Source organism: Zingiber officinale, chromosome 8A (assembly GCF_018446385.1).
Source record: "Zingiber officinale cultivar Zhangliang chromosome 8A, Zo_v1.1, whole genome shotgun sequence".
Lineage (NCBI taxonomy): Eukaryota > Viridiplantae > Streptophyta > Magnoliopsida > Zingiberales > Zingiberaceae > Zingiber > Zingiber officinale.
The window spans coordinates 137,746,641-137,890,819 of NC_056000.1; the positions used below are offsets into that span (position 1 = coordinate 137,746,641).

The 144,179-nt window shown below is 40.0% G+C and overlaps 3 protein-coding genes across 3 annotated transcripts; 1 reads left to right on the plus strand and 2 right to left on the minus strand.

The window, feature by feature from the left end:
* The first annotated feature begins 7,195 nt into the window (after nt 1-7,195).
* On the plus strand, nt 7,196-8,160 carry LOC122011330 (zinc finger BED domain-containing protein RICESLEEPER 2-like). Its single transcript, XM_042567717.1, has 2 exons — nt 7,196-7,847; nt 7,940-8,160. Exons 1-2 carry the CDS (start codon nt 7,196-7,198, stop codon nt 8,158-8,160), a joined length of 873 nt encoding a protein of 290 aa, XP_042423651.1.
* Nucleotides 8,161-17,204: 9,044 nt separating this feature from the next.
* LOC122010394 (uridine kinase-like protein 3) lies at nt 17,205-48,119 on the minus strand. Its single transcript, XM_042566912.1, has 11 exons — nt 48,008-48,119; nt 47,469-47,565; nt 47,270-47,349; nt 37,524-37,718; nt 37,311-37,394; nt 37,171-37,231; nt 23,759-23,819; nt 18,341-18,434; nt 18,195-18,267; nt 17,806-17,888; nt 17,205-17,643 (listed from the first exon to the last, which is right to left on the minus strand). Exons 1-11 carry the CDS (start codon nt 48,089-48,091, stop codon nt 17,482-17,484), a joined length of 1,074 nt encoding a protein of 357 aa, XP_042422846.1. The 5' UTR covers nt 48,092-48,119; the 3' UTR covers nt 17,205-17,481.
* A 9,001-nt stretch (nt 48,120-57,120) lies between these two features.
* On the minus strand, nt 57,121-116,101 carry LOC122010395 (uridine kinase-like protein 3). The gene is made up of 15 exons (XM_042566913.1): nt 115,834-116,101; nt 112,459-112,616; nt 100,897-100,988; nt 100,178-100,247; nt 89,858-89,973; nt 89,319-89,415; nt 89,120-89,199; nt 79,452-79,646; nt 79,239-79,322; nt 79,099-79,159; nt 63,380-63,440; nt 58,145-58,238; nt 57,999-58,071; nt 57,610-57,692; nt 57,121-57,447 (listed from the first exon to the last, which is right to left on the minus strand). Exons 2-15 carry the CDS (start codon nt 112,601-112,603, stop codon nt 57,286-57,288), a joined length of 1,413 nt encoding a protein of 470 aa, XP_042422847.1. The 5' UTR covers nt 112,604-112,616; nt 115,834-116,101; the 3' UTR covers nt 57,121-57,285.
* Between the last annotated feature and the right edge of the window lie 28,078 nt (nt 116,102-144,179).

Consider the following 144,179-nt stretch of genomic DNA (forward strand, 5'->3'; position numbering starts at 1 on the left):
TTTAAGAGATACTAAAAATACTCTAAATAACTTATATACTTCTAACAAATGTATAGCTATGGTCCTCTCAAAATCCATTAGCAAAATTGATGGATTTATATGAATTATGCAGTGATTGAAATATGATTGATCCCATCACATGGTAATGGAAGATAAAAAAAAAAATGGATCAAGTTCACCTATAATGGATCAACCTAGATAGAATAAAGAGTGATAGTAATAACTACATGGTAGTTGAGTAGTGATTGTAATAAAGAGTGAGTTTCATAATACTATTTGATGTTGTCCGAGTGCTGAGACGATGGTCGCTGAGAACGTGGCGCTCCCTGCTGACTTCACATAAGCTCCTGGATGGCGTAGACCTCCGTCGAGAACCTGCAAGCACAAAACCGAGCCGGGAAGGGGTTCCCGGCGACGACCCTCCGACGCTCAAGTCAGCTTCCGACGGAGAGAGATCGAAGCAGAGTAACGAGAACTGCAGCAATAGTAGTGAATAGTGCATACCTCCGTTGAAGTCTGGGGGGTCCTTATATAGGACTCCCTGAAGGCGCGTGCACGCTTACCAAGGTGTGCACGCTTCTCAAAGTATACCTATAATGAATGTGTCAGAAAAGCATGTCTGACGCCATACCTTAACAGACCAAGCATATCTCTGATGTGACAGCGAAAACTTCCATCGTACAATTCTTCGCCTGACCATGCCGCCAACCATGCCGTTTGTCGGTGACACTTTCTCCGAAGAAAATATTCCATCCTGCTCCTCTTGTCGTCTACCAGACTAAGCGGGAGGTCCGCTCGGCTGCACCCCTACACTGCTGAGTGACCAAGCCGAGCGGGAGGCCCGCTCATCCCCTAGTCCTGCTTCCGCTTCGCCACGTGTAGTCGGGCAGTGCCCCCCGTCCAGCCGAGCGAGGACTCCGCTCGGCCTCTAAGCGTCGGAAACCCAGCGTTGAGCTGGGATGTTGCGTCGCGGCCCGGGCCGCATGCCGGCCGCTCGGCCAAGCCCGGGATGTTGACTGTGCTGACTGATCCCCACGTGTCAATGGCTGACTCTGATCCCGTCTGGGTCCCTCTTTACCTCCGGATCACATGCCTCCCCTTCAAGTCTAGTTGAAGGAGGTTGTAAGTCCGACTGACTGGACTGCTAGCTTGGTGGCTCACCGGCCGCTCGGCCATGACGCGGGAGATCTTCCGTTTGACCCCTTTGAGGATTATCCATGTAACTCTATGGCGCCGCTCGACGTCGTTCATGCTAGTACTTGTGATAATTCATTGTCATCGCCGTGTGCCCTGGCCCGCCGGAGGTCAAAGCTGACGTCGCCTAAGACCCCTTGGAATTCGTGCAAATCCTTGTTATTAAAGCCAAGCATGCGACCACGCTGAGTAATGGCTTTCATTTAATGCCTCCCTCTGAGTGGATGCCACGTGGTGTTGCCGCCGTCACCGTACGGTGGGGGCGTCAGCTCCGATGGGACATGCGGCGGTTCAAATTCTGCAGTCGGATGCGAGCTCCGATCCCCGCGACCTAAATCGGACGACTATGGTTGATCGAGCCTGATCTTTATAAAGCCTCATCGTCGACCTCCGTTCCGCTGCTGCTGCCTCCGCATGCTTTAGCGAACTCCTTTGCTCCCAGCGCTCCGGCGAACATTCCGTCGTCCCGGCGATCTCCGCCTTTCCTCTAAGTTTTCCTTCCCGTAAGCTCTTTGATCCTCCCCCCTTTACATTTGCTTTGCTTCGCTTTCCTTAGCACCCTTTTTTGCTTCTGTCGGTGCATTCTCCGCCGCTTTTCTCGACGAACCTCTTTTATTTTTATTTTCCGATTATGGCTAGTTCTTCCGCTCCATCCCCCGGCCTTTGGTACCACACCATGCAAAGTCGGTTTGATTCTGGCGATGCTGCCAACTTGATTGGTGCCTTTGACCTTCCTCCTGACCATGAGATAATTTTAGCAGAGCCGTCTGATCAGCCCCATGATCCGCCGATCGACACCATCACCTTCTTCCGGGACCAATTCATAGCTGGCCTTCGATTCCCCATACATCCTTTCATAATAGAAGTCTGCAACTACTTCCGCATTTTGCTCAGCCAAATCGTTCCAAACTCCTTTCGGCTGCTATGCGGCGTAGTTGTGCTTTTTCGAGTGCACAACATCCCCCTAAGGCCTCAAGTTTTCCATTATTTTTAATATCCGAAGCAATCCGAGATAGGTACCTTTTTGTTTCAGTCTCAGATCGACCTTGTCTTTTTTGATAAAATGTCATCTCCAATAAACATCGGAAGGATTATTTTTTCTTTCTGCGTTTCCCCAAGCGGCCTTCCTTTCGGACCCAGTGGTAGACCGCCTTGCCACCTGCGCCCGACCTGAAGAAATATAGGACCGAGCCGGCCTACCTCCACGTAACTAACCTGTTGGCCGGGCTGAAGTTGGATATCCTCAAGCTGCTGCCTGAAGGAATGATGTATTTGTTTGGTTTAAGTCCGATCAGAACTCGGCTTCCGAGCGGCCCTGGTGAGAAATAACTTTCTCCTTTTTTTCTTTGTGTCTTAACCGATTTCCTCTTTCTTTCTTGCAGCTGCCATTATGATGAAGTCAGTGGCGCTTGGCATGCTAAAACTCAAGGCTGCTGAGATAGAGGCAGCTGCGGCGAAGGAGGCAGAGAGACTCGGCATCGCTCCGGTCGGTTCTCATAAAGGCGAGAGCGAAGAGGTGCAGATGGAGGACAATGCGTCTGCTATTCGGACCGCTACTACCGAGGCGGCAGGAGAGACCGCTCCGTCAGGCACTCAACCTGTCGTTCCGACCGAAGAAGTCGGGTCATCTGGCGACGAGCTTCCGTCGTCCGGGCGCAAACGCCGCCGAACGGGCACACCAACCCGCTCGGCCACCTCAGCTATGCGAGTGTCAACGCAGACGGACGCTCCCCCACCGTTGGCTCCTACGATGGTGGAAGCGTTGTCTTCCGATCGGACCCCATCTCAAGGGGATTGGCCTTCTGACCCCATCGCCGTCCCGCCCCTCAGCTCACTTCCTCCTGCTCAACGGCGAATCAGACGATCTCTTATCTGTTCCGATCCAGTCGTTCAGTCCTCTGCCCTTTCAGCGTCTGCTCAGTCTGCACCGGGCGAGCGCAGGACTATCAAAGTCATACTCCACCTACCGACGGAGGAATATCTACAGGCGACCGAACGGCCGGCGAGCCTCGAACACCAAATAACCATCCGGGGACCCCTGGCGAAGGTCTGGGAAGATGCTCGGGCGCGTACTGCTCTGATGCCCCCGGGGCTGCTCAGCAACATCCACATGCAACAGGCCACCGGGGTAACTTCTATCATATCCTTCATTTTTTCATTCCCGTTCGACACTGACTTTTTCCTTTCTGATCTGGTTGCAGTATTGGGTGGAAAGCATTGCTGTAAGCAACCGCCTGGCGTTTCTAGAGGAGGAGCTCAAGAAGCTCAAGGTTTCTGGTGGGGCTACGCCTCCAGGCCCTTCTTATGCCGAGTTGAAGGCGGAACTTGACAAAACCAAGAGGTTGTTGGAGGCCAAGCAGCACAAATCTTCTGGTCTGCAGACTACGGTGGGTTGGCTCGAGACCCAGGTTAAGACATATGACCAAAAGATTAACTTGGCCACCACCCGAAAGAATAGGACCATCGTCGGCCTGGAGACGAAAAATGTCGAAGCTCGAGCGCTCGAGCTAAAGGTAAAGGAGTTGATTGATCTGCTCACTACCGAGAAGGCTGGCCGCTTGGCGGAGGTGATCGCTCTCCAAGGGGACCTGAAGACCTTCCAGGACGCTCTCGAGGCTTCCCGAGCTGCCCTCCAAGAGTACCAAGAAGCCGAGCCTAGCCGATTCGCTGTTGTGCGACAGAATTACATCCGCTCAGAGAAATTTGTAGAGAAAACCTGCGCTCGGCTTATTCGTGCATTTGAGCTGGCCGTCACTTCCACGCTAATTATCTGAAGGCAGAGGGCCGCCTCCCTGAAAATTTTGCCATCCCAGTTCGTGACCACGCCGGGATCCTTACCACGATCCCGGATGATATCTTTGATTATCTAGAGTAGGAGTCGTTGATATGTACTGGCCGTTCGGCCTACTTTAATACGTGTACTCGCCGTTCGGCTTATTTTGATCAATGAACTTTTAGGCCCTCGACTACTTGCTTGTTCTATTGTTGTGTATATCCGAGCGGGTTACCTATTCCCTTGATCGCTACTGAATTCGTAAGAGCCTTGTCTTTTGATCTCGGAGTTGCCGCTTGGCCAACGACTTCAGGCTCGCCTCTTTTCCAGAGGACCTAGGTTAGATTGAAACGACGCAAGGCGGAGCTTGTCTTTAGGCTGGGGGTTTATAGTCGCCAGTTCGACTCTGGCGTTTAACGTCGCCGCTCGACGGTCTTCGGGCCGGGTTATTTATAGTCGCCGGTTCGACTCGGGCGTTTAACGTCGCCGCTCGACGATCTTCGGGTCGGATTATTTATAGTCGCCAGTTCGACTCTGGCGTTTAACATCGCCGCTCGACGGTCTTCTGACCGGGGGGTTTATAGTCGCCGGTTCGACTCTGGCGTTTAACGCCGCCGCTTGACAGTCTTCAGGCCGGGGGGTTTATAGTCGCCGGTTCGACTCTGGCGTTTAACGTCGACGCTCGACGGTCTTCAAGCTGAGGAGTTTATAGTCGCCGGTTCGACTCTGCCGTTTAACGTCGCCGCTCAACGGTCTGATGGAGCTCGTCCATTCGACGCGAATTTGGCACACCTTTGTTTCATGATTTCATTCCTACAATCAAAGGGTGCCGAAGAACGAAAATACACAAAGTGAATTACATTGGCGCTAGGGGTGCAAACGAGTCAAGCCACTCGTAAGCTGCTCGTGAGCCGCTCGATCAAAGCTCAGCTCGAGCTTGATTTTGACTGAGCTCGAGCCAAGCTCGAGCCGACTCGTTTAAATATTCGAGCCGAGCTCGAGCTCCTCTAATACTGGCTCGATGGCTCGTCGAGCTTTTTTGAGCCCAACTATATATGTATAATATATTTTTATCTATTCATGTGAATATTGATAAATTTAGGCCATTAAGTAATTAATGATAAGTATTAGGGTAAAGGTGTAATTTTTGAGAGTTTATTTTTAAAATAAAAATACCTTTCTAAATCCAAGTTAAAGTAGTCAACCAACTCAACCCTAATTCCATCCTCTCACCTTTCGCCGCCCTCACCTTTCGTCGCCACCAACCCTTGCCCTCCATCGGCGCCACCTACTCAACCGTCGCTGTCTCGCCTACTCAGCATCACCCTCAGTCGGGATCATCCCTCACCCCCTTCCTTATCTCCCTCAATCGTCAGACATTGCTCTCAGCCCTCACCCTCTTCCTTATCGTCCTCAATCGTCACACGTTGCCCTCAACACTTACCCCCTTCCCTGTCACCCTCAACTTGATTATAGGAACATCAGTTTGGTTCTGTGGTGGAAGATTGGTTTTCTACATAACATTATAAGCTAGGCTTTGAAGAAATCCTTAAGAGGAGCTGCTGGAATTGGGTTTACACTACGGTGAAAGTTGACAAGGTAAATTGTAAATGTGGTTATTTGTATCTTTTAAATGCTTTTTTAGAGAGGTTTCTTCTATACTGTGGTTTTCTCTATTAGCTGGGTGGAGAAATAATCTTTTGAGGTTTTCTGGACTTTGGAAATTAATATGGTGATCCTTTTGTATATTGTTGGTTCTGTATTTTTTTTCCCCCAATTCAATGGAATCATTCCTAAAGCAGTAAATGCCTTAAAACCCTTGATTTGCAAGTTAGTCGTGTTATGTGTATTTAGGGCTAACTTCTTCAATGCTTTAGGTGTCCCTCCTATTGGATTTTAGTGGGCGATAAGATTATATTTTCTTGCACAATCCATGTATGCACTTCTGTTGTCTTAATTTATATGGTAATATTTCATGGTGGAATTTCTCCACTTTAAATTGGAAATTTCTCTGAACTTAATCATAGCAATAACCATATCTGATCTTCATTTCTATTCATATTCTATGTAGCCTTTTATAGTATAACACTATAACCTCAGTCTGAAGTTAGTCATATTTTTAATGCTTTTGCAATTCTGTTTTTATTAGTCTATTTAATATGAATGACCTATAAATTATGTGTGCTTGCAATATATGGAAGTGGTAATGAATTGATTTGCGGTGGTTTGTTTCCTTCATTTTTTAGGGGGGATTTCAAAGATTTGACCTTGGAAGTTTGGAGCTTGATTTTTTTTTTCTCGCAAGTACTTACATGGAGTTCTTTTGATTCCTACAAACTAAATATTTGAATGTTGCTTTATAGACAATATTTTCTCTTTTTATTATTGTTTGAGCATTTTATAATTTATTTGATAATTATTTATCTATGGATCAGTTGTGTCTGTAGAAGAGTCATCTGTTCCACTTAGCGAAAATAGTGTCATAGCTGAAGTAATGAAGTTAATCTTGAGAACAACAAGGAAATTATCATAGCTGGTCAAAAAACACAAGAAAATGCTAAAGAAAAAGAGGAAGAGGGGTTCAAAACAAATAAAAAGAAAAAAATTTCAAAAGTGTGGAATGATTTTGACACAATGGATGGATCAAAGAAAGCCAAATGTAAACATTGTCAATCCCTTTTTACATTGGGTAAATCAAGGCCCACATCAAGTCTTCTGAGGCATAGATTACATTGTGTGAAGAGAAAAATTTATTTGCAAGAAGCTGAACAACAAACAAAGTTGAATTTTTTGCCCACTGATTCAGCTTCACCATCCATTCTTACTTTGCATTCTGGAAAATTTGACATGGAACAAATGAGGGAGGCAGCTGCTCATTGGATTATGATGCATGAACATTCATTCATCATTCTTGATGAAGAGGGGTTCAATTTAATGATGAGGCGTGGAATGCCTGAATGGTAAAAAATTAGTAGGACAATATGTAGAGCAGATTGTATGAAAATTTATGAGGTTGAGAAAAAGAGGTTGAAGAAAAGTCTTGAATGCATTGATAAAATAAGTTTGACAACAGATTGTTGGAAGTCAAAGACTCAAAAAATTGAATACATGGTTGTCACTAGGCATTGAATTGATTCTTGTAAGAATTTGCAAAAGAGAGTTTTAAGTTTCATTAACATTCCACCACCAAGGGGAGGTCTTCAAATTTCTGATGCCATTTTTAAGTGCATGAAAGAGTGGGGTATTGAAAACAAGGTTTTCACTATTACTGTTGATAATGCTTCAAGTAATGATTTGGCCATTCGGTACATGAAAGATACCATTCAAAGATCTAGAACATTGGCATGTGAAGGAAATTTATTTCATATTCGTTGTTGTGCACATATCTTGAACTTGTGCGTTCAAGATGGGTTGAGGGAGATTGAAGATATTATTAGTAATATAAGGGAAAATGTAGAATATGTAAATCGTTCAGAGGCAAGACGTATGCAATTTATAGAATGTGTGCAACAATTGCAGTTGAAGGATAAAAGATTGATTCGTGATTGCAAAACTAGGTGGAACTCAACTTTTGAAATGTTAAGTTGTGCACTCAAGTTCAAAGAAGTTTTTCAAATGTTCAAAGAACGTGATCACTTTTATGGTTGCTGCCCTCAAGAAGAAGAATGGAATAAAGCTCAAAAGATTTGCTCACTGTTGGAGGCTTTTTGGATAGCCACACACATCATTTCAGGTAGTGAGTATTCTACTTCAAATTTATTTCTTCAGGAAGTTCAAAAAATAAAGCCATCATTGGATACTTATGCACAACATGAAGATTTGTTTCTTAAGCAACTGACTAGTAAAATGAAAGAAAAATTTGACAAGTATTGGGGTGATTGTAATCTATTGATGGCTATAGCTGCTGTGTTAGATCCAACCAAAAAATGCTTGCCGTTGAGTTTTGCTTCCCTAAGCTTTATTTTGAAATAGATGCCTCTAAGCATATCTCAAAAGTTAAGGAGATAATTAATTCTCTTTATGAAAAGTATGTTGCTGAAGAAACTAATAAAGGAGCGCCTCATCCATCTGAGTCTGAGAGTTTTGGTTTTTCAAATGTTAAAAGAAATCAACAAAGTTCTGTGTATAGTTGGGATGATTTTGATGTTGTGCAAAAGTTGAAACTTCGGAGACTAAGAGATCTGAATTGGTAGATTATCTTGAAAAGGGTCGTCTTAAGAAGAATGAGATTCCTAAAAATTTTTCGTATTTAGAATAGTGGAAGATGAATAGAATGCAATATCCAATATTGTCAAAGATGACAGCTGATATTTTAGCTATCCCAGTGAGTTCAGTGGCTTTAGAAGCAACATTTAGTACAGGGACGAGAGTTATTGATTCTTATCATTCATCACTATCTCCGGACACAGTGCAGGCTCTTCTATGTGGGGGTGATTGACTTCGAAAGATACATGGACTGAAAAAAAAGACTAAAGTAAGTTAAATTTCATTATTAGTTTTCTAAGTTACAAACTAATCATCTAATTATTTGAATTTTTCTTTTTCAGAAAGAGAAAATTTACCAGGAAATTTTTCTTCCAGTATCTACCTCTTAAAGTAAGTTAAATTTTAGTTTTTTGTTTAACATGTGTTTTTGGTTTGATTATTATGATATTATAGTTGAGCTTAATATCAATCCATTTTATGGCCTATCAGTACATAAGAAGAATTCATTCTTCTAACCAAATGATTGGCCTTTTCTATAATAAATAACTACAAAACTACAGAAGCTAAGCATGTCTCTTTGATATTGATACTAGTGTTAAATAATTGTTCCCAGTTTAGCAGTACTTCCCTACATGGAATTGTTTCACAAAGAATAAAAGAGCTTTATCACTAACATACATGATCTTTCAACAAAACAAGTCGTTGTCATCCAATCCGTGTGTACTAAAGACGAAGGTATTATAGTTGATTATTATGGTTTGAATGCAGTGCAGGTGATATAACTAAGAATTTGATTGAATGCAGTGCAGGAGATATAACTGAGAATTTGAGATGAAGGAAGATATTGAACGTGGCCAAATTTTGATATTTTGAGCAGCTAAGCAATTTGGATTTTGGAATATCATGTATGTTGGGTCATTATGTTTTGATGTTCAGTAATTTGACTTTTTATTGGAGAAACAGATAATTATATTTTGATCAATTTTATGGATGAAGATGATACTGAACATTACAGAAATTTGATATTTTGAGCAGGTTTAGATTTTGGAATATCATGCTTTTGGGTTTAGTGTAAAACTGTAAACTATATTGGGTCATTTTTTGATGTTCAGTAATTTGACTCTTTTATTGGAGAAATAGATAATTGTATTTTGATCAATTTTGTGGATGAAGATGGATATGTTGCAGAAATTTAATATTTTGAGCAGGTTTGGATTTTGGAATATTATGTTTTTGAATTTGGTGTAAATTATGTTGGGATGAAGTTTGAGAATAATTATGTTTTGATGTTCAGTAATTTAACATTTTTATTAGAAAGATAGATAATTGTATTTGATCAGTTTTATGGGTGAATTTGATGAAGTTGTTAAAATTACAGTAAAATAAGCTCAAGTTATGATTGGCTTGAGCTCAAGCTCGAAAGCTTGCTTTTAATTCGAGCTTTTCGAGTCAAGCTCGAGCCTTGATTAATTGATCGAGCCGAGTTCGAGCTCAAATTTAAAAACTCGATCGAGCTCAAGCTCGAACCGAGCTAGCATAAAATGAGTCGAGCCGAGCTCGAGCCAAGGCTGGCTCGAGTTCGGCTCGACTCGTTTACAGCCCTAATTGGCACACCTTTCACCCAGCTCGATACGGCTGGAGATGGTTAGCTCTCCAGGGTCGTTCAAGCTGCCGTCCATCTTCATCTTCCAGGTAGTAAGCGTCCGATCGGAGCTTCTTGATGACCTTGAAGGGCCCGGCCCAGGGAGCCTCCAGCTTGCTCACATCGCCGATCGGCTTCACCTTCTTCTATACTAGGTCTCCAACTTGGAATGCCCTGGGGATCACTCGCCTGTTGTAATTCTGCTTCATTCTCTGTCGGTATGCCATTAGCCCAACGGCTGCTTTGGCTCGCGTCTCATCTATCAAGTCCAGCTCTAGCTGCCTCCGCTCGGTGTTATCCTCGTCGTACTGCTGCACCCGATCAGACTCTATCCCGACCTCCACGGGAACAATAGCCTCACCTCCATACACCAAGTGGAAAGACGTAACTCCCGTTCCCTCCTTAGGGGTTGTGCGGATCACCCATAGTACACCTGGGAGCTCCTCCACCCAGCTACCTCCGACACGGTCGAGCCGAACCCGAAGAATACGTAGGATTTCCCGATTGGTGACTTCTGCTTGTCCGTTGCTCTGTGGGTAGGCCACGGAGGTGAAGTGCTGCTGAATGTCGTACCCCTCACACCATTCTCTGAGCTGCTGACCGACGAACTGTCGACCATTGTCGGACACGATACGCCGTGGGATACCGAACCAACATATTATATGCTGTCAGATGAACTTCTTGACCATCTGCTCGGTTATTTTTGCTAGCGGCTCGGCCTCGACCCATTTGGAGAAATAGTCCACCGCTACGAGTAAAAACTTCCGTTGCCCGGTTGCCATAGGGAAAGGTCCCACAATATTCATGCCTCATTAGTCGAATGGGCAGGATACCGTAGACGCCCTCATCTCCTCCGTTGGCCGATGGGTGAAGCTGTGGTATTTCTGACAAGAAAGGCATGTGGCGACGATCCGAGCGACATCTCTCTGGAGGGTCGGCCAAAAGTACCCGGATAGCAGAATCTTCCTTGCCAACGAGCGGTTGCCCGGGTGTCCTCCACAAGACCCCTGATGCACTTCTTTTAGTATATATTCCGCGTCCTCCGAGCTGACGCACTTTAGCAATGGACGAGAAAAAGCTTTTTTTGTAGAGCTGGTCCCCGATGAGGGTGAACCGACCAACTCTCTTTCTTAGCAGCCGGGCCTCCTCCTGATCGGACGGCGTGGCTCCCGATCGCAAAAATTCCATTATCGCCATCCTCCAGTCGCCTGGGAACACGAGGCCTTCCATCCTGTCAATGTGAGCCACTAAGGCCACCTGCTTGACCGGTTGTTGGATGACGATCGGCGATATTGAACTTGCAAGTTTAGCCAATTCATCCGCTGCTTGGTTTTCCGCTCGGGGGATCTTCTGTATAACGACTTCGCAAAAGTTGGCTTTGAACTTTTCAAATGCCTCCGCGTAAAGCTTGAGTCTTGTGTTGTTTATCTTGAAAGTTCCTGAGAGTTGTTGAGCGGTAAGCTGAGAGTCTAAATAGATTACCACTTGGCCCGCTCCCACATGCCGAGCGGCCTGCAAGCTTGCTATGAGGGCTTCATATTCGGCTTCGTTATTAGTTGCCTGGTAATCCAGCCGGCCGGACAGATACATCCGTTCTTCTTGAGGAGAAAGCAGTAGGATACCTATACCACTCCCGAGTCGGGTGGATGACCCGTCCACATATACTCTCCATAAAGCTTCGGGCTCGGGATTTTGCACTTCAGTGATGAAATCTGCCAAAGACTGTGTCTTAATCACTGCGCGGGCTGATACTGGATGTCGAATTCACTGAGTTCAGTGGTCTACTTAATCAGCTGCCCAGATGCCTCCGGGTTGAGGAGGACTCTCTCCAGATGGTTGTTCGTCATGACGCACTTTAGCAATGGACGGGAAAAAGCTTTTTTGTAGAGCTGGTCCCCGATGAGGGTGAACCGACCAGCTCTCTTTCTTAGCAGCCGGGCCTCCTCCTGATCGGACGACGTGGCTCCCGATCGTAAAAATTCCATTATTGCCATCCTCCAGTCGCCTGGGAACACGAGGCCTTCCATCCTGTCAATGTGAGCCACTAAGGCCACCTGCTCGACCGGTTGTTGGATGACGATCGTCGATATTGAACTTGCAAGTTTAGCTAATTCATCCGCTGCTTGATTTTCCGCTCGGGTGATCTTCTGTATAACGACTTCGCAAAAGTTGGCTTTTAGCTTTTCAAATGCCTCCGCGTAAAGCTTGAGTCTTGTGTTGTTTATCTTGAAAGCTCCTGAGAGTTGTTGAGCGGTAAGCTGAGAGTCTGAATAGATTACCACTCGGCCCGCTCCCACATGCCGAGCGGCCTGCAAGCCCGCTATGAGAACTTCATATTCGGCTTCGTTATTAGTTGCCTGGTAATCCAGCCGGCCGGACAGGTACATCTGTTCTTCTTGAGGAGAAAGCAGTAGGATACCTATACCACTCCCGAGTCGGGTGGATGACCCATCCACATATACTCTCCATAAAGCTTCAGGCTCTGGATTCTGTACTTCGGTGATGAAATCTGCCAAGGACTGTGCCTTAATCACTGCGCGGGGCTGATACTGGATGTCGAATTCACTGAGTTCAGTGGTCTACTTAATCAGCTGCCCGGATGCCTCCGGGTTGAGGAGGACTCTCTCCAGATGGTTGTTCGTCATGACGATTATCATGTGTGCGAGGAAATAAGGTCGGAGTCTCCGAGCAGCGAGGACTAGCACGAAGGCAAGCTTTTCTAGACCAGTGTAGCGAGACTCGGCATCCTTTAGAATGTGACTCAGAAAATACACAGGCTGCTCTTCGCCATCCTGCCGCACTAACACCGAGCTAACAGCATGCTCGGTTGAGGATAAGTAGATGCGGAGCGACTCGCCGACAGTTGGCTTAGCTAATACAGGTAAAGAGTTTAGATAAACCTTTAATTATTCAAACGCCTGGTCACAATCTCTGTCCCACTCTTGAAAAACGATAGGCTCCAGTCGACAACCTTTGAAATAAACCTGGATAAAGTTGTTATTCGGCCGGTAAGATGCTGCGCTTCCCTTAGGTTTCTTGGTGGCGGCATGTCTTGTAGCGCCTTAACTTTGCTGGGATTAGCCTCCATGCCCCGCTCGATCACAATGTATCCCAGGAAACGTCCACTCCTGGCACCGAATAGACATTTCTAGGGGTTGAGCTTGATTCCGTATGTCCGTAGCGTATGGCAGGTCTCCTGTATATCTGCACAGAGGTCGGCCGCCCGGAGCGATTTAATCAATATATCGTCTAAATATACCTCCATATTGCGCCCAATCTGCCGTCTGAATACTTTGTTCATAAGACGCTGGTAAGTGGCCCCGGCGTTCTTCAAGCCGAACGACATCACGTTGTAGCAGTAGGTGTCGTCCGCCGTGATGAAGCTAACCTTCTCCTGGTCCCCACGGGCGAGCGACACTTGGTGATATCCCTGGTATGCATCCAGCATACATATTAGCTCGCACCCAGCGGTTGAATCTACCATCTGATCGATTCGGGGCAGAGGATAAAAGTCCTTCAGGCATACTTTGTTTAGATCCCGAAAATCGATGCAGACTTTCCATTTGTTGTTTGGCTTGGAGACGAGCACTACGTTCGTGAGCCAGTTCGGAAATTGTACCTCGCGTATGTGGCCGGCCTGTAGGAGCTTCTCAACCTCCGTTCGGATTATTTGATTTTGTTCAGCCTCTAGGAGCACTGAAGTCTCTCTTCCGTTGCTTTACTGGCCGGACGTCCGATCGAACATGGAGCTCGTGCTGAGCTATGCTTGGGGAAATGCTGGGCAGTTCGTGCGTCGACCAGGCGAAGACATCATGGTTTTGTTGAAGGCATTTGATGGCTCTTCTCTCTGTTCTCCTTCCAGGTCCGATGCTATGAAGGTGGTGGCCTGCGGTTAGCAAGGATGAATCTGCACTTCCTCCTTTTCCTCATAAACTAATATAGGAGGTTTCTCGGTTATAGCGTTTACCTCGATCCGGGGTGTCTTTCGTGCGGATCTAGCTTCAGAGCAGACCATTTCCACGTAGCAACGTCGAGCTGCTAGCTGGTCTCCTTGGACCTCTCCGACCTGGTCCTCGACCGGGAATTTTATCTTCTGACAAAAAGTCGAGACGACCGCTCGAAACTCGTTAAGGGCGGGGCACCCCAGGATCACATTGTAGGCGGAGGGAGCTTCTACCACGATGAAGTTAGTGGCTGGCGCCCTCCGGAGCGGCTCCTCTCCCAGCGATATGGCTAGCCTGGCCTGTCCGACCGATAGAACCTCGTTTCTCGTGAACCCGTATAATGGGGTCGTCATGGGCAACAGCTCGGCTCTGTCGATCTGAAGTTGGTCGAATGTCTTCTTGAAGATGATGTTGACCGAGCTGCCTGTATCAATAAAGATGCGGTGGATAGTGTAATTAGCTATTACCGCTCTGATGATGAGGGCGTCGTCGTGCGGGACTTCCACTCCCTCCAGGTCCCTTGGGCTGAAGCTGATCTCGGGCCCGTTCGTCCTTTCTTGGCTGCAGCCTACGACGTGGATCCTTAGCTGCCGAGCATGCGACTTTCGGGCCCGATTAGAATCCCCGCCGGTGGGTCCTCCTGCTATGATATTGATCTCCCCCCGAGTGACGTTGCTTCTGTTTTCTTGCTCCCGTGCGGATGGTCTAGCTCGCTCGTGTGGAGTCCGGGGCTGATCACCGTGATGTGGCTGCTCGGATGACCGCCTAGCTTCTCGTCGCCCGGCGTCCTGGTGCCGATGTCGCTTGTTAGGTGAAGGCGATCAGCGACGATAGTTTCTTGGTGTCGGCGGGACAACTGGGGCGAATCCTTGACAATCGCAAGTGTTGTGGCTAGCCGACCGGTGTAAGGAACAAAACATGGGAGTCCATACCTTCCCCCTTGCCTTTGGTCGTTCGGACGCCACATGCTGAATGACGCGTGGTCTAACTTCTTGGTATGGCCTCATCCCCTCGGCTCGCGACCCTCTCGGTGGTTGGCCGACCGGCTGCCTCCACTCGGTTGACGCTGGTGGTTCAGCAGGCATATCTTTCCTTCTGGCCGCCTGGGCCTCCTCCACGTTGATGTACTCGCTTGCCTTCTTTAGCATATGGTCGTAATCGCGAGACGGCTTACGGATGAGTGAGCGGAAGAAATCTCCATCGGGCAGTCCTTGTGTAAAGGCGTGCATCATGGTCTCGGACGAAACTGTCGGGATATCCATGGCTGCTTGGTTGAATCGTTGAATGTAGGCTCAGAGAGTCTCTCTAGGCCCCTGCTTCATGGAGAATAGGCTAACGTCCGTCTTCTGATATCGTCTGCTACTTGCGAAGTGATGGAGGAAAGTCGTTCGAAAGTCCTTAAAACTCCGAATTGATTCGTCCAGCAACCTCCGGAACCACCGTTGCGTCGAGCCGGACAGTGTAGTGAGGAAGACCCGACACTTAACTCCGTCAGTATCTTGATGAAGAGTAGCAGCGTTATCGAACTTACCAAGGTGGTCGTCCGGATCAGTCGTGCCACTATACTCTCCAATTGCCAGGGGGGCATAGTGCTTCGAGAGCGGGTCCTGCAGAATCGCCTCGGAGAACTGGCGATTGATCCATTCGGGGGATGTCTCAGTCCCAGGTGCTTTGCCCTTTTTGGCGTCTCGAGCAGGGGCCTCATCGGATGACCCCTGGTTGGCTTGGGCGAGATCGGAGGGTGTCTGAAATAGGGTTCGATGAAACGGGATCGGGGCCGGTGGCGCATCTCCTGGCGTGCCGGTCTGCTCTCTATTCTGTGCCCAGGTAGAAAATTGCTCAGGTTGGTCGTCCGCCGCCGCTCGGCCGCCTAATGCTGAGGTGGCTTGCTGCGCCAGCCGCTCGGCTTGCGCCTTCTGCTGCTGCTCCACTATCTTTGCTGCTCGCACCTGGATGAGCACGTCAAGTTCTTCTGGAGAGTGTCACGGTGTGTGAGCGTCCAGCTTCTTCCATCTCCTCGACTAGGATTCAGGTGCTTTCCCACAGACGGCGCCAATTTGATCTTGTCCGAGTGCTGAGACGATGGTCGCTGGGGACGTGGCGCTCCCTGCTGGCTTCACGTAAACTCCGGGATGGCGTAGACCTCCGTCGAGAACCTGCAAACACAAAACCGAGCCGGGAAAGGGTTCCCGGCGACGACCATCCGACGCTCAAGTCAGCTTTCAGCGGAGAGAGATCGAAGTAGAGTAACGAAAACTATAGCTATAATAGTGAATAGTGCATACTTCCATTGAAGTCTGGGTGTCCTTATATAGGATTCCCTGAAGGCACGTGCACGCTTACCAAGGCGTGCACGCTTCTCAAAGTATATCTATAATAAATGTGTCAGAAAAGCATGTCTAGCGTCATACCTTAACAGACCGGACATATCCTTGATGTGACAGCAAAAACTTCCATCGTACAATTCTTCGCCTGACCATGCCGCCAACCATGCCATTTGTCGGTAACACTTTCTCCGAAGAAGATATTCCATCCTGCTCCTCTTGTCGTCTACCAGACTGAGCGGGAGGTCCGCTTGGCTGTGCCCCTACACTGCTGAGTGACTGAGCCGAGCGGGAGGCCCGCTCGTCCCCTAGTCCTGCTTCCGCTTCGCCATGCGTAGTCGGGCAGTGTCCCCCGTCCAGCCGAGCGAGGACTCCGCTTGGCCTCTGATCGTCAAAAACCCAGCGTCGAGCTGGGCTGTTGCGTCGCGGCCCGGGCCGCATGCCGGCCGCTCAGCCAGGCCCTAGATGTTGACCGTGCTGACTGATCCCCACGTGTCAATGACTGACTCTGATCCCGTCCGGGTCCCTCTTTACCTCCGGATCACTATTCATGACTATTTCCTCTCCTCCCCATTCCTACTTCAATCATCCACATTTACGCATGAACAAGAGGATTTTCCCATAGACCAGTGATAGTATTGACAATCTGTCTTCCGCAAGTGCACCAGTATTCAGTAATTCATCTTGGATTTCTTTCATGCATGAATTCCTACACATGGAGTTCAACTCCAGTCTCTTCTGGGAACAACTTGCTGTACTCAGGTCAGAGAGCACACAATACTGAACACGATAAAGATATGGAATGGATAACTGAAAATAAATATTCAAAAATGAAATTATGAACCCATCTCACATTTTCTCAAAAATACAGTGCATCAATGGGGCTCTGCAAAAATGCAAAAGTAGAACAGAAAATTACCAAAAGAATAAAACAAAAAATCATGGATGATATCGTGTGGCATCTTGACGTTCTCCTTGATCGAAAAAATATTGCAAATATCTGCAATGATTATCATAGAATTATTATATACAACATAGTGTTAGAATCTTTTTTAAGAAAAAACACTAATTTATAGATCATAATGAATTAGCAGAAATGCTACAATGTAACTAGTAAGATGATAATGTTGCAAAAGTTTTCATTTCAAATCCAAACGCACAATGGTTTACATCTAAGTTCATGTATCAGAGTAACAACAGATTTACTAGTAGAAAGCCTCAGAAAAAACATATATACTAAACGTAAGATGATTGTAGACATCTAAGATATAGTTTGCAGGCAAAATGAGAATAGATCTTTATACAGGGATTAAGCTTAGGAGCACATAACTTATACTACTTGTACATATCTACCTGTTTGTATCAGAAAAACTTACAGAATTTAGATGGAGTCTCTTATCAAGAGATCGCCTCATTATCATCTGTTCCAAAATATCTATCTCCAAATTCGCCCATTCCAGGGATGACGCGAAATTCTTCATTCAAACCGAACTCTATCTCAGATGTTACTATCTTGATTCTTGGGAATCTTTTGCAAACAACATGCACTCCTTGAGGAGCCTAATCACAGATAGAGAAGGTAGATATTAAGTTGTAACACATGCAGCTGAACCAGGAAAAATCATTTAGTCGGAATAAATAAAAGGTAGTTTGCTCAGATCATAGATCACAGTGCAACCATATTCTGTTTGAGTGATTCATTTACAAAAGGATTCGACTTACTGAAATGAGATTGAGAAATATTATATTGCTTTCTTGTACCCCTTTTTGCAAGAGCAAGGAAATAGCTTGAACAGCCGAGTTGCCTGTAATGGTAAAGAATATGTAATTAAGAGATTCAGCTGAAGAGAAAGTAAGTAGATACTTCTAGGTCAGAACATATACAATTCAATAAACATCTGGAAAATTTTGGGATGACAATACAGCTCATAGAAAACAAAACGACACAGTTTAGCTATCAGAGTGAAATCAGAAGATGAAACACAGATGCCTTGAATTAACAGTCTTTCGGATACATCTAGCATCTACTAAGAAATTTCCAAGTTGGGGACATAAAATAAGCATTCCACTGCAATTCACTAAAAGAAAATGTTTCCTTTTGTCAAACCAACCTGTGCCTAGTATAGGATCCAAAAGTAATACATTTCTATCAGCAATGTCCATCGGGAGATTGTGATAAACTAACTGGAGAATGACACATTGTTAGAGCAACAGTCAGAACATATTTGAGCATATTCATGATAAGTATTTGTCAAACCTGTTGGCCATTATCACCTTCCCTATGTATAAGGATCTTCCCAATCTTGATGCTTTTACAACATGCCCGCAGAGCATTCTCCATGCTTTCGCCACTATTACAAAATCCAATCAACTTAACTTTCAGAACTCAGACAAGTCACAGAGATGCAATGAACATGGAGAAAAGGGTTTCCAAGATAACAAATTCTAGAATATTAAGCAAAATGAAAGTGTCAGGGATTCACTGAATATTCCTTTTTAAGTAAGGGAGTTGAAGACTGTTATTATGTGTCGAAATATTATTATGCCTAATAGGAGATTACAGAGTTATTTGGTAGATGCATTAACTAACTAGTATTCATGCTGATTTTGAGAGATTTGATCCAATTTAGGAAAGTGTTAAATTGATCATTTAAGGGCTTTACTAGGTGGATTTTATTCTGGAAATGCTTGAGCCCAAATCAAATTCAATTCAGGCTCGATTTGGCTGAATTTTGGCTGAACTAGAATTTAACTGATTTAGTTCAAGTTGTTTAAAGTAGATCAGTCTAGTTGTCCCCCTCAGTCACAGCGGCCAGCTAGAGTCACTCACCCCAATGCTGTTGTTCACCTAGTCACTGCCTGTCATCAGCCACCATGCAATTGTGTCTCTGCTACAGCAGTCATAATTGCAATAATGCCATTGTCATCATAGTTGCAGCTGTACACAACCGTGCCTCCGATGTTTGCCATCACCATAGTGCAGCCAGCTGCTCCAACTACATTGTGTGCAGCAGCAGCAGAACCAGTTTGCTTTTACCCCTTGTTTGAGCACTTTAGCTTCCCCCTTCACTCAGATAGTGAAGGGAAGCAGCCCCCTTTTCCTCTTTGTGCAGTAATCAAATGACAGAAGCCCCTTAGTCCTCTCTTCTTGAAGCATAAGCAGCAATCTTGCTTTTCCTTGTGCGGTGATCATGCAAGTTTAGCGTGTTGCTGAAATTTTGGGAACTTTCCGTCATTTTGTATAATTAGATATACTTCTGAAAATTTGGGGATTCTTTCGCTTCGTATTATGTTTTCTTGTGGACCATTTGTAGCAGCAAGGAGTTCTTCCTCTGCATAGATGCATTTAGTGTTTTATTGATGAATCACAATATAGATACTCCTTCCCTATGAAACTGTAAGAGGAGTAGTGGTGGATTGGACAAGTAAGATCATGGACTGAAATGTCATTCCGTGCCGGGCGGCACACCTGGCCAAAATCGGCACCTTAAGATTCCCCGTCTCAATGCGTCGCAGGTGGCGCCAGAGGAGTCGCAGGACGCCTCCGGCGGCACCGGAAGCGTCGCCGAAGGCGCCAGAAATGTCCCACGACGCCTTTGGTGCCAAAGGCGTTGCACTCCCGCGACGGTGCCGAAGGCGTCGCGTTTAAAAATTCTAAAAAAACTTTAAAAATTCTAAAAAAAAATTCTTTAAAAATTCTAATAAATTAAATTTATATTCTGATAATTTTTTTTATTATGTTATATATTTTTTTACTATTTTACTGTTTAATTGATATTTTTTTACTATTTAAAATTTATATTATTTATCTAAGCAGAATGTTGCAAGAATCAATGTTTCCTTTCCATTTGATTCATGTCACTCCTTTTAGTATTAGTAAGGTAATATATTATGATATATCAATTTTAATTCAAGTTATTGATAGATTAATTTTCTTTAAAGAAAACTATATTTAATTATTTTTTCTAACCATATTACATTGTCCAATAATTAAGAATTTATATAAAATCAATATACAGTTTATTTTTAAATTATACACCATAAAACATATTTATCTAATAATTACTATATATATAAATAAAAAAAATACCAAAACCGTATCTGCATGGCACAATATAATATCGAAACTGTATCGTTCTGGTCTGAGACAAAAACCTCGGCACAGGTCAAGATTTTAAACCTTGAGTAAGATATCATAAAATTTCACGTGTAGATTATCAACTAGAAAGATACTTGATGTAGAAGTTTGGATAGGAAGTATGTTAGTGTGATGATGGTGGTTTTTGAGAGGATGTTACTCAGGCTAAAAAGAAGACAACTTGTGATAAGTAGCGACCATTGAGAGTGGAGAGTTGAGAATAGAGTGATAATAAGTAGGGGGTACTAAGAGTGAAGAGTTGAGATGGAGGATAGGTGTTGTATGAGGTTATGAGATTTTTCTAGTGTGAAGGTTGTAGCATGGGTGTTAAGCCGTGAGGGTGGATTGAGTTGGTTATAAGATAAGTGAGGTTAGGGTGAATTCAATGGGTTGATTCTTATAAGAAATGTTCAATATTATCCTGCAACCTCTTTGCCTGTTTTGCTCGAATTTCCTAGTTGACGTTTAGTGAATTCCTTGTACATACACCATATAAGTTGATATAAATGAGGAATGTTTATGGTGGCAAAAAGGCGAATACGCTCGCCCCCAGTGCCCCCGCCAACCCGTCCCAGGGCCAACACGGAGGAGGTAAATCACGGGCGGCTACTAGCCTTTGGAATAGTGACTAGCACATAAGGGAGACATTTATCTCGGCTTTGCCGAGATTCGAACCACAGACCTCATGGTGACAACACCTCATTAAATGAGGAATGTTTATGCTAATATATAAGTTGGTTAACTTAATGTTTTACATGTTATATTTTTATTGTGATATTCATATGCACACATGATAGTTTGATTATTTTATTATACACCATTAGTTTTATATTACAGTTGATTTTAATGTTCATTGAAGACAACAAATTAGGTAGATCCTTTACCCTATATAAGGGTTTGATGAACATTACACATAATATAGCATAACACTAGCAGACTACATTGGATGTTGAATCACTTGTTGTAAATGTATTGCTTACAAGTGTTATATGGTGGATGAAGACTTTTATAATGGTCAAGACTTTTGGCTTAATAGATAACGTGGAGCATTAGTAGTTATGTATATTGATTTCTCTTCTCAACCATTCATTGACTACAACAGCAAGGATGAGCTCAAGATGCTTTTGGTTGTCACATCCATGTAGAGAGTGCCTACTCCTTATTGCAGTATAGCTGAGTGCGAGTAACACTCATTAGTGGATCCAAACTATGGTTGATTGATTGCAATATTTTAGCAAATATCAGTTGGATGATTTTATTGCAAAGTGGTACTTATGCAAACAATACGATATTTTCATGTGGAGTTTATTATTTTATTAGCAATTGACCAAAGGGCACATTTAAAGTTGTGAAATTCCCAAAAGATGTCCTTAACTTTCAGATTTCTCAAAAGGTGCTTGTTTTCCATTTACCCCTCTCGTCAACCACTGTGGTACTGCATTTAAAGAGTAATACCATTGTGCTACTGGATTTCAAAGAACAACACCATTGTGGTACTAAATTTCAAAGATTAGCATCCCTATGGTGTTGATTTTCAAAATACAGCACCACAGTGGTGCTGGTTTTAAGGTCTATGCAACACCAAAGTGGTGTTGTGCTTTGAAATCCAACACGACAGTGATGTTGTTCTTTGAATGTAGTATCACAGTGGTTGATGGAATCAGTAAAATGGAAAAAAGTGCTCCCTTTGAAAAATCTGAAAGTTAGGTGTGCCTTTTGGGAATTCAGCAACTTTAAGTGCACCCTTTGGTAAATTATCATACTTTGCCTTATGCATTCATTTATGCTTTCACTAATTAATCTGACCCCTTTCTCTTGCTATTCTAGGGTGACAGACAAAGGGTACCTAGTCCCTTGGTTAGTTGGAATCAAATTCACTAGGACTGTTATGGGCAAACTTTGCTTTTGTGACATTTGGGATTTTGCTTGCAGTTCTTTCATCTTATTTTTCTGTGTCAAAGAACTTGATGCTTATACTTTGTGGGACTTATGGTTTCATTTAACTGATGTTTTGGAGTACATGAAAAAACTTTCATGTGTTGTGCAGTTTAAAGTTTGCATAATTACTTTTTGTATTGTGGTTGCATAATTATTGCAAGCTACATATTTTAGTTGTATGGATGATTCTGTTCATCATTGTCCTGAGCTTCATATCATGTCTTTGGTCATGGAGACTCACTTGGTGTGTGATAATTGCTGCAGTGTACTATGAACATGCCAAAAAAAAGTAGAAGAATCAGTATGTGATTATAAAAAATCAAGTTTGGCATAGGCAATCTTTTTCAATTTCTTCATCAGTAAAAGATAATTTGATATCTGTTGGTGCAATCGACCTAGAATTGATTGGATACGATCATTATTTTGATGTGTGTGTCAAAGAATTTAAGTTAGGTTTTATATTGGTTTTAATATATATTTAAGTCATGCAGGACTTGGTAAAACACACAAACTTGGAAAGTCTCATCTTATGGCTCAGGTCCTTGAAGATTGGTGAAGGATGGTGCATCCGAGGGACCGCAGACAAGGAGCAACGGAGTGAAGCCGAGGGAAGAGGACTTCAAGGCAACGTGAAGGATGGCACGAAGAAGAGCTGCAGGCTTGAGTGCATCTGAGGGACGAAGGCTGAGGAGGAAGGCTTCAAGGGCAACTCCGGAGAGGATGCGTGGGAGTGTGTAATTAGGATCAGTCGCAGTCGATTGGTCCAGTCAACTGAGAGCGAACAGAGATATTCTGTTCACTCAGCTCACGACTACCAGTCGACGGGTACTTTGACCAATCAACTGGTATAATGCCGTTGAGCTGATGACACACAAGATCCTCGCAGATTTGGTGGAATAGTAGCCGTTACATGCTACCAGTCGACTGATGGATTCATCAGTCGACTGGTGTCGGGGTTTTCAACAACATGTATATAAGGCTTGAGAGCTTGGAGAGAACATATTATCTGATACAAAAAATACTGTTAAGCTCTCCAAGTGATCTCTAAGTCTCTAGACTCTCAATCTCTTCTTCCTAAGCTCATCTTTAATCTTGTGAGAGGAAGAGATCATCTTGTAAAGGTTCCTCCACCTTCGTTCTTGGATCGAAAAGGAGAAGATCATAGTGAAGCTTGATTGGGTGTGTGCGCGCCTTGGATTAGTCACCTCAAGGAGGTGGAGACCAAGTAAATCGAGGAGTTAGCCTTGCCTTTTTATTGCTTTTCTATTTTATTACTTTTTGTGCTTCCGCTAACAAATTGAAGAAAGGCTATTCCCCCCCCCCTAGCCGTACACAAAGGTCCTATCAATATCTTCATCATAAAATCTTCACAAGTTTGGTTCACTGAATTTTCCTTAGAGAGTAAGGAGCTAAAGATTGTTCCTAGTACTATTAGCACGAAGTAGAAAAAACTATATGGTATACATAAAAACAAATCAAGTTTGTTTAGGCAATCTTTTTCCAAATTCTTCAACAAGACAATTTGATTCATAAATTCTTCAGAAGTTTGTCATTTTGTTCGTTGATCCTACAATTTATTTTGAGAAAGAGAAGCGATACCTTCTGATGATGGAAATGCCACATAATCTTTTACAGAACTCTACGCCGGTATAAACAGACCCTGTAGATTGTAAAGTTGTAGAAATGCATCATGCAATTTATGGCAAAAGAAAGAAATTTAAAAAATGGCAAAGAAAAAAAAAATTATTTTTTTAGTGTCTATATAAAACATATATTTAGCAACATTATTGTAGTTTAGGAATATAGGGCATAGTAGTTATAGAACATAACCAAGGATAGTAGATCTTGCAAATGATGAATCATTACTATAAAATGCATTTTGGTAGATGATGGCTATTAAAGATGATGCTTTTAGTAGATGATGATGCTATTGTGGATCAAACCTATGGCCATGTCAACAAGTATGAGTGTTCGATGCAACACAATCTAGCTACCTTAGATACTCGTGCACTGCTTGGAGGTATATAGGCACCACTCTCTAGAGCAGAATGAGTGTAAGAATTCAAACTTAGAAGATAGATCGAACAACAACACACGTCAATTTGTGATTAATAGCTAGTGGACATTACACTGACAGTGGTGTAATTCCTTTAGCAGATATGGAATTCTTAGAGTGAGTTGTTGCACTGTGCATTTTGTGCAATGTGTTGATGTATGGTATTCACGACAGATGATCATTGCAAGTTTACCTAGTTTCTCTTAATCATTGGCATTGATGATCATGATGTATTATTGGTACACTAAGCCTGAATTTTATACCTATATTCATGTTGTTCTTTATGTCTATTTTGCACATTTTATGCTCATGTTCCTTATGTTGCCTCCATCTTCAAGTTGTTTATTGAGTGGCTTATGCTGGATTCTCATGGCCAAACGTTGCTTCTCAATGGAGGTATATTTCTGGCTCTTACATTGTTCAATATCACATTAACCAAGCTTCGGTTTGGCAAATCAACCTTATGCAAGATGTGACAAGTGCTCACACTATCTAATGCTCATCTATTATTTTACCGAACACTTGTACTCTTACTCCGTTGATTCAGGTCTTGAACATACATTTTCAATAGATCTATATCTAAAGAAAGAGCTTCTTCAACTGATTCTGTCCTTTAGATCCTAAGTTCTCATTTCATCAACCACCCAATTCCAATTTTGGTTCTCTTTCCAACACAATTGTTTTTTTAATCAAGTCTCACAGTTACTACTCATCAAGTTTCTTTGCTTAGTAATGAAGAGTTGCCTTCAATTCAAGATGCCACATTCTTTGGTCTTCTATCTGTTAGGATGTACACTAAAAGCCTAGCTTTTGGAATAAACATTTATCTAGAAATAAGAATCACATTGGTCAAATGTCTACATTTATGATAAATGTAGATTGTTCAATTAATTTATATTGTAGATAACATGGTGTGTGGTGTCACACACAGAGGATCATGTTATCAGCACCTTATAAATTATAAACAGTAGCTCACGACCAAGATGGAAAGGAACAAACCATTGGAAGGTCGTAGTGTAATTAGGTATTAGTTTATCCTAACTATATAATTACACTAGTACACTTAGAGTGTATTGAGTAGGACCATTAGAGGTCGTTTCTTTTTATACTGACTTTATAAAAGAACAAAGACCTCAGTTATTATGGAAGTGCGTGCTCTTAATCTTAATATAATAACAAGCACATATGTTTGATATTTATTTCTTTAATTTATCAATGTGTGAGATTTAGTTCGATAAATCAATAAGCCCGATAAGTTGGGAAATGATATCACTTATAGTGTGTGTTGTTGATTATAGAAGGAAACTGTGTCCTAGTGATCTAGGTTGATAATATCCCCAAGAGGAGCTCATAAGGATTGTCATGTTAAACCCTGCAGGTGGACTTAGTCCGACATGACAATAAGGTTGAGTGGTACTACTCTTGGAACTAGATATTAATTAAGTGAGTTGTCAGTAACTCATTTAATTAATGGACATCTGATATCTTAAACACAGGGAGACTAACACACTCATAATAAGAAGGAGCCCAAAAATGTAATTTGGGATTGGTGCGGTAGTTCAATAATAATTCTTTAGTGGTATGAATTATTATTGATGAAGTTAAGTTGTGTGTTCGGGGCGAACACGAGAAGCTTAATTTCATTGGGAGACCAAAACCAATTCCTCCTCTCGGTCCTTATCGTAGCCTCTTGTATATAGAGATTTATACCCACCACATACCCACCTTCTTACCCATCCTAATGGGGTCAGCCAAGCTAGCTTGGAACCCAAGCTAGGGCCGGCCAAGACCTAGTGGATGAGCCAAGTTGGTGACCGGCCAAAGCTTGGGTCCCAAGCTTAGGTAGCCGACCACTAGAAAATTAAAAGGAATTTTTTTTAAAAAATTATTTCTTATGTGGATATCATGGTTTTAAAAGAGAGTTTAAAATTTAAATATTTCCTTTTATAGCTTTCTACAAAAGATTAAGAAAAGATTTGAAATCTTTCCTTATTTGTAGATTGAAAGGAGATTTTAATTTTTGAGAAAACTTTCCTTTTTTAACCATGTTCATGATTTAAAAGAGAGTTTAAAAATTAAATATTCTCTTTTATTAGTTTCTACAAAAGATTAAGAAAAGATTTGATATTTTTCCTTATTTGTAGATTGAAAAGAGATTTTAATTTTTAGAAATAACTTTCCTTTTTGGAAATTATCCACATGTTTAAAAGAAATATTTTAATTTATAAAATTTCCTTTTTACTAACCAATCATGAAGGGATTAAAATTATTGGAGAAATTTTTTATAAATTTCTGGAAACAAATTAGGAAGTTTTAATTCTTGTGTGAATTAAACTTTCCTTGTTTTTGGGGAAAAAGTGGCCGGCCAAGTAATTTGAAAAAAGGAAATTGATTTTTAATTAATTAAATTTTCCTTTTCATGACAAAAGAATTAAGGAAGTTTTTATTAAAATTTCCTTATTTGCCAAGACCAAGGATTATAAAAGAGGGGGTAGAGGTGCCTTCATGGCCAACGACTCTATTATTTTTCTTCCTCTCTTTTCTTCCTTGGTCGTGGTCGGCCCTATTATTTTTCCTTCTTCCTTTTCTTTCTTCTTCATTGGCCGGACCTTGTAATCTCATGGAGCTTGAAGATGGCCGGATTTTAGCATGGAGAAGAAGGAGAGAAAGGAAGTATCCCTTGGAGCTTGGTGCTGGTGACCGAACCACATCTATTCATGGAATATTTGTGGTGGCCGAATCATGCTTGGAGAAGAAGGTGGCTTAGGTGGATTCTCATCTCGGTAGATCGTTGCCCACACAACGTCCGAGATAAGAAGAGGAATACGGTAGAAGATCAAGAGGTCGTTGCATACAAAGGAAGGTATAATTAGTAATTAATTTCCGCATCATACTAGTTGTATTTCTTTTGTATGAATTCTAAACACAAGATGCATTAGATTCTAGATTTTCATATTTGTTTCGAAGATGTGTTTCTTTTTGTTTTGCTTTTTCGAATTTGTGATTCGATTGTTCTTTTTGGTTAACCTAGAGTTATTTAAGGAAATTAAATATTAGCTTTTCTTAAAAGGTTTTGTCTAGGCGGTGGTGGTTGCTCCCATATCCAAGAAGGCCATGTGCCTTGCCATGCAGTCCTGAAAGCCAATTTTGGAAATTAATATTTAATGGAATTAGTAACATATGTGGATTTGGATCAATAGTGTTAAGTTCCACTTGCGATCCAAATCTAAACCATTAAAGAACAGATAAGTTAAATTTGGAATTCAATGATGTTAAGTTCCGTCTGTGATTCCTAATTTAACTTCTAAAGAACATAATAGGTTGTTTAGGAAAGGTTCGACACTTGTACAAAATTTTTATACAGTGGAACTGGTACGATCTTCCTAGGACCAACCAACACTATCTTACAATCTTACAAAAGTTCCAACTCTTTCAAATTTCATGATTATCACCACAAAAAGTTGGATGTGAAGAACTTAAACAGCTACAAATTAAAGAATGGTTACAAATCAAGGGCCACTAGAACACTAAAGAATAAGTGAGATAGAGCCTCTTCAAGGGCAACTAGAACACTTAGGATGAGGTTCAAAATTTGAGATGTGTCGGCCTTTCAATGTTACTCAAATATGGTATTTTTGATACTGTACTAACATTTGGCATATGATGTTGGTGGCAAATTGGAAGTGTAAGGAGGAAGGAGAAAAAGAAAAAGAAGAATAAGAAAAGATAGCTGCATGCCTAACTTCAGACTTCACATCTTGTTTAAAATGCTATAATTTTGACAATGTGTCTTATAGGCATAAGATTAAAAAAAAAAGTTCAATTCAATTTTAAACATGTTTTTTTAGCTAGCACTAGGTATCTGACCCTCAGGCCGACTAATCTTGGGGATAATCGATCCGGACCCATGAAAGTTTTCCACCGACCATTAAGATAAATTTAGAAGTGTTTGCAACATGTTGTACAACCCAACATCCTAGGTTTGTCATCCCACTGGAGAAAAATGTTCTGCGGTGCACCGTAGTTGAGAATTAAACCGTGGGTACTTGGAGACTACATGATCGCCCTGCCGCCGCACCATAGCTCAAGGGCGCTTTAAACATGTTGTAACATGTCAAGGTTGTTAAATGTCGACATAATATGCTATTTATTGATATTCATTGAAAAGATTAACACAACAACATATGATAGATTCATATGTTCAGTAGTATTAAGTTTCAAGAATTTATCGGAACAATATTTTGACCATGTCACCTAGGATGGTATGAGATTTCAAATCATATTTAGAATAAATGAGATAGAGCCTTTTCAAGAAAGGGTTGATGCTCAATTTTTAGCCCTCCTTTGATATGTTATTGATCCTAATCTTATGAACATCATTCAACGTTCCTTCTCATGGTTACAAGAAGAAGATCTCTACACCAATCATATCTCTAATGTTTATAAAGTGATTAGATATACCTAGTTGTGCCCATTTAACACAAAGAACTACTTCCATTGAAGAATTTCAGAGCATTCACTATAGAATTAAAAGACTTGCTTTAGGTCTCATTGGACGTTTGAGTTATGTGTGATCGCATTGACAAGCTATTCACCAACATATTTCTTCAAAGTGTGTGCCCTCAACTTGAATTAGTGAAGATTCAAATTTTTGAGGAGCATTCATCACCTCATTCTGAAAATTACATGAGTTTGTTACATGCTTTTACCTGTACCCTCTAAACCTATGTTGGATCACTCTGTTCTTATGGTTCAACAATAGTCAAAGGGTTTCATGGAGGTGGAGAAGGTCATCAATGAGAAAGTGGAGATTGTGGAGAGGGACAAGGAAGACCCAAGTACCCCTATTGAGGAAATTTTTTACATATGTCAATGAGTTACAAGGATTTTCATTGCCCCTCACCATAATATTGCTCATATGATTTAATATGAACCGCCTTCACAAGATGGACCCCTTGCCAATAAGAAAGCCATATCTAGCTCCACCATTATTGCCCATTAAGTACTCCTGTTTTCATCAACTTCAAGGTTCCAACAAATGCCTCCTATAAAACTATTACTTTTGTGGCTTATGGTGATGATTCTACTACTTGACACACACCTCTGAATCATCTTCTTGGATCTTAGATTCAAGTAACATCACTTCCTTTCCTAACATTGAATCAATATCATATGCTGCCAACGCCAATGGCAATGTCAATGTCAATGCCAATAGATGTCTCCTAGTATTAAAAGGCATCAAGTAGGTTTCTGTTACACTTTTCTCAATGTTTTACATACTGAACCTTCCTTTCAATTTATTAATGCAATCATCTCATCGATCATTAAATTGTTCAATAACAATTTTTTATAACCAATAACATTTCTAGCAATGTTATTTCCATTTAGGATTTAGGATTTAGGATTCAGGATAAAAATTTGATTAGCAGGCGTGAGTTTGAAGATTCTGCCAGTGTACTATGGCCCCTATAGTATGGTCAAATCATCTCCACCCAAAAATATAGTCACTTGTAACGATTGAAATATCATTTCGTGCCGAGAGGCACAGACGGTTTTTACCATTCCGCCGCAGGGGGAGTGAAACCGACACCATCTGTGCCGCCATTTCAAGTGCATCACAGGTGCGTGTCGTGAGCAGGTGGCTCGGAGGCGTCCTGGGACGCTTCTAGCAGTACTGGAGGCGTTGCAGGAAGCTTTCAGCAGTGCCAGAGGTGTCGTGTAGACGGGTACGCACGATGTTGTGGGACGCTTCCAGTACCACCAGAAGCATCACATGGTGCCGAAGGCGTCACAGGGCGCCAGAGGCATCACAGGGCGCCAGGGGCATCACGCAGAAAATCCTGTTCAAAATTAATATTCTGATTTAATTAATTCAAACAATTCCCAACTTAAGAGTGATATTTCAAAGAAATTTTCATAAATCCTAATTAAATAATTCCAATAAATATAAAAATATATTTTTAAAAATTTTTAAAAAATAATAAATTTTATTAATTGATATTCTGAAATTATTTTTACTGTTTTGAATTTTATTTTTAAAAATTTTAAAATTCTAAAAAAAATTAAAAAATTCTAATAAATCAGATTTATATTATGATATTTTTTAAAAAAATTATTTTGTATTCCTTTACTATTTTAATGTTTAATTGATATTCTAATTATTTTTTTTACTATTTTAAATATATATTATTTAAATTAATAAATAAATATTTATTTTATATAATTATTATATATATAATACAAAAAGGGAGCCTTGGCGCAACAGTAAAGTTGTTGCCATGTGACTAAAAGGTCACGGGTTCGAATCCTGGAAACAACCTCTTGCAAAAAGCAGGGTAAGGCTGCGTACAATGGATCCTTCCCCGGGACCCCACATGACGGGAGCTTCGTGCACCGGGCTGCCCTTTTTATTATATATATAATACACATCTTTGAATTAATTTATATAATTTATATAATTATGATTATTTAATCTGGGCATTGGAGGAATATAGAATTGACTTAAGCAAAATATTACAAGAATCAATGCTTCCATCTAATCCACGTCACTCCTTTTAGTATTAATAAGGTAACATATTATGATATAGCAATTTTAATTTGAGTTATTAAAGATCAATTTTCTTTAAAGAAAACTTTATTTAATTATTTTTTTCTAACAATATTAAGTTGTTTAATAATGGAGAACTTATATAAAATCAATATACAACTTATTTTTAAATTATACACAATAAACATATTTATCTAATAGTTATTATACATAAATAGAAAAATACTGAAACTGTATCGGTATGGACGATACGATACCGAAACTGTATCGGCACGGACAATACAATATCGAAACCGTATCGTTCCAGTCTAGGACCAAAACCTTGGCATGGGTCGAGATTTTAAACCTTAGTCACTTGGATCATTCAAGTTCAAAAGATGATCCATTGTTTGAATATTCTTCAAAATCTTGTGAATCATGTCAATTACAGAAATATGTTTGATCCTCTTTCTTTGGAAGGATCCACAAAAATGCTTTTGCACTTTTTTCTTAATTGAATGACTTGATAAAATGACATTGCTTTTCTTAATTTACATGGGGAAATTAATTCTCATAGAAGTCTACAGTCTCCCTCTTCATATGCATATAGAAATTTAATTATGGAAGTAGAATATTACAAATGAACCCTAGATTTTATATATTTATGCATGGTCCTAATTAATATATAACACTCTCCCTCAAATCTCCCTTAAGTTGCTTCAGATTTATTATAAAATCTTAGCTTAATATAAACCTATTCAACCCTACGCTCTGTTAGAGATTTGGTCAGCAAATCAACTAAATGATTATTAGAACTAACTGAAAAGGTGGTAATCCCATGAAATCAACTCTCTCTCTCTCTCTCTCTCTCTCTCTAAAGAAGTGGTAATTGATCTCTGTATATTTATCCTGTCATAAAAAAATGGGATTCAAGTCTATATGTATAGCAGTTTAATTGTCACAATAAAGATTCAATGGTTCTATAAGCATGCATCCAACCTCAACCATCAAATGCTTAGGCCAAATGAGCTTAATGTAATTAGAGTCATAACCCTATATTCGCACTTAACTTTGCCACCACTACTTTCTTCCTACCCTTATGAGGAATAAGCTTACCTCCTAAGAATGTAGATTATATATAGGGGAACCTGTTCAATCATAGTATCCCACTGATCTGGAGTCTGGAGATGACCTCCATCATAAAAGAAGATATTTTTACCTGAAGCACCCTCAGGAAACATAGGATCCTCATAATCGTTATCCAACAATCATGACACAAAGCCTATAAAAAGTGGTTGATCACATTAAACAAACAAGATAATCCCGTCATTATGACATAATTCAGTTTTTCTAGCCTTGAATATTTCTTTGGATTAGTTTGTTGGCTCACCTGTTATAGTAGGATCTATGGAAATATGTATAAGTTTAGTCACTAGCATATGAGCCTGCTTGAGGTATCCAGTATATAAAAAAAAAAAAAAGGACAGCCCGGTGCACGAAGCTCCCGCCATGCGGGGTCCCGGGGAAGGATCCATTGTACGCAGCCTTACCCTGCTTTTTGCAAGAGGCTGTTTCCAGGATTCGAACCCGTGACCTTTTGGTCACATGACAACAACTTTACCGTTGCGCCAAGGCTCCCCTTCGAGGTATCCAGTATGTAAGAGATAAAAATACACTCTTCAAGTACGAAACTTTTATTCCAATAAAGTATTGAGGTTAACCAAGTCCTTATTCTGAAACTATTGAGGCAGAACACTAACTGAACTATAATTCTCCTATTCAGCAGCACTATAGAAGAGTAGATGAATTTATCAAAATAAGCTCTTGGATATTATTTTAATTCGTACAAAAACTTCTTCACTTTACGAACCAAACAAATCTTCATTTGAGCAACAAATTTCAAGGGGTGCTCCATATAGAATTCCTCTGAAAGAGTATTATCAAGGAAGGTATTTTTAATGTCAAGATGATAAAAGAGGCACTAAAAAATTGCAACTAGAGAAAGAAAAAGGTGTACTTTAAGGAACTTGCCACTAGATAGAAGATATGAAGGTAGCTAACACCATAAACTAAAGTATAACCATTGACCACCATGTAAGCTTTAAGTCAATCATAGTAGCATTTAGTGAACACATAGCTAAGAAAATTTATTTGCAACCCACGATGGACTTTTCTAAAAGAAAAGGAATTAGTTATCAAACACATAGCTAAGAAAATTTATTTGCAACCCACGATGGAATTTCTAAAAGAAAAGGAATTAGTTATCAAGTGTCATTAGAATATAGAGCATCTATCTTGTCAATCATAACTTTACATCACCCTAATTCTGAGAGAGACTCTGAAGTATTTTTAGCAACTGATAAAGAAGAGACAGAGGTAGAGAGTATTTGGGTGAGAATAAAGACGACATAAAGGTAGAGGTAGAGTTTTTAGGCGACAAAGATAAAATGACAAATTGAAGTAAAAACATTTCCAAGTATATTTATGAAAGCAATAAAAAAATGTCCAACTCAGATAGGAGATTCAGGACAGTGAATGGAAATTGGAAATCAAGTCTTGGGTAAGCGCTGGAATCTGCACAATGAATTGTCAACTATATACTCGAGAAGGTGCCTTAAGTGGTGGGGTTAGAGTAGTAGAGGGTGGGGGGAGGTCCACCAATGTGGTTAGCAATAGAGTAGCAACAGGAAGAGCTTCCTAGATGGTTTAGAAGGAAAAAACAAGGTGCAGTAGAAAACAAATCACACATCACAAGAGATAAAGACACAATATATCTCATGAGAGTAATAATGGTAATGTTTTAGAGACAATAATAACTAAGAAAAATACACTTGATGAACAGTGAAAATAGTTTATAATGACCAGAAGATAGTGTGAACAAAGGAAGTGCATCCAAAAAGCCATGGTGTAAGAGAATATACATAAAGCAATTTGACTGAGAAGAGTAGGATACCTTTATTGAGTCATAGTGTTTAGCATTGTAGGTGCGAATTTTTTGGAGTCTACTCCTTTATTAACTACACTATATATTTATGAGTTTGTAGCAGTCTGTTTTACCATCTTACCCTTACAAATTAATTAGCACTACAGCCTCAGCTACTGCAAGGCCTACAACAAAAGGCCAAGATCTTCTGGGTTAAATCTCAAATTGGTTGTAAGTGGGTGTTTATTGAGGAGATTTACCTTATAAAAAGGTAGATCCGCTAGTGCTACTAGGCCTAAGATTGCTTCAACTTGACTTTTACTCACCTTTGTAGCAATGCTCCAATGGTCATTTTATCAACTGAACATCAAGAATGTCTTTATCATTGTAAGCTTACAAATTAAGTATACAAAGAGCAACCTCCTGAACTTGTTAGAGGGAGTTTAGTATTATGTGTAAACTAAAAAAATCTTTTTATAAATTGAAGCGATCTCCTATAACACATTTTTATAAAGTTAGCTTGAAACAATCTCCTAGGAATATAAATTAAACTTTCTCAATTTAGGATGATCAAAAGTGCACAACATTATAAGTGTTTTGTTAGGAATAAACTTGACAACATACCTTTATATAAAGGCCGAATAATCTAAAGTATTTCCTAGGCGCAACAATCAGGTAGAGACATTCATATCAACAAAAATATGTGTTTCATATGCTTAGGAAGCAAGAATCCTAAAAGTAAACAACTAAGTATATTAATATTCATGGATCCAAATCTCAAATTGATTCTAAAAAAAAAAGTTATTATCTAATCTAAAAAAGTATATGAGAACGATTGAAAAATTAAACAACCTTACTATCCAGTGTTTAAAATTTCGTTCCATGCCAGGCGAAACGACGAAACTTACCATCTTCCCACACATTGAAACTGGCACCGGCGCTCCGTAGGTTCCGAAGCCCACGGCCGGCCTTAGAGGCATCGCGCAAGCCCTGCGACAGTGGAGGAGGCATCGTGCAGTCCCGCGGACACAACAGACTCGTCGCGCGAGCCCTGTGGCCGCGACGGACTCATCGCACGAGCACCGCTGTCGCAACGGACTCGTCGCGCGAGCACCTTGGTAGACTCGTCACGCGAGCACCGTGGCGGACTTGTCACGCGACCACTGGGATGGACTCGTCGCGTGACTTGTCATGCGAGCACTCGCCGAGCGAGCACCATGGTAGACTCGTCGCACGAGCACCGTAGTGGACTCATCATGCAAGCACCGTGGCGGACTCGTTGCGCGAGCTCCATAGCAATGGTGGACTCATCGCGTGAGCTCGCGACTGCGGCAGACTCGTCGCTCGAGCCCTACGACGTCAGCAAGAAAAAAAAAAATAGGAAAGCGACGGCACAATCGCGAGATTCACAATGGAGAGGAAAAGTTAGGATTTATTAAATATTTTAATTAAAATCATGATATTATATATATAATATCTAATTTTTAATTAATTATTATAACTATATTATATATTAATTAATAATTGATTAAATAAACTGTTAATTAATTAATATAATTATAATATATAATTTTATTAAAAATATAAAAATTAAAGTAAAAAATAGATAATTTATATAATATATAGTTATATAATTTTAAAAATAAACTTTAAATTTATTTTTTTTTTAAAGGGAGCCCGGTGCATGAAGCTCCCGCCATGCGGGATCCCGGAGAAGGATCCATTATATGCAACATTACCCTGCTTCAGAGACTGTTTCTAGGATTCGAACCGTGACCTTTTGGTCAACAACTTTACCGTTGTACTAAGGCTCCCCTTCAAAACTTTAAATTATTTTTATAAATTAAAAATAGATTAAAATTTTATAAAAATATTTAAAATAATTTTAAAATTTTATAAAAATATTTAAAATAATTTTAAAATTTTATAAATGATTCTAAAAAACTATTTGCTAAATTTTTTTAATAAATATATAATTTTTTAAAATAAATTTGATTTTAGAATTTCATATATATATATAATTTGGAATATTTATAAACTATAATCATATAATGATATATTATATAAATTAATAAATAAATAATTTATATAATTATTAAATATAAGTTATGATCTTTATGTTAATTTATATAATCATTATAGATAATAATTTTTTTATCTTATAAGAAAGATTTGGAACCGTGAATATTAACATATTTAGCTCTCTACTTTTTAGATTCTTGGTTCCTAATCAAAACACATTTTTATTGATATGAATATCTGATATTTACATCTAGAAAATACTTTAAATTACCTATTCTTTATTTCAGAAGTTTTGAGAAAGATATATTGTTAAGTTACATAAAATTAATACAACAACCAAGTCATATATATATATTTTGAAACTCTATCGGTACGACACGATACGATACCGAAGCCATATCATTCTGGTCTAGGACTGAAACCTTGACACGGGTCGAGATTTTAAACCTTATTATTATCACCAAACCACATTTCATTTTATATGATTGTGATCAATCAAAATCCTTAGAATCAATGTCATGACCATTAGGAGATAGCTTTAAGAATTATGCAATGCATAAAAACGCTAAAAAAAAAGAGTTATATTATGGCCGTCTTCGAATTATAGGATATATAGATATTGTCTAGGCATGTTCTCACATAAGCAATTCATATCAAATTATTGTGTCCTTCAAGGAACAATTTGATATCTTGGAAGAGCAAGAAGAAAACTATAGTGACTAAGTTTAGCACAAATACACAAAAAAAAAAACTATGACTAATGAGATATGTAAGCTAATTTAGCTTAAATGAATGATGACTAAGTTGTAATGTACTCCTACTAAGCTGTTGAAGTTATATTGTGATAATCAAGCTCTCATGCAATTGCCCTTGTTCATGCAGCTATAAAAAAGATTCCATGTGGGGGAAGATGGTTGATTAGGATTTGTGCTCTAATAGCATGAACCTAAGATTAGGTTTGATTGTCCTGGCAGTCCCATCTATTTATATATATTACTATGTTATGGGGACTAACACAAAGATCCTAAGTATAACGATATCTAATGAACAATTTTGGATAATGTTCTCTTGTTGCTCTCTCCTGCTATTTAACTACCTCGCTATGTGTTTTGATTTGCAACATATAAAGTTGATTGCTTGAAAGAAACATCAAATTACTTCTGCAATTTATCTTCAATTGATTGATTGATTGATTTACGATAAGACTGAGTGATTAGGCAACGAAGCTAGGCATGAAGATCTCATTCACTTAAGAATACAACAAATAAGTGAAGAGATAAATTGAACTTGCATTTTAGGGTTCTTTTTTGTCAGTACAAGTTTCTGAATTTACTCGTATGATGAAAACTGAGGCAACAAGGTCAAAAAGTGTGCATACAATATATTATTAAAAATTCTGGCATTCTACATGAACTAATGAGAACATTGAGATTCAAACTAGAAGATTTGCTTTATTAACACAGGACAGTGGAAGAAACCAGCACCTGTTGGTGTTATAATTTGCTTTTCTTTAAATGGAAGATGACCTAGACCATGCTCAACAACCTATCATAACGACAAAATATGCAAAGAAAATTAAGTTATCACTAAGAACATCACTACCATTGGATAATAGTTTAATTACCAAGCGAATCAGTCGATCTGAATAAAATATGAAATCGTGTGTTGTTGTTTTCGCATCTCGTATGAGTGTATGCATTCCACGGATCTGCAAAATGATTGTCTAGCTGTTTATAGAAGGGCTTTATTTGAAAATCAGACATTTTGAAATCCTAGAAAGTGAGCTTCAGTTTAATGAACAACTGCCTAAAAGAAACAGTGTTTTCATAATCATTACCTGGAAAGTTGACTGGATCACAGAAAGATTTGGATATATTTTACAGAGATTATGCTGACCAAGTTTTGTATGGATATGTTGCACAATCAAGTCAATCGCGACATGATTGTCTCCACCACGGGGAATGATGATGTCAGTATATTTCTTTGTTGGGAGTATGAAGTCATCAAAAGCTGGTTTGACAAATTTTGAGTACTGCATTAACAAATTGTGAAGAATAGCAACAATTGTTAATATATGACCAATCAAAGGAATATATATATATATATATATAGCCATATAGGAACTAGGCTTCTAATCTGACACTAACATGCAATAGCAATGTCAAACATGAACAACTCATGACAACTGAGTTATATTAATCTAGTAACAGGAAAGTGATAAACCTTATTCTCCTGAGAGAGAAAAAGCAGGGATGACATATTCAATGGGAGTGAAGAGCATAATCAGGTAATGCTCAAACCTTATTGTATGTTTACAGTTGAAAAATAAAATTGGAAAGAGAAGCTTTGTAGTGGAACTTGGCTCTCTAACTGATTTTGTAAATTTAACAGTTAATAGCTATATATGGGCATTAGAGTTAATAATTTAGTCCCCATATTGGCTATTTTTCATACTAGAGTTAATAATTTAATCCATTGGGAATCAGTCTAGGTGGTATTTACTATATATATGAGTCTCATCATTTTCTTTAAATAAGATAATATCATTATACCTCATCCATGATACCAAAGCAGTTAAAACTCTAGCTAGCGTTTTGTTCTTATATAATCCCCAAGATGAAACTATGGATTTAATGTAACGTGATTAGTCTCCCCTCTCCCACCATTCTTATCTCCTTTTCTGCTTAGCCTTCCTCTTCGAGAACCTTTGTTAGTGCCTCCAAAACTCTTGTGGTGCTCTAGAGGCTGAGACAAGGGAGGCCCATGGGAGAAAACTGGTCTCATGTATTGAGAACTCACCAGAGAGACCAACAAATTGCATGCAAAGGAAATCGAGTAGAGTGGCTTGCAAGAGGATGCAAAGAGCAGAAGAGCAATAGTCAGCCTATAAAGAGAATATGTAATTTATATCATTAGGCAATGGAGCAGGCAACATATTCACCTCATTCAATGTGGTGGATAGTAGAGCTCCACTGCTCTATCAGCCATCTCCATGTAGAACATACTACATGGAAGGCGACAATGCAATATCCTTCACCAGTGTTGGCAATCAAGCTTGTGTAGGTTGGTGCCTGTAGCAAACGTGAAAGCACTATTCAGCACTCACTAGATGGCTACTCAAGAGCACAAGTGAAAGGCATGCGACAATCATGAGCTAGCAGTTTCTCATGTTGCAACTAAGGCATCCCTACTAAGAGTGTAGGCAGCGGACACTGGGAACAAGTCAAAAGGAGAGAGAATGGAAGATGCGGGGAGGTTACCTCTTGGAAAATCTTAATCTTAGAAAGAGAGTGATCCTATCCGAAAGCGGTGAAGGTGATTGGCTGGGAACGTGGTTCTACTGTTGACCAATTGAAAACTCTGTGTTGTCCTGCGTAACACAAAGAGCGTTAGTACCGATCTAGGGAATGGTCCCCAGCGTTGGCCCTCCAACGCTCAAGTCAGTAATTGAGTTATGAGAAGAAAATAGTGGAAGAAAACTATAGCAACGAGTGTGTAAAATTATAGAGCATCGCAAATAGAGACCCCTTTTTATAGTGTCACTGTTGTGTCTATACACGTTTTCCAAAGCATTACTAAGAAAGGACATGCCATAAAGTGATTATGACACCTTTCCTTAATAAGTCTACAAATCTATGTGATTTGACAGGTTGAAAGCTTCGAAGGCACAATTTTGTCTACAGGATATTTTCTATCCTTCGTGGCACAAACTTCCAAAAAAGAATACGGAGTCGTTGGGCCTTGGGCTCCACTATGGGCCGACCAGCTGTCACTTAGGGGAACTGCCAACTCGGCCTTAGCCGTCAACGACTCGATCTTCACTCGGCTTCTTCCTTGGTTATAAAGGAACAACATGTCCGACCGGCCCACAACCCCGATCGGCTGAGGCAGTCAGTCGAGTTACTTAACAAAGGAGGTTTGTTTGCCTGTCCCGGGTTGGGACACGAAGAGCAGCTGAGCCAATATGGTCTGACCCTTCCCCGAGACCCGCATTTGCTAGAGCTTTGTGCACCGAGCTGGCCTATTTTGTGTAACAAATTAAATATCAATTTAATATATCCTTCAACTTGAGGGAGAGTAGGGGTGTTATACATTGTAAGAATTTAGAGAACCCTAAGGTGTGAACTTGTCCGTTTAGAGAGAGAAGCTCTCCCTTCTCTCTAGAGGGAAGGCAAGAACAAGAGAGGCTCTTGGCTAGGCATCGACTTGAAATGTGCTATAGGAAAGTCACATGCTCACCGTGGGAAGTTGGCAAGGTTGCATGGTGGCGGACTGCTCACCCTGCAGCGTTGCAGGTAAAAACAATTCACACATGTTACAAGGAGGACAACTATTGCGAACATCGTTTAAAATCTTGTTCTGTGTCGGGCAGAATGGGCAAAACTTACCGTTCCGCCCGCGCATCGAAACCAACACTAGACTAGTGATGATTTCGTCGCGCCATCACGTGCATGCGACATGAGGAATCTTGCACACGACGGGAATGACAGGAGGAATTGCGCGCTCGTCGTCTTGCGACAGAAGGCGTGTCGCGATTCCATCGTGATCGGTGCTGCCGGAGGAATCGCAGGACTCCTCCAACATCGCTAGAGGAGTCAGGGACGCCTTCGGCAATCCCGGAGGAGTCGTAGAGCTCCTCTAGCGTCGCCGAAGGAGTCACGGGATGCCTCCGACGGCACCGGAGGTGTGCCGCGACTCTCTGAAGCCGCCACATGAAGATCGTGATGTCCAAAGACGTTATTATTAAAAATTAAATATTTCAATTTAATTAATTAAAATATTTCCTAACTTAAGTATAATATCTCGAAGAGGCTTTTATAAAGTCTAATTAAATTATGTCAATAAAATATAAATATATTTAAAATTTAAAAAATAAATTTTATTAATTAATATTCTGAAAATTAATTTTACTAATTTAAATTTTATTTAAAAATTCAAAAAAAAAGTCTATTTTTTAAAAAAAATATATATTTTTTTAAAAAAAAGTCTAATAAATTAGATTAATATTCTGATATTTTTTAAATTTTTTTTCTGTTTTACTATTTAATTAATATTCTGATTTTTTTATCATTTTAAATATATATTATTTAAAATAATAATTAATTTATATAATTATTATACATAATGTAGCATTTTTAAATTAATTTACATATTTATTATAGATAATATTTTTTTTATCTTAGAATCAATTTAAAATTTAAATCTATGAATATTAAGATATTTAGCTTTTTTACTTTTAGAATTCTTGCTTCTTGAACATATGAAACATATATTTTTATCTTAGAATGTCTATCTGCCTAGGAAATATTATATGTCCTTTATTTAAGAAATTTTGATAAATGCGTGTCAAGTTTATGATTCCTAATAAAGCACTTATAATCTTGTGCACCTCTGATCATTCTAAATTGAGATAGTTAAATTATTATTATTATAAGATTTTTTTCAAGTTTAAATAAAAAAATATCAAAATTGTATCGGCATGATACGATACATGCCAATACGATACCGAAACCATATTGTTCCGGTCTGGGATCGAAACTTCAGCACAGGTCAAGATTTTAAACCTTGATTGCGAGCATCACACTTGTTCAGCAAGTAGCACTACTAGGTTGATCTCTACTCTGAAGTGCTTCCCTGAATCCAACGGACAGTGTTCAGCTACGGCTTGGTTCCTTGAGCAAGTAGTAGTTGTGCAGGCTCATGTGGAAAGGGCTGCTAGGAAAGACGAGTCACCTCAGCCATTCTCCCTGAGTTGGCTTTGCGTTTGAGGAGTTGACCAATACCATCAGTCCACGTCACCTCACTTACCAGGTGTGTTCCACATTGATTTGAACTTTAATATATATCACCTCTTCAAAAAGCATGTGATTCACATGTCACACACTCATTATATTAACACCTCCCTTTTATTAACACACGCTCACATTCATTTTAACATTATCTGTGGGTCTCACTATCCACTCATTAATTATGGGTCCCATTCACCCAAACTGATGCACACATGTGCCAGAATGATTTTTTTTTTTTTTGAATTTTGCTCATTAATTGCGTTCAAAGAATTGAATGTTGGCGTGTGTGCGGATGTTATAACACCCACCCACATTGGTTGTAACACCATTTGGGTGTTATAACACCCACACATTAATCCCAATATGGGTGCTCTTAGGCGGAAGTTTTTCGACTTGTGGGGGGCTGCGGGCTGCTATGAATTCAAAATTTGACTTACACTATGGATTGTGTTATTGGATTTGGCTACCACTAACCTCGACATCTTTACCGGCCTGTTTCTTACCTCATGTAAATATGTCAAAGCGGCAACATGCTCACCAATCAGAAAAGAGGGATGGAAGCAGACAGGCGCAAGCTGAGTGACCAGCAGAGTCCAGTGGTGGAAGTTGGCGACCCAAACAAACAGGACTTCCAAGTGCATAGCAAAATCAACCCTCCAATCCAGAGCAACAAGACCAAGCTACCGCCGCAGATGATCAATCAATGGAGGCGCAACTAGAGGGAGATGGAGGAAGACGAAAATGGACTGCTTTGTTCTCTGCCGACAGGCTATTCTCATAGGATAACACCTTCAAATTTATCCTACCGAATACTGACCATGTTGCATTTGTAGAGGGAGATGTGGACTCGATCGCAGACGCAATAAGGCAATAAGTGCTTGCTTGATTGGGCAGTTTTTTGGGCAATTCCTTGGATGGCTAGCAATCAACATGATGGCCAACCATTGGAAGGTGTGATATGACATGGGACTATGTGTCTTGTATTCAAATTCCAAAGCCCCACCGATTGTGATCATGTCCTAAGAGGAGGGCCTTGTGTTGCATTGGCTGTCCGTTGTATTTGAAACCACTACCCACAGGGTTTTTCTTTCGACAAGAGGAACTTCAACGATTCCCTGGATGCAAATCTCTAATCTGCCTTTGGGGTGCTGGACTATCAAAGCATTGAGTAAATTAGCCTCGAAGGTTGGTTGGCCTCTATACACAGACCAGCTGACACGGCAGCATTGATGCATCAGCTTTGTACGAGTCATTGTGGAGGTTGACATCACTAAGGAACTGCCGAGTTTCATCCCTGCTGCACTCCCAGATGGAACAGAGGTAGACCTCCCACTCCACTTTGAATCACACTTTAAATTCTGTACAAGTTGTCGGCATATGGGACACTACCTTCCGCAATGTGAAGCTACTGCTAGCCCCCAAAACCAGCCAGTGGATTCACAGAGACAACCAGAGGGATGTTGGCAGCAACCATGTGTAATGCCTACAATTCCAGCAATTGCTCAATTACCAGATTGCTCACAACAACATAGCGACTCCCTACCCGAGGTTGCTCGATTGGACCCTAGCACAACTTCAGTGATTGAAACAGAACAGCAGAAATGTCAGGCAGTGGTCTCTAATGCCAATCTTCAGCATTGCGCTCTCACAACAGCAGTTACAGCGCATGGCAATACAGTGACTGAACAATCAGCAACTCCTTCTGCATTTGCAGAAGCAGAACAGCCAGCAATTGCCGAGACTCCGCAAACAGTAGCTGCAGCTAATGTAGAAAACGTTCAGCAGGTGAATGGTCAAAGCAATGAGGCTCACGAATAGGGAGGCAGAGGCATGGAAAGTATACACCAGCAAGAAAGACAAGGAAAAATCTAAATCCAAATCCAGTGTAGTCCTCACAGAACAAACAGCGCAGCAAGAAATCACTGATACTGCAGCTCATCCTACAGAAGGTGGCACAGCTCCATCTACTCAAGCAGAACCTGGACTGCTACAACCTGCCGACCACCCTGCACTGCCTATCCAGATTCTTGCCTCACCTGCACCAGAATGGACTCAACGAGCTTATCCTACAGCAAATCATGGCAAAGGCAAAGGCAAAGGCCAATCAATAGAGACAGTTCCAGCTTCGACAAGGGGTGGACATCAGAAGGATTCAGTTGTTACAGTGCAGGAAAAACTGCTCGGTTGGTTGAAGTCGAGGTTAATGCCAAGGGGAAGAAGAAACTCAACAACACTGGATGGCCTAGGTTGTCTCCGGGGTTATGAAGGTTGGCTCGAGGAATATCCGAGGCCTTAACAGGGGCCTCAAACAGAAAGGGGTTGAGAACTTCTTTCTGAGGCACAAGTTAGGTGTTTTGGGTGTTTTAGAGATGAAACTTTTGATGAAGGATATCAAAATTTAAAGTCTTAACGTTTTCAACAATTTCAAGTGGAACAACAAATCAATCTAGGAGTTAGTATTCGGATTCTCTTGAAATGGGATGACCAAAAGGTTGATTTAGTGGTGACAGAATGGAACGAACAGAATGCTCACTGTTCGGTGACTTGTAAAGTGTCACACAAACAGTTTCCATTACCTTTGTGTATGGTAAGCTATCTCTGGTTAGTAGGAAACCATTGTGGGATGGATTGTTGCACCTTGCTACAGATATGGTGAGACCATGGTTAGTTCTTGGCGATTTCAACTTTTTTTTGTCGGCCAAAGATAAGCATGGAGGGCTTCCGGTCGCACAATATTGTATATCCAATTTTCAGCGCTTTGTGGTTTCTGCTGGTTTGGAAGACTTGACGTACATTGGCTGCTGCTACACTTGGACAAATGGTCATATATGCAGCAAACTTGATCGAGCGCTTGTCAATAAAACTTGGCTAGAGGCTGATCTACGAAGTTATGCAGAGTTTACTCCTCCAGGCTGCTTCTCTGACCACTCATACTGTATAATATCGGTATTAGATGGTGGCAACCGTATCTCACGGCCTTTCAAATTCTTCAACATGTGGGTCCAGCATGCAACATTTACGACACTCATCGAAAGCAAATGGACAGCTTATATGCAGCAAATTCCACAAGGTACAGCGCAGTTCAAGCTTAGGCAGGCTCTCCAGATGTTGAAATCAGATCTGAAGCTACTGAACCACAAACATCACCAGAACATTTCTGAACGCGCTGCTGCTGCCCGCTGCCGCTTGGAAGAAGCCCAGGCCACTGGACTGCATGATGGACAGATCCCTACCGAATATAAGTCTCTTCAATATGTTGTTGCCAGTTAAATGTTGTTGAACACAGCTTAATTTTGCAGCGAGCAAAAGTAGGCTACTTCAAACAAGTCGACAGAAATTCTTCCTCCTTTCATGCACTTGTCAATAGGAACAACCGGCGGAATGAAATCACAGCTGTAGAAAGGTCTGATGGGAATCTAACCACATCATTTGAGGAGGCAGTACAGACCTTCATCATGCATTTTCATGATCGGTTGAGCACCACTTCAAACCGAACTGCACTACCATAGCAGATCACCCAGTTTGGCCAGCTGCTCTCCTCTGAACAGCATGCCTAGCTCGTCCATTTGCCATTCCCTGGTGAAATCAAGCGGCATTGTTTGACATTGGTGATCTAGAGGCACCCGGTTCAGATGGTTATGGGGCAAAGTTCTTCAAACATGCTTGGGATGTAGTTGGAACAAGATTTCATTGCTGCAGTCATGGAATTATTTCGCAATGGTCAGATACTTCGGCAATGAAATCACACATTGATAGTTCTTCTCCCCAAATCTGCTCATGCTAGAACAGTGGCGACTATAGGCCTATTTCCTGTTGTACCATTTTTTATAAAGTTATATCTAAATTGTTGGCTTGATGGATTTCTGGTATTCTTGATCTTATTCTTCACCAATCGCAGGCAGCTTTCATGCAGATAGACTCATCACGGACAATATTTATTTGTTCAGAAAATATGACAAAAAGTGCATTTCTCCGAGATGTATTATGAAGATCAATCTTCAAAAAGTTTTGACTCGGTGCACTAGCCTTTGCTTCATGAGGCACTCATTGGGCTAAATTTTCCGGAATAGTTTATCACTTGGATTATGAAGTGTGTGACTAGTACCTCTTTCTCATTGGCTATAAATGGAGGGTCTTTTGGTCTTTTTCGAGGAGCCTAAGGACTACAATAGGGGGATCTTCTATCCCCATACCTGTTTGGAATCTACATTGAGATCTTTGGGAGGCAATTGCAGCAGAGCACGATGTTGCCTGACTTCAACTTCCACCCACAATGCGAGCACTTGAGGCATGACTCATTTAACTTATGTAGATGATCTCCTTTTCAATTGGATGGATACAACACATTGATCACATGTTTACAGGACTTTGGTTCTACTTCTAGACTTCAAGTTAATCGCCTGTAGTCCAATATTTACCTTGCTGGAGTTGATGACACGACACAGAGTAGGCTTCTATCCATCACAGGTTCCATGAAGGCACTGCCTTTTAGATACCTCGAGATTACACTAGCTGCACAACGCCTATGGATATCTGATTATAGCCCGTTGATTGATTCTCTGGCTAAGGAGGACATTGTCTAATGTAGGCAAGGCGCAACTTATCACTTCAGTACTTCAAGGCGTCGAGTGCATCTGACTTTCTATTATACCACTTCTTCAAGGTATCATCGATCATATCTACGGCATCTGTCGATCTTTCATGTGGATGTCCAAGTACCCTTTAATCTCTTGGGCAAATATGTGTAGACCAAAAGACAAGGTCAGCATGGGATTTAGAGACTTATGGGTGTGGAACCTAGCCCTACTAGCTAAGGTTCTATAAAGGATTCAGGAGAAGGAGGATGCGTCATGGATCAAATGGGTACATCATACCTACTTGAGTCACATTGATTTGTGGTGTTGGCAAGCAGCTCATTCAAATTCCCGACTAATCAAGCCTTTACTACACAGAAGGGATTTCATCCCTGAGGTTAGTGGGTCACCTGAGGCAATTAGACAAAGACTAGCAAAGTGGTCTTCATAGAATGACCAAGTTGTCCGGGCTTATTATTTCTTCCGAGGTCCTAGTCTCAAGGTGCCATGGGCCCGGACAGTGTGGAAGTCTTACGTTCTGAGTCATGCAGTCACTTTCTGAATGTTGGCACAACGGAGGCTCCCCACTAGAAATCGACAGGTAATAGGAGGATTGATAATGCACGTTTTGCGGAGTCCTAGAGACACCGAAGCATCTATTCTTTCATAGCCCCCCGATTGCAGAACTATGGCGAAGGATTCGAAACAGGTTGCATATACATCCAGAGATGTCCACCTATCGGAGGATGATCCATATCTTTAAGCAATATTACAGAGGGAGCAGGATGGTGACAAAGACTCATCATTTAGCTTTGTCATCACTGATACATTATGTGTGGATGACCCGAAATCGTAGTTTATTAGATGTAGAAAGGATATTCATGAGCATGCAAATACATGTATGCATGTCTTTAAGTATCTATTCAGACCTGATACTACATCAAACATGAATAGACCTAAAACCTCATTTTGTACATTTTGGATCCATAATATACCACTTTTACTTATCCAAGAAAACAAAGGGAGTGAAATACATTGTACTAGAACTAATAGTTTGTTTAAAGGTGTTAATGTCACAGACTTATTACCCATATATGAGTGTTATTTTTCTTCTCTTTTATCAAGAGCATATAATTTTATTTCTCTAAATTAATCTTTCAAACATCTGAATGTGGTACAGTTCTTAACTTTGAATGCTTAGCAAAAATAGAAAGTCCAACCTGATCGAGTACTGTCTTGAGATCTCTACCTTTCTCAGCAGTATCACGCCTTATCCTCCTTGCCAACCGCACATCAGCATCTGCACGAAAGATATTTCACATGACTAAGAACCGTCTGGTCATAGAGAAGAGTCTATTTGAAATGATGTTGTGACAGAAAATGCAGTGCATATAATCTTCTTAGAGGAGAGAAAATAACCTGTATCAACAAAGATCTTCATATTCATCATTTCACGAACACGTGAATCATGGAATACTAAAATCCCTTCCAGAATTATTACGTCTGAAGGATTTACCTGCAAAAAAATTATTTCACATAATGTTTCAACTAGAGTAACTTTTTGCATGAAACACAAAGGAAAACAAACTGTCATTCTATGGAACAATTTGTGGTTTTTAACACTTTCTAATGTAGCAGATATGGATACAAGAAAAATATTTAATTGTCAGACTGGTTAAATTAAGAAGATATGAAAATATCTTTTACTGTTATTAAGAAGCAGAAGAATTGACATTTCAAATTAAAGCCTACAGGCCCTTCACAGAATTTTCTCAGTTACAATCAAGAGAAGTAACTTGTTTTTCTAAGTAATCAAGGTTCTATTGTCTAGCTCCGAGAGATTTATAACTTGACATGTAGAGAAATCATAAAGCCAAATGTGTTCTTTCCAACCACAAGTATGTGTTATTGTTGAAAAAAATTCAAACTTTATCATGCTCGTAGTATGATTGATATACCTTTCTTGGTGGCAATTTTCTCTTATGAGTTATAAAATCATAGTTTGGGACATCAACTGCAAGCCCATGCCTCAACTTCTCCATACAGGAAATCAAGTGTTCAGTGTCAAATGCATCTATATCAACAAAAGGGACTACATAAGGATAACTTGAGAATCTCATTATAAAGATCCATTTCACTCATAAAGAGAAAATATTCAAGGACGAAAACAACCATGTTAGATCCTACCACATTTGTGTGTGTCACCTTCTGAAAAGACTGTATTAATAGATTATCATTAGTCATTCAAAGTGTGGGTATTCAAAAATTCCTTTTTGGACACCACATTTTTGGAAGAGTATGTTTTTAAAATTAGAAAGATAAATTATATGAGGCTTCGAGTTTGGGTACCATGTCTCCCCTCCAGTTGCAAAATCACAAAACAGCCCCTATTTAATCCCATGTGACAAATATAATGAACTGATAATAAAAAAATAAATTAATTTTAACAAAAAAAACAGGTTTTATCTTAGGAAATTTAAATTATATTTGAATTTGGAAAATATTTACATATTAGTATGCCTGATTTTAGTTAACATATATGTCCAAAGGTCAAATATGGAATTGAAGGGTGATTGCGGAAACATCACTCATTAATCAGGAATGTTTTGAATGAGTGACGTGTAATTTGAGATAGTTCACAATGGGACAATGATAAATCCACATGCACTAAGCAAAGCTAGTAAAAGTCTGACACATGTTCATGTAATGCACAGCTGATAGTTAAAACTGTTACAAAGAGAAGATGACTCACCAATAGGGGTTCAGCACATGGCAATTGCCCACTACACTAGCATTTAGGCCTATAAAAGGCAAGTCAAGGCAACCTAGAGGGGGAGGACTGGTTTATGGAGGAAGAACTACAGTTTTTAACAGAGCACAAGGTGACAAGATTCTCACCACCTTGGATATTTCTGACGCCACCTCTACTACCCTGACAAAGCTTAATCCACATCAACCCATTCAGCTCCAAAAACCATTCAGCACTACTTCATAGCAAAACCAACTTAATACCAGTAGCTAAAATCACTCCTAACCCATTCACCTCGGCCAAACTAGTCATCTTTTAAACCATCTCAACCCATCCAAACAAAACTCGAGCAGTTCAGCTAATTCCACCAGGCAGACAACATAATTCAAACAAATTCCAAGTAGTTCTTAGACAAATTAAACTAGCAACTCATTCCTCTTAATGTGACCTCCTCCAGAGAATTTTGCAAACCCAGATTCAGGCTAGCTAGAAAAGCTCCCAGATTTTCTTATCATTACATTTTCAACAATTAAAGATCAATACTGTCTATGGAAGGTGCTAGCCTGGAGGCAAAAGGTAAATAGGAGGAGGTGTAGGATCCATGGTTCCCTTGACTTTTCAATGAGAAAGATGTCTGAAGTACCAACAAGATAAGGGAATCAGAACCTAGGTTTTCTCTATTACCATTGAGAAATTGTTCAATTCAAGAACCACATGCTTGGACGTTCCAGCAAATTCAGTGGTGTTGAATAAGAAGGCTTAGGAGATCAAGGACTCACGGATTAAGCCTATTGCTAGAAGCACAAACAAATAAGCTTGATATTAAATATTCATACTTAGCAATGACACTTCCGAAACAAAACAACTTTTAGAATCACCATTTTCTATCCATAGATCATGACTTGGAATAACAGGAGTTTCCACAAGTTTGTATCCAGGTAGATCAACTTCTTGCAAGAAGTTTCATATTTTCTTTGAGATAAAAATATTCCTAAAGAGTTACAGACAATTCTACTCAAAGCATAAACTTCAAAATCTTTAATATCAACTTTGATTTCTAAATTTTTGTAATCCCTTACATATCACTTGATGATAAAAGAATGTCATCAACATAAAATACTAAAATCAGGTGATCCATAGGACAAAAAATTGAATGATCTATTTCAAAGTTTGAAATGTCATTTTAAATAGAGGCTTTTATGTCTTACTAGAATGAGATGTGTCAGTAGTGTCAATGTTAAGCAAGAACCCTAATCCGAGAAGGAGAATAAGATATATGAGGAAAACAAGGTAGAGAGTGTTGGAATGTATACTAAAAGCCTAGTTTTTTGTATAAACATTTATTTAGAAATAAGAATCACATTGGTCAAATGTCTACATTTATATGCTAAGTGTAGTTGTTCAATTAATTTATATTGTAGATAACATGGTGTGTGGTGTCATACACAGAAGATCATGTTATCAGTTCCTTATAAATTATAAATAGTAGTTCACAACCAAAATGAAATTGGACAAACCATTGGAGTGGTTGTAATGTAATTAGGTAGTAATTTATCTTGACTAATAAATTACACTAGTACACTATGAGTGTATTGAGTAGGACCATTTGAGGTAGTATCTTTTTATACTGACTATATAAAAGAACAATACCTCTGTTATTATAGAAGTGTGTACTCTTAATCATGATATAATAACAAGCACGTATACTTAAAATTTATTTCTTTGATTTATCAAAGGGTGCGATTTAGGTCGTTAAATCAATAGGCCCGATAAGTTGGGAAATGATATTATTTATATGGTGTGTTGTTGATTATAGAATGAAACTGTGTCCTAGTAATTTAGGTTGATGATGCCCCCTTGAGGAACTCATAAGGATTGTCATGTAAACCCTGCAGGTGGACCTAGTCCAGTATGACAATGAAGTTGAGTGGTACTACTCTTGGATCTAGATATTAATTAAGTGAGTTATCAGTAACTCATTTAATTAGTGGGCATTCAATATCTTAAACACAGGGAGACTAACACACTCATGATAAGAAGGAGCCCATATAGTAATATGGGATTGGTGTCGTAGTGCAATAATAACTCTTTAGTGGAATGAGATATTATTGATGAACTCGAGTTGGGTGTTCGGGGCGAACACAGGAAGCTCAAGTTCATCGGGAGACCAAAACCAATTCCTCCTCGCAGTCCCTATCGTAACCTCTTATTTATAAAGTCTTATACCCACCTAAACCCAACTCCTTACCCACCTTAAGGTGGTCGGCCAAGCCTAGCTTGGCGCCCAAGCTAGGGCCGGCCAAACCAAGGCTAGATGGGTCAAGTGGTGGTCGGTCCTAGCTTGGAACCCAAGCTTAGGTGGCCGACCACAATAAAATTAAAAGGGAATTTTAATTTTAAAATCTTTCCTTATGTGAAAGCCATGATTTTAAAAGAGAGTTTTAAATTAAATATTTTCTTTTATAGTTTCTACAAAGGATTAAGAGAAAGGTTTGATATCTTTCCTTATTTGTAGTTAAAAGGAAGATTTTAATTTTGGAGAAAACTTTCCTTTTTGTAATCATCCACATGTTTTAATAGAGAGATTTTAATTTATAAAAGTTTCCTTTTATAACCAACCATGAAGGGAATTTTTAAAAGAGAATTTTTTTTTTTTTAAATTTCCGAAAACAAATTAGGAAGTTTTAATTTTGTGTTTAAAACTTTCCTTATTTGGAGGTCTTGTAGGGGTCGGTCATTAAAAGAATAAAAGAAAATTTTAATTAAATTTTCCTTTTGTTCATTGGCAAGGAAAAATAAGGAAGTTTTAATTATGTTTAAAATTTTCCTTATTTGCCAAGACCAAGGAATATAAAAGAGAGGGTAGAGGTGCCTCACCTCATAACAACACATCTATTATTCCTCTCTTCTCTTCCTTGGTGGTGGTCGACCCTTATCCCTTTTCTTCCTCCTATTCTTCTTCCTTGGTGGCTGGCGGTTCTTCATCTCTAGGAGTTGTTGGTGGCCGGATCTTGCTAGAGGAAGAAGGAGAGATAGGAGGCTTTGTTTCTTAGCGTCCCTTGGAGCTTGGTTGGTGGCCGAAGTTCTTCATCTCAAGGAGGTTGTTAGTGGCCGAAACTTGCAAGGAGAAGAAGGAAACTTGGGTGGATTCTCGTCTTGGTAGATCGTCGCCCACACGACGTCCGAGATAAGAAGAGGAATACGACAGAAGATCGTGAGGTCTATAAGCAACAAAAGGTATAACTAGTTATTAGTTTCCGCATCATAACTAGTTCATCTTTTGTATGGATTTTGAAATACCAAACACAAGAGGCTAACGATTCTAGGTTTCGGATTTATGATTCGAATTTGTATTCTTTTGTTTTTCGATCTTGTGATTCGATTGTTCTTATTGGTTAAACCTAGGGTTACTATAAGGAGATTAAATATTGAATTTCGTTGAAAGACTTTGTCTATGAAGTGGTGGATGCTCCCATAACCAAGAAGGCCTAGTGCCTCGCCATGTTTAACCTGGAAGTCGATCTCTAAAATAAATATTTAATCGAATTTGTAACATGGGTGGATTTGAATCAATAATGTTAAGCATCGTTTGCGATCCAAGTCTAAACCACTAAGAATAGATAAGTTGAATTTGGAATCAATAATGTTAAGTTCTGTTTGCGATTCCAAATTTAATTTCTAAAGAACACAATAGGTTGTTAGGGAAGGTTCGGGACTTGTACAAAATTTTTGTACAGGAACAGTACGATATTCCGAGTAGCAACCAACAGAGAGGAGGAGAATGAGATGGAGGAGAACATGCATACCTCACCAAGCATCAAGAAAAAGTTGTAAAGCTTTGGCATCATCAGGAAACTGAGCAAGATCATCTCAAGAAGGCTTCAAAGCCTCATTATCGTAGCAAAGACAAAACGAACAAAAGAGGATGTCACTAACCTCATTGTGCATCAAGAGGCCTCATAAAGCCTTGCCATTGTTGGAGTAGGACGTCATGTACCTCAGGGCACATTGGGAAGGAGTTGTGAAGCTTCAACAAAGCCTTGGGAAGAAACTCATTAAATGTTAGTGTTGTCAGAAGAAGGCGTTGAGTACTTGCTACACGTTGGCAAGGTCTCACATAGCCTCGTGTGTTGTTGTATCTTCAATTAGTGCAGCAATGTTGGTGCCACGGTATCAATTTGTTTCATGTGTCGGCTCTCATGTGGAATGAAATGTTTCACCCATGCTAGCTTGCATGGAAAGAAATTGCAATCTATGATCTATTTCACTACACTTAAGACTGAGTTCTTAGCAAAACTTATCACACCTCCATGGACTTTGATTGAAACTATAGATATCTTTTGAGTGTACATATCCCAGTATCCTCCTAAGCAAAATAATGTGGAGATTACTTAATAACAAGAACTCTTAATAAATTGCTACAGAAAGCATTTTTTGCCTCTATCTAAAATACTATTGATTTCAATTTATTATTAGGGCAAAAAGATCCTAAACTGATTTCGATAAGCAATGCCCTGAAGTAATCCACACCATATATTTGAGTGCATCCTTTTGTTGGTCAATCTTACCTTATATATAGTGATTGGGCCATAAAGAAGACATTTAATTGTAAACACTGATTCAAAAAAAAATAACTAATTGCACTCCACAAGGTGGAAGAACAAGTTCTCATATTCCTTGTGATTATATGGCTTAGAACTCCTTGATTGTTGTTTGTTTCTGGTAGGAATCTCCAAGTGCAACTTGGGGATCCTCATAGTTTACAAAGACAAGATAAACCCATGAAAGGATGGGCTTAACCTTTTAGACCCAAAATTGATAATATGGTGCATAGTGGAAGCTATCTTCCGTGGGAACAATAGGTAAGTCAATGTCACATGGAGGAAGAAGTATTGACATTAGAGGATAGTCTATGAAATTTGACAATGACATAGAATTGTCAAAAAGTGATGTAGGATAATAGGACATACATCCTTTTCACGTGTGAGAGTACTCAAACAAGATATAGTGATTGGTTTGGGAGTTGGGACTAAGTTTGTCATATTCAAGTCTAAGAACATGAGAAAAGTATAGACAACCAAAACTCTAAATGGCAAGGAAAAATTGATTTGTGAAGATAATATAAGAATGGAGTATTACCATAAATACAAAAGAAAAAATGTGAAAGATAGCATGAGGTGAGAACACATTTCCATATTATTGTTTAGTGTATGCACGCATATGAAACATCATAGTATGTGTGTGTGCAAAATGACTGGTTTTTGCATTAGGCAACACAATTCTGCTCAAAGGTAAAAGAATAGGTATTTTGTTGGATGATATTTCTGAAGTAATGAAACAAGCAAAGACAAACTTTATGGGCTTAAGCGCTTATCAATGCGTAGAATTTTGATAAAACTAGGCGATTGGGTCTTTATTTGAGAACTAAAATTTTTAAATGCATCAATGACTTATAAACAAATTTTCAATAATTAACATATGTTCTAGAAGAATAGTTATCGATAAAGGTTATAAAATGATCAAAACATGCATAGTTTTTTATAAGGATTGGGGCTCAAATACTAGAGTGAACTAGCTTAAGTGGAGAAGAATTATAGTTATAACTAGTAGACGGAAACAACTTATAATGATTCTAGCTAAGTTTGCATCCATCACACTAGAACTTGGTCAATGATGAAGTGACAAACTCCTAAAATGGCAATGACACAGATAAGGAGTGATACTAGTGGTAGTAAGAGCACTAGAGAAAGGTTGAATGCCTAGGTAGTAAACTCTATTAGATTAATGACCACTGTCACTTGTTGTCTTCATTTGCACAGATCCTCAAATATACAATGTGTAGAAGACAAAAAAAATAAGCACAACTTTATCTTAGATCAATTTGAGTGTCTGCAAAGAACTTTGTCCTTTGATAGGAATGTAAGAGCCTTGGATTTTGTCATGGGAGTAATACCAAAAATGAAGGTAGAAACAGTCAAATGCTTGAAATTATTCATATTTGAATGAATTGATAGCAACTATCCTGGACATTGAGAAGAGTAAAAGGATTATGATGTGGAACTAGTTTACATAGTGACCTATCATGGTCCAAGCAATGATTAAATGGGTTGTTGATGTGACAACAATGAACACATGTAGGGTTTGAGTTATATCTATGTCCCCGACTGCATCCTCAAACTCCACGTCATTGTCAAATAGCATGAGCTACAAGTTCAAATGGAGACGAGGAGCTCAGGAGGTGACAATTGAAAGAGCATGGGTAACATAAAGAACTTAATAAGACAAGTGTGAGTGGACAACACTAAAGGAATTGTAAGGCAAAAGAAAATTGATTAATTGAAATATTTCTTGTTGACTCTGTATAATTGTGAGATCCTTGGAGGTTGTATATAGCAAATTCACCCAACTTCTCACAAAGCAATGACGTAATCATGAACTAAATGATAATCATGTTTTATATTAAAAATATTTGTGTAAACCCAATATTATTGTCTTGAAAACCAGTACATTCAATACTTACTCAGGTCACTCAAGTTGGATAAGTATTGACAATGGTAAGTTTAAATAAGCAACACCCTAAGGGACATAAAAAACATTTTACGAGTCAAGATCTAAGATTGAGATCTTCAATTCAAATATGACGAAAGGAGGTGAAGAAGGGAGGGGGTTGTCTATTGTGGTTGTAGTAAGAAATTGTTGGTTGATAGCTGAGGCTAGAGAAGGGGAGGTTGAATAGCATACTGCTTGTTTGTCTATAGTTATGATTAGTACCTAGCCAAAAGAAGCAATATACAAAAATAAAGCACAAACAAGATAAAGATCAAGGTTAAGATGGAAACCTTTATGTGGGTTGGATCCATCGCTTCTACTCCACTATCTATGACTCTTCAAAGAGTCACTCTTAGAAAATCATTAAAAAAAAATTTCTTCTTGGACACCTTCTGAAGGTGAAGATACTTCTTATAATTTCCTCTTACAAAAGAACACTTGGCACAAAGAATAAAAACAAAAATAGACCAAGTAAAATCACAAGATTGGTGAGACAATAACAAGAGTATAAACACTTTTCAATAGATTTTGTATTGTTCCTTTGTCCCATATTTATAGGCTATTAACCAACCTTCATTTATTCTCCCAGCATGAATACAATGAACTGCTTCAAGCTTCTAGTTGATCATCATGATCATACCAACTTTAATGGTAGCTCCAGTCAACAAAGTCTGCCATCAGTCCCATCTTATTGAAACTTTTAGACCAGAAATTGTTGTACCAGAGTCTAGCAAGAACAATCGACTAATGGCGACTGATGACAAATTAAGTTGGCTCTTCTAACACCAGCACTAGTAGACTGAGTAATTGACTTCTTCCAAATATATATGACCGGAAATATTTTGTTGCCTTTTCAATTTACTTAAGTCGATTGACCAAACAATTCAAGTCTCAATATACTAAAAGCTAAATTCAAGTCTTCGAGACTTTACGTGCCAAGAAGCGTTACTTTCAAGTCTTTCTGCCAAGCATCCAATTAAGCCTAACTTGCAAGAACTTCAATTGTCAAATATTGGGTCACCCTTAACCTGTGGTAATTCATTGCACCTATAATACTAACATAAGTTTTTGCCTAAATATCAAAACTTCATGCTTAAGGGCGTGATTGCATAAAAAACAAAAAACTAGAATTTTGCAATAATAAGGTTAGAGGTGACAAAAGATGACACAATCTATTTACACAACAATATCCAACCACCGACCCATAATTTTGTACATTGGATTTGAGGTAATCATGTTTGTGTTACAAACGGATTGACCCACAAATAAATGGGTTAAGTCAGGTCGAAGAACCCGTTTATAAATATATTAATATTTAATTAGTTATTCCACAAAGAGGTGTTGGCTATAGGATCCCCCTATTATATCCTAATTATATTTAATAAATTTTATCATCTTTTATCATTACTAACCAAGTCTTGTTTAGTTTCTCTCTTCCTCAATTAATGTGTATTTGGCACAAACTCACATCACCAATTAGTACATTTATTGGTTGCTTAAGTATATGCACATATCATCTTAAACACATCTCTCAAAATTCCTCAGTGCAACCCTAAGTTTCTCTCGAATGTTCTCATTTTTATCCTGTGCATCCTCGTATGTCCCCACATTCATTTTACCATCCTCATCTATGTGACTCTCATCTTCTGCTTGCGTGCCCGATCCATAGCCCAACATCCAGCTCCATACAACATAGCAAGTCTAACCGTTATTTTATAAAATTTCCTTTTTATGCTTTAGAGATACCTTACAATCACAAAGAAAAAAACATATATACTAAACGTAAGATGATTGTAGACATCTAAGATATAGTTTGCAGGCAAAATGAGAATAGATCTTTATACAGGGATTAAGCTTAGGAGCACATAACTTATACTACTTGTACATATCTACCTGTTTGTATCAGAAAAACTTACAGAATTTAGATGGAGTCTCTTATCAAGAGATCGCCTCATTATCATCTGTTCCAAAATATCTATCTCCAAATTCGCCCATTCCAGGGATGACGCGAAATTCTTCATTCAAACCGAACTCTATCTCAGATGTTACTATCTTGATTCTTGGGAATCTTTTGCAAACAACATGCACTCCTTGAGGAGCCTAATCACAGATAGAGAAGGTAGATATTAAGTTGTAACACATGCAGCTGAACCAGGAAAAATCATTTAGTCGGAATAAATAAAAGGTAGTTTGCTCAGATCATAGATCACAGTGCAACCATATTCTGTTTGAGTGATTCATTTACAAAAGGATTCGACTTACTGAAATGAGATTGAGAAATATTATATTGCTTTCTTGTACCCCTTTTTGCAAGAGCAAGGAAATAGCTTGAACAGCCGAGTTGCCTGTAATGGTAAAGAATATGTAATTAAGAGATTCAGCTGAAGAGAAAGTAAGTAGATACTTCTAGGTCAGAACATATACAATTCAATAAACATCTGGAAAATTTTGGGATGACAATACAGCTCATAGAAAACAAAACGACACAGTTTAGCTATCAGAGTGAAATCAGAAGATGAAACACAGATGCCTTGAATTAACAGTCTTTCGGATACATCTAGCATCTACTAAGAAATTTCCAAGTTGGGGACATAAAATAAGCATTCCACTGCAATTCACTAAAAGAAAATGTTTCCTTTTGTCAAACCAACCTGTGCCTAGTATAGGATCCAAAAGTAATACATTTCTATCAGCAATGTCCATCGGGAGATTGTGATAAACTAACTGGAGAATGACACATTGTTAGAGCAACAGTCAGAACATATTTGAGCATATTCATGATAAGTATTTGTCAAACCTGTTGGCCATTATCACCTTCCCTATGTATAAGGATCTTCCCAATCTTGATGCTTTTACAACATGCCCGCAGAGCATTCTCCATGCTTTCGCCACTATTACAAAATCCAATCAACTTAACTTTCAGAACTCAGACAAGTCACAGAGATGCAATGAACATGGAGAAAAGGGTTTCCAAGATAACAAATTCTAGAATATTAAGCAAAATGAAAGTGTCAGGGATTCACTGAATATTCCTTTTTAAGTAAGGGAGTTGAAGACTGTTATTATGTGTCGAAATATTATTATGCCTAATAGGAGATTACAGAGTTATTTGGTAGATGCATTAACTAACTAGTATTCATGCTGATTTTGAGAGATTTGATCCAATTTAGGAAAGTGTTAAATTGATCATTTAAGGGCTTTACTAGGTGGATTTTATTCTGGAAATGCTTGAGCCCAAATCAAATTCAATTCAGGCTCGATTTGGCTGAATTTTGGCTGAACTAGAATTTAACTGATTTAGTTCAAGTTGTTTAAAGTAGATCAGTCTAGTTGTCCCCCTCAGTCACAGCGGCCAGCTAGAGTCACTCACCCCAATGCTGTTGTTCACCTAGTCACTGCCTGTCATCAGCCACCATGCAATTGTGTCTCTGCTACAGCAGTCATAATTGCAATAATGCCATTGTCATCATAGTTGCAGCTGTACACAACCGTGCCTCCGATGTTTGCCATCACCATAGTGCAGCCAGCTGCTCCAACTACATTGTGTGCAGCAGCAGCAGAACCAGTTTGCTTTTACCCCTTGTTTGAGCACTTTAGCTTCCCCCTTCACTCAGATAGTGAAGGGAAGCAGCCCCCTTTTCCTCTTTGTGCAGTAATCAAATGACAGAAGCCCCTTAGTCCTCTCTTCTTGAAGCATAAGCAGCAATCTTGCTTTTCCTTGTGCGGTGATCATGCAAGTTTAGCGTGTTGCTGAAATTTTGGGAACTTTCCGTCATTTTGTATAATTAGATATACTTCTGAAAATTTGGGGATTCTTTCGCTTCGTATTATGTTTTCTTGTGGACCATTTGTAGCAGCAAGGAGTTCTTCCTCTGCATAGATGCATTTAGTGTTTTATTGATGAATCACAATATAGATACTCCTTCCCTATGAAACTGTAAGAGGAGTAGTGGTGGATTGGACAAGTAAGATCATGGACTGAAATGTCATTCCGTGCCGGGCGGCACACCTGGCCAAAATCGGCACCTTAAGATTCCCCGTCTCAATGCGTCGCAGGTGGCGCCAGAGGAGTCGCAGGACGCCTCCGGCGGCACCGGAAGCGTCGCCGAAGGCGCCAGAAATGTCCCACGACGCCTTTGGTGCCAAAGGCGTTGCACTCCCGCGACGGTGCCGAAGGCGTCGCGTTTAAAAATTCTAAAAAAACTTTAAAAATTCTAAAAAAAAATTCTTTAAAAATTCTAATAAATTAAATTTATATTCTGATAATTTTTTTTATTATGTTATATATTTTTTTACTATTTTACTGTTTAATTGATATTTTTTTACTATTTAAAATTTATATTATTTATCTAAGCAGAATGTTGCAAGAATCAATGTTTCCTTTCCATTTGATTCACGTCACTCCTTTTAGTATTAGTAAGGTAATATATTATGATATATCAATTTTAATTCAAGTTATTGATAGATTAATTTTCTTTAAAGAAAACTATATTTAATTATTTTTTATAACCATATTACATTGTCCAATAATTAAGAATTTATATAAAATCAATATACAGTTTATTTTTAAATTATACACCATAAAACATATTTATCAAATAATTACTATATATAAATAAAAAAAATAGCGAAATCGTATCTGCATGACACCATATAATACCGAAACTGTATCGTTCTGGTCTGAGACAAAAACCTCGGCACAGGTCAAGATTTTAAACCTTGAGTAAGATATCATAAAATTTCACGTGTAGATTATCAACTAGAAAGATACTTGATGTATAAGTTTGGATAGGAAGTATGCTAGTGTGATGATGGTGGTTTTTGAGAGGATGTTACTCAGGCTAAAAAGAAGACAACTTGTGATAAGTAGCGGCCATTGAGAGTGGAGAGTTGAGAATAGAGTGATAATAAGTAGGGGGTACTAAGAGTGAAGAGTTGAGATGGAGGATATGTGTTGTATGAGGTTATGAGATTTTTCTAGTGTGAAGGTTGTAGCATGGGTGTTAAGCCGTGAGGGTGGATTGAGTTGGTTATAAGATAAGTGAGGTTAGGGTGAATTCAATGGGTTGATTTTTATAAGAAATGTTCAATATTATCCTGCAACCTCTTTGCCTGTTTTGCTCGAATTTCCTAGTTGATGTTTAGTGAATTCCTTGTACATACACAATATAAGTTGATATAAATGAGGAATGTTTATGCTAATATATAAGTTGGTTAACTTAATGTTTTACATGCTATATTTTTGTTGTGATATTCATATGCACACATGATAGTTTGATTATTTTATTATACACCATTAGTTTTATATTACAGTTGATTTTAATGTTCATTGAAGACAACAAATTAGGTAGATCCTTTACCCTATATAAGGGTTTGATGAACATTACACATAATATAGCATAACACTAGCAGACTACATTGGATGTTGAATCACTTGTTGTAAATGTATTGCTTACAAGTGTTATATGGTGGATGAAGACTTTTATAATGGTCAAGACTTTTGGCTTAATAGATAACGTGGAGCATTAGTAGTTATGTATATTGATTTCTCTTCTCAACCATTCATTGACTACAACAGCAAGGATGAGCTCAAGATGCTTTTGGTTGTCACATCCATGTAGAGAGTGCCTACTCCTTATTGCAGTATAGCTGAGTGCGAGTAACACTCATTAGTAGATCCAAACTATGGTTGATTGATTGCAATATTTTAGCAAATATCAGTTGGATGATTTTATTGAAAGTGGCACTTATGCAAACAATACGATATTTTCATGTGGAGTTTATTATTTTATTAGCAATTGACCAAAGGGCACATTTAAAGTTGTGAAATTCCCAAAAGATGTCCTTAACTTTCAGATTTCTCAAAAGGTGCTTGTTTTCCATTTTACCCCTCTCGTCAACCACTGTGGTACTGCATTTAAAGAGTAACACCATTGTGCTACTGGATTTCAAAGAACAACACCATTGTGGTAATAAATTTCAAAGATTAGCATCCCTATGGTATTGATTTTCAAAATACAGCACCACAGTGGTGCTGGTTTTAAGGTCTATGCAACACCAAAGTGGTGTTGTGCTTTGAAATCCAACACGACAGTGATGTTGTTCTTTGAATGTTGTATCACAGTGGTTGATGGAATCAGTAAAATGGGAAAAAGTGCTCCCTTTGAAAAATCTGAAAGTTAGGTGCGCCTTTTGGGAATTCAGCAACTTTAAGTGCACCCTTTGGTAAATTATCATACTTTGCCTTATGCATTCATTTATGCTTTCACTAATTAATCTGACCCCTTTCTCTTGCTATTCTAGGGTGACAGACAAAGGTACCTAGTCCCTTGGTTAGTTGGAATCAAATTCACTAGGACTATTATGGCAAACTTTGCTTTTGTGACATTTGGGATTTTGCTTGCAGTTCTTTCATCTTATTTTTCTGTGTCAAAGAACTTGATGCTTATATTTTGTGGGACTTATGGTTTCATTTAACTGATGTTTTGGAGTACATGAAAAAACTTTCATGTGTTTTGCAGTTTAAAGTTTGCATAATTACTTTTTGTATTGTGGTTGCATAATTATTGCAAGCTACATATTTTAGTTGTATGGATGATTCTGTTCATCATTGTCATGAGCTTCATATCATGTCTTTGGTCATGGAGACTCACTTGGTGTGTGACAATTGCTGCAGTGTACTATGAACATGCCAAAAAAAAGTAGAAGAATCAGTATGTGATTATAAAAAATCAAGTTTGGCATAGGCAATCTTTTTCAATTTCTTCATCAGTAAAAGATAATTTGATATCTGTTAGTGCAATCGACCTAGAATTGATTGGGTACGATCATTGTTTTGATGTGTGTGTCAAAGAGTTTAAGTTAGGTTTTATATTGGTTTTAATATATATATTTAAGTCATGCAGGACTTGGTGAAACACACAAATTTGGAAAGTCTCATCTTATGGCTCAGGTCCTTGAAGATTGGTGAAGGATGGTGCATCCGAGGAACCGCGGACAAGGAGCAACGGAGTGAAGCCGAGGGAAGAGGACTTCAAGGCAACGTGAAGGATGACACGAAGAAGAGCTGCAGGCTTGAGTGCATCTGAGGGACGAAGGCTGAGGAGGAAGGCTTCAAGGGCAACTCCGGAGAGGATGAGTGGGAGTGTGTAATTAGGACCAGTCGACTGATGATTATGACAGTCGACTGGTCCAGTCAACTAGTCCAGTCAACTGATCAGTCAACTGGGAGCGAACAGAGATATTCTGTTCACTCAGCCCACGACTACCAATCGACTGGTACTTTTACCAGTCAACTGGTATAATCCCCGCATATTTGGTGGAATAGTAGCCGTTACATGCTACCAGTCGGCTGATGGATTCATCAGTCGACTGGTGTCGGGGTTTTCAACAACATGTATATAAGGCTTGAGAGCTTGGAGAGAACATATTATCCGATACAAAAAATACTGTTAAGCTCTCCAAGTGATCTCTAAGTCTCTAGACTCTCAATCTCTTCTTCCTAAGCTCATCTTTAATCTTGTGAGAGGAAAAGATCATCTTGTAAAGGTTCTCCACCTTCGTTCTTGGATCGAAAAGGAGAAGATCATAGTGAAGCTTGATTGGGTGTGTGCGCGCCTTGGATTAGTCACCTCAAGGAGGTGGAGACCAAGTAAATCGAGGAGTTAGCCTTGCCTTTTTATTGCTTTTCTATTTTATTACTTTTTGTGCTTCCGCTAACAAATTGAAGAAAGGCTATTCCCCCCCCCCTAGCCGTACACAAAGGTCCTATCAATATCTTCATCATAAAATCTTCACAAGTTTGGTTCACTGAATTTTCCTTAGAGAGTAAGGAGCTAAAGATTGTTCCTAGTACTATTAGCACGAAGTAGAAAAAACTATATGGTATACATAAAAACAAATCAAGTTTGTTTAGGCAATCTTTTTCCAAATTCTTCAACAAGACAATTTGATATCTTCATCATAAATTCTTCAGAAGTTTGTCATTTTGTTCGTTGATCCTACAATTTATTTTGAGAAAGAGAAGTGATACCTTCTGATGATGGAAATGCCACATAATCTTTTACAGAACTCTACGCCGGTATAAACAGACCCTGTAGATTGCAAAGTTGTAGAAATGCATCATGCAATTTATGGCAAAAGAAAGAAATTTAAAAATGGCAAAGAAAAAAAAAACTATTTATTTTTTTAGTGTCTATATAGAACATATATTTAGCAACATTATTGTAGTTTAGGAATATAGGGCATAGTAGTTATAGAACATAACCAAGGATAGTAGATCTTGCAAATGATGAATCATTACTATAAAATACATTTTGGTAGATGATGGCTATTAAAGATGATGCTTTTAGTAGATGATGATGCTATTGTGGATCAAACCTATGGCCATGTCAACAAGTATGAGTGTTCGATGCAACACAATCTAGCTACCTTAGATACTCGTGCACTGCTTGGAGGTATAAAGGCACCACTCTCTAGAGCAGAATGAGTGTAAGAATTCAAACTTAGAAGATAGATCGAACAACAACACACGTCAATTTGTGATTAATAGCTAGTGGACATTACACTGACAGTGGTGTAATTCCTTTAGCAGATATGGAATTCTTAGAGTGAGTTGTTGCACTGTGCATTTTGTGCAGTGTGTTGATGTATGGTATTCACGACAGATGATCATTGCAAGTTTACCTAGTTTCTCTTAATCATTGGCATTGATGATCATGATGTATTATTGGTACACTAAGCCTGAATTTTATACCTATATTCATGTTGTTCTTTATGTCTATTTTGCACATTTTATGCTCATGTTCCTTATGTTGCCTCCATCTTCAAGTTGTTTATTGAGTGGCTTATGCTGGATTCTCATGGCCAAACGTTGCTTCTCAATGGAGGTATATTTCTGGCTCTTACATTGTTCAATATCACATTAACCAAGCTTCAGTTTGGCAAATCAACCTTATGCAAGATGTGACAAGTGCTCACACTATCTAATGCTCATCTATTATTTTACCGAACACTTGTACTCTTACTCCGTTGATTCAGGTCTTGAACATACATTTTCAATAGATCTATATCTAAAGAAAGAGCTTCTTCAACTGATTCTGTCCTTTAGATCCTAAGTTCTCATTTCATCAACCACCCAATTCCAATTTTGGTTCTCTTTCCAACACAATTGTTTTTAATCAAGTCTCACAGTTACTACTCATCAAGTCTTCTTTGCTTAGTAATGAAGAGTTGCCTTCAATTCAAGATGCCACATTCTTTGGTCTTCCATCTTACAATCTTACAAAAGTTCCAACTCTTTCAAATTTCATGATTATCACCACAAAAAGTTGGATGTGAAGAACTTAAACAGCTACAAATTAAAGAATGGTTACAAATCAAGGGCCACTAGAACACTAAAGAATAAGTGAGATAGAGCCTCTTCAAGGGCAACTAGAACACTTAGGATGAGGTTCAAAATTTGAGATGTGTCGGCCTTTCAATGTTACTCAAATATGGTATTTTTGATACTGTACTAACATTTGGCATATGATGTTGGTGGCAAATTGGAAGTGTAAGGAGGAAGGAGAAAAAGAAAAAGAAGAATAAGAAAAGATAGCTACATGCCTAACTTCAGACTTCACATCTTGTTTAAAATGCTATAATTTTGACAATGTGTCTTATAGGCATAAGATTAAAAAAAAAAGTTCAATTCAATTTTAAACATGTTTTTTTAGCTAGCACTAGGTATCTGACCCTCAGGCCGACTAATCTTGGGGATAATCGATCCGGACCCACGGAAATTTTCCACCGACCATTAAGGTAAATTTAGAAGTGTTTGCAACATGCTGTACAACCCAACATCCTAGGTTTGTCATCCCACTGGAGAAAAATGTTCTGCAGTGCACCGTAGTTGAGAATCGAACCGTGGGTGCTTGGAGACTACATGATCGCCCTACCGTTGCACCATAGCTCAAGGGCGCTTTAAACATGTTGTAACATGTCAAGGTTGTTAAATGTCGACATAATATGCTATTTATTGATATTCATTGAAAAGATTAACACAACAACATATGATAGATTCATATGTTCAGTAGTATTAAGTTTCAAGAATTTATCGGAACAATATTTTGACCATGTCACCTAGGATGGTATGAGATTTCAAATCATATTTCGAATAAATGAGATAGAGCCTCTTCAAGAAAGGGTTGATGCTCAATTTTTAGCCCTCCTTTGATATGCTATTGATCCTAATCTTATGAACATCATTCAACGTTCCTTCTCATGGTTACAAGAAGAAGATCTCTACACCAATCATATCTCTAATGTTTATGAAGTGATTGGATATACCTAGTTGTGCCCATTTAACACAAAGAACTACTTCCATTGAAGAATTTCAGAGCATTCACTATAGAATTAAAAGACTTGCTTTAGGTCTCATTGGACGTTTGAGTTATGTGTGATCGCATTGACAAGCTATTCACCAACATATTTCTTCAAAGTGTGTGCCCTCAACTTGAATTAGTGAAGATTCAAATTTTTGAGGAGCATTCATCACCTCATTCTGAAAATTACATGAGTTTGTTACATGCTTTTACCTGTACCCTCTAAACCTATGTTGGATCACTCTGTTTTTATGGTTCAACAATAGTCAAAGGGTTTCATGGAGGTGGAGAAGGTCATCAATGAGAAAGTGGAGATTGTGGAGAGGGACAAGGAAGACCCAAGTACCCCTATTGAGGAAATTTTTTACATATGTCAATGAGTTACAAGGATTTTCATTGCCCCTCACCATAATATTGCTCATATGATTTAATATGAACCGCCTTCACAAGATGGACCCCTTGCCAATAAGAAAGCCATATCTAGCTCCACCATTATTGCCCATTAAGTACTCCTGTTTTCATCAACTTCAAGGTTCCAACAAATGCCTCCTATACAACTATTACTTTTGTGGCTTATGGTGATGATTCTACTACTTGACACACACCTCTGAATCATCTTCTTGGATCTTAGATTCAAGTAACATCACTTCCTTTCCTAACATTGAATCAATATCATATGCTGCCAATGCCAATGCCAATGCCAATGCCAATGCCAATGCCAATGCCAATGTCAATGCCAATAGATGTCTCCTAGTATTAAAAGGCATCAAGTAGGTTTCTGTTACACTTTTCTCCATGTTTTACATACTGAACCTTCCTTTCAATTTATTAATGCAATCATCTCACCGATCATTAAATTGTCCAATAACAATTTTTTATAACCAATAACATTTCTAGCAATGTTATTTCCATTTAGGATTTAGGATTTAGGATTTAGGATTCAGGATAAAAATTTGATTAGCAGGCATGAGTTTGAAGATTCTGCTAGTGTACTATGGCCCCTATAGTATGGTCAAATCATCTCCACCCAAATATATAGTCACTTGTAATGATTGAAATATCAATTCGTGTCGAGAGGCACGGACGGTTTTTACCATTCCGCCGCAGGGGGAGTGAAACCGGCACCATCTGTGCCGCCATTTTGAGTGCATCACGTGTGCATGTCGTGAGCAGGTGGGTCGGAGGCGTCCTAGGACGCTTCTAGCAGTACTGGAGGCGTTGCGGGAAGCTTTCAACAATGTCAGAGGTGTCGAGTAGACGGGTATGCACGATGTTGTGGGACACTTCCAGCACCACCAGAAGCGTCACATGGCGCCAGGTGTCACAGGGGCCAGTGGCATCACAGGGCACCAGAGGCATCAGAAGAAGATCTTGTTCAAAATTAATATTCTGGATTTAATTAATTCAAACAATTCCCAACTTAAGAGTGATATTTCAAAGAAATTTTCATAAATCCTAATTAAATAATTCCAATAAATATAAAAATATATTTTTAAATATTTTTAAAAAATAATAAATTTTATTAATTGATATTCTGAAATTATTTTTACTGTTTTGAATTTTATTTTTTTTAATTTAAAAATTCTAAAAAAAATTTAAAAAATTTAAAAAATTCTAATAAATCATATTTATATTATGATATTTTTTAAAAAATTTATTTTGTATTCCTTTACTATTTTAATGTTTAATTGATATTCTAATTATTTTTTTACTATTTTAAATATATATTATTTAAATTAATAAATAAATATTTATTTTATATAATTATTATGTATATAATACACATATTTGTATTAATTTATATAATTATGATTATTTAATATGGGCATTGGAGGAATATAGAATTGACTTAAGCAAAATATTACAAGAATCAATGCTTCCATCTAATCCACGTCACTCCTTTTAGTATTAATAAGGTAACATATTATGATATAGCAATTTTAATTTGAGTTATTAAAAGATCAATTTTCTTTAAAGAAAACTTTATTTAATTATTTTTTCTAACAATATTAAGTTGTTTAATAATGGAGAACTTATATAAAATCAATATACAACTTATTTTTAAATTATACACAATAAACATATTTATCTAATAGTTATTATACATAAATAGAAAACTATCGAAACTGTATCGGTATGGACGATACGACACCGAAAGGCATCGGCACGTACAATACAATATCGAAACCGTACGTTCGGTCTGGGACCAAAACCTTATGAGTCGAGATTTAAACCTTAGTCACTTGGATCATTCAAGTTCAAAAGATGATCCATTGTTTGAATATTCTTCGAAATCTGTGAATCATGTCAATTACATAAATATGTTTGATCCTCTTTCTTTGGAAGGATCCACAAAAATGCTTTTGCACTTTTTTCTTAATTGAATGACTTGATAAAATGACATTGCTTTTCTTAATTTACATGGGGAAATTAATTCTCATAGAAGTCTACAGTCTCCCTCTCCATATGCATATAGAGATTTAATTATGGAAGTAGAATATTACAAATGAACCCTAGATTTTATATATTTATGCATGGTCCTAATTAATATATAACACTCTCCCTCAAATCTCCCTTAAGTTGCTTCAGATTTATTATAAAATCTTAGCTTAATATAAACCTATTCAACCCTATGCTCTATTAGAGATTTGGTCAGCAAATCAACTAAATGATTATTAGAACTAACTGAAAAGGTGGTAATCCCATGAAATCAACTCTCTCTCTCTCTCTCTCTCTCTCTCTCTAAAGAAGTGGTAATTGATCTCTGTATATTTATCCTGTCATAAAAAAATGGGATTCAAGTCTATATGTATAGCAGTTTAATTGTCACAATAAAGATTCAATGGTTCTATAAGCATGCATCCAACCTCAACCATCAAATGCTTAGGCCAAATGAGCTTAATGTAATTAGAGTCATAGCCCTATATTCACACTTAACTTTGCCACCACGATTTTCTTCCTACCCCATGAGGAATAAGCTTACCTCCTAATAATGTAGATTATATATAGGGGAACCTGTTCAATCATAGTATCCCACCGATCTGGAGTCTGGATATGACCTCCATCATAAAAGAAGATATTTTTACCTGAAGCACCCTCAGGAAACATAGGATCCTCATAATCGTTATCCAACAATCATGACACAAAGCCTATAAAAAGTGGTTGATCACATTAAACAAACAAGATAATCCCGTCATTATGACATAATTCAGTTTTTCTAGCCTTGAATATTTCTTTGGATTAGTTTGTCGGCTCACCTGTTATAGTAGGATCTATGGAAATATGTATAAGTTTAGTCACTAGCACATGAGCCTACTTGAGGTATCCAGTATGTAAGAGATAAAAATACACTCTTCAAGTACGAAACTTTTATTCCAATAAAGTATTGAGGTTAACCAAGTCCTTATTCTGAAACTATTGAGGCAGAACATAACTGAACTATAATTCTCCTATTCAGCAGCACTATAGAAGAGTAGATGAATTTATCAAAATAAGCTCTTGGATATTATTTTAATTCATACAGAAACTTCTTCACTTTACGCACCAAACAAATCTTCATTTGAGCAACAAATTTCAAGGGGTGCTCCATATAGAATTCCTCTGAAAGAGTATTATCAAGGAAGGTATTTTTAATGTCAAGATGATAAAAGAGGCACTAAAAAATTGCAACTAGAGAAAGAAAAAGGTGTACTTTAAGGAACTTGCCACTAGATAGAAGATATGAAGGTAGCTAACACCATAAACTAAAGTATAACCATTGACCACCATGTAAGCTTTAAGTCAATCATAGTAGCATTTAGTGAACACATAGCTAAGAAAATTTATTTGCAACCCACGATGGACTTTTCTAAAAGAAAAGGAATTAGTTATCAAACACATAGGTAAGAAAATTTATTTGCAACCCACGATGGACTTTCTAAAAGAAAAGGAATTAGTTATCAAGTGTCATTAGAATATAGAGCATCTATCTTGTCAATCATAACTTTACATCACCCTAATTCTGAGAGAGACTCTGAAGTATTTTTAGCAACTGATAAAGAAGAGACAGAGGTAGAGAATATTTGGGTGAGAATAAAGACAACATAAAGGTAGAGGTAGAGTTTTTAGGCGACAAAGATAAAATGACAAATTGAAGTAAAAACATTTCCAAGTATATTTATGAAAGCAATAAAAAATGTCCAACTCAGATAGGAGATTCAGGACAGTGAATGGAAATTGGAAATCAAGTCTTGGGTAAGTGCTGGAATCTGCACAATGAATTGTCAACTATATACTCGAGAAGGTGCCTTAAGTGGTGGGGTTAGAGTAGTAGAGGGTGGGGGGAGGTCCACCAATGTGGTTAGCAATAGAGTAGCAACAGGAAGAGCTTCCTAGATGGTTTAGAAGGAAAAAACAAGGTGCAGTAGAAAACAAATCACACATCACAAGAGATAAAGACACAATATATCTCATGAGAGTAATAATGGTAATGTTTTAGAGACAATAATAACTAAGAAAAATACACTTGATGAACAGTGAAAATAGTTTATAATGACCAGAAGATAGTGAACAAAGGAAGTGCATCCAAAAAGCCATGGTGTAAGAGAATATACATAAAGCAATTTGACTGAGAAGAGTGGGATACCTTTATTGAGTCATAGTGTTTAGCATTGTAGGTGCGAATTTTTTGGAGTCTACTCCTTTATTAACTACACTATATATTTATGAGTTTGTAGCAGTCTGTTTTACCATCTTACCCTTACAAATTAATTAGCACTACAGCCTCAGCTACTGCAAGGCCTACAACAAAAGGCCAAGATCTTCTGGGTTAAATCTCAAATTGGTTGTAAGTGGGTGTTTATTGAGGAGATTTACCTTATAAAAAGGTAGATCCGCTAGTGCTACTAGGCCTAAGATTGCTTCAACTTGACTTTTACTCACCTTTGTAGCAACGCTCCAATGGTCATTTTATCAACTGAACATCAAGAATGTCTTTATCATTGTAAGCTTACAAATTAAGTATACAAAGAGCAACCTCCTGAACTTGTTAGAGGGAGTTTAGTATTATGTGTAAACTAAAAAAATCTTTTTATAAATTGAAGCGATCTCCTATAACACATTTTTATAAAGTTAGCTTGAAACAATCTCCTAGGAATATAAATTAAACTTTCTCAATTTAGGATGATCAAAAGTGCACAACATTATAAGTGTTTTGTTAGGAATAAACTTGACAACATACCTTATAAACACTTTCAAAATAAAGGCCGAATAATCTAAAGTATTTCCTAGGCGCAACAATCAGGTAGAGGCATTCATATCAACAAAAATATGTGTTTCATATGCTTAGGAAGCAAGAATCCTAAAAGTAAACAGCTAAGTATATTAATATTCATGGATCCAAATCTCAAATTGATTCTAAAAAAAAAAAGTTATTATCTAATCTAAAAAAGTATATGAGAACGATTGAAAAATTAAACAACCTTACTATCCAGTGTTTAAAATTTCGTTCCATGCCAGGTGAAAAGACGAAACTTACCATCTTCCCACACATTGAAACTGGCACCGGCGCTCCGTAGGTTCCGAAGCCCACGGCCGGCCTTAGAGCCATCGCGCAAGCTCTGCGACAATGGAGGAGGCATCGTGCAGTCCCGCGGACACAACAGACTCGTCGCGCAAGCCCTGTGGCCGCGACGGAATCATCGCACGAGCACCGCTGTCGCAACGGACTCGTCGCGCGAACACCTTGGTAGACTCGTCACGCGAGCACCGTGGCGGACTCGTCGCGTGATAGGAACCCGGGGGCCTATCACGTGAAAAAATCGAAAGAGAAAGGGAAAAGGGGATAGGGTGATCGCTTCGAGGGGATCAACCTCCAATAATCAAACGAAATTGATTGATTAAAAGGGAAATTACTTATTTTCCAAAGTTACATAACGTCTCTTTAAATAGAGACCTAAACTACCTTTTCAAAAAGAAAAGGTCTAAAAGAAAAATAAAATAAAACTACCTTTTCAAAAGAAAAGGTGTAAAATAAAAATACATTTTCATGAGAAAATATCAGATTAAAACTTATCTAAAATAAAAAGGAAAAAGTCTAAAACTTATTTTAAAAAGGAAATAAAGTTAATGGATTTATTTGAAAAGATCCATTAAAGGATCTTATCATTCCACCGCCCTTCAAACCAACCTTGTCCTCAAGGTTGTTTATCAATAAACTCTGGAAATTTTTCTTGAATGGTATCATATAATTCCCATGTTGCATCATCGATAGATAAATTGTCCCATTGAATTAATAGCTCAACCGTTGCTTGATTGTTCTTCTTCACAAGTCTCCTTTCTAAAATAGCATAAGGTTGAAATTTAACTTCACCATCTGAATTCACTTCAGGAAGATGTTGTTGAGGAGTAAATTTATCGCCTAGTTTCTTCTTTAAACAAGACACGTGAAATACAGGGTGTATTTTAGAATCTTGTGGAAGCTCCAAGCGATAAGCAACAGGTCCAATACGTTCCATCACTTTATAAGGGCCATAAAATTTCGGTGACAACTTCATAGAGTTTGAACTACGAATTGAAACTTGTTTGTATGGTTGTAGTTTTAGAAAAACCCAATCTCCTATTGCAAATTCTCTTTCCGAACGATGCATGTCGGCCAATTGCTTCATTCTTGCTTGTGCATCGCATAAGTTGTTTTTCAAAAGTTGCAATATTTGGTCCCTTGTGCGTAGATTTTGGTCGACTTGATGCACATTTGTTGATCCACGTGTGTATGAGCTAACTGAGGGTGGTATACATCCATAAACGGCCTCAAATGGGGTAATCTTAGTAGCTGAGTGGTAGGTCGTATTGTACCACCATTCTGCCCATGGAAGCCAACGAACCCACTCCTTGGGTCTATCACCAGTTAAGCAACATAAATAATTCTCTAAACATCGATTAACAACCTTTGTTTGTCCATCAGACTGTGGGTGGTAGGATGTGCTAAAATTAAGTTTAGTACCTTGCAATTGGAATAATTCTCTCCAAAATTTACTTGTGAAAACCGGATCTCTATCAGTGACAATAGATCTTGGTAGACCATGTAGTTTGATTATATGGTCAACAAATGCTTGAGCAACACGGGCAGCAGTATAAGGATGCGATAATGTACAAAAATGGGCATACTTTGTCAGACGATCAACGACCACCATGATAGTACTTTGTCCTTGTGAAGTGGGTAACCCATCTATGAAATCCATGGAAATGTCTGTCCAAATTTGTTCAGGTATAGGAAGGGGTTGAAGAAGACCTGGTCTTGCTACATTTTCTCCTTTGTTTCTTTGACATATATCACATTCAGCAACAAAGTTTTTGGTATCCTTCTTCATTCCCTTCCAATAGAAAGCTCTTGAAATCCGTTTATACGTGCGTAGGAAGCCAGAATGCCCTGCAGTGAACAATGAAATTCCTCCGGTATTACTTCCTTTTCAGCTGAGTTTGCTGGAAGGAAGATTCTATTTTTATATAGTAAAATTTCTCCATCCCAAGAATAGTGGGGTTCTGGCGATGAATTTTGTAATATGTTTTGGATGAGAGCCTGTGCCGCTGAATTTTCCTTTTGCTCTTTTTTTATGTTCTCCAAGTTTTTGCAAGTTACTAAGGATATAGCAGTGAACTCTATTTGGTTAGGAAGGCGAGATAAAGCATCAGCTACTGTATTTTCAGTTCCCTTCTTGTAAACGATTTCATAATCATATCCTAAAAGTCTCTTGATCCATTTTTGTTGATCTATATTTGAGATACATTGATCCAAGATGAACTTAAGACTCTTATGATCAGTTCGTATTTGAAAGTGTCGGCCAAGAAGATAGGGTCTCCATTTTGTAACGGCATGTATGATAGCCAACATTTCCTTGTCATAAATTGACATCTGTTGATGTAGAGGAGATAGTGCCTTGCTAGTAAAAGCTAATGGTTGTCCTTCTTGCATAAGTACTGCTCCGATTCCAACTCCAGATGCATCGGCTTCAATGACAAATTGCTTATTGAAATTAGGTAGTGCAAGAACTGGTGTTGTCGTCATAGCCTCCTTTAAATTTTGAAATGCGTTTTCTGCTTCAGGACCCCATCTAAATGCATCTTTCTTTAACAAAGCCGTTAGTAGAGCGCTAATCTTTCCATAATTTTTTACAAATTGACGATAATAACCTGTGAGACCCAGAAAACCACGTAATGCCTTGATATTCTTTGGGTTGGGCCACTCCTTCATAACTAGCACCTTTGAGGGATCAGTAGCTACTCCTTTTTTACTTACAATATGACCAAGGTATTCCACCTTAGTTGTCCCAAAGCTGCACTTAGATCTTTTCACAAAAAGAGAATGCTCACGTAAAAGAGTGAGTACTTTATAAAGGTGATGCAAATGATCTTCGAATGATGAACTATAAACAAGGATATCATCAAAGAAAATCAAAACAAACTTGCGGAGATAAGGCCTGAAAATATCGTTCATCAAACTTTGGAATGTAGAAGGTGCATTAGTTAAACCGAAAGGCATGACCAAAAATTCATAATGACCATCATGAGTCCGAAAGGCTGTTTTTGGAATGTCCGGCTGATAGATCCTTATCTGATGGAAGCCTGAGCGAAGATCCAATTTTGAGAAGAATGAGGAACCTCCTAATTCATCAAGTAATTCATCAATGATGGGGATGGGATACTTATCTTTCACCGTAATTTTATTGAGTGCCCGATAATCTACACACATTCGCCAACTTCCGTCTTTCTTTCGCACAAGCAGTACTGGAGATGAATATGGGCTTACACTTGGGCGAACAATACCAGCTTGAAGCATCTCTTGTACAATCTTCTCAATTACCTCCTTCTGTATGTAAGGGTAGCGATAAGGTCTAACATTTGCTGGTGCACTCCCCGGTATTAGAGGTATACGATGATCATGTGAACGTGATGGAGGAAGTCCCTTTGGCTCAGCAAATATCATAGAAAATTTAGAAAGAAGTGTCTCTAATTCTGGAGGGGTATATGAGGTACCTTTATGATCCTTTTTGATGGAGAGTTGCATAAGAAAAATGGAGCAATCTTTCTTTAATAGCCGCTCTGCCTGATAACTACTGATTGATGTGATAGTATCTTGTCTCTTGCCTCTGATGCAAACTTCTTTTCCTTGATCTTGGAAGCGCATTGTTAGTTGAGAGAAATTCCATATTATGTCTCCTAATGTTCTCAACCATTGTGCTCCAAGTACAACATCGCATCCATCCAGGGGTAGAAGAAAAAGATCTGTGATTAATTCATAATTTGGTAAGATAATTTTAATACCTTCGCATTTTCCTGGACTTGTAAGTGATCTTCCATCCGCCACCTTAACATCAAATGTAGATGCTCGCTCTATTTTTTGTTTAAGCCTTCTTGCTAAGGTTGAGTCTAGAAAATTGTTGGTGCTTCCTGAATCATAAGTTGTTTCGCTTGTTTTTAATCCCTTTTTGATTGTATGCTTCAGCTGGCATCTTGATATTGCCATAGAGTCATCTTGTACTTCGTTGATATTATCTTGTGTTTCACCTTCATAGAAATCATCTTCTTCCTCAGAGTTCTCTATTGGTTCAATCATCAGTATCCTCTTTTGCTTGCATTGATGACCACGGTGCCACTTTTCATCGCAATGCCAACATAATCCCTTTGCCATCCTTTCCTTGATCTCTTCTTTTGTCAATCTACGAGGTGTTGAATAATGTGATGGGTTTTCACGAATTACCTTGTTATTTCTTCTTCCTTCCTCATTGATCTTCTCTTCTTGTAGTCGTGCAAAGGATAAGGTAGCCTTCATGGTGCGGGGTTGATTCATTTTTACTTCTCGTCGTATATCAAGGCGAAGTCCTTCAATAAAAGTGCCCAGTAGTTGCTTTTCTGACCAATCACGAGTTCGATTAGAGAGTCGCTCGAATCGCCCTTGGTACTCTAGTAAGGTTGAAGTCTGTCGAATTTTGGCCAATTCTCCATCAACATTCTCATAACCGGAGGGACCAAATCGATTAATGAGTTCTTCCTTGAATTCCTCCCATTTTGGAGGCCCATGGCATGCTTCAAGCCAGTCATACCATTGGATGGCATCGCCTTCAAGATTTATAGATGCTAGATCTACCTTTGCATTGTCCGACGTGCCGTGGAAGCGAAAATATTTTTCAGCCCTTGAAATCCATCCAATCGGATCGTTGTTCTCCCAGCGAGGAAATTCCACCTTCATACGTAGATGGTTGTGCTCTCGATCTTCATTTGAGTTTGCTCCTTAGTCATAATGTTGTTGTCGAGATTGTTGATTTATTCCCTTTTTGATTAGTATGCTTGAGCTGGAATCTGCTTCTAAACGATCCTTCAATTCTTGCACTATTGTGACCAACGATGCCATAGTTTTTTCGAGTTTATCCATCCTTGTCTCGTGCTTAGCTTCAAATTCCAGAGCCCATTTGGCGTCAGGATGAGATCCTCTGGTCGTCATGACAGAGTGAATTTTCTTTTCTTGAAGTCGGGTTAAGACCATGCGCTTGTTGAAGTTGCTGCGAGATACTATAGGACGAAGATGAAATGAACTCGCTCTGATACCAAGTTGATAGGAACCCGGGGGCCTATCACGTGAAAAAATCGAAAGAGAAAGGGAAAAGGGGATAGGGTGATCGCTTCGAGGGGATCGGCCTCCAATAATCAAACGAAATTGATTAATTAAAAGGGAAATTACTTATCTTCCAAAGTTACATAACGTCTCTTTAAATAGAGACCTAAACTACCTTTTCAAAAAGAAAAGGTCTAAAAGAAAAATAAAATAAAACTACCTTTTCAAAAGAAAAGGTGTAAAATAAAAATACATTTTCATGAGAAAATGTCAGATTAAAACTTATCTAAAATAAAAAAGAAAAAGTCTAAAACTTATTTTAAAAAGGAAATAAAGTTAATGGATTTATTTGAAAAGATCCATTAAAGGATCTTATCATCGCGCGAGCACCTTGGTAGACTCGTCACGCGAGCACCGTGGCAGACTCGTCACGCGAGCACCGGGGAGAACTCGTCGCGCGACCATCGGGGCGAACTCGTCGCACGACCACTGGGATGGACTCATCGCACGAGCACCGCGGCAGACTTATCGACGAGCACCATGGTAGACTCGTCGCACGAGCACCGTAGTGGACTCATCACGCAAGCACCGTGGCGGACTCGTCGCGCGAGCACCATAGCAATGGTGGACTCATCTCGAGCCCTACGACGTCAGCAAGACGAAAAAAATAGGAAGGCGACGACACAATCGCGACAATCGCGAGATTCACAGAGGAAAAGTTAGGATTTATTAAATGTTTTAATTAAAATCATGATATTATATATATAATATCTAATTTTTAATTAATTATTATAACTATATTATATATTAATTAATAATTGATTAAATAAACTGTTAATTAATTAATATAATTATAATATATAATTTTATTAAAAATATAAAAATTAAAGTAAAAAATAGATAATTTATATAATATATAGTTATATAATTTTAAAAATAAACTTTAAATTATTTTTTTTTAAAGGGAGCCCGGTGCATGAAGCTTCTGCCATGAGGGGTCCCGGAGAAGAATCCATTATATGCAACATTACCCTGCTTCGTCGCTCGAACCTGTGACCTTTTGGTCACAAAGCAACAATTTTACCGTTGCACTAAGGCTCCCCTTCAAAACGTTAAATTATTTTTATAAATTAAAAATAGATTAAAATTTTATAAAAATATTTAAAATAATTTTAAAATTTTATAAAAATATTTAAAATAATTTTAAAATTTTATAAATGATTCTAAAAAACTATTTGTTAATTTTTTTAATAAATATATAATTTTTTTAAAATAAATTTGATTTTAGAATTTAATATATATATAATTTGGAATATTTATAAACTATAATTATATAATGATATATTATATAAATTAATTAATAAATAATTTATATAATTATTAAATATAAGTTATGATCTTTATGCTAATTTATATAATTATTATAGATAATAATTTTTTTATCTTATAAGCAAGATTTGGAACCATGAATATTAACATATTTAGCTCTCTACTTTTTAGATTCTTGGTTCCTAATCAAAACACATTTTTATTGATATGAATGTCTGATATTTACGTCTAGAAAATACTTTAAATTACCTATTCTTTATTTCAGAAGTTTTGAGAAAGATATACTGTTAAGTTACATAAAATTAATACAACAACCAAGTCATATATATATATATATATATATTGAAACCCTATCAGCACGACACGATACGATACCGAAATCGTATCATTCTGGTCTAGGACTAAAACCTCGGCACGGGTCAAGATTTTAAACCTTATTATTATCACCAGACCACATATCTCATTTTATATGATCGTGATCAATCAAAATCCTTAGAATCAATGTCATGACCATTAGGAGATAGCTTTAAGAATTATGCAATGCATAAAAACGCTAAAAAAAAAGAGTTATATTATGGCCGTCTTCGAATTATAGGATATATAGATATTGTCTAGGCATGTTCTCACATAAGCAATTCATATCAAATTATTGTGTCCTTCAAGGAACAATTTGATATCTTGGAAGAGCAAGAAGAAAACTATAGTGACTAAGTTTAGCACAAATACACAAAAAAAAAAAAAGCTATGACTAATGAGATATGTAAGCTAATTTAGCTTAAATGAATGATGACTAAGTTGTAATGTACTCCTACTAAGCTGTTGAAGTTATATTGTGATAATCAAGCTCTCATGCAATTGCCCTTGTTCATGCAGCTATAAAAAAGATTCCATGTGGGGGAAGATGGTTGATTAGGATTTGTGCTCTAATAGCATGAACCTAAGATTAGGTTTGATTGTCCTGGCAGTCCCATCTGTTTATATATATTACTATGTTATGGGGACTAACACAAAGATCCTAAGTATAACGATATCTAATGAACAATTTTGGATAATGTTCTCTTGTTGCTCTCTCCTGCTATTTAACTACCTCGCTGTGTTTTGATTTGCAACATATAAAGTTGATTGCTTGAAAGAAACATCAAATTACTTCTGCAATTTATCTTCAATTGATAGATTGATTGATTTACTATAAGACTGAGTGATTAGGCAACGAAGCTAGGCATGAAGATCTCATTCACTTAAGAATACAACAAATAAGTGAAGAGATAAATTGAACTTGCATTTTAGGGTTCTTTTTTGTCAGTACAAGTTTCTGAATTTACTCGTATGATGAAAACTGAGGCAACAAGGTCAAAAAGTGTGCATACAATATATTATTAAAAATTCTGGCATTCTACATGAACTAATGAGAACATTGAGATTCAAACTAGAAGATTTGCTTTATTAACACAGGACAGTGGAAGAAACCAGCACCTGTTGGTGTTATAATTTGCTTTTCTTTAAATGGAAGATGACCTAGACCATGCTCAACAACCTATCATAACGACAAAATATGCAAAGAAAATTAAGTTATCACTAAGAACATCACTACCATTGGATAATAGTTTAATTACCAAGCGAATCAGTCGATCTGAATAAAATATGAAATCATGTGTTGTTGTTTTCGCATCTCGTATGAGTGTATGCATTCCACGGATCTGCAAAATGATTGTCTAGCTGTTTATAGAAGGGCTTTATTTGAAAATCAGACATTTTGAAATCCTAGAAAGTGAGCTTCAGTTTGATGAACAACTGCCTAAAAGAAACAGTGTTTTCATAATCATTACCTGGAAAGTTGACTGGATCACAGAAAGATTTGGATATATTTTACAGAGATTATGCTGACCAAGTTTTGTATGGATATGTTGCACAATCAAGTCAATCGCGACATGATTGTCTCCACCACGGGGAATGATGATGTCAGTATATTTCTTTGTTGGGAGTATGAAGTCATCAAAAGCTGGTTTGACAAATTTTGAGTACTGCATTAACAAATTGTGAAGAATAGCAACAATTGTTAATATATGACCAATCAAAGGAATATATATATATATATATATAGCCATATAGGAACTAGGCTTCTAATCTGACACTAACATGCAATAGCAATGTCAAACATGAACAACTCATGACAACTGAGTTATATTAATCTAGTAACAGGAAAGTGATAAACCTTATTCTCCTGAGAGAGAAAAAGCAGGGATGACATATTCAATGGGAGTGAAGAGCATAATCAGGTAATGTTCAAACCTTATTGTATGTTTACAGTTGAAAAATAAAATTGGAAAGAGAAGCTTTGTAGTGGAACTTGGCTCTCTAACTGATTTTGTAAATTTAACAGTTAATAGCTATATATGGGCATTAGAGTTAATAATTTAGTCCCCATATTGGCTATTTTTCATACTAGAGTTAATAATTTAATCCATTGGGAATCAGTCTAGGTGGTATTTACTATATATATGAGTCTCATCATTTTCTTTAAATAAGATAATATGATTATACCTCATCCATGATACCAAAGCAGTTAAAACTCTAGCTAGCGTTTTATTCTTATATAATCCCCAAGATGAAACTATGGATTTAATGTAACGTGATTAGTCTCCCTCTCCCACCATTCTCATCTCCTTTTCTGCTTAGCCTTCCTCTTCGAGAACCTTTGTTAGTGCCTCCAAAACTCTTGTGGTGCTCTAGAGGCTGAGACAAGGGAGGCCCATGGGAGAAAACTGGTCTCATGTATTGAGAACTCACAAGAGAGACCAACAAATTGCATGCAAAGGAAATCGAGTAGAGTGGCTTGCAAGAGGATGCAAAGAGCAGAAGAGCAATGGTCAGCCTATAAAGAGAATATGTAATTTATATCATTAGGCAATGGAGCAGGCAACATATTCACCTCATTCAATGTGGTGGATAGTAGAGCTCCACTGCTCTATCAGCCATCTCCATGTAGAACATACTACATGGAAGGCGACAATGCAATATCCTTCACCGGTGTTGGCAATCAAGCTTGTGTAGGTTGGTGCCTGTAGCAAACGTGTAAGGACTATTCAGCACTCACTAGATGGCTACTTAAGAGAGCAAGTGAAAGGCATGCGACAATCATGAGCGAGCAGTTTCTCATGTTGCAACTAAGACATCCCTACTAAGAGTGTAGGCAGCGGACACTGGGAACAAGTCAAAAGGAGAGAGAATGGAAGATGCGGGGAGGTTACCTCTTGGAAAATCTTAATCCTAGAAAGGGAGTGATCCTATCCGAAAGCGGTGAAGGTGATTGGCTGGGAACGTGGTTCTACTGTTGACCAATTGAAAACTCTGTGTTGTCTGCGTAACACAAAGAGCGTTAGTACCGATCTAGGAAATAGTCCCCGGCGTTGGCCCTCCAACGCTCAAGTCAGTAATTGAGTTATGAGGAGAAAATAGTGGAAGAAAACTATAGCAACGAGTGTGTAAAATTATAGAGCATCGCAAACCTCTGCCTGTAGATAGAGACCCCTTTTTATAGTGTCACTGTTGTGTCTATGCACATATTCGAAAGCATTACTAAGAAAGGACATGCCATAAAGTGATGATGACACCTTTCCTTAAAATATCCTTCGTGGCACAAACTTCCAAAAAAGAATACGGAGTCGTTGGCCTTGGGCCCCACTATGGGCCGACCAGCTGCCACTTAGGGGAACTGCCAACTCGGCCTTAGACGTCAATGACTCGGTCTTCACTCGGCTTCTTCCTTGGTTATAAAGGAACAACATGTCCGACCGGCCCACAACCCCGATCGGCTGAGGCAGTCAGTCGAGTTACTTAACAAAGGAGGTTTGTTTGCCTGTCCCGGGTTGGAACACGAAGAGCAGCTGAGCCAATATGGTCTGACCCTCCCCCGAGACCCGCATTTGCTAGAGCTTTGTGCATTGAGCTGGCCTATTTTGTGTAACAAATTAAATATCAATTTAATATATCCTTCAACTTGAGGGAGAGTAGGGGTGTTATACATTGTAAGAATTTAGAGAACCCTAAGGTGTGAACTTGTCCGTTTAGAGAGAGAAGCTCTCCCTTCTCTCTAGAGGGAAGGCAAGAACAAGAGAGGCTCTTGGCTAGGCATCGACTTGAAATGTGCTACAGGAAAGTCACATGCTCACCGTGGGAAGTTGGCAAGGTTGCATGGTGGCGGACTGCTCACCCTGCAGCGTTCCAGGTAAACACAATTCACACATGTTCTGAGGAGGACAACTATTGCGAACATCGTTTAAAATCTTGTTCTGCGTCGGGCGGAATGGGCAAAACTTACCGTTCCGCCCGCGCATCGAAACCAACACTAGACTAGTGATGATTTCATCGCGCCATCACATGCATGCGACATGAGGAATCTTGCACACGACGGCAACGATAGGAGGAATTGCGCGCTCGTCGTCTTGCGACAGAAGGCGTGTCGCGATTCCATCGTGACCGGTGCTGCCGGAGGAATCGCAGGACTCCTCCAACATCGCTAGAGGAGTCGGGACGCCTTGGCGATCCCGGAGGAGTCGTAGAGCTCCTCTAGCGTCGCCGAAGGAGTCACGGGATGTCTCCGACGGCGCCGGAGGTGTGCTGCGACTCTCTGAAGCCGCCACATGAAGATCGTGATGTCCAAAGACGTTATTATTAAAAATTAAATATTTCAATATAATTAATTAAAACATTTCCTAACTTAAGTATAATATCTCGAAGAGACTTTTATAAAGTCTAATTAAATTATGCCAATAAAATATAAATATATTTAAAATTTAAAAAATAAATTTTATTAATTAATATTCTGAAAATTAATTTTACTAATTTAAATTTTATTTAAAAATTCAAAAAAAAGTCTATTTTTTTTAAAAAAAATATATTTTTTTTAAAAAAAGTCTAATAAATCAGATTAATATTCTGATATTTTTTAAATTTTTTTTCTGTTTTACTATTTAATTAATATTCTGATTTTTTTATCATTTTAAATATATATTATTTAAAATAATAATTAATTAATTTATATAATTATTATACATAATGTAGCATTTTTAAATTAATTTACATATTTATTATAGATAATTTTTTTTTTAATCTTAGAATCAATTTAAAATTTAAATCTATGAATATTAAGATATTTAGCTTTTTTACTTTTAGAATTCTTGCTTCTTGAACATATGAAACATATATTTTTATCTTAGAATGTCTATCTGCCTAGGAAATATTATATGTCCTTTATTTAAGAAATTTTGATAAATGCGTGTCAAGTTTATGATTCCTAATAAAGCACTTATAATCTTGTGCACCTCTGATCATTCTAAATTGAGATAGTTAAATTATTATTATTATAATATTTTTTTCAAGTTTAAATAAAAAAATATCAAAATTGTATCGGCATGATACGATACATGCCAATACGATACCGAAACCATATCGTTCCGGTTTGGGATCGAAACTTCAGCACAGGTCAAGATTTTAAACCTTGATTGCGAACATCACACTTGTTCAACAAGTAGCACTACTAGGGTTGATCTCTACTCTGAAGTGCTTCCCCGAATCCAACGGACAGTGTTCGGCTACGGCTTGGTTCCTTGAGCAAGTAGTAGTTGTGCAGGCTCATGTGGAAAGGGCTGCTAGGAAAGACGAGTCACCTCAGCCATTCTCCCTTAGTTGGCTTTGCGTTTGAGGAGTTGACCAATACCATCAGTCCACGTCACCTCACTTACCAGGTGTGTTCCACATTGATTTGAACTTTAATATATATCACCTCTTCAAAAAGCATGTGATCCACATGTCACACACTCATTATATTAACACCTCCCTTTTATTAACACACGCTCACATTCATTTTAACATTATCTGTGGGTCCCACTATTCACTCATTAATTATGGGTCCCATTCACCCACACTGATGCACGCATGGGCCAGAATGATTTTTTTTTTTTTGAATTTTGCTCATTAATTGCGTTCAAAGAATTGAATGTTGGCGTATGTGCGGATGTTATAACACCCACCCACATTGGTTGTAACACCATTTGGGTGTTATAACACCCACACATTAATACCAATATGGGTGCTCTTAGGCGGAAGTTTTTCGACTTGTGCGGGCTGCTATGAATTCAAAATTTGACTTACACTATGGATTGTGTTATTGGATTTGGCTACCACTAACCTCGACATCTTTACCGGCCTGTTTCTTACCTCATGTAAATATGTCAAAGCGGCAACATGCTCACCAATCAGAAAAGAGGGATGGAAGCAGACAGGCGCAAGCTGAGTGACCAGCAGAGTCCAGTGGTGGAAGTTGGCGACCCAAACAAACAGGACTTCCAAGTGCATAGCAAAATCAACCCTCCAATCCAGAGCAACAAGACCAAGCTACTGCCGCAGATGATCAATCCATGGAGGCGCAACTAGAGGGAGATGGAGGAAGACGAAAATGGACTGCTTTGTTCTCTGCCAACAGGCTATTCTCATAGGATAACACCTTCAAATTTATCCTACCGAATACTGACCATGTTGCATTTGTAGAGGGAGATGTGGACTCGATCGCAGACGCAATAAGGCAATAAGTGCTTGCTTGATTGGGCAGTTTTTTGGGCAATTCCTTGGATGGCTAGCAATCAACATGATGGCCAACCATTGGAAGGTGTGATATGACATGGGACTATGTGTCTTGTATTCAAATTCCAAAGCCCCGCCAATTGTGATCATGTCCTAAGAGGAGGGCCTTGTGTTGCATTGGCTGTCCGTTGTATTTGAAACCACTACCCACAGGGTTTTTCTTTCGACAAGAGGAACTTCAACGATTCCCTGGATGCAAATCTCTAATCTGCCTTTGGAGTGCTGGACTATCAAAGCATTGAGTAAATTAGCCTCGAAGGTTGGTTGGCCTCTATACACAGACCAGCTGACACAGCAGCATTGATGCATCAGCTTTGTACGAGTCATCGTGGAGGTTGACATCACTAAGGAACTGCCGAGTTTCATCCCTGCTGCACTCCCAGATGGAACAGAGGTAGACCTCCCACTCCACTTTGAATCACACTTTAAATTCTGTACAAGTTGTCGGCATATGGGACACTACCTTCCGCAATGTGAAGCTACTGCTAGCCCCCAAAACCAGCCAGTGGATTCACAGAAACAACCAGAGGGATGTTGGCAGCAACCATGTGTAATGCCTACAATTCCAGCAATTGCTCAATTACCAGATTGCTCACAACAACATAGCGACTCCCTACCCGAGGTTGCTCGATTGGACCCTAGCACAACTTCAGTGATTGAAACAGAACAGCAGAAATGTCAGGCAGTGGTCTCTAATGCCAATCTTCAGCATTGCGCTCTCACAACAGCAGTTACAGCTCATGGCAATACAGTGACTGAACAATCAGCAACTCCTTCTGCATTTGCAGAAGCAGAACAGCCAGCAATTGCCGAGACTCCGCAAACAGTAGCTGCAGCTAATGCAGAAAACGTTCAGCAGGTGAATGGTCAAAGCAATGAGGCTCACGAATAGGGAGGCAGAGGCATGGAAAGTATACACCAGCAAGAAAGGCAAGGAAAAATCTAAATCCAAATCCAGTGTAGTCCTCACAGAACAAACAGCGCAGCAAGAAATCACTGATACTGCAGCTCATCCTACAGAAGGTGGCACAGCTCCATCTACTCAAGCAGAACCTGGACTGCTACAACCTGCCGACCACCCTGCACTGCCTATCCAGATTCTTGCCTCACCTGCACCAGAATGGACTCAACGAGCTTATCCTACAGCAAATCATGGCAAAGGCAAAGGCAAAGGCCAATCAATAGAGACAGTTCCAGCTTCGACAAGGGGTGGACATCAGAAGGATTCAGTTGTTACAGTGCAGGAAAAACTGCTCGGTTGGTTGAAGTCGAGGTTAATGCCAAGGGGAAGAAGAAACTCAACAACACTGGATGGCCTAGGTCGTCTCCGGGGTATGAAGGTTGGCTCGTGGAATATCCGAGGCCTTAACAGGGGCCTCAAACAGAAAGGGGTTGAGAACTTCTTTCTGAGGCACAAGTTAGGTGTTTTGGGTGTTTTAGAGATGAAACTTTTGATGAAGGATATCAGAATTTAAAGTCTTAACGTTTTCAACAATTTCAAGTGGAACAACAAATCAATCTAGGAGTTAGTATTCGGATTCTCTTGAAATGGGATGACCAAAAGGTTGATTTAGTGGTGACAGAATGGAACGAACAGTATGCTCATTGTTCGGTGACTTGTAAAGTGTCACACAAACAGTTTGCATTACCTTTGTGTATGGTAAGCTATCTCTGGTTAGTAGGAAACCATTGTGGGATGGATTGTTGCACCTTGCTACAGATATGGTGAGACCATGGTTAGTTCTTGGCGATTTCAACTTTTTTTTGTCGGCCAAAGATAAGCACGGAGGGCTTCCGGTCACACAATATTGTATATCCAATTTTCAGCGCTTTGTGGCTTCTGCTGGTTTGGAAGACTTGACGTACATTGGCTGCTGCTACACTTGGACAAATGGTCATATATGCAGCAAACTTGATCGAGCGCTTGTCAATAAAACTTGGCTAGAGGCTGATCTACGAAGTTATGCAGAGTTTACTCCTCCAGGCTGCTTCTCTGACCACTCATACTGTATAATATTGGTATTAGATGGTGGCAACCGTATCTCACGGCCTTTCAAATTTTTCAACATGTGGGTCCAGCATGCAACATTTACGACACTCATCGAAAGCAAATGGACGGCTTATATGCAGCAAATTCCACAAGGTACAGCGCAGTTCAAGCTTAGGCAGGCTCTCCAGATGTTGAAATCAGATCTGAAGCTACTGAACCACAAACATCACCAGAACATTTCTGAACGCGCTGCTGCTGCCCGCTGCCGCTTGGAAGAAGCCCAGGCCACTGGACTGCATGATGGACAGATCCCTACCGAATATAAGTCTCTTCAATATGTTGTTGCCAGTTAAATGTTGTTGAACACAGCTTAATTTTGCAGCGAGCAAAAGTAGGCTACTTCAAACAAGTCGACAGAAATTCTTCCTCCTTTCATGCACTTGTCAATAGGAACAACCGGCGGAATGAAATCACAGCTGTAGAAAGGTCTGATGGGAATCTAACCACATCATTTGAGGAGGTAGTACAGACCTTCATCATGCATTTTCATGATCGGTTGAGCACCACTTCAAACCGAACTGCACTACCATAGCAGATCACCCAGTTTGGCCAGCTGCTCTCCTCTGAACAGCATGCCTAGCTCGTCCATTTGCCATTCCCTGGTGAAATCAAGCGCCATTGTTTGACATTGGTGATCTAGAGGCACCCGGTTCACATGGTTATGGGGCAAAGTTCTTCAAACATGCTTGGGATGTAGTTGGAACAAGATTTCATTGCTGCAGTCATGGAATTATTTCGCAATGGTCAGATACTTCGGCAATGAAATCACACATTCATAGTTCTTCTCCCTAAATCTGCTCATGCTAGAACAGTGGCCGACTATAGGCCTATTTCCTGTTGTACCATTTTTTATAAAGTTTTATCTAAATTGTTGGCTTGATGGATTTCTGGTATTCTTGATCTTATTCTTCACCAATCGCAGGCAGCTTTCATGCAGTTAGACTCATCACGGACAATATTTATTTGTTCAGAAAATATGACAAAAAGTGCATTTCTCCGAGATGTATTATGAAGATCAATCTTCAAAAAGTTTTGACTCGGTGCACTAGCCTTTGCTTCATGACGCACTCATTGGGCTAAATTTTCCGGAATAGTTTATCACTTGGATTATGAAGTGTGTGACTAGTACCTCTTTCTCATTGGCTATAAATGGAGGGTCTTTTGGTCTTTTTCGAGGAGCCTAAGGACTACAATAGGAGGATCTTCTATCCCCATACCTGTTTGGGATCTACATTGAGATCTTTGGGAGGCAATTGCAGCAGAGCACGATGTTGCCTGACTTCAACTTCCACCCACAATGCGAGCACTTGAGGCATGACTCATTTAACTTATGCAGATGATCTCCTTTTCAATTGGATGGATACAACACATTGATCACATGTTTACAGGACTTTGGTTCTACTTCTAGACTTTAAGTTAATCGCCTGTGGTCCAATATTTACCTTGCTGGAGTTGATGACACGACACAGAGTAGGCTTCTATCCATCAGGCACTGCCTTTTAGATACCTCGAGATTACACTAGCTGCACAACGCCTATGGATATCTGATTATAGCCCGTTGATTGATTCTCTGGCTAAGGAGGACATTGTCTAATGTAGGCAAGGCGCAGCTTATCACTTCAGTACTTCAAGGCGTCGAGTGCATCTGACTTTCTATTATACCGCTACTTCAAGGTATCATCGATCATATCTACGGCATCTGTCGATCTTTCATGTGGATGTCCAAGCACCCTTTAATCTCTTGGGCAAATATGTGTAGACCAAAAGACAAGGTCAGCATGGGATTTAGAGACTTATGGGTGTGGAACCTAGCCCTACTAGCTAAGGTTCTATAAAGGATTCAGGAGAAGGAGGATGCGTCATGGATCAAATGGGTACATCATACCTACTTGAGTCACATTGATTTGTGGTGTTGGCAAGCAGCTCATTCAAATTCCCGACTAATCAAGCCTTTACTACACAGAAGGGATTTCATCCCTGAGGTTAGTGGGTCACCTGAGGCAATTAGACAAAGACTAGCAAAGTGGTCTTCATAGAATGACCAAGTTGTACGGGCTTATTATTTCTTCCGAGGTCCTAGTCTCAAGGTGCCATGGGCCCGGACAGTGTGGAAGTCTTACGTTCTGAGTCATGCAGTCACTTTCTGAATGTTGGCACAACGGAGGCTCCCCACTAGAAATCGACAGGTAATAGGAGGATCGATAATGCACGTTTTGCGGAGTGCTAGAGACACCGAAGCATCTATTCTTTCATAGCCCCCCGATTGTAGACCTATGGCGAAGGATTCGAAACAGGTTGCATATACATCCAGAGATGTCCACCTATCGGAGGATGATCCATATCTTTAAGCAATATTACAGAGGGAGCAGGATGGTGACAAAGGCTCATCATTTAGCTTTGTCATCACTGATACATTATGTGTGGATGACCCGAAATCGTAGTTTATTAGATGTAGAAAGGATATTCATGAGCGTGCAAATACATGTATACATGTCTTTAAGTATCTATTCAGACCTGATACTACATCAAACATGAATAGACCTAAAACCTCATTTTGTACATTTTGGATCCATAATATACCACTTTTACTTATCCAAGAAAACAAAGGGAGTGAAATACATTGTACTAGAACTAATAGTTTGTTTAAAGGTGTTAATGTCACAGACTTATTACCCATATATGAGTGTTATTTTTCTTCTCTTTTATCAAGAGCATATAATTTTATTTCTCTAAATTAATCTTTCAAACATCTGAATGTGGTACAGTTCTTAACTTTGAATGCTTAGCAAAAATAGAAAGTCCAACCTGATCGAGTACTGTCTTGAGATCTCTACCTTTCTCAGCAGTATCACGCCTTATCCTCCTTGCCAACCGCACATCAGCATCTGCACGAAAGATATTTCACATGACTAAGAACCGTCTGGTCATAGAGAAGAGTCTATTTGAAATGATGTTGTGACAGAAAATGCAGTGCATATAATCTTCTTAGAGGAGAGAAAATAACCTGTATCAACAAAGATCTTCATATTCATCATTTCACGAACACGTGAATCATGGAATACTAAAATCCCTTCCAGAATTATTACGTCTGAAGGATTTACCTGCAAAAAAATTATTTCACAGAATGTTTCAACTAGAGTAACTTTTTGCATGAAACACAAAGGAAAACAAACTGTCATTCTATGGAACAATTTGTGGTTTTTAACACTTTCTAATGTAGCAGATATGGATACAAGAAAAATATTTAATTGTCAGACTGGTTAAATTAAGAAGATATGAAAATATCTTTTACTGTTATTAAGAAGCAGAAGAATTGACATTTCAAATTAAAGCCTACAGGCCCTTCACAGAATTTTCTCAGTTACAATCAAGAGAAGTAACTTGTTTTTCTAAGTAATCAAGGTTCTATTGTCTAGCTCCGAGAGATTTATAACTTGACATGTAGAGAAATCATAAAGCCAAATGTGTTCTTTCCAACCACAAGTATGTGTTATTGTTGAAAAAAATTCAAACTTTATCATGCTCGTAGTATGATTGATATACCTTTCTTGGTGGCAATTTTCTCTTATGAGTTATAAAATCATAGTTTGGGACATCAACTGCAAGCCCATGCCTCAACTTCTCCATACAGGAAATCAAGTGTTCAGTGTCAAATGCATCTATATCAACAAAAGGGACTACATAAGGATAACTTGAGAATCTCATTATAAAGATCCATTTCACTCATAAAGAGAAAATATTCAAGGACGAAAACAACCATGTTATATCCTACCACATTTATGTGTGTGTCACCTTCTGAAAAGACTGTATTAATAGATTATCATTAGTCATTCAAAGTGTGGGTATTCAAAAATTCCTTTTTGGACACCACATTTTTGGAAGAGTATATTTTTAAAATTAGAAAGATAAATTATATGAGGCTTCGAGTTTGGGTACCATGTCTCCCCTCCAGTTGCAAAATCACAAAACAGCCCCTATTTAATCCCATGTGACAAATATAATGAACTGATAATAAAAAAATAAATTAATTTTAACAAAAAAACCAGGTTTTATCTTAGGAAATTTAAATTATATTTGAATTTGGAAAATATTTACATATTAGTATGCCTGATTTTAGTTAACATATATGTCCAAAGGTCAAATATGGAATTGAAGGGTGATTGCGGAAACATCACTCATTAATCAGGAATGTTTTGAATGAGTGACGTGTAATTTGAGATAGTTCACAATGGAACAATGATAAATCCACATGCACTAAGCTAAGCTAGTAAAAGTCTGACACATGTTCATGTAATGCACAGCTGATAGTTAAAACTGTTACAAAGAGAAGATGACTCACCAATAGGGGTTCAGCACATGGCAATTGCCCACTACACTAGCATTTAGGCCTATAAAAGGCAAGTCAAGGCAACCTAGAGGGGGAGGACTGGTTTATGGAGGAAGAACTACAGTTTTTAACAGAGCACAAGGTGACAAGATTCTCACCACCTTGGATATTTCTGACGCCACCTCTACTACCCTGACAAAGCTTAATCCACATCAACCCATTCAGCTCCAAAAACCATTCAACACTACTTCATAGCAAAACCAACTTAATACCAGTAGCTAAAATCACTCCTAACCCATTCACCTCGGTCAAACTAGTCATCTTTTAAACCATCTCAACCCATCCAAACAAAACTCGAGCAGTTCAGCTAATTCCACCAGGCAGACAACATAATTCAAACAAATTCCAAGTAGTTCTTAGACAAATTAAACTAGCAACTCATTCCTCTTAATGTGACCTCCTCCAGAGAATTTTGCAAACCCAGATTCAGGCTAGCTAGAAAAGCTCCCAGATTTTCTTATCATTACATTTTCAACAATTAAAGATCAATACTGTCTATGGAAGGTGCTAGCCTGGAGGCAAAAGGTAAATAGGAGGAGGTGTAGGATCCATGGTTCCCTTGACATTTCAATGAGAAAGATGTCTGAAGTACCAACAAGATAAGGGAATCAGAACCTAGGTTTTCTCTATTACCATTGAGAAATTGTTCAATTCAAGAACCACATGCTTGGACGTTCCAGCAAATTCAGTGGTGTTGAATAAGAAGGCTTAGGAGATCAAGGACTCACGGATTAAGCCTATTGCTAGAAGCACAAACAAATAAGCTTGATATTAAATATTCATACTTAGCAATGACACTTCCGAAACAAAACAACTTTTAGAATCACCATTTTCTATCCATAGATCATGACTTGGAATAACAGGAGTTTCCACAAGTTTGTATCCAGGTAGATCAACTTCTTGCAAGAAGTTTCATATTTTCTTTGAGATAAAAATATTCCTAAAGAGTTACAGACAATTCTACTCAAAGCATAAACTTCAAAATCTTTAATATCAACTTTGATTTCTAAATTTTTGTAATCCCTTACATATCACTTGATGATAAAAGAATGTCATCAACATAAAATACTAAAATCAGGTGATCCATAGGACAAAAAATTGAATGATCTATTTCAAAGTTTGAAATGTCATTTTAAATCGAGGCTTTTATGTCTTACTAGAATGAGATGTGTCAGTAGTGTCAATGTTAAGCAAGAACCCTAATCCGAGAAGGAGAATAAGATATATGAGGAAAACAAGGTAGAGAGTGTTGGAATGTATACTAAAAGCCTAGCTTTTTGTATAAACATTTATTTAGAAATAAGAATCACATTGGTCAAATGTCTACATTTATATGCTAAGTGTAGTTGTTCAATTAATTTATATTGTAGATAACATGGTGTGTGGTGTCATACACAGAAGATCGTGTTATCGGTTCCTTATAAATTATAAATAGTAGTTCACAACCAAAATGAAATTGGACAAACCATTGGAGTGGTTGTAATGTAATTAGGTAGTAATTTATCTTGACTAATAAATTACACTAGTACACTATGAGTGTATTGAGTAGGACCATTTGAGGTAGTATCTTTTATACTGACTATATAAAAGAACAATACCTCTGTTATTATAAGTGTACTCTTAATCATGATATAATAACAAGCACGTATACTTAAAATTTATTTCTTTGATTTATCAAAGGGTGCGATTTAGGTCGTTAAATCAATAGGCCCGATAAGTTGGGAAATAATATTATTTATATGGTATGTTGTTGATTATAGAAGGAAACCGTGTCCTAGTAATCTAGGTTGATGATGCCCCCTTGAGGAGCTCATAAGGATTGTCATGTAAACCCTGCAGGTGGATCTAGTCCGACATGACAATAAAGTTGAGTGGTACTACTCTTGGAGCTAGATATTAATTAAGCGAGTTGTCAATAACTCATTTAATTAGTGAGCATTCAATATCTTAAACACAGGGAGACTAACACACTCATGATAAGAAGGAGCCCATATAGTAATATGGGATTGGTGCGGTAGTACAATAATAACTCTTTAGTGGAATGAGATATTATTGATGAACTCGAGTTGGGTGTTCGGGGCGAACACGGGAAGCTCAAGTTCATCGGGAGACCAAAATCAATTCCTCCTCGCGGTCCCTATCGTAGCCTCTTATTTATAAAGTCTTATACCCACCTAAACCCAACTCCTTACCCACCTTAAGGTGGTCGGCCAAGCCTAGCTTGGAGCCCAAGCTAGGGCCGGCCAAACCAAGGCTAGATGGGTCAAGTGGTGGTTGGCCCTAGCTTGGAACCCAAGCTTAGGTGGCCGACCATAATAAAATTAAAAGGGGATTTTAATTTTAAAATCTTTCCTTATGTGAAAGCCATGATTTTAAAAGAGAGTTTTAAATTAAATCTTTCCTTTTATAGTTTCTACAAAGGATTAAGAGAAAGGTTTGATATCTTTCCTTATTTGTAGTTAAAAGGAAGATTTTAATTTTGGAGAAAACTTTCCTTTTTGTAATCATCCACATGTTTTAATAGAGAGATTTTAATTTATAAAAGTTTCCTTTTATAACCAACCATGAAGGGAATTTTTAAAAATTTCCGAAAACAAATTAGGAAGTTTTAATTTTGTGTTTAAAACTTTCCTTGTTTGGAGGTCTTGTAGGGGTCGGTCATTAAAAGAATAAAAGAAAATTTTAATTAAATTTTCCTTTTTGTTCATTGGCAAGAAAAAATAAGGAAGTTTTAATTATGTTTAAAACTTTCCTTATTTGCCAAGACCAAGGAATATAAAAGAGAGGGTAGAGGTGCCTCACCTCATAACAACACATCTATTATTCCTCTCTTCTCTTCCTTAGTGGTGGCCGACCCTCATCCCTCTTCTTCCTCCTATTCTTCTTCCTTGGTGGCTGGCGGTTCTTCATCTCTAGGAGTTGTTGGTGGTCGGATCTTGCTAGAGGAAGAAGGAGAGATAGGAGGCTTTGTTTCTTAGCGTCCCTTGGAGCTTGGTTGGTGGCCGAAGTTCTTCATCTCAAGGAGGTTGTTAGTGGCCAAAACTTGCAAGGAGAAGAAGGAAGCTTGGGTGGATTCTCGTCTCGGTAGATCGTCGCCCACACGACGTCCGAGATAAGAAGAGGAATACGACAGAAGATCGTGAGGTTTATAAACTATAAAAGGTATAACTAGTTATTAGTTTCCGCATCATAACTAGTTGATTTTGAAATACCAAACACAAGAGATTAACGTTTCTAGGTTTCAGATTTATGATTCGAATTTGTGTTTCTTTTGTTTTTTCGATCTTGTGATTCGATTGTTCTTATTGGTTAAACCTAGGGTTACTATAAGGAGATTAAATATTGAATTTAGTTGAAAGGCTCTGCGTAGGAAGTGGTGGATGCTCCCATAACCAAGAAGGCCTAGTGCCTCGCCATATTTAACCTGGAAGTCGATCTCTGAAATAAGTATTTAATCAAATTTGTAACATAGGTGGATTTGGATTAAAAATGTTAAGTATCGTTTGCGATCCAAGTCTAAACCATTAAGAATAGATAAATTGAATTAAGAATCAATAATGTTAAGTTCTGTTTGCGTTTCCAAATTTAATTTCTAAAGAACACAATAGGTTGTTAGGAATGGTTCGGGACTTATACAAAAATTTTATACAGGGGAACCAGTACGATATTCTGAATAGCAACCAACAGAGAGGAGGAGAATGAGATGGAGGAGAACATGCATACCTCACCAAGCATCAAGAAAAAGTTGTAAAGCTTTGGCATCATCAGGAAACTGAGCAAGATCATCTCAAGAAGGCTTCAAAGCCTCATTATCGTAGCAAAGACAAAACGAACAAAAGAGGATGTCACTAACCTCATTGTGCATCAAGAGGCCTCATAAAGCCTTGCCATTGTTGGAGTAGGACGTCATGTACCTCAGGGCACATTGGGAAGGAGTTGTGAAGCTTCAACAAAGCCTTGGGAAGAAACTCATTAAATGTTAGTGTTGTCGGAAGAAGGCGTTGAGTACTTGCTACACGTTGGCAAGGTCTCACATAGCCTCGTGTGTTGTTGTATCTTCAATTAGTGCAGCAATGTTGGTGCCACGGTATCAATTTGTTTCATGTGTCGGCTCTCATGTGGAATGAAATGTTTCACCCATGCTAGCTTGCATGGAAAGAAATTGCAATCTATGATCTATTTCACTACACTTAAGACTGAGTTCTTAGCAAAACTTATCACACCTCCATGAACTTTGATTGAAACTATAGATATCTTTTGAGTGTACATATCCCAGTATCCTCCTAAGCAAAATAATGTGGAGATTACTTAATAACAAGAACTCTTAATAAATTGCTACAGAAAGCATTTTTTGCCTCTATCTAAAATACTATTGATTTCAATTTATTATTAGGGCAAAAAGATCCTAAACTGATTTCGATAAGCAATGCCCTGAAGTAATCCACACCATATATTTGAGTGCATCCTTTTGTTGGTCAATCTTACCTTATATATAGTGATTGGGCCATAAAGAAGACATTTAATTGTAAACACTGATTCAAAAAAAAATAACTAATTGCACTCCACAAGGTGGAAGAACAAGTTCTCATATTCCTTGTGATTATATGGCTTAGAACTCCTTGATTGTTGTTTGTTTCTGGTAGGAATCTCCAAGTGCAACTTGGGGATCCTCATAGTTTACAAAGACAAGATAAACCCATGAAAGGATGGGCTTAACCTTTTAGACCCAAAATTGATAATATGGTGCATAGTGGAAGCTATCTTCCGTGGGAACAATAGGTAAGTCAATGTCACATGGAGGAAGAAGTATTGACATTAGAGGATAGTCTATGAAATTTGACAATGACATAGAATTGTCAAAAAGTGATGTAGGATCATAGGACATACATCCTTTTCACGTGTGAGAGTACTCAAACAAGATATAGTGATTGGTTTGGGAGTTGGGACTAAGTTTGTCACATTCAAGTCTAAGAACATGAGAAAAGTATAGACAACCAAAACTCTAAATGGCAAGGAAAAATTGATTTGTGAAGATAAAGATATAAGAATGGAGTATTACCATAAATACAAAAGAAAAAATGTGAAAGATAGCATGAGGTGAGAACACATTTCCATATTATTGTTTAGTGTATGCACGCATATGAAACATCATAGTATGTGTGTGTGCAAAATGACTGGTTTTTGCATTAGGCAACACAATTCTGCTCAAAGGTAAAAGAATAGGTATTTTGTTGGATGATATTTCTGAAGTAATGAAACAAGCAAAGACAAACTTTATGGGCTTAAGCGCTTATCAATGCGTAGAATTTTGATAAAACTAGGCGATTGGGTCTTTATTTGAGAACTAAAATTTTTAAATGCATCAATGACTTATAAACAAATTTTCAATAATTAAACATATGTTCTAGAAGAATAGTTATCGATAAAGGTTATAAAATGATCAAAACATGCATAGTTTTTTATAAGGATTGGGGCTCAAATACTAGAGTGAACTAGCTTAAGTGGAGAAGAATTATAGTTATAACTAGTAGACGGAAACAACTTATAATGATTCTTGCTAAGTTTGCATCCATCACACTAGAACTTGGTCAATGATGAAGTGACAAACTCCTAAAATGGCAATGACACAGATAAGGAGTGATACTAGTGGTAGTAAGAGCACTAGAGAAAGGTTGAATGCCTAGGTAGTAAACTCTATTAGATTAATGACCACCGTCACTTGTTGTCTTCATTTGCACAGATCCTCAAATATACAATGTGTAGAAGACAAAAAAAATAAGCACAACTTTATCTTAGATCAATTTGAGTGTCTGCAAAGAACTTTGTCCTTTGATAGGAATGTAAGAGCCTTGGATTTTGTCATGGGAGTAATACCAAAAATGAAGGTAGAAACAGTCAAATGCTTGAAATTATTCATATTTGAATGAATTGATAGCAACTATCCTGGACATTGAGAAGAGTAAAAGGATTATGATGTGGAACTAGTTTACATAGTGACCTATCATGGTCCAAGCAATGATTAAATGGGTTGTTGATGTGACAACAATGAACACATGTAGGGTTTGAGTTATATCTATGTCCCCGACTGCATCCTCAAACTCCACGTCATTGTCAAATAGCATGAGCTACAAGTTCAAATGGAGACGAGGAGCTCAGGAGATGACAATTGAAAGAGCATGGGTAACATAAAGAACTTAATAAGACAAGTGTGAGTGGACAACACTAAAGGAATTGTAAGGCAAAAGAAAATTGATTAATTGAAATATTTCTTGTTGACTCTGTATAATTGTGAGATCCTTGGAGGTTGTATATAGCAAATTCACCCAACTTCTCACAAAGCAATGACGTAATCATGAACTAAATGATAATCATGTTTTATATTAAAAATATTTGTGTAAACCCAATATTATTGTCTTGAAAACCAGTACATTCAATACTTACTCAGGTCACTCAAGTTGGATAAGTATTGACAATGGTAAGTTTAAATAAGCAACACCCTAAGGGACATAAAAAACATTTTACGAGTCAAGATCTAAGATTGAGATCTTCAATTCAAATATGACGAAAGGAGGTGAAGAAGGGAGGGGGTTGTCTATTGTGGTTGTAGTAAGAAATTGTTGGTTGATAGCTGAGGCTAGAGAAGGGGAGGTTGAATAGCATACTGCTTGTTTGTCTATAGTTATGATTAGTACCTAGCCAAAAGAAGCAATATACAAAAATAAAGCACAAACAAGATAAAGATCAAGGTTAAGATGGAAACCTTTATGTGGGTTGGATCCATCGCTTCTACTCCACTATCTATGACTCTTCAAAGAGTCACTCTTAGAAAATCATTAAAAAAGAATTCCTTCTTGGACACCTTCTGAAGGTGAAGATACTTCTTATAATTTCCTCTTACAAAAGAACACTTGGCACAAAGAATAAAAACAAAAATAGACCAAGTAAAATCACAAGATTGGTGAGACAATAACAAGAGTATAAACACTTTTCAATAGATTTTGTATTGTTCCTTTGTCCCATATTTATAGGCTATTAACCAACCTTCATTTATTCTCCCAGCATGAATACAATGAACTGCTTCAAGCTTCTAGTTGATCATCATGATCATACCAACTTTAATGGTAGCTCCAGTCAACTAAGTCTGCCATCAGTCCCATCTTATTGAAACTTTTAGACCAGAAATTGTTGTACCAGAGTCTAGCAAGAACAATCGACTAATGGCGACTGATGACAAATTCAGTTGGCTCTTCTAACACCAGCACCAGTAGACTAAGTAATTGACTTCTTCCAAATATATATGACCGGAAATATTTTGTTGCCTTTTCAATTTACTTAAGTCGATTGACCAAACAATTCAAGTCTCAATATACTAAAAGTTAAATTCAAGTCTTCGAGACTTTACGTGCCAAGAAGCGTTACGTTCAGGTCTTTCTGCCAAGCATCCAATTAAGCCTAACTTGCAAGAACTTCAATTGTCAAATATTGGGTCACCCTTAACCTGTGGTAATTCATTGCACCTATAATACTAACATAAGTTTTTGCCTAAATATCAAAACTTCATGCTTAAGGGCGTGATTGCATAAAAAACAAAAAACTAGAATTTTGCAATAATAAGGTTAGAGGTGACAAAAGATGACACAATCTATTTACACAACAATATCCAACCACCGACCCATAATTTTGTACATTGGATTTGAGGTAATCATGTTTGTGTTACAAACGGATTGACCCACAAATAAATGGGTTAAGTCAGGTCGAAGAACCCGTTTATAAATATATTAATATTTAATTAGTTATTCCACAAAGAGGTGTTGGCTATAGGATCCCCCTATTATATCCTAATTATATTTAATAAATTTTATCATCTTTTATCATTACTAACCAAGTCTTGTTTAGTTTCTCTCTTCCTCAATTAATGTGTATTTGGCACAAACTCACATCACCAATTAGTACATTTATTGGTTGCTTAAGTATATGCACATATCATCTTAAACACATCTCTCAAAATTCCTCAGTGCAACCCTAAGTTTCTCTCGAATGTTCTCATTTTTATCCTGTGCATCCTCGTATGTCCCCACATTCATTTTACCATCCTCATCTATGTGACTCTCATCTTCTGCTTGCGTGCCCGATCCATAGCCCAACATCCAGCTCCATACAACATAGCAAGTCTAACCGTTATTTTATAAAATTTCCTTTTTATGCTTTAGAGATACCTTACAATCACAAAGAACACCTAACGTTCTCCTCTATTTCAATCATATCACTTGTATCCTATATAAAACATTTCTATCAACCCCTCAATCGTTTTACAAAAATAACCTTAAATATTTAAAACTCTTAGTTACAAATAACTCATTATCTCTTATCTTAACAATTATTTTGGTATGTCTAATATTATTAAACTTAAAGTTCATATATTCTATCTTTACTTTATTAAGTCAAAAACCTTTTACTTCCAACATTTTCTACCAAGATTTGAACTAAGCTTTAACTCCTTCACTTGTCTCATCAACTAAAACAATGTTATCTGCAAACAACATGCATCATGGTAACCTATCTTAGATATGTCCAGTGAATTCATTCACGACTAGTGTAAAAAAATATGAACTTAGAGTTGATCCTTAAACCCTATCTTTATAGGAAACACTCCCGTTAATCGTCTTGGAGCCTTCCACTCTTGATATTATATCCTCATACATATCCTGAATTCTTCTAATATATGTTACACTAACACCTTTCTTTTCTAGAATTTTTCACAAAATTTTCCGCATGCGCCATAAGTTTTTTCTAGATTCATGAATACCATATGTAAAGAGGTCATGCCATTAAACTCTTTTATATAAATCATGTCACATGACCCGTTTAGAATCCATGTAACATATTTAATTAAATGGGTCATAAATTGATCATAAACAATTTGTGAGAGTCAAATTTTGATTCATTTATTAAACAACACAAGTTTAGTTGAAATTAAATGGGTTGAGACTCAATGAGATACACCCATTTACGACTCGCTAGTTCAAATTGTCACCCTTAAGGGAAAGAGACCGAATTATGATAGGGGTGTTGCAGTTAGGGAGCAATCCTACAAAAGGGGGTTTTACACAACTACGGGAAGATGAAGCTTATAGGAGAGCGCTTGTGGTGGCTATATATACAAGGAAGAATGGATCACATAGGAGGGTACATGCAGAAAGAGGAGTTGGCTTCCATGGATACAGTGAGGAATATGGAGCAGTAGAGGAGCTAGGGAGGCTTTGATACTAAGAATAGATTTTGTGATTAGAATCCATGGGTATATATATAACTTCTAGGTCAAACTTTTTATCCAAATATTAAGAAAGAGATTTGCTCTATGATCTACTATTTATAGCAAAAGTGACACAGTGTATAAACAAAAAAAAAATGGAAAAAGTATATTAACTAATAACTGAAGAACTAAAATTTGCATATGAACAACAGGATCATATTACCTGGGTGGTCAAAGTTATATTCGTGTACATGATTTACCTCGTCATCAGTCAAATCATAATAAAAAGACTCCTGCCATATGATGCACATATAAGATCAGTCTCCATGAAAGTTATGTATAATATCCAACACACACACACACACACATATATATATGGACCGACCTCTTTTTTTTCAAAGAAAACAAGAGGAACATTTCATTCAAATAAAGAATATGCAACAGATATAAATCTTGCAAACAAAAACATGGTATTAAATAATTACGGTGAACAAATATAATCTTCATATGCAACTCTTATAAGTACGGTATCATCAATGCTTTATACTTTTCTCAATATGAAGGACCAATTCTGAGATTCAGAACAGGTGCCACTGCAATCAAAATGATATAGCTACCAGATGCAACTTTTTAATGAAATTTGTTCTAAGGACAAAAATAAAATGTAAATTTTTTAAGTTTGTTAACCTTAAACAATAAATCGTAAGCTGGTTTGGTAGTGCAGTATTACATGACTAGTGAAATGAGACAAGAATCTCTAGGTTTAAATAAAAGTCAAAGGATAATTCTTGTAATGAGGACACATGCTGCAAGCACACAGAACATATCAAAAAGGTTGTTCTATGTTGAATGTTCAACTAAATCTGCAAGGAAAACATTTCCTAATTATAAAATTCCACAACAAAAAGGGCAAACAAAATTATAAGTAACAACTACCCCTACCTGATTCACAACAACAACCCTTTGATCACAGAGTTGCTCAATTATCATATCACAGACAGCTGTCTTTCCAGCAGCTGCTCCACCAGCAACACCTGTTCATAATAGAAATATATACTGTAGATGAGATGGATAAATATTATATTATCATTCACCAAATAAAATTAAAATAGATAGAATAGCTTTATTCCTAACTAATTCAGAAGCTCATCTATCATTTTTAAGAACATCACTAACTGACTACTAAAAAATTAACCTATTATATCAAACATTCCCCCTCAAATGGCCTCAAATAGGAGCGTATATATTAATTACGTCCAAGTTCTCTCAGAGATGATTATTATCTTCGCTCTATGTACACGGTCCTCATAATTGCAGTACAGGCTTTCACAATTGCAAGTCAAATATACAAACCATATCTTCTCAACTACTTCAGGTTGCACCATGTCTTCTCAGCATTATTAATCTCTACTTAACACAATTGCAGTAATAAAACTAATAGCTAATATTGAAAACATAATTCTAAATATATTGAGACTAGCAAGTATACCAAATTTACAATGTAAATGTAAAATCACAATAAAACTGCATACACACACGTAGAGGGGGCTACCTTGGAGAAAGAATCCTAAAAAAGCCTTTCCATATTTAACATGGTATCAGAGAGTAATTAAGATTCCTCACTCACTGTTGTCCTTGCATACGCGTGGACATCTCTAGCACACAATTTTCTTTTGCAATTTCATCTTGCACAAGAGAAATCTGTGGTTTATCCTCTTGATCATGTCTCTCTACAGCAAGCAAGCAAGAAGCAGCTCCATTTGCTAATACACAGCCATCTAGGACATCCTAACTTCAAAAATCTTCATAACATAATTTCTAGCCTCTGAAGTCTAGAGAGTCTTGAGTGTGAATCTTGCCAATTAACATCTTCAATGCTTATTCCTTAGTAGAATCAGAAACTGTGCCTCTGCACCTTTCTCCTCAATCCGTTATGATGATTTAGGTCCTAGTAGTTTTCCTTTGCATTTTAGGTATTTTGACGTTTCCTTTGATGCTACACATGCATGGCATGACTTTCCATCATGAAAAAATAGTTTGAAATCTTCTCTTTTTGCTCTACCTTTTGTGTTGGCATTAAAAAAAAGTGCTCAACTTGTATTCATGTATTGAAAAGTAACAATGTCAAGGCAGACATCTTGCACCATTTTCTCTTCTTTAACACATTTCAGCCTTTCCTTTTGAGTCAAGGATTTTGTCATCAAAAATCTTTCTCTCATACACCTTATGTTATGACCAGTTTGGCAAGTGGAATGATTATTGGAGTAGAGCACTTGGAGAATGTGTTGTTCCTAGCAAACTTCTAGGACATCAGAGGCAGGAACGAATCAAAACACAAACTGAACAGAGTGTGATTAGACCATGGTTGCATAATGTCTTAGATGGATTAAATATATACTTTAAAACAACTATGTATCTTTTGATAGAATTAGTTGAATTCTTCATAAGAAATCCATTGTTAAGCATGCTCAATGTCGAGCAAATATGAAATAAGTGATCAAGATGGAAGCTCCTCACCTTGAGTCAAATTTTACCATGAAACAAAACCATCAGGTTAATAATGTGGGATATTGGTCAAAGAACACAAAAAATGTTGGTAAGTAGACATTGTATTGCATAATAGAGTAGGAACCCTCTAATATTTGTGTGGTTTGAGGATAAACCAAGGGGTAGCTGGTGAGCCTATTGCAACTTGGTCTAAAGAGGGCAGGAAGTGATCACCGAGGCATAGTGTTTAAACAAGGTGCGGCTCTTGGCAATCTTCAACGATGTTGACGGGTGGGGTGGGGGGTGGACAAATCAAAACAACATTAACGTAGGGAAAACATGACTGAGCAATGGGTGTACAATGTCTTAAATGGAATAAATGTGCACTCTAAAACAATGAGGTGTCTTTTGGTAAAATTGTTCGACATCTTATTATGAATTTCATAGTTTTGTGGACTTGCCTGCTTGGTGTGAAGCAATTCTGTAATAACCCAATGGAAAGCTACACACTTTAGAGTTGAATTTTACCATGAGTCAAATTGTAAGGCCGATACTATAGAATATCAGTTAAAGAAGACAATATGACACCGAGCAGAATATGTATATTATTCTGGAACGTGAAGTTATTGAGGGATTAACAAGAAAATAAGAGAAAAGTAACATAGAAAAAAGGAATAGCCTAAATTAGGCTTAAACCTCTTATGAAATCAAGAGCGCAAAGAAAAAGAGATGTAGCCGTAACGTGGCTTCAGCGAAACTAATTGATTCAATATTAAAATAACTTGTCCTAAACATTATCTAAGCATAGGTTTATATATCTCTCAAAACCTTTAAAAAAATCTAAACGGAGAAAATAACGAACTAGACTTATTCTCTAAGATTTAGGATAAATTAACTAACAAGACTTATTCCTTAAAATTTAGGATAAATTAACTAACAAGGCTTCGTTCCTTAAGATTTAGAACAAAATTAAATATAATTAAAAAAAATAAACTAAACTTAATTAACGGATAAATACTTAAAAAACTCAATTTGGATCCCCTCCTGCATTAGTCGTCTGGAGTTGAAGAGAACTCGTCCTCGAGTTTAGGATGGGTGTATCCGGGTCCAAAGAACAATGACTTAGGTGTTTTAAAATAAAAACATCAGAAATTTTTTTAAATGACTAGGAAGTCGCAACCTGTAGGCATTATCATTAATCTTTTCTAGTATCTGACAAGGTCCAATCTTCCGATTTTTGAGCTTGTTGTATTCACCAATAGGGAAACGATCATGAGTTAATACAGCCCAAGTCAGATCACCAACATCAAAAAGAACGTGACGTCGATGTCGATCTGCCATGATCTTGTACTCGGTGTTGCTTTCTTGAATAGCCTGCTTAACCTACTCATGAATGACCCGAAGATACTCGGCCATCTCCTCAGCCTTAGAGTTAGCTTGTCCTGGACGTGAAATAGGGACTAAACCCAGAACCCCGATGGGTTTCGTCCATAAACAACGTCGAAAGGACTCAAATCAGTGGTCCTGTTCTTTGCGCTGTTGTATGCGAATTCTGCTTGAGGTAAAACCAGATCCCATTGCTTCGGTTTGGTTCCTGTGAGACATCTCAGAAGATTTCCTAAGTCGCGGTTCGCTAACTCAGTCTGACCATCGGTCTGAGGGTGATAGGGGCTACTGAAGTTTAGATTCAACCCTAACTTTCCCTATAAAATCTTCCAAAATTTACTGACAAATCTAGTATCATGATATGAAGTAATAGTTTGAGGAATACTGTGTAAACGCACAATTTCTTTGAAGAAGAGGGTGGTAATCTGAACAACATCCATGGTTTTTCTGCATGCCACAAACTGAGCCATCTTGGAGAATCATCCACCATAATTAGAATAGAATCAGCGGTCCGTTCGGTGCGGGGTAAACCCAATACGAAATTCATGCTAATCTCACACCAAGGAGCTTCAGGAATTGGTAAGGTAGTATACAAACCAGCACTAGTGAGAGTTCCCTTACATTGCTCTTGAAATATCTTGCTGAAGGAGGGATTAGCAACATACATATCTAAGAAAGATCTAAAGCCGGCAACCCTAATGCTCATGGTAGTAAGTAGGGAAGAATGGCGGCTTAGAGCATCTGCAACACGATTGAGACTCCTAGATTGATGCTTCAGCGTGAAGGTGAACTCCTGCAAGTAGTTTACCCACTTAGCGTGTCGACTACTTAACTTGTAGTCGTTGATGTACTTTAAAGCCTCATAATCAGTGAACAAGATAAATTCCTTTTGCAAAAGATAATGACACCAATGCTTCAAGGATTGCACAATAACGTAGAATTCTAGGTCATTGGTAGAGTAATTTTTCTTGGCACCATATAGTTTCTCGCTGAAGAAGGCAATAGGGTGTCCTGATTGACTTAGAACACCACCAATGTCAATGCTAGATGCGTCACAGTTTACTTTGAATAGTTTGTCGAACTTTGGAAGTACTAGAACAGGTGTTTCAGTCATCTTTTGCTTCACCAGTTGAACACTAGTCGTAGCTGCTTCAGTCCACTTGAACTCACGCCCCTTGAGACACTTAGTGATAGGAGGAGCTAAAATTCTAGATGAATCGGCGATAGAAAGAGGCCAATCAATGCAAGGTTTAAAATCTCGATCAGTGTCGAGGTTTCGGTTCCAGACCGGAACGATACAGTTTTGGTACCGTATCGTCCTGTGCCAATACGGTTTCGATATATATATAATTTAAAAATAAGTTGTATACTAATTTTACGTAACTTGATAATATATCTTTATCAAAATTGTTAATTTAACGTATTTCTTAGGCATAAAAAGTATGTTAATATTCATGATTCCAAATCCCAAATTGATTCTAACATTAAAAAAATTATTTATAATAATTATTTAAATTAACATAAAAATCCTAATTTATATATAATAATTATATAATTTATTTATTTATTCATTTATATAATTACAGTTTATAAATATTCTAAATAATATATACTAAATATTATAGTATATATATATATATATATATCAATTTTTTATCAATTTTTAATATTATTTTAGATATTTTTATAAATTTTAATCTATTTTTAATTATAAAAAAATTAAAGTATGATTTTTAAATTATATAACTATATATTATATAAATTATCTTTTTTAACTTTATTTTTTTATATTTTTAATAAAAATAATAAAATTATATATTATAATTATATTAATTAATTAACAATTTATTTACTTAATTACTAATGTATATAATATATAATTATAATTTATATAATAATTAATTAGAAATTATATATATTAATGATTTTAATTAAAACTTTTAATAAATCCATCTTTTCCTCGTATTCACGATTCACGATTTGCCTCCTCCCCCTTCACAATTATTTCTTGTCATCGCCACGCCGCTGCCTTGCCTCACCACTAATCTCTCGCCGGTGGCCTCGCCAAGCCCAATGTTTCCAGGTAAGTCTTGATTCCTTCTCCCTTCCCCCTTCTCCCTTCTTTCTTTTGTTATGCGCACATGACGTGATGATGACGCACCCGAAATTGTTGCCCTAACTATGTCGATGTCGGTAAAGTGTCGGAACGGTAAAAATCGTTTGTCTCAGACAACACGGTTCAAGATTTCATTCCTTGAATCCATGAAAACTTCGAACGTCGTGAATGATTTTTGGCTGCAGTCACTCTAAGATTACATCTATCTTTGATGGATCTGCATGAACACCATCGGTAGACACTATAAATCCAAGAAACGAAACTGAGGTCGTGAAGAAAGAACACTTCCTGTTGTTGATGTACAAGTGTTCTGCCTTTAGCTTCTCAAAAACAATGCAGAGGTGATCAAGGTGCAAAGCCCCTGTCGGACTATAAATGAGGATGTCATCAAAGTATACAACTATGAATCTTCCCATGAAAGGTCGTAAGACCTGATGCATGAATCTCATGGACGTGTTGGGTGTATTGGGCAATCCAAAAGACATGATCATCCACTCGTACAACTCATGTTGTGTCTTGAAGGGGTTAGGCGGTCTTCAATTCATCTCCGGGCTTGATTTGAATCTGGTGGTATTTACTCCTAAGATCGATCTTGGAGAAGATCTTTGAACCAGAAAGTTGATCCAACATGTCATCTAAGCGAGGAATCGGAAATCTATACTTCACTATGATTTTGTTGATGGCTCTGCCATTAATACACATGCGCCATGAACTATTTTTCTTTGGTACGAGTAAAGCAAGGACTGCACAAGGGCTCATACTCTCACGAATATAGCCTCGTCTCAATAGTTCCACAACTTGTCATTATAGTTCTTCAGCATCCTTAGGGCTAAAGACGATATGCCGATCGGTTAGGTAAGATTGACCCCGGAACGAGGTTGTTGAATGTCTCTCATAGGGAAAGTCCCAAAGGAAAGTTTTCGGCCATCCAATCAGCAAAGTCGGATAGGAATTATTGCACCTCGGTAGATCTGAATCTAGGTCTATTTCATCGCTTTTGTAAGGAAGCAAAGCATAGACCATGTCTTCGTGCTTCATCTTGTTCAAAAATCTAGACATAGAAAGTAGTGTAGGGTTATTGAGTACCAAATTTGCAGGGGTTCCTTCTTGTCGAGGAGCCCATACGATGTTCCTCCCTTTGATGCTGAGGGTGTAGGTATTCTTCCGTCTATTGTGGATGATGCTACGATTATATTGCCAAGGTCGTCCCAACAATACATGACATGCGTCCATTGACACAACATCACACCATATCGTAATACTTGCTGCCAATAGAAAAAGTTATAAGGCACCTCCTATCTACGATTACCTCGCTCCCTTTGCTCAGCCATGACAACTCGTAGGGTTTTGGATGACGATCCGTCTTCAACTGCAGCTTTTGCACAGCTTCTTCAGATACAATATTTTCACAGCTTCCCTGTCAATTGCAACTTTTGCTATCATAGAATCTACACAAGTTGTTGCTCTGAAAGTTGCAAAGGCATATGCAACTTTAGAAGCATAAGTCACCACAGTGCGTGAGCTTCCAAAGATACCATCTTTCCATAAATTTGTGGGCAATATTTTAACTTCATTCTCCTTGTCTTGAACAAAACCTATGGATGAAGGTTTTTCTCTTCAACTTTTCTGTCGCTTTCAACAGGGAAATTATCAGTGCTCGAAACCTGCAACACGCTGTCACCAACTTCATTGACAACCTCATCCACTTCATCATCGTTATAAATTAGATCACCGAATAATTTGATCTTTTCGTCGTCTTCGCTGCCTCCAGCGATCAAACGATCAAGAGAGTAGAGCTGGTCATACTCGATGTTGTCGAGGTCCGCATCCTCATGGTTGTCTCTGTCGCCGCAAGAGGAAGAAGGGACGAAGAGGCGCTGCGAAGTCGGCATTCTCTCGAAGTTGTAGGTGTAGGACCATTGCGGTCGGCTAGAGGGGCGGTTGAATAGCCCTGTAAAACAAAAACAAAAACACCCTTCTCGAACTCTTAAACTAACACTTGTAAATTAAAGTAGAAAGTAAATCAGAAAAATGAGGCACCGGATTTGACTTGGCTACAACCAAGGAGGTTGTTAATCCAAGGAATGTCGCACTAGTATCTCCTTCGGGCGGAGAAGCCTCTTACAGCAGTGAAAGTGAAAAATAAAGAAACTAATCTAAAACTGAAGCGTACAAGTGTTGGAAATGAATTGCTCTGAGTTGTGTGAAAGTTTCTAGACCAAGGCTATATTTATAGCCTTGGTCGGGGCGCCCTGAGGGTTCCAGGCTCCCTAGGGGGATAAAATTTTATCCCCCAACGTTCAGATCGAGTTTTGACTCAATCTGTGAAAAAGTCAACTCCGGGTGCCCCGGTACGTTCCGGGCGTCCCGGTACATTCCGGGCGCCCCGGAGGGGTCCGGGAGCCCCGGTCAGTTCCGGGCACCCTGGACCCAAAAGTCAACTCCGGTTGACTTATTCGGTCCGGGTCCTCTACTCCGGCTCTGGTCGCCTCGGTTCGGGTCTTCAACTCTGGATCCGCTCGCTTGGGTGATCTCGGACATCCGGAAAAGGGTTCACCCGAACCCAACTTCCAGTCTTCTCGAGTGGGCTTCCGCTCCGGCTTCTCGTCCCTCGGAATCGCCGCGTGTTTCCTTCTCGTCCGCCAACGTACTCATCCGCAGTCTTCGTCCCTCGGACGCACCACGTGCTGTCCTTTTCGCTAGCTGGGTCTCTTGCTCCTCGAGCAGTCTTCCACTCCGGCTTTCGTCCCTCGGAACCATCGCACGCTTCCTTCTTGTTCACCGGTGTACTCTTCCGCAGCGCCTCATCCCTGGACGCACCGTGTGCCGTCCTTCTCGCTAGCTACGTCTTCCACTCGACTACTTGTGCTCCTAAACTCCTGCACACTTAGACACAAGGTTAGAAACACACAGGACCTAACTTAACTTGTTGATCACACCAAAACAACTTTGGGGTTCCAACAATCTCCCCCTTTTTGGTGTGAGCAACCCAAGTTAATTTAGGGTAAAAATAGACATAATATAAACTTAACTATATTTGCAATTAAGTGCAAAAATAAAACAAGTTAAATTTTAGTCTACCTCCCCCTAGACTTTTTGGTCTACCTCCCCCTAAACTTATACTTTTCCTTCTCCCCCTTTGATCACATAAAAAATGGGGTTCTAAGAAAAAATCTAAGGGTAAAAACTTAGAATTTTTTTTTTAGACTTAAAAAATTTGCAATAATTTTCACATAAACAGTCTCTAAGTAAAAACAACTTTCTAAGAAAATTTTCTAAGTGAAATTATAAGTAAAAGAATTTTCACTGTGAAAAAGTCAACTCCGGGCGCCCGGTACGTTCCGGGCGCCCCGGTCAGTTCCGGGCACCCCAGACCCAAAAGTCAACTCCGGTTGACTTATTCGGTCCGGGTCCTCTACTCCAGCTCTGGTCGCCTCGGTCTGGGTCTTCAACTCCGGATCCGCTCGCTTGGGTGATCTCGGACATCCGGAAAAGGGCTCACCGAACCCAACTTCCGGTCTTCTCGAGTGGACTTCCGCTCCGGCTTCTCGTCCCTCGGAATCGCCGCATGTTTCTTTCTCGTCCGCCGGCGTACTCATCCGCAGTCTTCGTCCCTCGGACGCACCACGTGTCGTCCTTCTTGCTAGCTGCGTCTCTTGCTCCTCGAGCAGTCTTCCACTCCAGCTTTCGTCCCTCGAAACCACCGCACGCTTCCTTCTCGTCCACCGGTGTACTCTTCCGCAGCACCTCGTTCCTCGGACACACCGCGTGCCGTCCTTCTCTCTAGCTGCGTCTTCCACTGGACTACCTGTGCTCCTAAGCTTCTGCACACTTAGACACAAGGTTAGAAACACACAGGACCTAACTTAACTTGTTGATCACACCAAAACAACCTTGGGATTCCAACAGTAGGTGGTGGGGTGGTTGATCTCGTATTTCTTGAAACCAAATTTGCGCTTGGACATCTCTTCTTGATTGGAAATTAGGGATTTTCAAAAGGAGAATAAAGGAACTTACAATCTTTACGATCTTGTGCAGCTAGACGCTGAGATAACTTTGTGACTTGTCTCTATAGATATTGAATATCGTCTTGGATGCTACGACCACGGTGTGAGGTTTTCTCAGCCGAAACCTGCCTTTCACGATCATGACCACGTCCACGATGACCCTCCATTGAATCTTAATGAGCTCTAATACCAACTGACGCCGAGCAAAATATGTATATTATTCTGAAGTGTGAAGTTAGTGAGGGATTAATAAGAAAATAAGAGAGAAGTAAAAAAAAAAGGAAAAGTCTAAATTAGGCTTAAACCTATTATGAAATCAAAAGCGCAAAGGAAAAGAGATGTAGTTGTAAGTTGTAACATGGCTTAAGCGAAACCAATTGATTCAATATCAAAATAACTTGTCCTAAACATCATCTAAGCAAAGGTTTATATAGCTCTCAAAACCCTAAAAAAATATAAACAGAAAAAATAACCAACTAGACTTATTCCCTAAGATTTAGGATAAATAAACTAACAAGACTCTATTCCCTAATATTTAGGACAAAATTAAATAAAATTAAAAATAAACTAAACTTAATGAACGGATCACTACTTAAAAACTCAATTTGGATCCCCTCCTACGTCACAATACCTTGATGTTGGTGAATACATGGTGTATTACACCTTAATAGTATTACATCTTAATAGCATGATGTTCACAAAGGATGAATAAGCATTTGGTCTAAGACTGCATGAACTTTAACGTGAACTCTATTACTAGGTTCCCATGCAGATTTAGGATGAAGTAATTCTCACATCATGTTATCTCAAGGATAGCATGCTCTTCTATTTTCTTGGTTAAAACTCTTTTTCTATTCTTTTCCTTGGTGATACACTATGTAGTCTTCCACCACATGTATGTGCTTGTACATGTGTTGTCTATATCTTATCTGCGTGGAATAATAAATTGTCCCCAAACTCTATCAAGTGAGTTCCTTGAGTATTCTAGTTTGCAGAAGAGCTACCATTTTATGTACATCGAGCTTTTGTTTAAACCTACATAACATTCTTTGACTACACTCCATTTTTCTATATCTCTGCTACAAACCTAAAATAGGCAAGGGAAAGGCCTCGACTATCATTTTAGGTTTGTAGAAGAAGGAAAAAAAGGCAGCCACGAAGCTCCTGCCAAAGCAGGGTTCGGGGAGGGGTCTTTTTTTTTCTTCTACAGACCAAAAATGATAGTTGAGGCCCTTCCCTTGCCTATTCTTTTTGCAATTCCACCATCTTCTGCTCCCATGCCTATTCTATCTATTCACCATCTTTTGCTGCAAGCAGGCAAGACTCAACCATTACAGGCATATAGCAGACAACTATATTTCAAGCCAGTTATAGTTATTCCATTAAACTCCACTACCCTACTAGAACCTTTTATGGTCTTGATTTATAACGCAGACCTTAACCTTCATATTGTTGCGAGGCAGAATATCCACATAAGTATAGCACTTTACATTCTTTTCCTGATTATATTTGCTATGTTTCCTTATCCCAGAATATTCTGTTCTTTCTGCAATGCATTCTATCAAGAATTGTTAGGCTATCTCAGAGGCTCTATCAGCTCAAAGGTGCCCCTAATTGATAAGATGGCAGCACTGAATTCTAATGGGCATATGAGAACTTGTTAATCTTTCTTTCTAGCGAGTCTATTGTGGATTGCAAATGGGCATGTACTGCATAAACATCCTCTGATGGCTCCATTAATAACACTTATGCTCCATTAGTGGCAAAAAAGTATATATATATATATATATGGTATTGACTAATTGGATATATAGTCTCATATAGCTAAGATTGTCTTCATTTGCTTTTCTTGGCAATTATATCTCAATGGGTGCTACACCAATAAGATACCAAGAAAGATTTTCCTTCATGTTGATCCATACAAGGACTTCTATATAACAACCTATTAGGTCTCTTACTTGGGAGATCTTTTGTACAAGGTGTGGGTATTGACTTTTCTAATTCTTAATGTACATTTGATCTTATATTATATTGACTAGGTTTCCCTCCATAGAATAGGCTTAGAACAACCATATTGGATGGTTCTTATTCTTGTGTGTTATTCTACCATAGGAGACAGAATTCACCACATGGTTGATTCTGCATTTTAGACACAACAGGTTTGAAACTTTAAAGGATGGTTAGAAACGGTGCATACAAAACTTCATTGACTAATGGTTGTTTTGGTGCTGTCTGTTCCAATAATGATGTCATCTTCAGCCCAATAATTGTATCAAAGCTTTATAGTCTCAAGATCTACCCATCAAGCAAATTGATTTCTCAAGAGTTATTTTATGGGTAAGTAAACAAGTAACTGCTTTGTTGGAAATATTGACAAACATTTTATCACCATGGACAAATGAATATTTCAAATTTACATTTACAAATGTAGAAAAGATGAAAGGAAATCCTATGACACAGCAAAAGATCAATAGAATGAATTGCTTCTAAATATTAATGCAAACTAACCTATTACAAAAGGCTCTCTGTCAGTCGCTGAATTTGAGGTTGCCTCCCTGGACTTTTGTGTTGCTAGACCATCCAAATGAAGGCCAGAAAAATGAATACCCTTGTCATTTTTTTCTGCAACTCCATTGACTGAAGTAGAACCCATCTGATGGTTTGAACTATCAAAGCAAAGTATCAGGAAATAATGGATCATAGCAATTGGATAAGAAGAAATAGAAGACTAGATGGGAGGGGGTTGAATAGCGCTTGAGTTAATAAAAAAAAAAACTCTCTTGCACACCATATATAAGAGTTAAGTGCAATGGAAATATTAGAAATATACAACAAGAAAAACAAAGTGTTTTAGTCATTCCTCAAAAACCCTCCTTTCTTTCTTCTTCTCAGAGGTGGATAAACCTCATATAAAACTTTTTACAATCAAAATAAATGCAAAAATCACAACTATATATAATAAGATTAAGGGTTTAAAGGTATAAACCGTACACCCTAAACATGAAACATATAAAAAAAACAATCTGAGAATAATAGCTCCGTTCATGTACTTTAAGACCCCCCCCCCCCCTCCCCCCCTCCCTCCCTCCCTCCCTCCCTCTAGTTATAGCCATCAATCAATGATTGGATAGGCTTCACCAAGTTGTTTTATTTAATGTCATTCGTTACAATTCCCTTGTCAATCCACTAAACATTGATCAAGGGGTTGTTAGCTGTTAGTTGTTGTCTCCAATTGACTCATTAACAATCTAGATTCAGTCAACTTAAACCTCATCAGTCAAATGCCCCGGATAAGATCATCTTCAAACGGTTCTCTTTCGAATTTAAATGGGAACTCAGTTGACCGCCCAGTCGACTTAATCTCCACGGTCAAAAGCCTAGTCAACTCAACTCCAAACAAAAGTATTTTATTCGTGAGTAGTCTAGCTTGAGTTGATTTAGCACACTAATCAATTAGGATCAACCTCCAATCGACTAGATCGACCACTATAATGCTGAAACCATGGTTTAAAATCTCGACCCGTGCCGAGGTTTCAGTCCTGGACTGGAACGATACGGTTTCGGTATCGTATCGCATTATGCCGATATAGTTTTCGATATTTTTTAAATATATAATATATTAATTAAAAATAAAATATTTAACATAAATATTTAAAATATAAAAATAATCTGGAAATAAATACAAAAATAGATAAATAAATAAATATAATATTTTATTTTTTAGAATTAAAATAAATTAATTAGATAATTTTATTAGAGTTTAATAAAGTCTCTTTATATTATCCCTATCATAGCTAGGAGTTGATTAAAACAATCTATCTATGTTTTAATTTAAAAAACCCACCTGACACCAAACTCGCTGTGTGAGAAAGTCGCGCATGTGACTACGCAGCCATAGGGTTCGCACGGCACCTCCGCGCGGTCGTGGGGATTATGCAACCCCTCCGGCAGCCACCTCAGGGGTTGCGCGACCCCTCCAGCGGCGGACACGAGGGTCGCACAACCTCTCCGCTGCAGATGCAGGGGTCGTGTGACCCCTCCGCAACGGCCATGAGGTCACGCGACCCCTCCACAACAGTTGGAGGGTCCCCGACACCTCTCTGTTGCCGCGGGGCCTAGTACCGAGGTCTTGTCGATGGGCGAAATGAGATGTTTCGCCCTTCTCGACTGGTTCGGCATGATATTTTAATCCCCAACTGAAACATTCAGTTTCTTAGTCAAGTCAATGCTTATATAAAATCTACCTAAATCCAAAGTATAGATCACCCAACTCTCACAACTCACTTAATAGTTTACCTTTACAACTTTACTTTATCCACAAATTTATCTCCCATCAAATCGTAAGTCCCTCGGATGCACCAGATCGTAGTATCGTACAACATATTCAATGAAGGGGAGCATTAGCACAATGATAAAATTATTGTAATGTGACTTGGAGATCAAGGGTTCGAGTATCAAGAACAACATCTTGGAAAGCAGGGTAAGGCTGCGTACAATAGAGCTTCTCGACGGCCCCGCATTGGCAGGAGTTTTGTGCACAGGGCTACCTTTATCGTACAACATATTCAATACTATGATGAAGGAATTATGAATCAAAATTTCATTAGATCAATTGAGATCTCAACTCAAATTGTTAGACATAAATCATATGAAATATAAATTTAAACCAAAATTACATAATAAAATAATGAAAAAAAAAACAAAACATTAAAGACAAGTTTAAGATTAATTTGTTGAAGATTAGACAAGGTCTCTTTGAACATTCAGTCAAAAATATGTATCAATCATGATTAGATTGATAGACATAAGCATAAGAAATAAAAAAGTTTAACCAGCATTCCATAATAAAATGATGAATCAAAAGTAATAACTTCAAAAAAAAAAATCAATCAAGCAAACTTTTGTTTAGTCTCCTTCAACATTTGATGAGGGAACACCAAAATCATATGAGAGAATAAAATAATAACAAATAAAATGACCCTTCTTTCATTTACTTTTTGAAGTGATTTTTCTCATATTTTTTATAGTCACAGCACCCTTTTTACCTTTTTCTTTTCTCTCTACCAAGTTCTGAAACTATGTGTCTCTTTCTATTGAAACCTTAGTAACCTAGATAAATTTCGTTAATGTCAAAAGTTCGCCTTGATGTATATGTTATAAAAGCAACTTATTGTAAAGCAATTTGTGAATTTGTACACTATTGCTTCAAGAACCAATTAATGTTCAGTCAAATGAAATTAATATTTTTTAAAAAAAATCTGAATCCGTCCTAGAAAGGCCTACACATAAAAGTTAAAACCATATATAGGCAAAATCAAAGTGCAGAAGGAAGCATCGCATTATAGCTGTCATCAGGGCGGAAATGAAGGAACTTTGGATATCAGGAAAGGAATAAAGTAACCATAGAAACTTTACTTTATGTTTAATAATCTATATAAACTCTCCTGACAGCTAAAGTTAAAAACGACAAAAAGAGCTAACGCCGGACGAAAACACATCACAGGAGAAATAGCGATATTAAGCCAATGCTCCAATTGTTATACGAAAAGGCAACTCCGCACTTCACATTGGACGCCCGGGCTGGAATTTACTGCTTCATAAAATTGCGGGTCTTGCTATAGAACTTTATGTGTATTTCTAAATCTTTTAAATTATCATATTTCTCATCCGAAACCTATAAAAATGCTAAAACGGTCCTTCAGTGAAAATAAATCTGCCAGATCAGTTAATGGGGAAAAGCCACCACCAAATCGCAAAAAAAAAAATGGAAAAATTAGAATCTAATGTCGAGGTATCCTCTAATCCCGAAATAAAAATGGTAAAGATCGAATGAGAAAGGAAAATTCTTAGGAAAGATTTGAGGTAATGTGCCCAATCGATTACCGAAACTTTCGGCCGAGCCGACTCACATCCACCGCAAGATCAGATCCAATGCGATCGGTGAGTGATGAAGAATCGAGCTGTAAACACGAGCGATCGTCAGTTTCCCCCGTCTTCCTCGATCTCAACGAGGCAATGCGATCTGACCCGAAAAAAGAGTCCTCGATCCGATCCCTAGCCGCGTCGCGATGAGCCGAGAGAGAAGGTAGCGGCAGCGGGATTTAAAACAGAGCGGCTAGGAACACCTTGCATGAAACCTCGTCTTCAGCGCAATTACAGGGTTTCCGGATAGTCGAAGCGTAAGAGCATTGCTTTTAGAATACCAGTTGCAGATCGCCAGGTGTCGCGGTCGGCAAAAGAAATGACAGCTGTGGTAAACCGGGGTGGATTGCATCAGGAGCTTTGCAAGACCCCATGCAGCGCTCAAGGACTACCACCATCAAGTAGTTGATTCGAGAATCCGTGCTGTGGCGCCCGCGCACTCAGTTAAATGGGCAAATGCACCCATAAAATACTCGTGCGAGCGCATAATCCGTCGTACATCGCACTCGCCGACCGCGCAATCACCGGATGCAGAGTATTGTAGCTTCTTGCGTCTTCGGGGAGGTTGCCCGATGCCACGTCGGTTAGGTAGCGGATGCGATGAGGACGTGGCGCCAACCCAGATGGGCCCTAAGGGGTGGGTGAATTGGGGCCGGGAGGTGGGTGAATCCGGCGTGCGGATCCAGTAGTGCGGGCGTTCAAAGCCGGGCGACGAACTTGAACTGGATGGCAGCGCGCGTTGACTCTATCAGCGAAGCCTGGGCCACGTCGGTGCCCTACTGTATTCGCGGTGTTGGAAACGTACTTCCCGTCAGTTTGTTTATTCGTGAATTTCGTAGGATAAAAAAAATCAGAAGGCCCATGTTTTACTATCCCATTATTTTTCTCATTTTATCTATAATCTAATTGCATTATTGTTTTACTATGCGTTAAAAAAAATTAAGTCTCTGGACGGTAGCCTAACGGAACACATGGGACACAGATTCTCTGATAAAAAAAAAAACAAAATCAGAGATAAATTATTCATAATTATAATTAGATCATCATCATAATTCGATCATAATTGATTGTGATCCTTTCTTATACTCATCATTCCTTCATATTATAATTTAGATTAGGACGAATGATCAAAAACCACTGGTGATAGAAAAATAGTCAGGTAATCTGGCGCAAAGCAGGGGACAACCTCAAGGTGCCCTCCAGCCACCCGTCCCAATCCAAACTATAACTTAGGAGGGTGATGAACCTAATAAGGGATCGCAACCAATTGCGGTCAAGTGGCCATGATCAAGCTGTAATTGCAAATGGTTTATTCCCTGATCTACCTTTTTGTGAACTAGGAGATCTGGGCTCATGTTGTCCCGGGTGATATAACAGAGTGATCCTGTCCGAAAGCTGAGTCGGATGAAGGCGGGTCTCGATGTACTGGGGGTTGACGGAAAGTCGCTGCTGCGTCTGATCTATCTGGCACCCTATGAAAGGATTCACACGGGCGAATGACGAAGGGTGATGACCAGGATGATGATGCTAGGGTTCTGCACACACTCAGACGAGCCCCCGGGTCGTTAGAGACCAGAAACCAGGAAAAAAGTCCTCGGGTCAGGCCCTCCGACGCTCAAGTCAGGTACTTTTTCTCCAGAAACACAGAGAAATGATGAAAAGTAAAAAAAACAGTAAGAAATGACGAGTGAGCGTACCTACGTAAGGGGCAAAGCATCCCTTTTTATACTGCAACGGATGATTCTGGGGTCTGACCGGTGTCAGGGAATGTCGGCTGTCAAGCTTTGTCTAGCGGTGAATGACACGCGGCATCTTCTCATAGGCCGGCGGCAGGACCAAAGGGGTAATGAGCCCCGACTATTGGCATTTTCCCTGACACTCTGATTATTCTCTGACAGACAGTTACGATTCCCTTGCTTGCTTGTCATGTAGTGCCTGGTATCCTTCGCTCATGACTGCTAAATTAGGACCTTGCACTTGCTAAACCCGATCTGATATCGCCTCCTGACCCGTGTTCGGTTCTGATTATCCCGACTCCAAAGTTGTACATCTGACTCTATCCAACCCGACCTGTATGCCTGCATCCAATTCTACTTATCGTGGACCATAAGGCTATGAATCCTGACCTGTATCTTTAGCTGGCACATCCCGACCTGTATATTTCATCGATCCCAGTATCCTGAGCCATGAAGTTATAAATCCCGACCTGTATGCATCGGTCTACTTCCGCTTATCTTGAGTTCCGATCTGTACTCTTTGATCCTTTTATCCAATGTCGTGAAGATATAAGTCCCGACCTAGATATAAGTCCCGACCTGCATCCTAGGTAAGCACACTCCCGACCTGTACGCTCAGTCTGCATACCGACCTACTTTTGTCTGCTGTTATCCATGACTTGTACGTTCCGACCTATATGTCAGGTCTGTATTCCGACCTGCTTTTGTCCTCTATAATCCCTGGTTCGTATGTCCCGACTTGTGCGCCAGATCTGTATTCCGACCTGCTTCTGTCTGCTGTTATCCATGGCTTGTACGTCATGATTTGTACGCCAGGTCTGTATTCCAACCTGCTTCTGTCTGCTGTTATCTATGGCTTGTACGTCCCGACCTATACGCCAGGCCTATATTCCGACCTGCTTTTGTCTACTGCTATCCATGGCTTGTACGTCCCGACCTATATGCCAGGTCTGTATTCCGACCTGCTTCTGTCTGCTGTTACCCATGGCTTGTACATCCAGACCTATACACCAGGTCTGTATTCCGACCTGCTTCTATCTGCTGTTATCCATGGCTTGTACATCCCGACCTGTACGCCAGGTCTGTATTCCGACCTGCTTCTGTCCTCAATTGCCATCGAGGCTGAATCTTGTCCAACCTGTAATCTTATCTTTTGACTGCCCCGTCAGCTGAGACTTTGACCGTGTCCACGCAAGCTTGATTTCTGACCTCCATAAGGGCTAGACTTCTGACCATCTCATGAGCTTGACCTTTGACCACGTCATCCGTCTGACCCTTCTCATGCACCATATCACAAGCCTCCCCCTCAAGTCTAGTCGAAGGAGGCTCTAGTCCGACTGACTAGACCCAAGTCTCTTTGTTACCTAACCTGGTTCGCGCATCTTTTGCTGACCTGTTTTCCGTCTATCTCCTTTAGAATTTCTCGTCATCCTATAGCATAAACAGGATTGTTCTATATGTATGTTGATTCTTCAATTTCCGAGCATACTCTTTCCCTATAAATGTCACACTGTTTTCTAAGCGTCAACTCAAGCTTCGAGGAAATCCCTTCATCTTCACCTTCCTTATAAAAGGTCCGAGTATACCTCTATCATCTTTTCTTCAAGCTATCCTCTTGTTAATAGAGCATCAAGCATCCATGGAACCTGCAACGGAATCCAGCGAACTTGTTTCTTTGCTTCGGCAAATTGCCCATCTAATGGAGCTATTAGCTCAAAAAGAGGAAGCCTTGCTGGAGATGACTGCGGGCAGAGATCTTCAAGAGTCCCTTACTCATGAAATGGAAAACCTTTGGTTAGCCGCCAAATCCAGAACCTGGGCCAAGATTGCTCTCAAGCTTAAGGCTCAATCGGACTTCCAGAGCCAGATTCACTATATTATCTATTTGAAGATGAAACATGAGGACGAACTGGCCCTCCTGAAAGAGGAATGACGGATCAAAGAGGAGACTATTGGCCAACTGAAGCGCGTCATCGATCTCATTAAGGAAGATCTCACTAGAGCTCAAGCTCATCTAGCCAGGAAGGATCAAGACTCTGAATCTGGTAGCCATGTAAACCCTTAAAAAATGTTCACCCTATTAACGAAATAAAACATGTTTCTTGGATTCCGTTCATGGTATAGCCACATGCCCTCTTACTCTGGTATCGTTATGTTTCTATAAAACACCTGCGTTCTTCTAACATTTCTAGCAAAAAGTAATAAGGATAACCTGCTTACCCCACCTTCCTCTTACCTCACACCAAAAGATCCCCAAGCTTGAGCAGCTAAGACACTTGAGAATATGCCTGCGAATTTTTATATTTAGCAGAAACAATGGAAATATAGCTTACTGACCAGTTACGCATGAGAACTTGGCTTGTTGTATTTTGCTCCGGCGAATATAAGGAGTGCTGACCGAAAAAAGAAGTCCTTGGGCGTGAGAGCTTAGCTCACTTATAACTCGCACTGGGGCGGAGTCTGGAACAACCGACCGGGAAGGTCATTGGGCGTGAGAGCCGTGCTCACTTATAACTCGCCCTGGGGCAAGAGTCTGGGACAACCGACCGGGAAGGTCGTTGAGCGTGAGAGTCGTGCTCACTTATAACTCGCACTGGGGCGAGAGTCTGGAACAACCGACCGGGAAGGTCGTTGGGCGTGAGAACCATGCTCACTTATAACTCGCACTGGGGCGAGAGCCTGGGACAATCGACCGGGAAGGTCGTTGGGCGTGAGAGTCGTGCTCACTTATAACTTGCACTGGGGCGAGAGTTTGGAACAACCGACCGAGAAGGTCGTTGGGCGTGAGAGTCATGCTTACTTATAACTCGCCCTGGGGCGAGAGTCTGGGACAACCGACCGGGAAGGTCGTTGGGCGTGAGAGTCGTGCTCACTTATAACTCGCACTGGGGCAAGAGTCTGAAACAACCGACCGGGAAGGTCGTTGGGCGTGAGAGTCGTGCTCACTTATAACTCGCACTGGGGCGAGAGTCTGGAACAACCGACCGGGAAGGTCGTCGGGCGTGAGAACCATGCTCACTTATAACTCGCACTAGGGCGAGAGCCTGGGACAACCGACCGGGAAGGTCGTTGGGCGTGAGAGTCGTGCTCACTTATAACTCGCACTGGAGCGAGAGTCTGGAACAATCGACCGGGAAGGTCGTTGGGCGTGAGAGTTATGCTCACTTATAACTCGCACTGGGGCGAGAGTCTGGGACAACCGACCGGGAAGGTCGTTGGGCGTAAGAGTCGTGCTCACTTATAACTCGCACTAGGGCGAGAGTATGGGACCCGACCTGAACAGTCGTTGGGCATGAGAGCATAGCTCACTTATAACTCGCACTAGGACGAGAGTCTGGAACCCGACCTGGATGGTCGTTGGGCGTGAGAGCATAGCTCACTTATAACTCACACTGGGACGAGAGTCTGGAACCCGACCTGGACTTCTTAGGAAACCTCGTTTGGGGACAGATGTTGCCAACCTGGGGGCGATTTCCCAACCAGGGATTGCTTGAAGGGACCACTCTGACCCCGTATTTTCTTGGTCCTCCACCGCTAAGGGGATCTAATAATACCCCTGGTAGGCATCAAGCATGCAGATCCTCTCGCAACTGGCAGTTGAGTCCACCATCTGATCGATCCGGGGTAGAGGATAGCAATCCTTGGGACTAGCTCGATTGAGATCTCGGAAGTCTATGCATACTCTCCACTTATTGTTCGGCTTCTTTACTAAGACCACATTAGAGAGTCAGGATGGGAATTGCACTTTTCGAACGTGGCCTGCCTTCCTGACCTGATCCACCTCGACTCTAATTATTTTGTTTTGATCAATCGAGAAGTTCCTTTTCTTTTGCTTGACCGGTCGAGAGTCCGGTAGTAGATGTAACTTGTGTTCTACTACTTCAGGCTTGACTCCAGGTAACTCCTCTGTAAACCATGCGAAGACATCCCAGTTGCGGATTAAGCACTGGACTAATTCTTCCTTGAGAGGAGGAGGCAGGTTGCTTGCCATGCGAGTTAGACTTTCAGGGCGTTCAGCGTATAGTTGCACCTCCTCCCAAGGGATGAGTTCTTCAACCATAGGCAAAGGCTCTTCTTGGGCAGCATGGATGCCACTATCTTACATCCTTTGATTCTTCCGAGCCTCCACTCGGACCATATCAATATAGCATCTGCGAGAGACCTTCTGCTCCTCTTTAATCTCCCCGACCTGCTCGCTAATGGGAAATTTGATTTTTTGATGGAAGGTAGAAACATCAGCCTTAAATTCATGCAGGGCGGGCCTTCCCAAGATGACGTTATAAGATGAGGGGGAATCATCCACTATAAAAGTGCTCCTCCTAGTGTGCACCAATGGCTCGGTGCCCAGAGATATGACCAGCTTAATCTGACACATTGGCTTCACTTCATTGCTTGTAAAGCCGTATAGAGAGGTGACCACGGGCTAGAGTTCAATGGCATCGATCTGCATATCCTCAAATGCAGTTCTGAACAAAATATTAACCGAGCTTCCGGTGTCAATGAAAACCCGGGCCACTCGGCTGTTGGCAATAATGGCTTTGATGATAAGGACGTCGTCATGAGGCAGCTCCAGACCTTTCAGGTCTACCGGCCCAAAGCTGATGACAGGGCCAGAAGCTTGCTCCTAGCTGTATGCAACAGTGTGGACCTCCAAGTGACGCACATGAGATTTGCGCACTCCCCCCAAATCTCCATCGGTTGGCCCTCCAGAGATCATACCAATCTCTCGAACGGCGGCGTTGCCTCTATTCTCGGCCTCCCGTACTACCTCTGGCCCCCCCCCCCCCCCCCGATCGGGTCGATGAATACTGGGTCCGGCTAGGTCGGGGCGGGGTTGCCCGGCCTGTCCAGCCGCGGCTCGCTGCTCTTCTATCATCTTGAGCACTTGAGGGGCTAACTCGGGCAGGGGTAAACCTAACTCGGCAGCCTGCTTAGAGTCCCGAGCGAACTGAAAACAATGATAGTGTCATGAGTACGAGATCGATGATAGGTGCAATACCGAGTGTTCCACGGTCCAGATTAGGGAGCGTGCACAGCTGTGACTCAAGGGGTCGGTCTAACCTCCGGACTGGGCTGGAAGGTAGGCCTGGCTTCTCTAGCGCGTGGAAGAGGTTGAGGGGGTGGTTGAGGTATCCTTCTTTTCGGCTTATTGACAGATGGAGGTGGTCTCTCATCTTTCCTTCGGGCCACCTGTGCTTCTTCCACCTTGATATAACAAGCGGTTTTTTCCACCATCTCATCAAAATTTTGAGCGGGATTCTTGATGAGATCTCTAAAGAATTCTCCCTCTCCTAATCCATGGGAGAAAGCGCTCATCAGAATCTCTGAAGTGGCTGTGGGGACGTCTTGGGCCACTTGGTTGAAGCGATTGATGTAACTTCTTAAAGGTTCGGTCGACCCTTGCTTAAGAGCAAAAAGGCAATAATCTGTCTTTTGATATTTTTTGCTGCTAGCGAAATGCGAAGGAAGGTCATCTTGAAATCCAAGAAGCATATGATGGATCCTTGTGATAGCTCATCAAACCACTTTAGTGTCGAACCAGATAGAGTATTTAAGAAAACTCGACACTTGACAGCATCACTATATTGGTGCAACTGAGCTGCATTCCTAAACTTACGTAGATGATCCTCCAAGTCTTTGCTTCCATCATATTCCCCTATCGATGGGGCCCTGTAGCCCTTAGGTAATTTTTTGTTCAAAATCCTAGTGGAGAAGGGTACTTTCTCATCCGGATCTTCTAAGAACATTTCCGGTATGATGAGAGCCTTCCCCTTCCTCGAATCTCGGGGTAAGGAACTCTCAGCCATAGAGACTTGAGGCTATTCTTTCTTGAGGTTGGGGCCATGGGGTCATGGCTGGTAATACCCCAAATCAGGCTCGTGATAAGGACTGACCCGGGGAACCTGGTGAAATCCCTAGGGTTGTTTTCTCTTAGAGCCCCAATATGAAACAGGGATGTTCTCCTTGGAGGCTTCAGGAGCTTGGCGCGGTCGCGAGACGGTTGCTTGTTTCTCTGAGGTCGCCCGCCTCTTGGCCTCCTTGAAGAGTTCATATTCTCCTGCAGTCATGGTGACGTTGATGCGACCAGACTCCTCCATCTTCACGTTCCGGAACAGGTTATTGTGTTCCCACAGACGGCGCCAAATTTGATCCCGTCTGGAAGCTGAGTCGGATGAAGGCGGGCCTCGATGTACTGGGGGTTGACGAAAAGTCGCTGCGGCGTCCGATCTATCTGGCACCCTCCGGAAGGGTTCACACGGGCGGATGACGAAAGGTGATGACCAGGATGATGACGCTAGGGCTCTGCACACACTCAGACGAGCCACCGGGTCGTTAGAGACCAGAAACCAGGGAAAAAGTCCCCGGGTCAGGCCCTTCGACGCTCAAGTCAGGTACTTTTTCCCCAGAAGTACAGAGAAAGGACGAAAAGTAAAAACCAGTAAGAAATGACGAGTGAGTCAACCTGCGTAAGGGACAAAGCATCCATTTTTATACTGCAACGGATGTTTCTGGGGTCTGGTCGGTGTCAAGGAATGTCAGCTGTCACGCGGCATCTTCTCATAGGCCAGCGGCAGGACCAAAGGGGTAACGAGCCCCGACTATTGCCATTTTCCCTGACACTCTGATTATTCTCTAACAGACAGTTACGATTCCCTTGCTTGCTTGTCATGTAGTGCTTGGTATCCTCCGCTCATGACTGCTAAATTAGGACCTTGCATTTGCTAAACCCGATCTGATATCTTGCTAACCCCGATCTGATATCGCCTCTTGACCCGAGTTCGGTTCTGTTTATCCCGACTCCAAAGTTGTACGTCTGACTCTATCCAACCCGACTTGTATGCTTGCATCCAATTCTACTTATCTTAGACCATGAGGCTATGAATCCTGACCTATATCTTTAGCTGGCACATCCGACCTGCATGTTTCATCGATAATACTGGGCCATAAAGTTATAAATCCTGACCTGTATTCATCGCTCTACTTCCGCTTATCTTGAGTTCTGATCTGTACTCTTTGATCCTTTTATCCAATGTCGTGAAGATATAAGTCCCGACCTGCATCCTAGGTAAGCACACTCCCGACCTGTACGCTCGGTCTGCATATCGACCTGCTTCTATCTGTTGTTATCCATGGTTTGTACGTTCCGACCTGTACGCCAAGTTTGTATTCCGACCTACTTTTGTCCTCTGTAATCCCTGGTTCGTATGTCCCTACCTTTGCACTAGGTCTGTATTCCGACCTGCTTTTATCTGCTGTTATCCATGGCTTATACGTCCCGACCTGTACGCCAGGTTTGTATTCCGACCTACTTCTGTCTGCTGTTATCCATGTCTTGTACGTCCCGACCTGTACGCCAGATCTGTATTCTGACATGCTTCTGTCTGCTGTTATCCATAGCTTGTACGTCTCGACCTATACGCCAGGTCTGTATTCCGACCTACTTCTGTCTGCTGTTATCCATGGCTTGTACGCCCCAACCTGTACGGCAGGTCTGTATTCCGACCTGCTTCTATCTGCTGTTATCCATGGCTTGTACGTCCCGACCTGTATGTCAGGTTTGTATTCCGACCTACTTCTGTCTACTGTTATCCATGACTTGTACGTCCCGACCTGTACGCCAGGTCTGTATTCTGACCTGCTTCTGTCTGCTGTTATCCATGGCTTGTACGTTCTGACCTGTACGCTAGGTCTGTATTCCGACCTGCTTCTGTCCTCAATTGCCATCGAGGCTGAATCTTTTCCAACCTGTAATCTTATCTTTTGACTGCCCTGTCAGCTGAGACTTTGACCGTGTCCACGCAAGCTTGACTTCTGACCTCCATAGGGGCTAGACTTCTGACCATCTCATGAGCTTGACCTTTGACCACGTCATCCGCCAGACCCCCTTCTCATTCACCGTATCACAGAGAACATTCAGATCTCATCCTTCTTGGAACTATTAGAATATTTTTATTCGAAACATCTCTAGGATTTATTATGAAAATATAAAAATATCTCTAATCAAAAATATTATTGTATCTCTAATATATATTATAGAAACATTTCTAATCAAGAACATTCTCGCATCTCTAATATATACCATTGACAAAGTCAGAAATTATAATCTATCCAGACTAATCGGTTGATTATAAGACTTGTATATATAAAAAGACCTTGGGATCACGGAATTTGATTTAAAGATTTAAGATTGATTGGATGAACAATTTTTTAAAATTATAAAATGTATGCATAAATTCCTAAATATATGAGATTCTTCTCTAAATCCTAAAATAATCCCTTATGCTAAAGCCCAAAGATGTTAATTATGAGAATATACTTGCATCTCCAATATACTCTATACGAACATTCCCAATTGAAAATATCCCCAATTAAAAACTTTCTCACATCTCTAATATGCACTATGAGAATATCTCTAATCAGGAACATCCTCGCGTCTCCAATATACACTATGGGAACATTCTTGATCGGGAACGTTTTCACATCTCCAATATACACCATGCAAATATCCCCAACCGAGAACATCCCTGCATCTCTAATACACACTATGAGAGCATTCCCAATCGGGAGCATTCTTGTATCTTCGAATATACATTATAGGAATATCCTCAATATAAAACTCCTGCATTTCCAACATACATTATAAGAACATCTTGTATTTCTAGTATACACTGTAAGAACATCCCTGACTTAGAACATCCCTAACTTAGAATATCCCCGCATCTTTAGTATACACTATGGGAACATCTACATCTCCAATATACACTATAGGAATATTTCCAACTAAGAATATTTTCATATTTTTAATATACAGTATAGAAACATCTCCAATTAGTAATCTCCTCACATCTCTTATACACATGGGCACACTCCCGATAGAGAATATTTTTGTATCTCTAGTATACATTATGAAAATATATTTGTATCTCCAATATACAAGATGAGAACATCCCAGATTAGGAGCATTCCTACATCTCTAATATATATATAGGAATATCCCCGACTAAGAACATCCCTGACTCAATACTTTCTAGCATCTCCAGTACACTATGAAAACATCCCTCAAGAATATCTCTGCATCTCCATTATACACTATAGGAATATTCCCAACCGCATTTCCAATATACATTATGGGAACATTCACAATCGGGAACATCTATGTATCTCCAATATACATTATGGGAATATTCGTGATCAAGAACATCCTCTCAGTCTACTATTTGCTATGAGAATATCCCTATCAATCCAAATCCTCTGAAAACATATAATACTCTGATCATTCCTAACAAATGTGGTTGACAAATAGACAATTGTCAATAACCACCACTGAATATAGCCAGATGTCAGTCAATAGGGCCTATGGCAAGTGGTTGAACAATGATTAATGTACGAGACTGACGACGTTGCCTTCATTACTCGACAAATCCCCCATCAAGCCAACAATAGGCTAACATGACAACTTATGTGAACGACTAAGAGATTTAAGCATAAAAGGGTAGGTGATGGCGATATCCAAGTATACTCTCGCGCACATGTGCATACTTTCTCATTTCCTCCCATTCCATCAGTCCAAGACTAACTTAAGCATCAGAGGGGGTCATGTTTACCATTGTCAGAGCCCTTTAATCCATGTTGAAGTGTAAGTTGTGTGGTAGATGTTGTAAGAGCGAAGGAGGATTTAAAGAGCCAACATGCTGAAGCTTTAGAGAGCCAATGTTGACCATAATCTGGGATGGTTTTTGAAACGATGGCAATCCCTATCTCATTAGGGCAACTCACCCAATTTATTAGGGCCACTATGGCGGAAGTGGTGCCACGGAACCTAGCGTCCCTAACAATAGAAGTAGAGACTAAGCCATCAACATTAAGTATTCTCATTTGGGAGCAAACTATTTAGAGCTCTTGAGGAGTAGAAACCCCAATTCTCATTCTAAGAGGGAGCCCAATTAGACCACCCCCCTAAGTAGGTTGTTGGGTGTCAAGGGGTGTCTTTCTCCTCAATCATCTTGGAGGAAGAGTTATCTTTCAACCACCCCAAGGTAGAGAGTATAACAACACTATAGGATCGAGAGAAGCGTTGAGGAGGGGTGAATAACGTGTGTCACTTACTCGTTTAAAATTTTTTATCTTTTCAAAGTTTGTAGTGGAAATGTAAAATAAGACAAGAACTCATTTATTTTTATTTGGTCCATAGCCTCAAACTGCTACTTCAAGACTCACAATCGTTGATCGCTTTGATTGAGCAATTCACTAATAATCTCTTCTCTGAACAATAATTCGAAGAAAGAGATTTGTCACTTTACAAAAAGATAGGATACAAGAACAAGATTATCGCCCCTTAGATTTTAAAGCATAAAGAGACAAAAAAAAGTAACTAAATGAAAATATCAACAATAGACAAGATTGACGTGAAGTTCATTATTAGAGGATCATGATGTCACAGCGTCGAAGCTTATGCACGAGATGAGAGTGGAAGACATATGAGAACTTGTTATTGAAGCCTCTAGTTGAACCTTCTTTTATAAGCTAGATTTAGATCCGGTCTATCAGTCTACCTCTCCTCCATCCAGCCAACCCCTTTTTGCTACCTTAGTGCCTTGACATCGATCGTCTACCACATTAGCTCCGCAACCCTTATCCTTAACAACACCTTATGCCACGTTAGTAGATCGATCCTTATTCCCATACCACATCAACTAGATATTTCTTATCTCATGTCACATCAGTCATCCAAGACTTATCCTCATCTACCTTGATCCGGTAGTAAGAGCGGGCCCCCCTTCTCTTGCAAAGTCAACGCCAAGTGGAAGTCACCGGAACAGCCGCCCACCCAGAGGAGAGTGTGGTCCGACCGGACGGACGGCCATAGATGGCCGGTCCGACTGGACTGCCGGCCGGCCGATGGAATCGAGTACCCGGAAGGGTCCGGCCGGTTTGCACTTATAGTTGGTAGGCACCCTGTCAAATCGGGGTTCCGACGCTCAGTTAAAAAGGTCATGGACCGAGCTGACCTTTTGACCGATCACAGTCATAAAGCACCCCTGTTTGTTAGTCTCCACAAAGCACAAGTAAACCACTGCGGATGTCCGGTCGGATGTTTAGGTATCTTTCCGCTCGGACTACAAGTTTGGAGCAAAGGAAAGGGCCAGAGGATTTCTTTCTCTGACGACCTGTAGGTTTCACGTGTGTGTCATGCTCCAAATCTTGTGACAGGGGATTCTGCTGTCCCATCGAGGGCATGCTTTGACTGTAGCGATATGGGTCAGGTAAACTTTCTGACAGCCGCGTACCTAGGAAAGGACAGGTAAGCTTTCTGACAGCCGCATACCTAGGATAGGACAGAGGACACTTATGCACCTTGGTACGCGTGCCCAAACCTTTCACAGCTCTATATAAAGAACCTCAGGTTTCATCGACGGAGGGATTTCTGGGTACGTACTCTGAGACTTTGGGAGCCACCTTGTTCATCGTGATTTACCTGACTTGAGCGTCGGAGGGTCGTCGCTGGGAACCCCCTTCCCGGCCCGACTTCTGTGCAGGTTAGTCGGAGCATCGCGCCACCAGTTGGAGATCTACATCAACGAGCCAGGGAGCGCCACGTGCCCAGCGTCTGTTGATTTCTGGTTCGAACAGGATCAAATTGGCGCCGTGCGTGGGAACGCTCCCGCATCCGGCGAGACAATGGACGAGGGCCGGCGGCCTGCAGTGACGCTTTCAAGGGAAGAACTCGACGCTCGAGATAAGGGCCGCCAAACTCGTGGAGCAAAGCAAAAGCATCCGCGCGGGCGGAGCAACAAGCAACGTCCGCGTCGGGGGCCGAGCGGAAGCACCCCACCGTCGCATTCCACCGGCCTTATTTCGCACCCCTGAGCCACGCCACCAAGAGATATAGGATCTTCCTCGGATGAAATGCCAAGGCGGGATGACAGGAAGGGAAAGCTCCCGGACTCATCTCCCGAGCGGACCAACCGCCAATTTTCGGAAGCCATTCTGCGAGATCCTCTGCCTAAGCACTACGTGCCCCCTACGATCGGCGAGTATAATGGAACAACGGACCCGGATGATCATTTGGGTAAGTTTGATAATACCGCCACGCCCACCAATACACCGATGGAGTGAAGTGCCGAGTCTTCCTTACCACGCTCCGGGATCGGCTCAACGGTGGTTCCGGAGACTGCAGGACGGATCCATCACAAGCTTCAAGGACTTGCCTTCCTCCACCACTTCGCCAGCAATCGGCGTTATCGAAAACAAGCGTTAGCTTGTTCGCCATCAACAAGAACCAAAAGAATCGCTCGAGCTTACATCCGGCGATTCAACCAAGTGGCGATGGACATCCCAACGGCCACATCGGAAACGATGATGAACGCCTTCACACAAGGCCTTGTTGATGGGGACTTCTTCAGGTCCATCCGAAAGCCGCCCGAGACTATGATCACATGCTACATCGGGCGAATACATAAACGTGGAAGAAGCGCAAGCCGCTCGGAAAAAGAAGCTCCAACCGAGCGCGCACTTGTTCATGCCGAGCGCACTCCGCTCAGCAACCACCTAGAGGACCAAGGGTGAAGCAATTCGATCTCCCACACCGGATCGCGCGTGCAGAAGTGGTGCCGCTCAAGCCAAAGAAGGTGGACCCCAATGTTCGCAAATTCCCCAAACGGATCGCACAACACGAGGGATTGCGAAGCCTTCCTTTGTGTCCAATCTGTTCCGGAGCCGAGCGACGGTCTCCTCCCCTCAACACGAGGCAAAGGACCCAGGAAGCCGACCGGACCCGCTAGAGAGGCGACATCACCATACGTCCGATCGGCATAGATCCCCAAGACAGGAGAGTCGGACGTCCAGGGAACGGTCCCGACCATCCACTCGGGAGGAAGCAGGAGCAATACTTCCGGGAAATCAACGTTATTCTTGGTGGGCGGGAGGAGACTCAACCGAGCAAGAAAGGCGGGCGTTAAGCGCAGATCCATACGGTGTTTGTAGCCAAGAGCGGGCAAGTGGACGGAAATCACTTCGGGCCGGAGACTTGGAAGGAGTAGAAGTACCCCACGACGATTGCTCATTAAAGCGGTAATAGCAAATTACACCATTCACCGCATATTTGTTGACACGGGAGCTCGGTCAACATACTATTCAAGAAGGCGTTCGATCATTGCAAATTGATCGAGCTACTTCAATAACGACCCGCTCTCGGGTTTACGGGCAATAAAGTTCAGCCGGTCGGACAAATCCGGTTGGCCACCTCACTGGGAGAAGAGCCGCTCAGAGGACCAGGACAACAAACCGTGGTGGTTGACTCTCCCTCATCCTAACGTCATTTTGGGACGACCGGCGCTGGCATTCCGAGCGGTTGTCTCAACCTTCCACCGGAAGATAAATTTCCCGTGGAAGACAAAGTTGGAGAAGTGCGGGAGATCAACTAGCGACTCGGCGTTGCTATATAGAGATGATCCGGGCGAAGCTTCTTCCGCTCGGAAGGTCCCCGAATCGAGACGCCATAACCGAGAAACCTCCTGCATTAATTTATGATGAAAGGAGAAAGTTCAGATCCATCCGACCCGATCGGAGGCCACCACTTTCATCGCCTCGGATCTAGAGGAAAAACAGAAGAAGAAGCTGATCCAATGCCTCCAACAAAATCATGATGTCTTTGTTTGGTCGACACACGAGTTGCCCGGAATTTCGCCTAGCCTAGCGCAACATGAGTTGCATGTCCGACGGCCTCGGCGATAGCGAGAAAAAAGAGATTTTAGCGCGGCGGAATGCCATAATCCGGGCGGAGTAGAAACTTGGAGGCCGGCCACATCTGTGGTCACGGTTCAGGTTGGCTAGCCAACGTGGTATTGGTCTCAAGCGGGCGGCAAGTGGCGAGTTGCATTGACTTCGGGACTTAAACAAAGCATGTCCCAAAGATTTTTATCCTCTGCCCGGATAGATCATGGTGGACTCTCGGTGTTGTGAATTAATTGCATGCTCGACGCCTACGGGGCTATCACTGTGCTGCTCGCGCGAAGATCAAGAAAGGTGAGCTTCGTAGCGGTAGGCGGCACATATTGCTACAATGTGATGCCGTTCGGATTGAAGAATGCGGGGCCACCTATCGCTTGATGAACAAGGTATTCAAGGAGCAGATCGGACGAACTGGAAGTTTACGTGGACGACATTCTTATCAAATCCGTCCGGGCGCAGATCTTTTCAAGGATATGGAAGAAACCTTCCGAACACACTGCGCAAATATGGAGTCAAGCTAAATCCCGAAAATGCCCGGAGCTAAAGGAGGCGTTTCTTGGGGTATATAGTGACCGAGCGGGGATCGAAGCAAATCCCAACAAGGTGAAAGCTCTGCAAGACATGCTTCCTCCCGAAACACAAGGGAAGTGCAACGGTTGACCGGTCGGATAACCAGATTCATCTCCAAAACTGCCGACCGGAGCCTGCCATTCTTCAAAATCCTACGCAAAGCTACTAAGTTCCAGTGGAACGAAGAGTGTGACCGAGCATTTGACGAGTTGAAAACATATCTGAATTCCCTGCCTGTACTGGCCAAGCCGATCGGAGGCGAGTCACTGTATATGTATTTGTCGTCAACTGAGCATGCTGTAGGCTCAGCACTTGTGAGGGCGAACGGCGAAGAGCAGCCGCTGTATTTTCTGAGCCATATTTTGAAAGATGCTGAATCTCGCTACACCGGGCTCGAAAAGTTGGCCTTTGCATTGGTTCTAGCCGCTCGGCGCCTTCGACCGTATTTCTTGGCCCACACAATCATTGTCCTGACGAACAGTCCACTCGGAAGAGTCCTGTTGAAGCGTCAGGACGGCTTATCAAGTGGACGGCAGAACTTAGTGAGTTTGACATCCAATACCAGCCCGCTCGGCGATTAAAGCCCAATCCTTGGCTGATTTTGTGACCGAAGTGCGGAAGCTATGTGGGAAGATATGTGGATGGGTCTTCCACTCGACTCGGAGCGGGATTGGGATATTACTTATCTCACCGCAGAAGAAAAGATGCACCTATCCGTCCGTTGGACTACAAGGCCACCAACAATGAGGCGGAGTATGAGGCCCTTATAGCCGGATTACAGGCGGCACGACATGTGGGGGCCGGTCGGGTACTCTCTATTACTACTGTTACAAGAACTTTCACCTTTGAAATCAACTTGTTTTAAACTCTACGCGAGGCCTTTGAGAAACTCAAAGCTACTTTCCGAGAGGTGCTTATTCAGAATTCCCCGAGCGGAGAACCGGCGGCCGATGAGTTGGCCAAACTCGCGAGCTCAATAACGCCGATCGCCAGCAACCAATTGAAAAAACGCTGATGGTGGCGCATGTCGACCGGATGCAAGGCCTCGCGTTTCCAAGTGATGGAGGACACCTATTATAGAATTCCTCCGTTCGGGCACACCATCCGATGAATGAGGCCGGCTCCTCGGAAGAAGAGCGTCGGTTTACACTCATCGGAGATCAGCCAAGAAAGCTTTCTCGCGTCCTCTGCTAAAATGTAAGCTCGGAGGACTCATCTTACATCCTCCGGAAGTACATCAAGGATCATGTGGAGGTCATCCGGGCGCATTGGCCAAGAAGATCTTTGGCGGATACTTTTGGCCAACTTTACAAGCAGAATCTGCTCGGACGATATCTACACCCTTTCATGCGAGTATCACAACTTCTCCCACCGGCGGAGGAGATGAAGGCATCAACCATCTCATGTCCGCTCGATCAGGGGGAATGGATATTGTAGGTCCATTTCCGATGGCGATCGGGCAGAGGAAATTTTACTAGTGGCGGTGAACTATTTCTCCAAGTGGGTGGAGGCCGAGCCGCTAGCAAAGATCACAGCAATTAAAAAATTCATCCGGCAAGACATCATTTGTCGGTTCGGCATCCCTCGCGATTCGTGTCCGAACGGCGGCAGTTCACGGGGAAGATGTTAGAGGATTGGTGCAAAGCTACGGCATTGAGCAACATTTCACATCCGTGGCCTATCCTCGAGCAACGGTCAGTCAAGTCGCCAACGGAAATTCTTAGTATGCTCGGCTCGACCATTTGGGAGGAGTTGGTGGACGAGTGCGGCGTCTTGTGGGCTATCCGAACGACGCCAAAAAGGGACGGAGTCACACCGTTCCATTTGGTATATGGCGGTGATGTCATACCGATCGAAATAAGCGTTGAGTCGGCGAGATCGAACTATGATGATGACAACACGAGCGAAGAAACATAGAGCTGGACTTGGTAGAAGAGGAGAGGGCAAAAGGCGTCCGTTCGGTGATGGCGTACCATCGTGGATGAAGCAAAACTACAACCGTAGCGTAATTCCCGTGTCGTTCAAGTCGGCGATCTCGTGCGGAAGAAAGTCAAGCGGTCGGCGTCGGCAAGCTTGAGCGCCATGGGCAGCCCTTTCAAAATCATCGAAGCTCGCTCGGCAGCGTATTATCCGGAGGATGAGGACGGACGGACTAGATAGACCGTGGGCCGAACCACCTCCGGCCTTACAAGGCGGTGAAAGGTGTATCACAGTAAATCACCTGTATTTCATTTTTCGACTAAATACTTGAAATGCAGAGATGAAAAGTCAAAGGAGCGAATATAAGGCATTATCATCGTGGCCTGAAGGCCCCAGCCGATCGGTCGGGAGGTTTATGTGGTTAGACTTGTAAGCAAATAACGTGCCGTTCGGTAGGAATTAAATTGGTCAAGCCAAGCTCGAAGATCGAGGCCCGTACCCTTGAACGGAGGTATATTATCCGAGCCAAAATACTCGATGAAGTAGATCCCGAGCCGTGCGGCCAGGAGGGCATTATCCAAGCTGGGGAAAGGCGAAGAGCAACTCCGAACGGAAGTGTCAAAATTAGCCTTGGCAGTCTAGCCCGACGTTAAACCAGAGCATGGCCGGCTATAAATATCCGGCGACGAGCACCGTCGTTAAAAATCAAAATCGAGGGCGTCTATAAACCCTCCGGCGGAATACCGACGAGCTCCGTCGTTAAAGATCGAGAGCCGCGCCAGCCTAAATATCGCGCCGACGAGCACCGTCGTTAAAATCAAGAGGCGACGGCGTCTATAAACCCTCCGGCGGAATACCGACGAGCTCCGTCGTTAAAGATCGAGCCGCGCCGACCGGCTATAAATATCACGCCGACGAGCACCGTCGTTAAAATCAAGAGGCGCCGGCGTCTATAAACCCTCCGAGCGGTACCGACGAGCTCGTCGTTAAAGATCGAGGCCCGCGCCGATATAATCGCGCCGACGAGCACCGTCGTTAAAAATCAAGAGACGAGCGGCGTCTATAAACCCTCCGGCGGAATACCGACGAGCTCCGTCGTTAAAGATCGAGCCGCGCCGACCGGCTAATACCCGCGCCGACGAGCACCGTCGTTAAAAATCAAGGGACGAGCCGGCGTCTATAAACCCTCCGAGCGGACCGACGAGCTCCGTCGTTAAAGATCGAGAGCCGCGCCGACTAAATATCCGCGCCGACGAGCACCGTCGTTAAAAATCAAGAGGCGAGCGGCGTCTATAAACCCTCCGGCGGAATACCGAGCTCCGTCGTTAAAGATCGAGAGCCCGACCGGCTATAAATATCCGCGCCGACGAGCACCGTCGTTAAAAATCAAGAGACGAGCGGTGTCTATAAACCCTCAGGCTACATTCGACGAGCTCCGTCGTTAAAGATCGAAACCGCGCCGACCGGCTATAAATATCCGCGGCGAGCACCGTCGTTAAAAATCAAGAGACGAGCCGGCGTCTATAACCCTCCGAGCGGAATACCGACGAGCTCCGTCGTTAAAGATCGAGGGCGCCGACAGGCTATAAATATCCGCGCCGACGAGCTCGTCGTTAAAAATCAAGAGAGCGGCGTCTATAAATAATCCGGCGGAATATAAATGACACTGCGATTATTCGTATTCCCGCCGATTGTCGGACGAAGCTATTTTCGATCGGACTCGAGGTATAAAAGGTTCGGATCGGCTTATAGCGAGCGATTCTAGCTAGCAGCCCAGATTGATATTCGGCCGGACGGAAGAGCTGGGGAAAACACTTCATTCTGGAAGAATGCACCTCGAATGCCCAAGGTATGATGTGATAGAAGACGAGCGGACCGTACAAGTGTTAGCCAGGAAACAGTCCAAAAAGATAGAGTAACAGCAAGGCAAGCATTTAATTAACATTAGAACCTTAGGAAGAGTGGCATAAGTACCAAAAGGTTCATGTTACGCCGAGTGGCGAAATTACAAAATTACTCGATGTAGTCGTAGAGGTCCCTCGGAATGTTGCTCAGAGCTCCACTTGATCGCCGGCTGGAATATTGGTGGACTCCGGAAGAAGGCCCTTCGACTTGAGATAGGTCATAGTGGCCGTAATTGCCGGGTCGAGCCGAGTACATCCGCTCGCAAATTTTCTCCGAGAACTCGGGCGATCGGATGTAACTTTGTCGGAGAGCGGCGACTCGGCTCGGCTCGGCATCCTGGTATTCCTTGAAGGTTGCCTGGGAGCTTGTCGGGGCCTCATTCAGACGTTCAATCTTCTCCGCATCGGCCGAGCGGCCTGCCTTCTCCCGATCGAGCCGCTCCGTCAACTCCTTTATCTTCAACTCCAGGCCCCGGGCCTCCACGTTTCTTCTCCGGATCGGAGATGGCTGTGTTCTTCCAGTGGTGGCAGTTATTTTGTGTCGAGCGACTTGACTGTCGCTCGGACTCGGCTAGGGCGTGGGCACGATCAGCTGTTTTCTTCTGCTCGGCCAGCAGAGTTTGAGTTTTCTTCACTCTTTTGCAGTTCGGAGTAGGAAGGTCCTTGGGAGCCGCTCGGACCACCTGGCAATTGCCTTATCTCCTCGTCCGCCATAGCAGACGGTTTGGAAGCGCTATCTCTTCACCCACCTCACGAAGCGAGAAGCGCGTTGTTAGAAGCCGGCGGAAATATTTTAGGTAAAACAAAAACAAAAACAACGAAGAACTTACCCCGTAGCCGCTTGCATGTGGTTGTTGGCTAGGATCAGAGCGACGCGCGCCCGGGCGTCGGCCCACATCTCGGCGAGGGCCCTTTCAAAGTAATAGTGTGCTCGGGCACGGTCGTCCGGTCGACAAGGCAACTCTTGATCGGAAGATGAAGAGTAACCCGTGTGTCGGCGTGACGAGGATCGCCGGCCGGGATCGAAGGCTGAAATGGATGGTCGAACGTTGGGCCGAACGGCGAGCGGGGAGAGTGTCGCGGCCTCGACCGGAGCAGGCAGCTCGTCTCAGTCGAAGGCGTCCGGTCGGATGAAATGGTCTCGTGCACGGCGCCTTCCCTTTCGCAATCGAGGCGGCCCGGTCGGAGGGTTGGACCGCGGAGGTGGCCGAGCGGGGTTCTCCACTCGGCGTCTCTTTTGCAGCTGATCCTCCTCCCGAACGGACCCTTCCTCGGGGCCGTTGGTTCCTGGAGGGTAGCGCCCGCTGTCCACATCTTGTTGAGAGGCTGGCGGCGATTCGACTGGTGCCGCTTTCTCCTTCGTGAGAACCGACCGGTGAATACCCGGCCTTCATTTCTTTGGGCACATGACCTCGGTATTCTTGCCTTTCTCTTTAGAGCAGGCCATCACCGAGTCCATGATGATGTCACTGCATGAAGAAAAAGAAATCGATTAGCAATTAAAGCAAGTGCCAAGGCAAAGTTCTTACCGAAGCCGGTCGGAAGTGGGGTCCGTATAGGACTCACCAAAATGTACATCACTCCCTCGTGAAGAAGCTTGTTGATGTCAAGTCGTAGACCGGCTAGTACATTTGCGGCGTGAAGATAATCCGATCGGGTCTTGAATTTCTTCAACTCGGGAGTAGGAGGTAGACTGACCTGCCACTGGGTCGGAAAGTTTGGCTGACTGGGCATGCGGATGTAGAAATAATAGTCCTTCCAATGTTTATTGGAAGTGGGTAGTTTATCGAAGAAGACCAGACCGGGCCGAGCTTGGAACATAAAGGTGCCCGGCTCGGCTTGCTTAGGATAATAGAAATAAAAGAAGACCTCCGGTCGGAGGGGAATGTTGTGAATCTTAAACAAAACGACAACACCGCAGAGGAGACGGAAGGTATTTGGTACTAAACTTCCGAGCGGCACGCCAAAATAATTACAAACGTCTACTATAAAAGGATGCACGGGGAACCGCAGACCGGCGGTAAATTGGTCGCGGAAGACACAGAAACAGCCGCACGGCGGTCGGTGTGGCCGAGCGGCGGGACCAGCTAGGCGAACTTCGAAATCCTCGGGAATTTCGAAATTGTCAGCCAAAATATCAAAATCCCGTTGTTCGAAACGGGACCACATGGTAGTATACCATGGGCCTAGGGATTGTTCTTCAGGATGAGAAGAACTGGCCATGATCCAGATAGAAGAAATCAAAAAAGAAGTTTCAAAGACGAAGAAAAGGAGTTTCAAAGACTGGAGCTAGGGAAAGAAATGCGAATTAGATACCGGAAAGGAAGAAGGAGAGATCTAAAACCTTCGAGGGAGATGAATCGAGGAAAGGCGCGGAGGCGTCGGGCAACAAGATCGCGGGAGCTCCACAGTAGCGAGCAGCAGTGGGAAATGGAGGCGTGTGGCGAGAAGGAAGCGAAGAATTTATAGGGTGAGGGCCAGTCGGCCTCCTGGATCCAGTCACGGGAATCAATGCATACATCTAGCCGTTTATTTCAATTGCTTGGTCACATCAAAATATCATGCAACCGCCTCCGTACTCTGATGGCATTGCTCCATGGCGGTCAATCATTCGAGCATTTAATGAAGGTATGATCGACATTGATGTCGAAGATTGGCGCAGAATGGGAGATCCGTGAAAGCCATCATTGATTCATTCAAGGATACCTCTGCCACTGACCGGCGGAGAAGATTAGCACGGAAGAGCCGTTCGGCTAGACTCACGATCCATCGTCGGACTATCGCCTCCTTCGACTAGACTTGAAGGAAGGCAAGTGATCCGGTAGTAAGAAGGCCCCCCTTCTCTTGCAAAGTCAACGCCAGTGGAAGTCAGACGGTAGCCCACCCGGAGGAGAGTGTGGTCCGACCGGATGACGACCATAGATGGCGGTCCGGTGGGCTGCCGACCGATGGAATCGAGTACCCGGAAGGGTCCGGGTTGCACTTATAGTTGGTAGGCACCACTGTCAATCGGGGTTCCGGCGCTCGATTAAAAGGTCATGGACCGGTGACCTTTGACCGATCACGGTCATAAAGCACCCCATTTGTTAGTCTCCACAAAGCACAAGTAAACCACTGCGGATGTCCGGTCGGATGTTTAGGTATCTTTCCGCTCGGACTACAAGTTTGGAGCAAAGGAAAGGGCCAGAGGATTTCTTTCTCTGACGACCTGTAGGTTTCACGTGTGTGTCATGCTCCAAATCTTGTGACAGGGGATTCTGCTGTCCCATCGAGGGCATGCTTTGACTGTAGCGATATGGGTCAGGTAAACTTTCTGACAGCCGCGTACCTAGGAAAGGACAGGTAAGCTTTCTGACAGCCGCATACCTAGGATAGGACAGGGGACACTTATGCACCTTGGTACGCGTGCCCAAACCTTTCACAGCTCTATATAAAGAACCTCAGGTTTCATCGACAGGGGATTCTGGTATGTACTCTGAGACTTCTGGAGCCACCTTGTTCATCGTGATTTACCTGACTTGAGCGTCGGAGGGTCGTCGCTGGGAATCCCCTTCCCGGCTCGACTTCTGTGCAGGATAGCCGGAGCATCTCGACACTAGTTGGAGACCTACATCAACGAGCCTTGGAGCGTCACGTGCCCAGCGTCTGTTGACTTCTGGTTCGGACAGGATCATACCTCATATGCCACCTTAGCACATAAGACATCTTAGCTGACACCTCAGCATAAGGTCGATCGAACCTTACCATTCGATTGCATGGATGGTCCGGTTGACTGGTTAACCTGATCAGTCTACCAAACCATTCAAAGCAAAGTTGGTATAAAATATTCATATTAAATATTTAATACTTTTTTGGTGTAATCTATCTCAGGTCAAGGTTAACCAAATTGACTAAGCTTAGGTTGGTCCAAGTTTGAATTTTGATGTGTTGACAATATATAAGAAAGAAGTTAAGTAGGTCAAAGAAAACCAGATACTTGACTCGAAAAGTCCTAAGTAGAGGTTAGGTAACGGAAAGTCCTAATTGGAGGTTAGATAACAAAAAGTCCTAACTAAAGGTTAGGCAGGAGAAAGTCCTAACTGAGGTTAGCCAAGGGAAAGTCAGATTGGAGATTAAGCATAGAAAAGTCCTAACTAGAGGTTAAGTAACGAAAAGTCTTAATTAGAGGTTAGGCAAGGGAAAATCCTAACTGAGGTTAGGTAGGTGAGAAGTGAGAAGTCAATTGAGTGATTAGTCCAAACTAGAGGTTAGGCAGGGGAAAGTCCTAACTAAAGGTTAGGTAGAGTAAAGTCTTAACTGAGGTTAGGTAGGTGAAAAGTCTATCGAGTAACTAGTTCTAACTGGAGGTTAGGCAAGGAGAAGTTTAATGAAAAGGTTAGCAAGAGGAAAATCCAACTTGATTGGACACTTGGTGAAGAAGCCCTAGCATATCAAGGCTACCCAGATGCTAGGCAATGAAAAGTCCTAACAAGTCACAATTGACTTTAAGGTTGGTCAAAGAAACTATAAACTCGAATTCAGAGTTTAGTGTTATTTATCATGAAAATGTTAGAGTGTATACTAAAAGCCTAGCTTTTTGTAAACATTTATTTTGAAATAAAAAATCACATTGGTCAAATATCTACATTTATACTAAGTGTAGTTGTTCAATTAATTTATATTGTAGATAACATGGTGTGTGGTGTCACACACAGAAGATCATGTTATCAGTTCATTATAAACTATAAATAGTAGCTCACGGCTAAGATGGATAGGAACAAACCATTGAAATAGTCGTAGTGTAATTTGGTATTAGTTTATCTTGACTATAAAATTACACTAGTACACTATGAGTGTATTGAGTAGGATCATTTGAGGTAGTTTCTTTTTATACTGACTACATAAAAGAGCATGACCTCTGTTATTATGGAAGTGTGTACTCTTAATCCTGATATAATAACAAGTACATATATTTAGTATTTATTTCTTTAATTTATCAAAGGGTGTGATTTAGCTCGATAAATCAATAGGCTCGATAAGTTGGGAAATGATATTACTTATAGTGTGTGTTGTTGATTATAGAATGAAACTGTGTCATAGTAATCTAGGTTTATAATGTCCCCAAGAGGAGCTCATAAGGATTGTCATGTTAAATCTTGTAGGTGGACTTAGTCCGACACGACAACAAGGTTGAGTGGTACTACTCTTGGACTAAGATATTAATTAAAGTGAGTTATCAGTAACTCAATTAATTAGTGGACATCTGACATCTTAAACACAGGGAGATTAACACACTCATAATAAGAAGGAGCCCAAAATGTAATTTGGGATTGGTGCAGTAGTTTAATAATAATTCTTTAGTGGTATAAATTATTATTGATGAAATTAAGTTGGGTGTTCGGGGCGAACACGGGAAGCTTAATTTCATTGGGAGACCAAAATCAATTCCTCCTCTCGTTAACTATCGTAGCTTAATTTCTTACCCATCCTTATATGACCGGCCAAGCCAAGCTTGGAGCCCAAGCAAGGGTCGACCAAGACATGGCTTGGATGGATTGAAGTGTGGTCGGCCCTAGCTTGAGTCCAAGCTTAGGTGGCCGACCACAATAAAACTAAAAGGATTTTATTTTTTAAAATTTTTCTTATGTGGATTTCATGATTTTAAAAGAGAGTTTAAAATTTAAATCTTTCCTTTTATAGCTTTCTATAAAATATTAAGAAAAGATTTGATAGATTGAAAGGAAGATTTTAATTTTGAGAAAATTTTCCTTTTTGTAACTATGTTTATAATTTAAAAGAGAGTTTTAAAATTATAAATTTTTCCTTTTATAAGTTTTTACAAAAGATTAAGAAAAGATTTGATATCTTTCCTTATTTGTGGATTGAGAGGAAGATTTTAATTTTAAAAATAACTTTCCTTTTTGGAAATCATCCACATGTTTTAATAGAGAGATTTTAATTTATAAAATTCCTTTTATTACCAACCATGAAGGGAAAATTAATAGAGAAATTTTTATTTTTTTCGTAAACAAATAAGGAAGTTTTAATATTGTGTTTAAAACTTTCCTTGCTTGGATGATTGAGAGGTGGCCGACCACATTAAGTTTGAAAGGGAAATTTTATTTTAAACTTTCCTTTCATTGGCTAAGAGAATAAGAAAGTTTTTATAAAACTTTCCTTATTTGCCAAGACCAAGGAATATAAAAGAGAGGGTAGAGGTGCCTCACATCATAACTTGAGTTCTAGTTTTCCTCTCTTCTATTTTCTTTGTGGTGGCCGGTTTTTCTCATCCTCTTCCTCTCCTCCTTTTCTTCTTCATTGGTGGCCAGCGGCATCAACTCTCAAGGAGCTTGTTGGTGGCCGGATTTTGCTTGGAGAATGAGAGAAATGAGGTTTTGTTTCTAGCATTCCTTGGAGCTTGGTGGTGTGGCCGAACCTCATCTATTCTTGGAATCCTTGTGGTGGTCGAAACTCACAAAAAGGAGAAGGAAGCTTGGGTAGTTCTCGTCTCGATAGATCGTCGCCCACACGACGTCCGAGATAAGAAGAGGAATACGGTAGAAGATCAAGAGGTTGTTGTTTATAAAGAAAGGTATAACTAGTAATTCTATTCTGCATCATACTAGTTTTTCTTTGTTTACCTTTTTGAAATACCAAACACAAGAGGCATATGATTCTAGGTTTCGAATTTGTGATTCGAGTTGTGTTTCTTTTATTTTACTTTTTCGATCTTGTGATTCGATTGCTCCTTTTGGTTAAACCTAGGGTTATATAAGGAAATTAAATATTGAATTTCATTAACAGACTTTGTCGAGGCAGTGGTGGATGCTCCCATATCCAAGAAGGCCGAGTGCCTCACCATGTTTGACCTGGGAGCCAATTTTCAAAATTAATATTTAATTGAATTTATAACATAGGTGGATTTGGATCAATAATGTTAAGTTTTGTTTGTGATCCAAGTCTAAACCTAAAAGAACAAATAAGTTAAATTTGGAATCAATAATGTTAAGTTCCGTTTGCGATTCCGAATTTAATTTCTAAAGAACACAATAGGTTATTAGGAAAAGTTCGACACTTGTACAAAATTTTTGTACAGTGGAACTGGTACGATCTTCCTAGGACCAACCAACAGAAAATAGAAAACATGATAATTCTAAGTTGAATTATAAATTATTTCATACTAGGACATGTTAGAACTAAAAAAATTCATATATATCTACAATGATATGATATTGCCCACTTTGGGCCTAATTAAGTTCTTATAGATTTATTTTTAAGTTATACCCAAAAGACCTAATACTAATAAAGATATCTTTCATTTTTAAACTCATGTTTTTTACCATGTATTTCTAATGTGGGACTTTGATTGTATTTACAATAATCCTCCCCTCAAATAAAGGATCGTCATTACTCTCATGGCATGAGCCTCTTCTCAAGCATCTGTTCACTCTTGACCTTGCTCTCAGTCTCTCTGCAGGCATCCAGTCACTCTTGACCTGCTCCAGACCTCCCCTCAAGCATTCGGTCACTCTTGACTTGCTCTGAGCCTCCCCTTAATTTCGTTCAAGGATACCCTACATGACGTCTCTATGTAAGTGTCAGTCCTGAGAGTCAATCTTTGACTTAGGATTTATTATATCATATTTATAATATGCAATGCTTTGTTTGATATATTTACTTTATGTTTATTCTAACTGAGTAAATATAATGCCCTAGAATAGTAGGTTTAAGTCTATAGCATATTAATTGGTTGAATTAATTGTGGAAGACTGGTAATTATTTATAATCAAGTATTAATATACAAGGACAATATTAATACATTGAGATTGGTATGTAGGTCAGCTGATGACTTATTCTTACAAATTATGAATATAAAATATCAAATTAACACATGCGTATGCATTAGAGAATCTGTACTGAATTAATCTGTTATAAGAAGTTTCATGGATTGTTATATGAGTGTCATAAATATTCTTATAGTGACTATTAGTATATATAATTCTTAGACCTGAATACACTACTGTTCCCTATATAAGGAGTTGCATACTTTGGTCACATATAATAAGGTGGACTATAAAGGCGTTCACTGGGTATGTAATGAGTTATACTAAGAGATGTGAGTGATGTAGATGAGATTTGTCTCTTCCATATAACAGAAGAAATATTTGTAGGCCCCTTGATTAAGTAAGGCTACTGAAATGCATAGTCATGCTCAAATAAATTAATATGAGATATTAAATTTATTTAGCTAAGTGAGTCTACTTAGAATTTAAGAAACACCACTACAACAAATGTGACTTTCTGCAATATGTCATCAATGACACATGATTAGGGTGCGCCGTTAATAGTAGTTTTTACGGCACACTCAATTAAGTGTGTTGTAGATAGTATTATATTTTTACAAACAACGGCGTGCGGAAAAAATACGATGCAAAAGACTTTTCTACAGCGTGCAGAGTGTGTTGTT

What these genes read in the sequence shown, in the direction of transcription:
- LOC122011330 (XM_042567717.1), top strand. Translation starts at nt 7,196, where the DNA reads ATGAAAGAGTGGGGTATTGAAAACAAGGTTTTCACTATTACTGTTGAT. An exon ending in TGACAAGTATTGGGGTGATT is followed by an intron (nt 7,848 to 7,939) that starts GTAATCTATTGA and finishes ATTTTGAAATAG; the next exon opens with ATGCCTCTAAGCATATCTCA.
- LOC122010394 (XM_042566912.1), bottom strand. Translation starts at nt 48,091, where the DNA reads ATGGAGAAGTTGAGGCATGGGCTTGCAGTTGATGTCCCAAACTATGAT. An exon ending in GAAAATTGCCACCAAGAAAG is followed by an intron (nt 47,566 to 48,007) that starts GTATATCAATCA and finishes ATTTTTTTGCAG; the next exon opens with GTAAATCCTTCAGACGTAAT. An exon ending in GGCATTTCCATCATCAGAAG is followed by an intron (nt 18,435 to 23,758) that starts GTATCGCTTCTC and finishes ATTTTGTAATAG; the next exon opens with TGGCGAAAGCATGGAGAATG.
- LOC122010395 (XM_042566913.1), bottom strand. Translation starts at nt 112,603, where the DNA reads ATGGGTTCTACTTCAGTCAATGGAGTTGCAGAAAAAAATGACAAGGGT. An exon ending in GGCATTTCCATCATCAGAAG is followed by an intron (nt 58,239 to 63,379) that starts GTATCACTTCTC and finishes ATTTTGTAATAG; the next exon opens with TGGCGAAAGCATGGAGAATG. An exon ending in GGATCCTATACTAGGCACAG is followed by an intron (nt 57,693 to 57,998) that starts GTTGGTTTGACA and finishes TTACCATTACAG; the next exon opens with GCAACTCGGCTGTTCAAGCT.